The sequence below is a fragment of the Mesocricetus auratus genome, unplaced genomic scaffold (genome assembly GCF_017639785.1).
Source record: "Mesocricetus auratus isolate SY011 unplaced genomic scaffold, BCM_Maur_2.0 Super-Scaffold_100022, whole genome shotgun sequence".
Classification (NCBI taxonomy): Eukaryota; Metazoa; Chordata; class Mammalia; order Rodentia; family Cricetidae; genus Mesocricetus; species Mesocricetus auratus.
Genome location: NW_024429203.1, coordinates 7,037,446 through 7,181,624, shown reverse-complemented (window position 1 = coordinate 7,181,624; position 144,179 = coordinate 7,037,446). Strand labels below are relative to the sequence as shown.

The 144,179-nt window shown below is 47.0% G+C and overlaps 1 protein-coding gene across 7 annotated transcripts; it reads right to left on the bottom strand.

Moving 5' to 3' along the window:
* Nucleotides 1–33,561: 33,561 nt before the first annotated feature.
* Igsf9b (immunoglobulin superfamily member 9B) lies at nt 33,562–91,311 on the bottom strand. 7 transcript variants are annotated; one of them, XM_040729865.1, is made up of 21 exons: nt 91,049–91,311; nt 81,070–81,267; nt 78,979–79,125; nt 74,073–74,224; nt 73,632–73,749; nt 72,423–72,564; nt 72,092–72,237; nt 68,048–68,190; nt 67,610–67,750; nt 67,399–67,515; nt 67,011–67,161; nt 66,009–66,132; nt 63,799–63,974; nt 62,119–62,345; nt 61,247–61,331; nt 59,078–59,239; nt 58,409–58,454; nt 56,256–57,902; nt 55,554–55,643; nt 54,842–54,887; nt 45,160–45,288 (listed from the first exon to the last, which is right to left on the bottom strand). In XM_040729865.1, the coding sequence occupies exons 1-20, from the start codon at nt 91,110–91,112 to the stop codon at nt 54,842–54,844; spliced, it is 4,122 nt and encodes a 1,373-aa protein (XP_040585799.1). In that variant the 5' UTR covers nt 91,113–91,311; the 3' UTR covers nt 45,160–45,288. The 7 variants fall into 7 exon arrangements, with proteins under 7 accessions (XP_012974840.1, XP_005078549.1, XP_040585799.1 ...); XM_040729864.1 differs by lacking the exon at nt 45,160–45,288 and adding an exon at nt 48,381–48,502; XM_013119386.3 differs by lacking the exons at nt 54,842–54,887; nt 55,554–55,643 and adding an exon at nt 48,381–48,502 and having other exon boundaries at nt 33,562–45,288.
* Between the last annotated feature and the right edge of the window lie 52,868 nt (nt 91,312–144,179).

Genomic DNA, 144,179 nt, shown 5'->3' with positions numbered 1-144,179 from the left:
AGACCAGGCTGGCCTGGAACTCACAGAGATCCACCTGCCTCTGCCTCCCGAGTGCTAGGATTAAAGGCATGCACCACCAATGCCTGGCTAGTTTTTTATTTTTCAAATGTCAAACCAATTCCTAAAATGATCCCAGTTATTGTCTGTAGGATAATACCACTTAATTATGGTCTATAATCTTGTTTAAATGTGCTGTAGTTAGTTTTGCAGGGGTAGTTTCGTGGAGGATTTTTATATGTATTAGATTTGGGACTATAGCTTTATTTCTTGTAATGTCCTTGGTTTGGACATAAGAGCAAGACTGACATCATAGGAAAATTTACATATGACCCTTTCTCTTATTTTCATTCTTTTATTTATATGTGTATACATGTCTGTGTGTATGGGTACATGTGAGGTGTATGTATGTGAGGTATGTGTGTGTGAGGTGTGTGTGTTTGAGATGTGTGTGTATAGTGTGTGTGAGGTGTGTTTGTGAGGTATGTGTATGTGAGGTGTGTATGTGTGAGGGATGTGTGTGAGATGTATATGTGTGAAATGTGTGGTGTGTATGTGGTGTTTTTGTGAGGTATGTGTGAGGGAGGCATGTGTGTGAGGTGTGTGTGTGTGTGCGGTATGTGTGCATGTGTGAGGTGTGTGTGGGTGTTGTGTGAGGTGTGTGTGGAAGGTACCTGTGAGGTGCGTGTGCATGAGGTGTTGCATGAAGTGTGTGTGTGTGTGTGTGTGTGTAAGGTATGTGTGAGGTGTGTGTGTGAGATGTGTGTTTGTGTGTGTGTGTGTGTTTGTGTGTGTGTGTGTATACATGTGCACATAATCATTAGGAGGCCAAAGGTTAAAGTTGAGTGTCTTCCTTCATCACTCTCTGCCTCACATTTTGGTACAAGAGTCTCTCTATTACTGAAATTCATGAGTTCTGGCTGGACAACAAGCCCCAAGGGTCCTTCTGTTACTTCCTCCTTGGCATCAGGACTACAAGTGTGTACCACCACACTCTTCTTTGTTGAACTTGCTTTGGTTTTTCAGGTGGGTGCTGGGGATCAAATCAGGTTCATATACTGTCAAGGTAAGCACATTACCTGCCAAGCCCTTTCCCCAGTCCTCTTCAATGTCTTAAAGTTTATAAAAGTGTGAATAGTACTTCTTTGCAATTCATATTTAAGGGAATTCTAATGGCTTGTGTCCAGAGTGACTATAACACTGTGCTTCCTCTGGCCTGTGTTTGAAAGTTCAGCTCCCTGCACATCCTCAATGCATTCTGTAACATTTTTGTCATCATCCATTTAATTGATATGCAAAGAGAACTGCCATCATCATTTGCATTTTCCTGCTAGTTGATGTTGGTGTTTCCCGTGTGGTTTTTACTGCATGTTTTAGTAAGTGTAATCTCCAAATCTTTTAAAAATTAGATTATTGGTTCCTTTTTACTGAGCTGTAAGAGTTCACTATATGTTGTGAATGCAGGAAGTTTATCAAATACACAATTTGAAAACACACATACACACAATTGCTTGCCTTGTCATTTTCCTCATGTCTTCTGAAAGGGGAAAAGTTTTAGTTCTGATGAAGGCAATTCAATTTTTTTCACTGGTGGAATGTTTGGGGTATCATATCAAAGAGCTCTTCACACATTCCAAAGTTATGTTAATATTTCCTGTCTTCTTCTATATGATTTATAATTTTAGCTCTCATGTGTAGGTGTATTATCTATTTTGAGTGTTAGTGCGCGAATGTGTTTGTGTCCTGTGGAGCTCATGTTGAAATGGAATCCTCGTTATAAAACACTGAGATAAGACTGGAAAAGTATAGCTGTGGCTTTTCCTCCATGGTTGGATTCATTTATTCATGTGGTCAAAAAGTTAATGAGTTAAGAGGTTAGTGAATTTTCTCAAGGGTGAGCCAGCTACAAGGGTCAGTTTGGCCAGTTCTTTTGGACGGTCTTGCATGTCCTTTTTCTCTTGACATGTCATTTTGTGTGCCACCTCAGGACTCTGACAGGAAGCAGCCCATCACCACTTGCAGTCTCCCAACTTTGGACCAGAGATGTGAGCCAAAATAAACTAATAGACTGAACCTAATTGATGGTAACAGGACATCCAAAGCATTGACAGCAGAATATATATTCTTTGTAAACACACTTGAATATTCTCTAAGCTAGATCATGTGACTATCATAAAACTAATCTCAATTCATTGGAATAGAAAGTAAATTATATATACTATGTGATATAAATTATATGCATATATGCTAATGTACAATTTATTTGTCATTCATAGTAACAGGGTGAAAAGTGACAGGTTTCATTGTAACATTTCCACACATCCATCTCTTTCCCCCACTTCTTTCTCCCATTTCCTCCCTACCACCCATACCCTTCCACACCCAATAATTCCCTTTCCACATTCATTCCTTTTCTATTACTTTCCCCAATCCCTTCTTAAAACCCCTCTCCCCCTCCCATATTCCCCTTTCTTCTTTATGACCTGTATCCACACGTACTACCCAATAAATATACAAATAGAGAAATCAGAAACTAGGTTCTGCAAATTAGAACGTGAAGCATTTGATTTTCTGCATCAGGGTTACTTTGCTTAAAATCGTTCCCATATTCATTTCTTGTCATGAAAAAAAATCATAATTTCATTTTTTTCTTTTTAGCTGAATGAAGTTCCATTGTATCTATGTAACACATTTTCATCATTCATTTATCTCCTGATGAACATCTGATTCCATTCTCTTGCTTTGTGAATGGAAGAGTAATAATTATGAAATGCAACTATCTCTATGGTAGGATGTAGATCCTTTGGGTGCGTGCCCAGAAGTGACATAGCTGGATATAGCTGGGTCATCTGGTAGTTCTATTTGAGAACTGTAGTCTTTTGAGAAAAGTCTGCATTTGTTTTCATTTGCTTTCTGTTTTCTTTATTCCCCCCTTTTTTGAGTAACAAAAGATTTTATTCAAAAGCAAATATGAAAACACAGAAAATGCTGAAAGAGAGAACCTGGGAACTGAAACAGTTTGCTCAAAAATCTGGGTTACTGTTCGGAGCTTCAGTTATGGGTCCAAGAGGAACTGAAACTGCTTCTAAGGGGTGAGGAGAGGTGGTTTCCTGTTTCACTTGACCAGATTGTGTCGTATAATGGCTTATTCACTGGCATGTCCTTTCTCAAGGTATGTCTGGTTTCTTTCCAACAATATTTTTAATATTACTTGGGAACTCACACAATGCACCCTGATCCCACTCACTTCCCAGTTCTCCCAGGTCTGCCCCTCCAACCTAGTGACCTCCCCACAAGAAAAAGAAGAAAAGAAAAACATACACCAAGTCCAGTTCATGTTTCCCTATACCTACTGGAACATGATCAAACTCACAGTGGTCAGCCCCTTAAAGAAACTGAGTCTTTTGCTACCCCCGCTAGAAGCCATCGACTGTGAAGAGCTACACTTCAGCATCCTTACCACAATTTTTAAGAGTTCTCTTCCATGGCTTGCTGTCCAGACTGTTTCTGTATATCTTATTCTCAACTGTGAGTCTGCAGTCATCAATACCACTACAAAAGAACTCTCCATGCCCTTTACAGCTAGAGGCAGCATGTGCATGTGGTTTCTGGTGACAGCACAGACATCCGCAAGTTCTCCAGCAGCAGAGTAGACTACAGACATCAGCATGATCTCCAGTGGCAGCACAGACCACGGACATCAACACAGCCCTCAGTTGAAGCACAGACCATGAACATTATCATGGCCCTCAGTAGCAGCAGAAGCCATAGTCATGGACATCAGCATGGCCTCTGACATCAACACAGGCCATGAACACCATGTGGCAGTGTGGGTCACAGACATCAACATGGCTTCAGACGGCTTCACAGACCACGGATATCAATATGGCCTTCAGTAGTAACAGAGACCATCAATATGGCCTCTAGCAGGAACACAGATCATGGATGTCCACCTGGCCCCTGGCCTCAACATGGCCGCCAATACCATGGCAGATCATGGACATCTTTGGCCCTCGACCGCAGCATGGACGGCTGACACCATCATGGCCGTTGGTGGCAATACATATGATTTTAATCATATGCATTCCCAATTTTTCATAGACATAGGAGAGTAAATAGAGACTTTCCCCTAAAGTTTTACAGAGAACATTCTCAAAAGCAATCCAGGCTGTATTTTGTCCCTTGACCTGGATATATTTCAGAATATATTTGACCACAGAGTGGAGTGACTGGGATTCTAAGGAGTTTCAGTTTGGAGTGATCATAAGCTTTTAGTAATAGGAGAAGTGTGTTCACACACACACACACACACACACAGAGAGAGAGAGAGAGAGAGAGAGAGAGAGAGAGAGAGAGAGAGAGAGAGAGAGAGAGAGAGAACAAAAGAAAAAGAAAACAAGGAAAGGAAGACAGCTCAAAAGAGCACATACTGCTTTTGCAGACCTGGATTCAGTTCCCAGCACTGACTTGGAAGCTCACAACCATCCAAAACACCAGCGCCAGGAGAATGACGCCCTCTTCTGACTTACACAGTCACTGGGTACATACATACTGCACATACATCCATGCAGACAAAACACTCATACACACCCAGAGAAATTTAAGTCTTTAAAAACAACAAAAAACAAAACAAACAAAACTCAGGAGAACATGACTGAAGAAGTTAGGTAAGTTCTTTAAGGCCTCACATAAAGTACGAGGAGATCAGGACTCAGGCCTGTTTTGCGCTTTTTGTTGGAGATTTGTGAAAGCTCATTAGTCCTTCAATCCCCACTCTGCTGACCTCAGACACATTTCTGTAGACAAGTCCAAAGTATTACAACAGAGCCTGAGGCTCAGGCCACGCCCCACAGTATTAAGAGCTGTATAGAATCTCCCTTTTCACAAAGGACAATGATGCTGGAGAACAATTTTCATTGTGGTGCTTGCTCTCAGTACTTAACACAATAACAAATGCTTGTTCAAACCTTTGGAGATGTAAGTGGTCTTTCTTTCATGAGTATTACTAAAACAATGAAGCTACCATTTTTAAGACCAAATCAACATCTGCCTTGACTTTTCCAGCAGCTTCCCCCCCCCCCCGCCCCCTAGAGATTGGGCATTGGTTCTCATATTTGTATTCTCCATAGGGTGCAGTTTAATAGTGTGATCTTCCTGACAGGAAAATTTAAATGAGTGATAGCTCTGAAGTGTCTTGAAGATTAGCATATGCATATTCTGCCTCATCGACACACCAGGCATCACTGAGGGGTGCAGAACACAATGGGTAGTAGATGGACATAGCATCTGGGAGAAAGTCAACCAGTCAACATTGGTTCTTTTTTTTTTTTCTTTAACTTTTTACACATGTTACTCTCAGTTCCCTCTCCCTCTCCTCCTCCCCCAACCCCCTCCCAACCCTCCACCCTACTCCACCCCCCCCTTTGCTCCCCAGGGAGGACAAGGGCTTCCATGAGGGATTTTCAGAGTCTGTCATATCATCCCGGGCAGGGCCTAGGTCCTCCCCCATGTGTCCAGGCTGAAGGAGCATCCCTTCACGTGGAATGGGCCCCCAGAGTCTATTTGTATGCCAGGAATATATACTGCCGTACTCTCCAAGGTCCCACAGATTACTAAGGCCTCTTTTCTAACACCCAGGTTGGGGGGGTGTGAATCAGTCCCATGCTGGCCTCTCAGTCATCAGTCTGGGGTCCATGCATTCCCCCCTTGTTTAGGTCAGCTGCCTCTGTAGGTTTCGACAGCCTGATCTTGATTCCTTTGCTTATCACTACTCTTCGCAACTGGGTTCCAGGAGTTCAATTCAGCTTTTAGCTATGATCTACAAGAATGACATCAACACTGGTTCTTGAGGAATGAGTGTTAGTTCTTTAAGGATTTGATGCAATTCAGTCAAGTATTGTTCTTGTGTAAAGAAAACACTGGTCAGATTTTACTTCTGAATAGTCTAAGGTCATCTAATCTACATCTCGCTCTATTTGCCCAAATCTTTGAGCTGCTGATGCAGCTATTTTATTGTAGACAACCTCTCTTCAGCTTCACACCAGACCTTGCTTTGTCTAGCTACTGTTTATCACCAGGACTAGAGTGCTCAATGGTATCCTTCAAAATTGTTCTCTCAGGGGTCTGGGACCATCAAAATCTTCATAGCATTCTCACCAGAAGTAACTTGACAAAGATCTGTGGCCAGAAAAAGATGTGCTTTTTGCACCAAGAAAAAATACACATTATCATAAATAGTGTGCATTTTTTCTCCTAATAGTAACCACACAACCAGCACTGACAGCTCACTCTATTGCCAACAAATACTTGAACATAGAAATGTGAGTTTCTGGCCGGGCGGTGGTGGCGCACGCCTTTAATCCCAGCACTCAGGAGGCAGAGGCAGGCGGATCTCTGTGAGTTCAAGGCCGGGCCTCTGAAACAATACAGAGAAACCCTGTCTCGTAAAAAAAAAAAGACATCCTCTTGGAGACATCAGGTAAGAATGTGAAGATACTCCAGAACAATGATAAGCAGGCAGGAATGCAATCATGTAGCAGAATATATCAAAACTTGGTAGGTAGGAAGATAAGGAAATGGGGTTTTAATTAAAGTTATATATATATGTATGTATATATATATATATATGTTTAAGCCTATCTTGCAAATAAGAGAAATTTGGATGGAACTGTAGTGTTTAAGAATATGATTCCTGCTGTGTTTATGCCCAATTTTCATTTTTAAATGTTTGGTTTTACAATATGTTCCATTACATATCTTTTTTTTAAGCTTTAGAAGTAAATGAAAAACTGAAATGCAAAATTCCAGTAAGGCCTAGAGACTTAAACAAGTATGTGTATTTATCACTGATTTCAGTGAACCAAAGAAAACCGATATCCCTACCTAAGTAGTGTTCCCATAGAAACAGAGGACAGAAACTTCAATCCCAAGCAAAGATGAGTACCAAGATATACTGCACAGGTTTTATTTCTTCTGTTCTCCATCTGAAGACAAAGTTCATAAAGGCAATTGGTATTTTTTGTTGTTGTTTAGAGATATGGTTTCTCTGTGTGGCTCTAGGTGTCCTGGAACTCTCTTTGTAGACCAGGCTGGCTTTGAACTAGGTCCACCTGCCTCTGCCTCCTGAGTGTTGGGATTGAAGGTGTGTATCAGCATGCCTGGCTTAGGAACTTCTCCCAACAACGTGAAATAATATTTATTTAGAATGTTTCAAATTGTTAATCCAATATTAAAAAATGAAGATCATTAAACTTTGTACTATAGGATTTTTCTTGAGGAAAAAAAATTGATGGATCTTCCAGGGTTTTTTTGGGGGGGGGAGGAAAAGCTAAGTGATTTAGCCAAATTGGGAATCTGATCGCCAATCTCATTAATTCAAATGTATGCTTTAATTAAAATTCTTTATTTAGAACTTTTATGGAGTACTAATCTTCAAAGCACCCCAGGGATGTGGATGAAGTTTAGACTCTCAGTCACAAATGTCCAATAAGGATTTAGTGGCGCAAAGGAAGGGAGGAAAATAGCCCAGTGAAAAGCAAAATGTTATCCATTTCCTTAAGGCCTCTTGGGACGCAAAGACCCAGGGATTCTAAGGATAAAAACTTAACCTCTAGTATGATGCTTGAAAACATGTGTGCTAGTGGTACGTGCTCACTCATAAGTGGATAGTAGATATAAAGCAAAGGATAACCAGGCTACAATCTACAACCCCAGAGAAGCTAGGTCAAAACGGGGGACCCTGAAAGGGACACACATGGAAGGTCCCAGGAAGGGAAAATAGTTACGATCTCCTGGGTAAATTGGGATAGGATAAAAGGGAGGAGATGGGGATGGGACCAAGAGGGACCCAGTAGGCCAAGATGGGAGAAGGACAGGGGGTGCGGGGGAGCAATGAAAGAGATATTTTGATAGAGGGAGCCATTATGAGGTTAGAGAGAAACCTGATGCTAGGGAAATTCCCAGTAATCCACAAGGATGACCCCAGCCAAGACTCCTATCAATAGTGGAGAGGGTGCCTGAACCAGCCTTCCCCTGTAATCAGATTAGTGACTAACCTAACTGTCATCATAGAACCCACATCCAGTAACTGATGGAAGCAGATGCAGTGACCCACAGTCTAGCACTGGGCTGAGCTCCTGGAGATCAGTTTAAGAGAGGGAAGAGGGAACAAGGGGGTCAAGAGAGTGATGGGGGAAACCACAGAGACAGCTGACCCGTGGTAGTGGGAGCTCACAGACTATGGACTGAAAGCTGGGGCACCTGCATGGGGCAGAAGTAGACCCTCTGAATGTGGGTGACAGTTATGTGGTTTGACCTGTTGTGTGGGACACCTGGCAGTGGGACCAGAACTTATCCCAGGTGCGTGAACTGGCTTTTTGGAGCCATTCCCTATGGTTTGTTGATTCCCCAAGGAAGGCCTGGTCTCCCTGAGGACTGCACTAATTAATACACACACACACACACACACACACACACACACACTGCATAAATAATTTTTTAAATGAAACGATTAAATAAGTAGAGAATCCTTTTAAAAAAAAGAAAAGAAAAGACGTGATAGAAAAGGAACCTGCATAGAGGAGGAAGAGGTGGAAACTATCATCAGAGAGATTCAAAGTGGGAGATGAACTCAGCTTGCCAGCTTCAGTTCTGAGGATGGAGGAAGGGGATCAGAAGCAAAGATACAGAAAACCCCTAGAAGCTGAGACAAAGGCCTGGCCAGTAGCCAACGCAGTAATGAAGAGTTAAGTGCAAACACACATAGCTGAATGTGGCCACAGGCTGAATATGAACACAAACTACCCACACAACCTCTGAAAAGCACCCAAGTCAGCCAACACCCCAGTTCCTGCCCTAAATATTTGGAGCCAAAAACACTACCAAGTCTTGAAAAACCATGAGTTTAAGTAGCAAGTGAGTCATAATTTCCCTCAGAATCCTCTTTATAGTGGGAAGAATAGTGTTCCTATAAATTCTTACTCATCTAAAACCTCAAAGTGAGTCCTTATTGTGTGTGTGTGTGTGTGTGTGTGTGTGTGTGTGTGTGTGTGTTTAATGCAAGAGTCTAGTGAGGACATCAGGCATCCTGCTCTCTCTCTCTCTTTCTTTCCCTCCCTCCCTCCCTCCCTCTCCTTCCCTCCCTCCCCCCCCTCTGCCTTATTCCCTTGAGACATGGGCTCTCCTTGAACCTGGAGCTTGCTGCTTTTGCGAAACAGAATGGCCAATGAGCGCCTGGGATCTGCCTGTCTCTGTCCGATACATAGATAGCTCTTGACTGCGGTTTAGTTGGTGGCTATGCCAAGACTTTACACAGGACTGTTAAGTGGGATGGGTCCAGTGATCCAAACTTAGGCCCTCTGGCTTGTACATTAAGTGTTTTTACTCACTGAGCCAGCTCTCGAGCCCTAGATCCTTACAGACCTCAAACTGACTGCATGGTAGATTAGCATGAACCCTCAGTTCAGAAAAGCCACCCTAACATGACATGACGCAGAAAGGGCTCACAGAGGCAGGGAGAAGAAGGCAAAGACTGGAATTATACTTCCACCGCCCACATAAAACATGAAGCCGATAGAAGCTAAAAGAGGCAGGATGAGTTCTCTCTAAAATCTTTCAGTATGAGCATGGCCTCACCAACAATGTCTTTATTACAGATCCCTAACCTCCAGAACAGTGAGAATAGATTCCCCTTGCTTGGTGCCACCAGGTAAAATGGCCCTTTGATCTAGAGACTTCAGGAAACAACTACAGAAGGTATTTGGCCTTGCCCACCACTCTACCAGCTCTGGAAGATGCAAACATCCAACAAAATATCGAGGAATTTCCTGCTGTCATCTGGATCTCTGAAAGCACCATAGGGTTTTCTGTTTTGGTTTGGTTTGGGCTTTGAGGGTTTTTTAATTTGTCCCGAGCTATTGTACATCTCCCCGGGCATGCCACCCCTTCCTTCTCAAGCAGGGAAAATGTGAGGAGCCCTGGTGCTTCTTTCTTTTTTTCTAAGTCACTATTTAGTGGAGGAAGAAGCCTCTAACATGGTTTTCTAATTATTCTCCCCATAGATCTGCCTGGAGTTCAGTTCTTATCCACCAAAGCAGAGATGTCAGGAAAGGGGAGTTGATGCCTAAAAACTGCCTTGAATTGTTCCTGCTGTGGTTTGTTTGTTTGTTTAAAAATAATATTCTTTGAAATATGAGTTTTGTGATTGAGCCCCTATTTCAGTACTACAAATATATACATTTATGCATATATATATATGGATTACATTATTATTCTTTTCCTTTTACTATGTTGTTAGGGATAGTGAAGTTTTGTGAGTATGTGGGCATGAATCTTTAGCTTTGAGCCTTTATTTACTCCCTATCCCCATAATGGCTCATGTCCCCCCTGCAGATCCCATCACACATATGTACAGTGTTCTAACAGATGCTTACTTCATAAAAACTCCTAGAATGAACTTTCCAGCCATCTCATCCATGTACTCATCATCCATCGCTGTGGTAAAATACTGTCACTGTAAGGCTCCATGTCATCTGAGTTGGAGGATGTAGGTGATCACTGAATGTGACTCTGAGCTTCCTAGCCCTGTCCAATGGATTATGCCAGCTTTCACCAAAGACAGAAAACACAATTTCTTAAGACTAAGGTTTAATTTCTCTGGGATGTAAAAAGGTCCATGGGGGGAATGAAAAGCAGGTGTCACGGTCTAGATGCAGTTGTGTATTAAGCACTTCTTCTATTTTTGTTTTTATTTAGGTTTGTTGTTATTGTTCATGCTGTTGTTCGATACAGGGTTTCTCTGTGTAGCAATCCTGGGTATCTTAGAACTTGCTTTGCAGACCAGACTTACCTTGAACTCACAGAGATCCACCTGCCTCTGCCTCCAGAGTACAGGAATTAAAGGCATGCACCACCATGGCCCACTTAGCACTTGTTGATATGTGAAAAGTTGCTAAAACCAAAACTGAATGTGGGTCTAAGATGGCTCTACAGACCAAATCAATGAGATGAATACAGAGCCGCTAGCAGAAGAAAATGAATTAAGAATCCAAACAACCACTGCATAAATAAATCATAAATGCCAAAGAAAAATCTGACTGAAACTAAAAGTATCACATAGAAGAAAGAATTGATTCAATGATATTGAATAAAATATAGAGAAAATTAAAAAAATTAGAAAGATCACTGTACAAGGTTTTTGTTATATCTATATTACAAATGACCATGAACTTTGCTGACTTGCTTGAAACAATATACGTTTGTTGTGTGAGTTTCCATAGAGTAGAAATGCTATGCTGTCTGGCTATGGGTATCATAAGGTCAGTAGTCAAGGTGTCAGTCAGCTCTACTTGAGCTCTTACCAAGAGGTCAGGAAGAATCCACCTGCAAACTCACTCAGGCTGTTGGCAGGATGCTTTCCCTTGGTGCTTTAAGAATGAGGCATCCACTCGCTTGTGGCCCTCACCATCAGGCAACAGCCATGCCTTGTCCCACCTCCTGCTTAGAGTCCCCACCTGCTGCTGCAGCTCCTCTCACTCCAGATGAATGCAGTGCTCTGCGTATGAGGAGTGCAAATGTGATCAGCATGGCCCATTTGGAGAATCTGGTATTCTCCTTGGTTTAAACTCTTAATTATATGTGGGAATTCCCTTTTACCGTATTTAATTGCAGCATATAGTATACTATTGTAAATAATTTTAAGGTCTAATACAAAAAATAAAACATGAAAAGTAAGTCTCCAAATTAAAGGCAAATATACAAGGCCTAGGAAGCTGAGGCAGGTTTAAGACACACAAAGCCTGCCCCTGTGTCACATAAACAGTGAACAACTGATGGATGACAGAAGACTTCACAGTGAAACTGACTGTGAATTGAGCAGGGAGCTCCAGGGATGCCACCCTTTGTGAGTTCCGCATATGCTAAGATGGGCTTTTTTGTAATCTACCAGTCTTTGAGTTTCCCATGCCCCTGCAAGTAAAATCCTTGGTTCATCAAGCTAGACTAGACTGTTCCTTTGGCCTACTGTCACTGGGGTTGACAGTGTTTAATTCCCAGTTCTAGAGAGCTAAACAGTGCCACCAGTTCAGCTCAGGAGAGGTTCATGGCAGGTGTCAGCATGATGGCTGGACTACATCTTGAGAGGCACTCAGGAAATGCCCAAGAACTTAGAACACCCCATTCTAGTGTGGCCTAATCCACTCTCACAGGACTCAATCCACTCCTTAAGCAGCATTAACCTAACCATGAGGGTAAAGTCCCCATAAGCCCTCATCCCACCATCTCCAAACTAACACACTGGAGGCCAGGCTTCTGACACACATGCCTCTAGAGCAGTGGTTCTCAACTTTCCTAATGCTGCGACCCTCTAATACAACAGTTCCTCATGCTGTGGTGACCCCAACCATAAAATTATTTTGTTGCTACTTCATAACTGTCATTTTGCTGTTATGAATCTTAATGTAAATATCTGATATGTGAGCCTAGGGGTCGTGACCCACAGATTGAGAACCACTGCTTTAGAAGGAAGACTATATTTAAGCCAAAGCAGGAGATAAACTAAAAGCTTAGTTCACACTGACATTGTTAAAAGGAAGAAAACATCTTTTGAATGCTTACCCATAAAACATACATAACATTGGCTAAGCAGAAAATTATTTTCTATAGGCAGAATAGGAACAGAAGACACACCCCTGTAACAGTGAAATAATCCAGGAATAACAACATTGAACTTACAAAGAGCAAATAGTGGGGATTGAATCTAGTTGTTAAACTCTTGGGTCAAGAAGAAAAGCAAAATATGAGTTATACACACACACATACACACACACACACACACACACAATGACTATTACCTTTTTTTTCTTTAAGCCAAATAGGAGCCACCAATCAGCCGTGAAAAAAAGTGAGCCAAGTTAAAGGGATCGCTTATCCCAAGGAAACTTAAAAGAAATCCTCTTCCAAGGACAGGCATTTCAAGTCTGAGGCCAACCAGGCCTACATGAAGCATGCACTCTGTTCAAAGCTGAGGTGGCCCTCTTGAGACCACGTCCAGGTTCTTAACATAGGCAGAAGACTCTTCCCTACAGTGATAATCGCTCAGGTAAGAACTAAGCTCCTGAGGAAAGGCAGCACAAATGAGAAGCAAAAGAATGAGCGACTCCAGGAAACCAGCAAAAATCAAATAAAAACCGTTAAGAATTCTATCATTAGTGAGTGATGCCACAAAGAAAAAGAGGGGACAGTGAGCTGATGACAAGGAATAGGTCATAATGAAAGAAGAACAAATGGCTGTCATGAAAGATCAACTAGAAGTTTTAGAAATGACTGACACAAAAGAAGTCAATATCAATAAAAGGGTCTGGATTTGATATAAAGCTAATGGCAAATTCCTGAACTGATGGACGACATTGAAACACTCTCACCTAATACTATACTAAACATAGGGATTCTTTTTTAAATAAAGGGACTAGTAACTAACAAGACAAAAGAAAAACGGGGAAATGATCACACATTACAGGAACAGCTTCGGGAGAGAACTAAGAATGGTGGCAGCAGTTAGAAAATAAGCTTGATAACGTCTCATAATTCATAATAAGTCCCTGCCTGCTTCCCCATGTGGGCCGTCTGTCCCCTCTTCTCCCCCTCCCTATGAAAAAATGCCTCCAGCACCACCTTCCCTTTTGTCTTGTTTTTATATTTTTTATTTAAAATATTTTCATACAATGTATTTTTATCATTTCCCCTCCCCAGCTCCTTCATGTTCTCTCTCTTTCTTTCTTAAAAAAAAGATGGAAAAGAAAACCAAAATAAACAATCAGAAGCAAAATCTAACAAAAAAAAAGGTAAAAACAAAATGGAACAAAGAGTCTAGAAACAAACAAGCAAAACCAAAACAAAAAACATGGAGTTCATTTTGTGTTGACCTGGGCATGGGCCTGCCCAGAACTGTGTCAGTGACACTCCATTAGAGAAAACTGATTTTCCCCTTGTCAGAAGGTATCAATTGCAAACAGCTTTTCTTGATGATAGCTGCTTTTACTAGGGTGAGACAGATTCTCAAAGTACTTTTAATTTGCATTTTTCTAATGATTAAGTATTTTGAAAACTTTAAAAAATATTTATTGGTATTTGCACTTCTTCTTATGAGACCTGCCTGCCCTGTGCATTGGCCCATTTATTGATTAGCAGAGGTTTTGCAGGTTTTTTGTAGTGTGTGTGTGTGTGTGTGTGTGTGTGTGTGTGTGTACCTTTTTGAAATTCTTTATCTATGCTGTACATTAAACCCTAGACTGAATAGCATGCAAACATTTTCTTCCATCCTGTAGAGTGTCACTCTGTGTATAGTTCCCTTTGCTGTGAGGAAGTATTTTAAGTTCATGTAATCTGACTTATCTACTCTTAGAGTCATTTCTAGCTCTAAATCAAGGTCTTTAATCACTTTGAATTTGATTTATGCAAGGTGAGACGTATGGCTCTAAAGTCATTCTTCTGCTTATAGATATTCAGCTTTTTCAGGACTATTTGTTAAATAGTCTGTCCCTTCTCCAGCATATGTTTTTGTCTTTGTCAAAAATAGATAACTATACCTGTGGGTTCATTTCTGGGTCCTCTGTTGCGTCCCACTGGCATGTGTGTCTGTTGTTTGGGCCAGCACCATCCTGTCATGGTCACTATGGCTCTGTAGTATAATCTGAGGTCAGGTATTGTGCTCCCTCCAGTAGTATTCTTTTTGCTTGTGGTTGCTCAGGGTAGCTATCTTTGATCTTTTGTGTTTTCCATACGAATTTCACGGTTTTTTTCCTGGTCCCATGAAAAATGGCATTGAAAACTGAAATACCTTTATAATGAAAACTTGAAAACACTCAGAAGAAGAAATTAAAGAACAGATAAGATTTTGGCAACACCATACATATGCCTGTACTGGCAGAATTAATATTGTGAGAGTGGGCATATGACACAAATTAATCTGTGGATTCAATGCAACCTCCATCAAAAGTATATTTTCTAAACACAGAACATCAAATAAACTAAATTAGAAACAATGAGGAGAGAAGAGATTTTTAGAAAATCCCAAAATATTGGAAAACTAAACAACGTACTGACAAATGATATCTGGATAAAATGATAAGGAAGCTTGAACATACTTTGAGCTGAATTCACATGAATGTTGTAGAACAGACACAAAAGTACAAACAAAGCTGGGGCCACAGCACATCGCTGGCATGTGAATGCAGTGCCTCTGTTCAATCCCCAAAACCACAAAAAAGTTAGGGAAGATGGTTACAACAAGGTAAGTTTACCTGTATGCCTATATTAGAAAGAAGCAACCTCAAATCGATAATGTAGATTTCCACTCGAATGAATTTATTTTTCTGGTGCTTTGTTTGGTTTTTGACATAGCCCAGTCTTCTTTAAACTTCTATGCAGCTGAAGATAACCTTGCATTTCTGATTCTCCTACCTCTGCCTCAAGAGTGCTGAGATTATAGGCATTTGCCACCATGACAATCTTATGTGCAGTACTGAGGATTGAATCCAAGGCTTTGTGCATGAGCTACAGTAAAGGCCCCACCTTTAAAAAAAATATAAAAGAACAACTAAACTCGACGTAAGCAAGAGAAAATGAAAGAAAAAATAGAATTAAATGAATTAGAAGCCAAGAAAGCAATAAAGGGGAAAACGGATAATTTTACTGCAAACAAAAATTATCTTTGAAAAAATGAATTCTAGAAAATCATTAACAAGAATGAACAAAAGCAAAATTAGTACTGAAAGAGAGGCTATTGCTACCAACCACTTCCTAGATAAAGTTTCCATAAAACTGTCATGAAATACTGTGACAACTTAGCTCAGTAGATCCACAACTTCAAAACAATTAAAATTGCAACAGATATTTTTTCTTCATACTGTTAATACAAGGTGTTAATTACATTAACTTCCAGATGTTGAAGCATCCTTGCAGTTTGTTTATGATTTCAGTTTGCTACCTCTTCTTGAAGACTTGACATCAGTCTTTGTAGAGGATATTTATCTCTAGATTTCCTCTCTTGTGGCACCTTTGGCTTTGGTGTCATGGCGATGAGTTTCAAAATGTTCCTTCATGTTACTTTTTTGTTTGTTTTGTTGCCATTGTTTTTGGAAGAGTTTGAGAATTAAATACATGGTACAGTCCATTGGTTGAGTCATCTGGCTCTGGACTGGTCTATATTAGGAGGTGATGGGGGAAGTCCTGTGTACATGTCAATAAAACACTGTTGGCCAATAGGGAACCAAGATAGGTAGGACTAGGAGCCCAGGAGGACTCTGGGAAGGAGAAACACAGGAAACACGCCATGGGGTAGGAAGCCCAGAAACTTTTCCAGTAAGAGAAATACTTAGATTAACAATTATTGGGTAATTACTTAAGTCAGAGCTAGCCAGTAAGAAACAAGCAAGGCCAACATCTTCATAATTAATATAGCCTCCTGTGTGTATTGGACTGATGCGGCTCTGGAACCAGGTTGGCGGGAAGGCTTCTCTTTACAAGGAGGGGCTTTGTCATTGGCTCAGTCTCTTTAATATTTATAAATCTGTCCAGATTTTCTATTAAAGATCCAGATTCAGGTCTGGTGAATTATATTTCCAGGATTTTTCTAAATTATCATATCTGTTGGGATCAAATTGTTAACAGTATTGCCTTATAATCATGTCAATTTTTACAAAATTGGTTCTGATCCGATGTGACATTTCTTATTCTAATCAGTTGAGTCATCTCATTTTAAAACATTGTGTAGTTAAAAGCATGTCAGTTTTGCTGATCTTTTCTAAAAAAGCTACTTTTGACTTTTTTTTGTTTTCTCTATTATTTTGTTAGGACACAACATCTCTGCTATAATCCATTTCTGCCTTCCTTTCTCCAGTTTTATGTTCAGCTTATTCTTCTTTTTAGGTGCCTTAGAATGCAATTTACTATCAGATCTTTATTCTTTGTAATGTAAGTATTTGCAACTATGATACTAAAGAGACAAGGAAATGATCAAGGTGGTACTGAGATAGAAAGCAGCTGTAACTGTTAAGGACAGCATGACTGAAGAGAAAAATGCATGTGCCCCAATGGTACAACAGGAAAAAGTGTCCTATGAGCAAAGAGTGCACTTCCTTTCATTTAAAGGGAAAAAAAGCCTAAGCTGAAGGTGTTGAAAGTGACTGCCTAGGAGAGTGTTTTCCCAGGATCAGCACACATGAGAAGGTACAGGAGAGGATCCAGGTCCAAGGGATTCAAGGGGTAACAGTTGCATCTTGAACTGGAAGAACTTTGGCAGTGTCACCATGTGATACTGGCTACAAGGCACACAAGATTGGAGGGGGTCACTGATTCTTCTCCGTGGTTCCAAAGGGCATCTGAAGCCAGGCACTACGTAACAGAGTTGGAATCCCTGCAAGGAAGCATTGAGAGACTCTGGATGTGGGAATCTGTGAGGGTGAAGCGTGTGCTCCAATGGAGATTTGGAATACTAGAGATGCCAGAACTATGGGACAGCCACCAAGGAGTTCTGCAAGCTTGGAGTGAAGGCAACCTTGGAAAGCAACCATGTGTGTTTCAGGCAGCACAGCTGGATCTTTTCAGGGTCCAGCAAATGTCATCATGAGCCCCAGACACAGGGTATGGAGCTACAGGATTTGGCATTTGCCCTGCTGAGTTTTAATCTTGCTTTGGTCCAATCATGTCTTGTTAGGTCCTATTCTTCTACTTTGAGTATGAATGTTTGCTGGCATTATGTGTTAGAGGCATGTAGTTTCTTCTTTTAAATAGGAGCTTACCATTAAGGTGCTTTGAACTTTAAAGGTGTCAAAACTGTTAATGACTATGGACAGTTTCAGTGTTACACTGAGTGTGCTTTATATCATAAGATGGTCATGAGCCTGTGTGGACATAGGTGGAAGGATATGGATTAAAAGTCATGTGCCTGGGCGGAAAATTGACAAAGGGTAGGGCTGTGATAATGTTGACAACTTGAAACAATATAGAATCACTTGGAAGATGTGCCTCTGGGCCAGTGTGGGGCAGTGTATCTTTATTATGTTGAAATGGGAAAACCTGCCTACTATGATAAACATCTGGCTGAGATCCTGGATTACATAATAGAAAATGAGAATTGAGCAACCGAATACACTCCTGACTAAAGATGCCAATGAGTGGCTGTGTCAAGCTCCTGTGGCCTCAACTTCCCTGCCAGGATGAACTGCTCCCTGGATGTGAGCCAGATTAGCTCTTGCTTCCATTAGTTGCTTTTGTCAAGGTAATCTATTGTGACAACAGAGAAGTTATTTAAACCATTGTTTATTGGAAAGCGCCTTTATGCTACCTTTCCTAAAGAATTGTTTTTGTAGGCTAGAGAGATGGCTCAAAGGTTAAGAGCACTGGCTGCTCTTCCAGAGGTCCTGAATTTAATTCCCAGCAGCCACATGGTGGCTCACAACCATTTATAATAAGATCTGGTGCCCTCTTCTGGTGTGTAGGCATGCATGCAGGCAGAACCCTGAGCACATAATAAATAAATAAATAAATATTTTTTCATTGTTTTGCAGAACATAAATTGGTGATTGACTTCTTGTCTTTCACCTGATTCAATAATATACTCTTCCCTCAGTATCCAAAAAGTATTGATCACACAACATCCTGAAAACACTCAAGTCCACAGATGCTCTTTCCTTATGCAACATGGCACAGTATGCACACCCTCCAAGACACTTTAATTGTCTCTAGATTGTTATAAGGCCTGTAACTTATGTATTCTATAATACACCTAGTGGATAATGACAAGGAAGAAAACTTTGTGATCAGTATAAATACAGCATTAAACTATTTTTGAAAGTTTATACTAATTATACATAGTGTGGTGCTTTGGATGAAAATGGATGGCCCCCATAGGTTCACAGGGAATGACACTATTGGGAGGCGTGACATTGTTGAAGTGGGTGTGGCTTTGTTGGAGGCAGTGTGTCAGAGGGGATGAGCTCTGGGGTTTCAGATGTTCAAGCCAGGCGCACTGTCACTCTCTCTTCTTGCTGCCTGCTGTGGAACTCCCAGCTACACTCAGGCACCACGCCTGTCTGTGTGCTGCCATGCTGACAATGGACTAAACCACTGACATGTAAGCCACAATTAAAAGTTTTCCTTTATAAGAGTGGCCATGATAAAGTTGCTGTGTTTATAATGTCTCTTCACAGAAATAGAGACATGGTAGATGGTTTCACTGTTGCGTTTCATGCATGGACATAATATATTTTAGTTGTATTCACTCCCAGTCGTCCTCCCCTGTCCCCTCCTCCTGCCCCTGATCCCCTTCTTCTTCCCAACTAGCCTCCTTTCTGCTTTCAGGTTACTTTTCTTTTTGTGACCCAGTGAGTTTCATTAGGGTTGTTGACAAGAGCTTGGTTCAGGACTCGTCCACCTTATCATTGTTACCCCACTGAAGAAAATGCCCTTCCCAACAACCATTAACTAAGCATAAATTCCCGGGAAGGAGTAAGGCCCTGTAAGCCCCTCCACCACCTTGTACAGACCTGACACTGGTAATCACAAATACTTTGATTTCTAGAATGCAGTAAACCAGAGAAAACAAAGATGGTAGTGGCTGCCTGTACCCACTACAGAGCCCCAAGGTATATGAGAGACCCATGGAGACTCTGAGGGGTGGTGTGGTGACAGAAAGGAGTCAGCAGAGCCCACAGAAGCCCAGGAACAACTAAAATGGGGAGGGGGGAGAACAAGTATTATGGGAAGTTGCTTGGCTTTTGGGAACCTGTTCCCCATGCTGGATTACCTCTCCCAGCCTTTATGCAGGGAGGAGCCCCATCCTACCTCAACTTGATGTGCCATGCTTTTTTCAAGCCAGTGAGAGGCCAGCCCCTTTCTGAATGGAAACAGAGGAGGAGTAGATAAATGGTGAGGGGCCAAATGGAAGTGAGGGGTGCAGGAGGAGAGGAAGGAGGAGAAATTGTGGTCAGTATGTAAAATAAGTGAAAATGTTAATTAAATAAAAATATGTATTTAAAAAAAACTGGATTTACGAAATTGGAAGGATGTCAGAGCAGAGCCTCAGAGTGGAGAATGACAAATCTATATCCTTCACCACGGCATCTCAGCCAGCAGGCCACAAACACAGAGGTGGTACCCAGTGAGCCATGGGGATGATGGCACCGATGGCAGGGACATGTACGGAGGTCTGGAGCTCCTGGAGAAAAAGGTCATTACCGAATAGGGCTGGCTCTACGCCCACCAGCAGGCCAGCCCCCAACAAGGAGCCACTACAACTGCAACCCGTGCTGCTTGCCCTGCTGGAAGACAAAGGCAGGTCAGTCTACAAGCTCAACATCTGTGCCCGGTGAGCCTAAAGGAGGCCAGCACCGAGGACAGGGTGGTGTGCAGCAGCCTGTAGCTCCCTAGGAAACATGTCACTACTGAATAGTGCTAGTCCTAGGCTCACCAGCTGCAGCCCATGCTCCATGCCCTGATGGGAGATGAGGAGTGTGGGGGCAGAGGTGGGGGGGGGCAGCGGTGCAGGCTGTAAGCACAAAGGTCGAGCTTGAGAGCCTTGGGGCCGCAGACACTGCAGGCAGGGACATGAATGGCAGCCAGGAGTTCGCACAGAATCTCTCCCCTAAAGCTCCGCCTAGCCTCAACATCACCCTGACTCTCAGCAATGGTGCAGTATTTATGGTGCTTCAAAAACCAGAAGCTTTGAAGCAGACCAATGACTTGCTGCAATGAATATTTGCATGCAAAGCTATTGGAGCAAAAAAATATATATACTGTGTGACACACTGTAGTTTCCAGTGTCACTATGACCCCACACTGACACACTTCCTCCAACAGGGCCACACCTCCTAGTACTGCCATTCCATTTGGGGGCCATTTTTTTTCAAACCACCACACCTACTGACTGTTTAATTCTTATACTTGGATTCAGTGCTGTGGTACACTAGTCCTGTGTCTATTCTATGTGATGCAAATACTTCCTACCAGTTTATAATTCTTACGTTTTGTTAGAAGACTTTGGTTGTAATATAGCATTGCTGCAAGGCTACAGATGACCTTCTCAGTCAGCCCAGAAAGGAAGGCCTGCAGAGATAACCCATTTCCCAAGATAATCTGCCTTGATTGGAGCAGACAAATCCAGGACAGAGAAACTACAGACCCGCATGCAGCACACAGGGCTGCAACAATTTCCCCATTCTCAAGCCCCTAGAAAGGTCAAAGCCAGCTTTTCCCCTATCCGTTGAAAGTCTCTTTTTTTTAATGTCTCAGAAATCTAACCTTTTGCCATGCTCATGGTATTTTGGTATATAAAAGTGTTCCTAGATTTTTGTAATGAAAGTATTGTTCCAAATGGTATCAGGATTTGAGTCATAATAAATTTTCTCTCACACTACTTTTGAAAGGATGAACATTATGTTTAAAAGTTTAAAGTTTAAAATTACCCTGCTTAGGAGAACTATAATACAAAAACAGCTCTGACATATAAGCCCCCCTGCCCAAGGACAGATAACTTCCCTGGATGCTGTTCTTGTATTTGCCTAGTTTTGAACAAACCACATGTTTCACAGCTGTAAACAAACTTGCTTGCCCCTGACTACATGTAGGCAGCATGTGTGCCTGATTACACGTAGGCAGGAAATATGTCAGGAAAGTGCTTGCTCCCTGATTCTACAAAGGCAGGACGTACGCAGCCTTGTGAGTTTTGCCTTTATAAGCACCTAAATATGAAATTAGGGACCATCCACACCACCAGAGAAGTTAGGAAACAAGGAGGACCCTAAGAGAGACAGACATACATGGTCCCCCGGAGAAGGGGAAAGGGACAAGATCTCCTGAGATAATTGGGAGTAGGGGGAGGGAAAGGGAGTTAGAAGAAAGAGAAGGGGAGAAGAGGACAGGAGAGAGCAGGAATATCAAGTCAGGGAAAGAATAGAGGAGAGCAAGAAGAGAAATCTGACACTAGGGAAATGTCCAGAGATCTACACGGTTGACCCCAACTAACAATCTAAGCAATAGTCTGAGAGGCTACCTTAAATGCCCTTCTCTGATAATGAGATTGATGACTACCTTATATGCCATCCTAGAGCCTTCATCCAGCAGCTGATGGAAGCAGAAGCAGACACCCACAGCTAAACACTGAGCTGAACTCTGGAATCCAGTTGCAGAGAGGGAGTAGTGATGAGCAAAGGGGTCAAGATCAGGCTGTAGAAACACATAGAAATAGCTGAGCTGAACAAGGAGGAGCTCATGGACCCCAGACTTATAGTTGGGAAACCAGCATAGGACTGTTCCAGAACCCCTGAACGACAATGTCAGTTTAGAGGTCTGGTTAACCTATGGGGCCTGTGGTAGTGGATCAGTATTTAGTACACAAATGGACTTTGGGAGCCCACTCCACATAGAGGGATACTCTCTCAGCCTAGACACACTGGGGAGGGTCTAGGCCTTGCTCCAAATGATATGACAGACTTTGAAGATTCCCCCATGGAAGGCCTCACCCTCCCTGGGAAGCATAAAGGGGATGGGATAGGGGCCGGTGGGGGACAGGGGAGGAGGGGAGAGAGAGGGAACTGGGATTGACATGTAAAAGAAACTTGTTTCTAATTTAAATAAATTTAATTTATTTAATTCTAATAAAAGAAGAAGAATTTAGGGACCAAGTCTTGACAGTGCTCTCGGGTGTAGTCCTGGAACGATTATCTGAATAAAGCCTCTTCTTTGATAAAATGTATTCATGGCCAGACTTGGGCAGACTGGCAAACTTCTGAATGATCCCAGACCCACAACAAACTTACACAGGAATTGACCTGAGAGTTGTTTTGGGATGTGTATGGATGCAGTTTGGCTCTTCAGTTATTTGACAGTTAAGAATATCAGTTAATCCTATTCATCAGTTTTTACTTGTCCAATAATGATACATTAAAGATGAGTCCCATGACTAGAATACCTTCCTAACAACACTAAAATCCTGGATTTACCCCCAGAACTGCATAAACTGGATGCAGTAGTATACACCTGTAATTCAAGCACTCAAAAGGCAGAGGCAGGACGATCTGAAGTTCAGGGTCATCCTCAGCCTCATGGGATACATGAGACTGTCTCAAAATAATTAGCATGTCAATGGAGTATAGTATTTATTACTGTAAACTCTTGGAACCACAAACACTTGGAAATCAAACCCTGCCTTCACTATCATGTCAGTCTTCATCTTGACTAGTCTCACCTTTACATCTGGGGACCAGCTGACCTACACTGGCTTCTTACGCAGTTCCAATCTGAGTAGATACAGCAGTGGCAGAAGTCCAGTAGAGCAACCCCTAAAGCAGAGTTCATTGCAAGCCTTTACCTGTGTAGCATCTACCTATAAGGCTCTCCACCCTAGCAAAGCAGGAAGGCTCCAGAAAGCTATGTAAGAGTTTGAATACATGAGAGGGTAAGGAATGGAGGTCATCTTCATAATACATATCAGCCTTCAGCCTCCTATTACGTTTCTCCTTGTTATCTTGGACTTCTTTGAGAGTTGTCATGGCTATCTCTATTTCTTCATCTGCCTTCTTGCCTAGTTCTCTATAATTTGGCTTCCTTTCCTGGCCTTTCCACCAAGATCAATTTTCAACAAGGTTGTCATTGGCTCTCCAACATCCCACATACAGTATGTCACTTATATTTTGCACTACTAATATGCTAATTGAGCATAAAGCTAAGTCAGATGTTCCCTTAAAAGGTCATGTTTTTGCTGCTATGTTCTTGCTTCCTCCCAAGATCCATTTCTCATTGCTTTCTCCCTGTTTTCTTCTACTACATAGAACACATTGGAATTCTAGGCCTTGTGACTTTTAGTAGACTTCTGTCTACTGAAATCTTGGGCTGGAGGTTGGAAGGGGAAAGGCAATGAGATGAAGGTGTTTGTTCACCTGGGGCTATCATGAATGTTACACCTCCTTTCAACTTCAACGTGTCTTGCAATATGAGATGTTTCTTTCCCTTTTAATCTTCAAGCCTATGATGGTGCCGTGTTAGAATTTGGTATCAACCTGACACAATTAGAATCACCTGGGAAATGAGGCTCTGGGAATGCCTTTGAGGAATTATCTTGATAGGTTAACTGGTTAACTGTGGGCGGGACCATTCCCTGGGCAGGGGATCCTGGGATGTATACAGTAGAGAAAGTAAACTGAGCAGAAGTTTTGCATTTGCCACAGATTCTTGACCTTAAGTGCAATGTGACTGGCTGCCTTCAGCTCCTGCCACTGTTGACTTCTCTATAATGGTAGGCTGTAACCCTGAGCAACAAGCTATAATAAATTCTTTCTCAATCAAGTTGCTTTTGCAAGGGTATCTCTTACAGCAACAGTAAAAGAAATTGAGAACAATGACAACACCTTGGCACTAACTACCCTGGGTTTTTGCTCTAACAATACAGTCTTCCTACACCCTGTTACATCTATGAAAAGAGTCTCTTTACAAATAAATCTTCCTATGATTATTGGCTTTCTACTAAAGCCCCAACTTACACAGTGTGATGCCATTCACTGACACCCCTCTTGTATACCCATTTGTATTTAAACTTGAATGATATTCCTTTTAGACATCTAATCAAATCTAGTACGGCACACCAAAGCAGAATCAGGGAAAATGGAGAATCCCTAATCATTACTCTTAGAGAGTAATGTCCTGACAGCAAACAAACATAACCACATCAAACAGCAAGTAGGACTCTGTGTAAGCAGTGTGTGGGTCTCTGAAGCCTGCCAGTCACATTTGCATTCACCCACATTTGGATGCACTGATCGCTGCCGCACTGGCAGCAGCATGAGCAGGAGGAATCTTGACATACACTGTAGAGCCCTTGAGCTGCACAGGGCTCTCGAGCTTGCTTCTCACCAACAAGCCACTCCAGGATTGCTTCTGTAACTTGGGAAAACACTCCAGTGACTCTGAGAAGTAGGAGAATGAGGGGCCTTAGAAAAACTGTCCCTTAAGTTTAGCAAACAAGCCGGGCGTTGGTGGCGCACGCCTTTAATCCCAGCACTCGGGAGGCAGAGGCAGGCGGATCTCTGTGAGTTCGAGACCAGCCTGGACTACCAAGCGAGTTCCAGGACAGCCTCCAAAGCCACAGAGAAACCCTGTCTCGAAAAACCAAAAAAAAAAAAAAAAGTTTAGCAAACAAGATGCAAGGACACTAAAATGTGAAGGTGCAGTGAAATTTTTTTCTCAAGGCATGGTTTCTCTGTATAGCTTTGGCTGTCCTGGTACTCACTCTGTAGACCGGGCAGGCCTCAAATTCAGAGAAATTCACCTGTCTCTGCCTCCCGAGCACTGGAATTAAAGATGTGAGATGGGGGAATGTCCTTCTGTATATATGTTTTTCTTATTGGTTGATTAATAAAATACTGATTGACCAGTAGCCAGGCAGGAAGTATAGGCCAGGCTACAAGATGAGAATTCTGGGGAGAAGACAAGAGAGAAGCCATCAGAGCAAATGTCATATAGCTGCTGAGGGAGCTAGATTCTCCAGTATGATAAGACCACGTGGAGATACGTAAATTAATATAAATGGGTTAATATTTAAAAGAGCTAGCCAATTAGAAGCCTAAGCCATCAGCCAAACAGTTTAATAATTATTATGTCTCTGTGTGTTTATTTGGAGCTAAACGTCTGTGGGACCAGGAAGAAGAGAAACAGTGTTTACAGGTGTGTACCATCACTGCCCTGCAGGTTAAATGAAAATTTAATCAGTATCATCCCAGCTGAAGACAGACAACACTTACAGGACTCTCATCAGATTTGACATATGCTGACCACTCCTTGATTTTTCTCTCTTCTGATTAATCTTTCTTCTATACCATTTTTTCTGCCTGCCCCTTAGACACCATCGCTTTCAATATTCAATTTTTGACCATCATTCATCTCTTTCTCCACATTCTCATAAACAAACACAACTTGGTTCATGGCTTACTTAGCCTGAGGCTCCATCTGCTCTTTCTCTGTAGCATACTGAAATAGCAAAAAGAGTTTGGAAAACACCAGGGCCAAACAAGGAACACAGCAAATCCAGTAGAAATCCTAGTGTATAGAGATACTGAGCCCAGGAAAAACACAGTTCTATGCTCGCTCTCTCAGGACTCCAAGGAGCAGTGGAGAGCTGAGAGAGGGAGATGGGTCTTCTTTCCCCTGGTGACATGAAAGATGGTCAAAAACCTTCTGCTGCTACCAATTGCTAACATAAAGGGTTAAGATGATACTGCAGGAATCCACGGTTCAGTCCTTTGCTACTAAAGACCATGTCGCAGAAAATAACTAGATAGGAGATTGTACTATCAAAAAATAAATCAAAATCACAGATTTTTAAAGATTGATGAGAATGGGAAAGCAATCCATGAGTAATGAATATGTGGAGGCTCGCTTATGTGTGTTTATATTCACAAAGACCATTTTATACACATTTAGCTACATACTGAGAATCTTCATCTGAGAATGTGTAATAGAAAATTTAAGAATTCCTGTGGATGGAGAGATGACTATGAAATTAAGAGTACTTGCTTCAGGAGAGCTGTACCTACCACCCATGGGAGAGCTCATCTCTGCATTCAGGAGAGATGGTCCTACCCCACACCATAAGAGTGGGAGAGGTGACCCTTATGGCATGGGCCTAGGACACCTGGCCTGAAGAAGTCAGTCCCAGTGACCCTGACCAATCAGCTCAGCTACCACCCAGACCCACATCCTGGGCCTTTGATTGGCCCATCCTAACATCTACCCCATCTATGACCTGCTGGAGTGCATGAAGGGACTGGTCCTGTGGAATGATAACCTTGGGATCTCCAAGACTGACTCAGGACAACAACAGGATATCTGAGAGGAGTTTCAGTGAGGGTCCAGTGATGATGGTGTGCCAGAAACCTTGAACCAGACCAATGACTCATTGCAATGAACATTTTGTGGGTGGGGCTGATAGGACAAAAGGGTGTATACTGCGTGACACACAGCTCCCAATGCCACTAGGATGAATGAACAAATGTTGTAGCAAGGTGGGTTTTTATATGTGTGTGTTTTGTTTTGTTCTTAGTTGTTTGTGGGGCTTTTGGGGAGATGCTGCAAGTGTGAGGGGAGGGTATGGAGGAACTGGGAGGTGAGCGGGATTTGGGTGCATGATGTGAAATTTCCAAAGAATCAATAAAGAATTATGTTTAAAGAGAGAGAGAGAGAGTGAGTACTTGCTGTTCTTGCAGAGGACCAGGGTTCAGTTCCCAGCACCTCATGGCAGCTCACAACCTCCGTTACCTCCAGTTATAGGAGATCTGAATCCTTCTTTTGATGTCCATGGGCATGAGGCCCACACACGGTGCACTTACATACATGCAGTCAAAACACTCATGCACATAAAATAGAAAATAAATAAATTGTTACAAGAAAATAATTTTGAAATAACAAATATCCACATGGACTGGTTTCATTCTAATAGCTTAAAACAAACACACTTCATTCTCACGGAAACTGGGATCAAGATGGAGAGGAAAAGTAAACATGTTCAAAGGTACAACTCAGGTTAAGAAAGAGAAAAGAGCATCCTATAATATTTCAGGTAGAGGGAGCAATCAGCTAATAGTGTCCTGGTAGACAAAGAGTTGGCGTTTGTTGTCATTTAATAGTGGCAAAGGACATATGGTACTGACTGAGTGCTTGGAAATGAAACATAATCATTATTGGAATGAAAATGATAGTTGAGCTCCCAAATTTAATAAGGAATTAAACAAGCAATAAATGCTAATTGCAAATAAACAGCACAAACTAGAAAAAATATAAAAAGAGAAAAATCAAGAAAGTTAAATAGAAACAAAAGTAAGCTGGGTACCTTGGGGTGCCGCCTGCCTCTGCTTCCCAAGTGCTGGGATTAAAGGCATGTGACACCACCGCCCAGATAAATTTAGCTTTTAAAATACCTCCTTTTAAGATGGACATGGTGACACATGCTTGTAATCCAAACAATAGGGCGGTAAAGTCAGGCTGATCCCTAGGGTTTGCTGGTCATCCAGGCTACTCTGCTTTGAGAGTCTCAGGCTAAAGAGAGACCATGAGGAATGATACCAAGGTTGTCCTCTGACCTCAACATGCTTACTCACACCCATATGCCTATATGCACATGAATACAAGCAAACAAATATGCATACACACAGAAAAAAAAGAAAGAAAGCAACTGGTATGTTGCTAATATATACACTACCTGTCTTGGGCTCAGCAAACTTTCCTGGGTCTCTTACTTATTTCTAATAGTTCATTAGATTCTGTCCTTATTGGTGTTTACTATCAATTTGACACAGCCTAGAGTCATCTGAGAGTAGAACCTCAACCGGGAAATCACTCAGATCAAATTGGCCAGTGATTGCCAATTGATGTAGGAGAGCTCAGCCCACTGTGGGCAGCACCATTCCTAGCCAAGTGGCCCTGGGATGTCCAAGCAAGCCAGCTAAGAATGAGGCTATGAGTGAGCCAGTGAGCATTGTTCCTCCATGGTCCCTACTACACTTCCCAGCTATGAAGAGAGTGCCTTGGCCAGAGGTGGTTGTGGTTCGGATGAGAAATGCCCCCCCCCACAGTCTCAGGCATTCGAACACATGGTCCCCAAGCGATGGCACTATTTATGGAGGTTTAGGAAGTATGGCTTTGCCAGAGGAAGTATGTCACTGGGGGGTGGGCTTTGAGCACGAAAGCCTCAGTTTCTTCCAGCTCATTCTCTCCACTTCACACTTGTGGCTCAGTGTGTGAGCCCTGAGGCTCACCTTGCCTGCTGTTTAGTGTAATCCCCGCTACATGATGGACTCTTATCCCTCTAGAACCATAAGCTCAAATAAACTCTTTCTTCTATAATTTGTTTCAGATCACGGTGTTTTATCACAGCAACAGAAAAGCAACTAATACAGAGGTAATTCTGTTTGGAATAGTAAACATGTCTATCTTCAGTCCCTTGGTGAGGGAATATGACCTAGAAGTGTGACACAAATAATCTTTTCCTCCCTTAAATTGCTTTCGGTCATGGTGTTTCTCACAGCAACAAAAAGTGAATTAGAGAAGATCTTGGACATTTCTTATGTTGACAATCATGTTATCTGGAGATCATGAAAGTTTTGTTTTACTTTCCTCTTGGTCAATTTTAACTATGAACATTATCTATGTCCTTTAGATTTTCAGTACAATATTTTGTGAAGGATGGAGTTGGTATCTTTTCTATAACACATTGGACTTTAGAGGGAATGCTACTAATTTCACCACTGACAATGATGCCTTGCAAGATTTAATAGATCTCCAGATTTGAAATAACATTTTAAATCTATGAATCCCAACCTCTGGAAGGTAGCCACTGCTAAGCTTCCAGGCTGGGGCCATCTTCCTAATTCATCCCTTTCTTGGTGAATGAACGATCCATTATCCCAACTAGAAACTCCAGTATGCTGTTGAGTTTTCTGGATTGGTGTTAGAACAGATCCATTTTATTGTGCCTGCTCTCTATGCCTTTTGATATCCCTATTCACAGAATTAACATCTGTTTTGTGTGAGCCATCACTCTCATCAAGCTTCATAGAACCTTCTAGGGGTTATTAGAACTTCCTTCCAGAGGCAACATTAATAAACCCTGCATCATGGAAAGATATCCCCAAATGGGCAAAATCTGCCCCATGGAGCTTTGCAGTCTAGTTCCCTGATCCAGCAGCCTCAACACTTACCTCACAAATGGCCCACTCTCTCCTTCTCAGGAGTGTTCTTTCTCAGTGTCTCTAAAATGTATATCTTCACCTGTACCCTGTCTCAACTCAACAGAGTTGGCAATCTCAGCAATTGCATTGCTAAGGCATTTTAGGAACCACTGCAACTGTATGTAGCACTGTAACAGTGTTACATTCTGGCTTCTGTGGAACCCACCTTCAGAATTCCATCCTTAGGGTCCTCTTGCCAGAATATCATAGTTGAATGTGTTCCTTATATGTAAAGGATGAGACGGGCAGTTGAGGGTGTGTTGCATTGTGGGAATGCTCTTTGGAAAAAAAAAGGATAAAGGAAAGCTAGGCAGGAAATAGAGAAGAGAATGACAAAGTCATCTCAGGTAAATTTCAGCCTTGGCCTGATCCAGAAGATCATGATAGAGGTACCTTCCTCTAAGGCAAATGTGTGGCCTTTGCCTCTGAGCCAGCCACAATGGGGCAAAATGTGTAACCTCTTAAGGAGAGTTGAGTCAGTAAAGCACACCTGCCAGCAAGGGAACCTGTGAGACATTAACCACCAGGATCCAAAGGAGTTGGAAACTTGGCATGCCCATCTAAGAAAGAGGGTCTGGTGGGCTGCTGTAGCACCTACTGTGCCCCAAGACCCTAAAGCAGTGTCCTGAGAAGGGCCTACCCTGATCCACAAATTCTCTCTTCTTCCTCCTAGCCCTAGATTAGTTCATAGCTATTGCCTCTACATTTTCCTCATCGCGCTGGAATCGCTATCCCCACTATTCCACTGAGACTGCTGTTGTCAACAGCAACCACCCTCTCTGTTCAGTGCACACCAGGTAACCACCACTCTGGCCTTCACCCAGGGCTATAACACTCCCCTGCTCCTCAGTACCCTGCCCCTCCATCTTGGTTCTTAATACCACGTCCGGGCTCCCACTAGAATCCCAGGCTCCTTTCTAGAGGCATCACCCACTGGATGTCTAGCAATCATTTCAAACCTCATGACTCTGGAATCCCTTCCTCTTTCGCCTCTCTTCTTTTCCCTTGTCCTCTCATTAGAGGCTGGCAGATAAATCCCTTGTCAGCACAGGCTGCACCGGCTTGACCTCTCTTCATCTCCATTGTAGTGATCTTTTCACTGGCCTCCCTAAACAAATAATCTACCCCCCAAACACAATGAAGTACTACTCGGAAGAAAAAAACAATAGAATCTTGAAATTCCCAGGCGAATGGATGGAACTAGAAGAAACCATCCTGAGTGAAGCAACCCAGTCACAAAAAGACAAAAATAGTATGTACTCACTCATATATGGATTTTAGACATACAGCAAAGGAGTGCCAGCATACAATCTATACTGCCAGATAAGCTAGGAAACAAGGAGGACCCTAAGAGAGACCAGGAGAAGGGGAAAGGGACAAGAACTCATGAACTAATTGGGAGCATGGGGGGAGGGGAGAGTTAGAAGAAAGAGAAGGGGAGAGGAAGACAGGAAGAGAGCAGGAAGATTGACTCAGGGGAAGAATAGAGGAGAGCAAGAAAAGAGATACCATAATAGAGGGAGCCATTATAGGTTTAAAGAGACATCTGGTACTAGGGAAATGTCCAGAGATCTACATGGTTGACCCCAACTAACAATCTAAGCGATAGTGGAGAGGCTACCTTAAATGCCCTTCTCTGATAATAAGATTGATGACTACCTTATATGCCATCCTAGAGTCTTCATCTAGTAGCTGATGGAAACAGAAGCAAACACCCACAGCTAAACACCGAGTTGAACTCTGGAATCCAGTTGCAGAGAGGGAGGAGTGATGAGCAAAGGGGTCAAGACCAGGCTGGAAAAACCCACAGAAACAGAAACAGCTGAGCTGAACAAGGGGTTGCTCATGGACCCTAGACTGATAGCTGGGAAACCAGTATAGGACTGATCCAGACCCCCTGAATGAGGATGTCATTTTGGAGGTCTGGTTAATCTATGTGACCTCTGGTCGTGGATCAGTATTTGGTACATGAATGGAATTTGGGAACCCATTCCACATAGAGGGATACTCTGTCAGCCTACATACACAGGGAGGGTCTAGACCTTGCTCCAAATGATATGACAGACTTTGAAGATCCCCCATGGAAGGCCTCACCCCCCTGGGGAGCAGGAAGGGTATGGGATAGGGGGCTGGTGGGGGGCAGGGGAGGAGGGGAGAGAGAGGGAACTGGGATTGCCATGTAAAAAAGGCTTATTTCTAATTTAAATTTTTAAAAAAGGGGGAAAACATGCAGGCAAACCCTCATCCACAAATTTTTAAGGGTTAAAAAAATTCCATAAACACTATTGGACATAGAAAAGGTTCTCTTGGCTATGTTCACTTATAAAAAGAGGCAGAAAAGAACTGTGTATCTGCTTTTAAAAACTAAAACCGATGCATATAAAAATATCAAAACATTTTCTCCAAGCCTTGCCAACAAAAAGACATGGAAACCAAGTAGGAACAAGAATTGTGACAGATTGTTGAGGCCAAGGACAGTTGTATAGATGCTAGATTCCTACTCATCACTTATATGTAAACTTTTTAAACTATAGCAGAAGTTTTGAATTTGTAGGTTAACCTATGTGTGGGGACTGTTTGGCTGATGCTAAGGCTTACAGCACGGGCCTACATGCTCACAGTTTTGTTCCCGGACTGCATATTATTGGGAGACAAGGGTTCCTTTAGATGGTAGGACTCAAGAGAAAATTGGAGCCTTTCCCTGGCCATAGGCTCAAATATCTGAAACCGTGAGTTGCAGTAAACCTTTCTTACTTCTAACTTGATCTTCCTGGGTATTTTGTCAGTGTTGGGAAGGTAACTGATAGTTGGTTGTTTTCTTCACCCAGAACAATAGACATATATGTATTAAATCCATGTTTAGTATTCATCTCCTGCCAAGTTCCAAATAAAGAAAGCAGGGAAATTGTGAGTTCAAGACCAACCTCGGCTATAGAGCAAGTTTCTGTCTCAAAAAAAAAAAAAGACAAAAATAAAACTTCATATGCATAGAGACAAGATAAGGAGGGGCATTGCCTAACAACAGAGAAGAATGTCAAGGCCTGAGGGCAATTCAGAGAAGAAACCTATGTCAGTGATGGCAGCCACACCCACCAAATAACCCTGGAGTTGAATGTAAGACATGCAAGCCTGCTGATCCCTTCATATGGAAGGGAGGTCGGTCCCTGAGCCCCTGATTCTTGTCAATGAGACTCTCATAATGGACTGAGATGCAGCGGGTTATGGCTGTAGACTCACAAGGGAGGAGTCAGACAGTAAAGTGGCCATTGGCACAAATGTTTCCAGGCAGAAGTAAAAGGCGAGTGTGAGCCTTGGCGGAATAAAGTTCCCTGGTAGTTCTTGCTCAAATGTCATCTTCCTTGTGAGGCCTCTGAACTTCCTTTTAGGCTGCAATTGACTCTTTCCTTCCACACTTGAGTTGCACCTTCCCCCACTGACCTGCTCGTATCCACCCCATTTTTCTAGTCACTAGCTAGCCACATACAGACATCCTATGCAGTTCTTACTGCAATCATTGCTGACCATCTGTGCACCACTACAATGTCAGTTACTCACTCTAGAGGACAAGGGCACATATCAGTTGTTACCCCCTGGTGGAGCCCGGGTGCAAAATACAGGGATTCCTGCAGAACGACCCCTCGAGACACACCTAACCAGTAAATGAGGAACAACACGTTCAGAGTCATGTTGAGCCTGGGGTTAAAATGAGCTGATTGGGGAGGACTGGGACCGGCATTAAGGCTAAATACCATGAACAAAAATACTCTAGATACTAAAAGAAAAATAGAAAACAAACTTTTTAAGCAAATTTTTATTTATATCAAAATACAAAACATTTCTGAAGCAGAGTAATGTTACATGAGGAGCAATTAAATACTAAACGTTTGTAATCAGCTTAGCTTGCAATATCCCCAAGGGTGCCTTCACTGGCTACACATCTGGTTATGAGATGTGCCTCCTTTCTCTCTCTTTTCCTGTGTTTGCTTATGTACTGATGTTTGTTTGCAGAGATGAACATGCAGTGTTATTGGTGATGAGTTGATTAGTTTCAGCAAGCCTGAAAGTACCAGCAGGTGAATGAAGCCTGGAAGAGCAGTCCAGGCCAAGGCAGACTGCACATCTCCTCCCGAAGGAATCTGGGTGGGTGCTCAGCTTTTACACTGACAAGCCTGAGGCCAACAGTCACTGTCCTCAGCAGCCAGGGCAGGCATTATTGATTGGGACCACGGAGCAGGTTCAGCTATGGGTCACCCACAGTGAGGCCTTCTCAATGGGCTAAGGAGCCCACCCAGGCCAAGGGACAGGAGATGCAGAGATCCCTGGAGAAACCTTTGTCCCCAAGAAACTAGGCAAGGGCTGGAGAGAAAAAAAGTTTCCTCTCAGCCTTAGGCGGTTAGGATTTGGTAGTTGAGGTGCCTGCCCCATCGACAGGCCCTTCACAGATACTTAGTTTGGAGATTTTGAGGGGGGAAAGCACCTGTTGAGAGTGTAGCTGTTTCTGATACACCTCCACTACTAACCTAGAAGAAAGGGGAAATGGGAAACAGGAAGGAGCATGCCCCTCACTCCCATGGCCACCCCACACCCAGGCCTACCTGGGTCTCTCTTCCAACCTTCCGGTAGTGCATTCACTTTGGCACTATGCACTGGTGAGTTCATGCACACATGCATGCACCCACACACACATGCACGCACATGCATGCCACACACAACAACACCTGGTTTCCCTCAGTATCTGCTCAGGCAGAAGATGGGCACCCCACTTCCAACATCATCTTCTGCTCCCAAGAGTCCCTTTTGGCCCACAGGTCTCCAGGAGCCAGCCCCAGGCTTGACACACACTGGCATTCTCAGGCTTTTGAGAAGAGTGATAAAGCAGGGGGCTCCCCAGAGACAGAACATACAGAGTGTAGAATATGTCATAAGGCTTTGGTACAGCACCAATTTAATGTTCTTAGAGTTTGATTTTTTTAAGTTATCTTTTAGAAGAAAAAAAAAGCTTACTGAAAAAATAGTGTTTTTATTTACTTTTCAGTTACATACCTGAAGTTCAAAAAGTATGCCTCTAGTTGCCATCCAAATTCACTCAAAGGTGTTCTATGCGCAGCTGTACAATGTGTGGGTTAACTTTAATTTGGAACCAAAGTCAGCTGCCTATAACTGACTTTAACCAATCCATACACACAGACAGAGAAAGAGGGAAAAGGATGGAGGAAGAGGAGGGGAAAAGTGAGGAGAGAGAAAGAGAACACAAAACTACCCCTAAGTCTCCCACCCCCATGCCCCTAAGGAACAACATCTAATAGAGACAAAATACAGCAAGATCTAAGGAACCAGTGGGACGAAGGTGACTGATTCCGTCCAGCTGGCCTCTTCAGGAGCAGCACCATGAAGCACCCTAGCATAGTGATGTAATACTCAACATTCAAGAAACGGAAATGAGGTCTGAGTGGTCTCCACAGGAAGACCAGGCATGGATGGGGAGAGCCCCAAAGAAAGTCAAAGGAAGAATAAAGGTTTGAAATGAGAGCAAGGAATCTCATGACAAAACTGATAGTCATGTCCAGATGTGTTAAAACTAACAGCCAAGAGGTTGCCAGGTGCAAGAGGTGTGCAGCCTGTGAGGGACCCTGGCAGGGAGTTCCAGGACCCCTTCAACTCCCCATTTCTATGTCTGCAGACAATGGGGTAACAGGAGGAAAGGAATCCATATAAAAACTGTCTTTGGGTGAGTGAAGGAAGAAATATGTCCAAGGTGATATAGTCCCTCCTCATGAAAGAGAAAAAGGTGGTGATAAAGGGGGCACCAGAGTTGCTGACCAAAGCAGGATACCATCTGCTCAGTCAGGATGACGTAGGGGCAGGTACTTGGGGAAGTGTGCCCCATCCCTGCCTTCATTTTCCAGCCCCACAAATGGCAGTTAAGAAATGAAATCTGAATGGATCTTTAAGACTCTGACGGTGGTCATCGGGACTCGGTGACAGAGCATTGGTCCACCACGCCCTCTGTGACACCTCAGCAGCAAGATCACTCCACAGAGCAACTCCTTCCAGGCCTCGAAGGCGGCACTAGTCACTTCCTCAACAACAGGACAAAAACCCCTACTCCAACATCATAATCCACTCCTCACCACAGGAGGGGTGCTGTTCCTGTCCTCCAACTCATACTTTCATATTGCCCAAGATAGTTCCACTAGAGCAGCTTAGCACAAGATGAGACCCAGGCAAAAGCTGAGGAGTGGAGGATGTGACCCTTTGTCCCAGGCTCCTGGTTGAGGACAGTGGAGAAAGGACAGGGCTATAGCAACCCTTGGGAGAGCAAATCTCAGATCTGTCTCCACATTCATTCCATAGGACAGAGGTAGCCAAACTCAATCTCTTTAGACTGTCCCTATCTCCTACCAATAGGGAAGAACACCACAGTTCAACAACCTTCCCATGACCTAGGGACCAAGGTGAATCTCAAGTATACGAAAGAGTTAAGGGTCCTGGCAGGCAGCAGCTTTATCAGAGCACCCCTCCCACTAACTGAGAGATTCTAAGATAACTCTTTTTTTCCAAATATCATCAGACCCTGACCTTCTTTGCTCTGTGTTCCCTTGTGGAAAGCTGGCTCTTCTGAGGATTAGGTGACTAATGTTGAGTAACCAGTCCTTTCTCCTCCAATGCTCACCTTTCTTACTGAGGTCTGGGTCATAGAAAGGGCAAAGGCAACATATTCCCCAAGCCCTTAAACTTCAGGGCAAAGAACAAGTCCATCTTTCCATTTCCACAGAAGGGTCAGTTGGACATCATGAAATAGGATGGGCGAATTCAAGCATCTTGATGCTGCTGAGGTTTCTAATGACCAAGCCTTTGGATCAATGTGGAAAGAGTAAAGCATTAGAGCAAACCTGGGCTTCATGGAGTATGAGCCTTGAGATGCTAAAATGACTAACTCTGCTGGCCTCTTATGATCAGCAGTGAGATAGAGTCTACATACAAAGAGAAGAGGTGGGCTCTAAGAACCAAAAATTTGTAATGTAAACCCCTCTTTGGTAAATGAGGAGGGGACTCCAGCTAAGAAGGGACAAAGAATTTGCTGTTCCTCCTCTTGCTCAATCTCTCAGAAAATGTACAAGAAACACCTAGCCATATCCTCCTTTGACCTCCTAGAGAGGCTGCAGGTAGGACCAGACACACTTCCAGTTAGACCCAGTGCTGGAGCCCATCCAGTATTATATGGACAGAGCCCATTTTCCCACAATATCCTGGAAAATTTGAGTACTTTGAGCAAGGGAATTTTAAGGTTTCCATAGGGGTCAGGAGGTAGACTCAAGCTCCACTCCACCCTACTCTGCCCATCACCCCTAACCCGCAAAAGGCCCTCCCCATGGTTAAGCTTCTGGGGTAGGATCTCTTGACTAGCATCATGTTCTGCTTGGGAAGAGGAGGTACTTTTGCCTTTTCTTGACTGAGAAGCAGGAAAACTAGACTGCAGCATGAGTCTCTCCTGGCTTCTGAAATGGTCTCAAGCATAAATCGCTCTGATCGCTTGGCACATAAGAAAGAGCTAGCACCAGGAGATACCAGCTAAGGCTGAAGGCGCATAGCGCTTACCGCATATGTGAGATCTTGAATTCTCAAAGAGGTATTCCTCAGAGTACACAAATTCCTGCCCAAACACAAAAGAACTCCTCCCACCCACACCACCTTCTTTCAATACATTATTTAGTTTCAGAGTCTGGGACTGAGCAGGAGGAAGATGGCAGTGGGACTCATCCTTCAAGTTCTGCCCAGCATCAGTCTCTCATTCCTAATCTTCCATTCAGTGTTCCAGGACTAGACCACCTGCCCCATTCCCGGCAACAATTTATTTTCCAATTAAAAAATAAATGAAAAAGCACAGATGCTATATTTATACTAGATATCACATTCACACTGGTTCCAAGAATCTGCAGCAATAATTACCAGGGTGTATCTTCTCCAAGACTGAGCCCACACAGTCAGCCTCAAAAATCTCACCCCCACCTTCTACAGGGGACTGCATGAGCCCAGGCACTACAAACCATGACAAGTGTTACTCTATGACCCAGACAACCTGACCTCCCTCTGTCCAAGATGCTGAGCGAGAATTTTTCCAAGGAACTGAGTACCAATCCTTAGCCACAGGGCATGGATTCATGCTTAGCTCTCCACCATCCTTTCTATTCTGAGCACCTCTACCAAACAGCATGAGTTAGGGCACCCTCCCGACAAGAGACATACCAGAAGCTCTCCATTGTCAGCTCTCTTGCTCTTCCTGCAAATGACGTGAATTTTTTTCATATATACACATTTCTATTGGAAAGACTCAAGCAGCTTCAAACAGATAGCGTGTCTCAGGAAGGATGGAGACGTAGGCGGCATCAAGGCATGAGCTAGCACCCCAGACCACCTGGGGTAGGTGATACTGCTCAAAGTGTCTCTAAGCACAAGTACAAAAATAAAGCAAACTATGACTTCATATAGATATATAGATATATAGGTATGCTAGATAGATAGCTTTATATAAGTTTTCTTTATATTTATATATGTGTGCAGAGGGCACGAGCCTCCACTCCTGCCCGGCTTACGTCTCTTCCCCCACCCACTCCTCCCACTCCCCATGTGGACAACTTACCTGAAGCTCCCACTGTTAGTCACCACTATTGCATCTGACTCTTGCCCTCCCCCCAGTGAGTTTCATTTCACCTTAAAATAGAACGAGTTATATATATATATTTATATAATTTTACATACAATCTCCATAAAAAATACACTCAAAATGGTGTATTACGAGTATGACCCTCCTACCAAAACAGAAATTTGTCTAGCAAAGAAAGAGTCAGCCATAACTAGGCCTGAGGCTACCCAGGCAAAGCGGTGTCTCTACAGTTCCCTCATACCCACACTTACATCAAATATACACACAAATCACACACACACACACACACACACACACACACACACACACACACACTGCACACACACAGATACCATATATACACCACACGCATCCCACATACTCACACCCATCTAACACACTTCCTTCTGAATACTGGAATAAACAGTTGGCCAGGGCTTCATGACCAGGCAGATAACCTGACACCTGATGAGGAACTGGTGCCGTCCATCCATGTCTCTGACCCAGCCAGGGCAATGTCTACCTGTGACAGACTATTTAATTATTCTCAGTAGGCAATATAACTATTCAGTGATAGAACGAGTTTCCCTTCCAAGGTTTGCAGGGTGACTGTGAGGATGCTTATTCTCCTCCACCACATAAAATAAATTCCTAAGCCAAAAAGAAGCCAAATGTCCCCCAAGTCCTCACCTCCCATATGAGGACCATTAGGCATTTCCCTAACCATCGTTTATCTGAAAATCCCAAGTCACCCCAAAACATGCTTACAGTATTTTAAGGTTGAAAATGAAAATTCCCTCCCCCAGTCCAAGCCCTACATCTGCCCTAGTTCTCTCCCCAACCCAACCACCTCCATATTGTAGACCATGCACAAGCCAGAGATCCTGGAGACACACACAAGTGGGAAGAAGAAGGAAATAGAGCCTGAATGGTGTGGATGCGGGTGGAGGGAGAGCTTGCTCTACTTCCTAAAGCAGATCCAGGAAATTCAATGTCAGTGGGAGATGGGATTGATGGGACACATTTCTTCAGAATCCAGAAGAACAAGTACCCTCACTTCTGTTGCCGTATTGTTAAGTTGGGTGGGAAAGGTACAGTCAAGGCCCTGGCTGCAAGCTGAGTTTCATATGCTGCTTTGGTTGAATTCCTTAACCAGGGGTCCAAAGCTGATCACTGTTCACCAGCACTCTTCAGAGTCCCTAACTGCTGCAACCAACCCACTGTAGAAGAGAATGTCCAAGTGATTCAAAGGCTGGCTGCTGATCTACCCAACTATTTAACAGTTAGGATACCCCAACTCTCCCCTCCTAAGGCACGGCCAGCCACTAAAAAGGATTGCACTAATGCATTCTTTTTAATCTACACAGATATCCCTACGATCTGGGAGTGTCTTTGGATCAGACTCAATCGATTAGGGATTTTTATTGAGGTCATGAAAAGAAATTCTACCCTCTTGGCAATCCAAGACACCAAACATCTGGTGCAGACAGTGTGTTTGTTCCCGAAAGGTTTATTTGGAAGTAAAGACATGGGCCCAGATATTAGGCTCTGGACCTGTGCTGATTCAGCCTCAAAAGGTGCAATGGTTACAAGCCAGCCCCACACAAATACCAACTTGCATGAATTGGTGAGAGTTACTAGAGTCCAACCAGAGCTTTGATACTCAGTTTATTGACTTCTCTTAAAGAGATCTTCAGTTATTCCTCTTGATCCAAGAGGAAGATAGATACAGTAAGGAGTACAGAATAAATAGTCTCCGATTTCAGGTGAAACTATTTCACTCTCTTAGCTACAGTGTGATAAATTTAACCTATCAAACAAAGAGAAATTGAGGACACAATCTCTAGACATCAGGCCACTGTGTAACCTCCAGGATGAAAACATTCTCTACAGCTCAAGCAACACTGACAAGTCCGGAGGCCTGGCCTCCTGTGCACCATCAGCACCAGTGTCCGATGGGCCTTTTCAGACACAGATGAGGAGCACAGAGTGCCAAAGCTGACAGGACAATGAGCACTAAGCTCCTGAGAACCTTCCCTCTCTACTGGAAAGCAGTTACTGAGCATTTCAAGGTCAGTCTCCCAGGTTTCACCTGAGAAGCTCCACAAACAGAAAAAAAAAAACTGTATTCAGCACTTGGAGTTAGAAAGTCAGTTCTACAAACAGAAAAGCCCTACCTTAAGCAAGATTTCTTCCAAGATCCAGGCTTGGTCTGCTTACCAGGCCCTGCCCACAATCTGTTCACAATGACTACATCCTTCCCACACTAAGGGCACCCATTCCTTGTGGCCCTCCCTGGCAGTCACTCATTTCCTTGTGATGATCCCACTCCAACCGTCTGCACTGTCGCCTGGGCTGGTAGAGTGGCCACAAAGAAAACTAGAGGCTTGGTGCCTTATTTGCATTTTCACCTCGTCATCCCAGGATTCCTGTACTCTCTACAATTAATTTAATGCTCTGTCTTTCTCCGTCTCACATACCTGGTCACAATCAAGTCTTCTCTCCGTGGTCCAACCCTCTAACTTCTCTTCCTGAACCACACCTGCCCAATCAACTACTATATTCAATGCAGAATGGCTACTAAGGGTCTTCCAGAGGCTCTTCCCAAGAGACAAAGGGAATCAGCAAGACCTTGAGCCTCCATTGTCTCTGAGCATGCACAAAGGGTAGGATCAAGCCAATGAGCACTAGTAAAAATGCTCAGGATCCCAGAGAAAGCAGCAGTGATACCTCCCTACACCACCCCTCCATCACTTCCCTTGACTTTATTCTCCTACCCCCAAGTCCCTGCAGTGCCCCCCCAAAGCACTTTTACATGCAAGCAAAGCTAGCCCAAGCCATTAGCTTTTCAATTCCTAGAGTTCTCTACATACTAATGAAATACCTACAATTCTCCCAGCCTACCCCAAGACTTCTAAAGGATTCTGCTATCAAAATCAGAAGAAATGGCTCAAGCTACACATACCTCAGCCTCAAATACAGATCCTGGGAAGCAACTAAGATGCCCTAATGTTCTGGGATTCCTCCCCTGAAGCTAGTGTGTGCCAGTCTCACCAGGAGGGAGAAAGAAAGGAATCCCACATCTCAACCTTACTCAGTTTTCTCTGTATAAAAAGGGCAGAAGAATAAACAATTAAAATCTGCACAACCTCAAATAGTTTAGATCACTGTGCAAAAATCCAAGAGGGAATGCACTGGGAAAATATCAGTAGTAATTGTCCTCATCCTTCTGAACTCTCCCCCAAACGTAAGCCAAGCCTGTGGAGAGTGCAAATCTGCTCCTGCTGTGTGATACAGCACCCTTTCCACTGAGAAAGAATTTCTGAAGACCTCTTCTCTCCTGTTCTAGTCCCTCTAAGAAAAGTGGGGAGAAGATAGGCTGGCCATTAGGCAGAGTCCAGCATCAGATGCCAGAACAATGGCCACCAATGCCAATGACCATGGATGCACAGAGTTCCACTCAGAGCCTTGAAGCAGAGCTCTGTGTGGACAGCCACAGAATAAAGAAGCAAGATTCACTTCTTATTTTTCATCTTCTTTCCCCCCAAATTAGAGTCTTTCTGGCCCTTTGGGGACCAGGTTGACTCTCTTTCTTGATTGTGGATTAAACACTGAGCATTTCCAAGTCAAGATGCAGAAGGAAAAGATAGAAAAAATACTGAGTACAGGAATAGGTTTTGAACTGTGTTACTTCTGCAAGGCTACCGGATGCAAGGGGAGGACTTGGAAGACATCACCTCCCACGGCAAGGAGGGTGAAAGCCCTAGGAAGCTCATAGTGGTCACTGCCAAGTTCAAAGGCAGAGTGTAAAGGTCATTGGTCCCTAGATGTGGATACACCCCAACATCACACATTTCTAGCCAGACTGTCAAACACATGCCCAGGGTGTGCCTATGTCACCCTGATCATCGCACTGACCACGGGGGCGGTATCCTGCCAGTTTGCTTTGCAGCCACCAAAGGAAGAGATGAAAGTTTCCTAAAGTGCAGAAATGCTGCTGGCCTCCGAGAAAAGTCACAAGAAGGAAGACCTCTTAGGAGGGGAATGCGTCAGAGACCACTTTGGAATGGATAGACCCTGTCCCCCTTCTGAGTCCAGGGGACACAATAGCACAGCTGTGACCCAGTGGCCAGTCAGAAGCAGTTTCCACCTCTTGGTCAGATAGGCAGAGGAAAGGGACACTGCCAAAGACAAGAAGAAGAAGAAGTCAGCACCTTTGTTAACACAGCCTGCAAGCCTAGCCGTGGACTCAGACAGCTCAGCCCACAAGGTTTGGCTCTTGGCCCTACAACATCCGAAAGCAGCAGTCTTCCACCTCAACTTCTCCTCCATTCTGACCTCCAGGTCCAGACAGTATCAGGGCCAGAATTCCCAGGAGGGTCCTCAGAACAGTTAGCCAAATTCAGCACAAGGTCTAACCAGCGCCAACAACATACTTTTACACTCCATGGCTCAGGAATTACGTGCTACGAGAGAGCAGAGCAACGACCACACACTAGGCCACTGTGAGCCTCCAAACACTACCCCAGTATTTCAGGTAGATTTGTCCCCAGTAACCCCAGGAGACACTGGAGTGAGCAGCCCATTGTGGCAGAGTGGCAGAAGCAATGGCCCACTTCTGAAAGAGGGCGTGGGTCTTCGAACTCAACTCTTCTGCTTTGTTGGAGATGAGGTCCAGAGGTCAAGTGGTCTCCAACACCTCTGAGAATCACATGAGTTAGATGGTCCGAGGCACACGGCCTAATCTCAGAGCAAAAGAACTGCCCTCCGCCCCTCTTTCCCCTACGTCCAGAAGAAAGCTATGGTAGTGTGGCTTGTGTGAAGCCTCAGTGTGGAGCCCATTCCTAGCCCACTGGGAGAGAGAAGGAAGCACCAAGGCCTGGCTGCAGAGATGCAGCCCATCCCCCAAGATGGAAGCGCTGAAAGAAAGTCAGTTTCCTAGCCCCCGCGACCTCATCAAAGTCACTAGGCCGAATGACTGGTAGCTTCTGTGGGACCAGCAGAAGCCTTCCAGTAGACATGGCTAATGCCTGAGGAGGTCACTGGAGAGAGATGGACACAGCAGCACCAAGAAGGAACACTTCCGGGAAGCTGGCAGTTACCACTACTTTAGGCAAAGCCAGGGACGGCGGGGAGGGGAGAAGGTAGGGAGAGGGTGAGCCCACTCTCCCCACTCCCCACTCTCAACACTTGAGCAACACCAGGACCTTTTCAGGAAAGAGAGAAGTATCTGAATTGACAAATGGCATCAGGAAAACGTCTGAGTACTAACAGTTTGAACCAGGACGGGCTTTGTACAGAGAAAGGATAAGGGCCCTGGGGCCCACCCACCACTCCTTCCACCATCGTTCATTCCTGCAGCTAAGCCAGCTCCACACTGGAGCAGTGAGAAAAGAGCACCCCAGAACTCAACAGGTACCCTCACTTCTTCATCTCACGCACTGGAGACTGGGTCCAGGAGGTGGTGAAGGACCCCAGGGCAAAGCAGAGTTGGCAGACAGCACACAGAGAGTATGCCAAGGAGCCACAGGCAGCTCCCACAAATGGCAATTAATCAATCTGGAGAATTAGCAGACACAAAAGGAAAGGAGGAGCCAATCGGCCGCTGGGGAGCAGCGCTCTGCATTCAGAGCCAAGATGGGTATAAATAGAGCTGTGGCAGCTTGGGGCTCAGCACAGGTGGCTGCAGAACAGGAGGGCTTTTGGCTACAGGGTTCCTAGCCCCGGCTGGAACAGAAAAGACCGAGGCGTGACCACATGTACCAGGGGTTGTATACCAGGCCTGCCTGTCAGCCCCACTGCTAAACAACCACTGCTTCTAAGGTGAGCCTCAAACTGCAGAAGAAAGGAAGGTGCCAGTCTGGCCTTGAGCCTGTCCATGCTTTCCTCACCTAACAAGTAGGCAGTAAAGGCTTGGGTTTAGTTCAGGGGTAATTTGTAGCTCACCCCCCGCCCCAAGCAGGGGGCTACAAATCATGGCAGGGCCCTATTTCTGCTCTAGGTGGGAGAGGCTAGTAAGAACAGTGGTGAATTCAGCTGTGAGGCCTGAATCCGGTTTCAGCTGGAATGATCTCCCAAGACAGGCATGAGGGCACCCACCAGCTCATAGCCCGCCCTGCTCACCAAGCCCAGCTGTTCAGGACCGTCCTCAGTCCTTCAGCCACCACAGGGAGAAACAGCACTTTGCTTCAATGTACATATATATACACATAGAGAAACCCACCAACTACACACAAGTGTATTTGTATCTATATCTATATATATGTGGAGTTTGGAGGACAGGATGTAATTCTATCCCCCTCCCGGGACTTGGAAAACTGAAACATATGCAGAGTAGTAAAAGCCATTGCTTTTCTCTTCTTCACTTCCTAAGACATCTGAAGAGGTGAGAAGAATCTAGTAAAGTGGGAGAGGTGGTGTCGAGACAGATGTTTCCTGTCTTCACATACTCCCAACTCTGAGCCACAGGTAAGAGCTCTTCCCCCAGTCCTGTGGGCAAGGCTAGCCAGCTAGATTGTGAGGGAGAGGCTCACTGGCAGGAGGGGACACACGAGGACAAGGGCGTGAGCCAACCCATGATGGGCAGAGGAGGACAAGACCCTGTACAGCGGTCCCTCTCTGCCCCCTTAGCCTAGCACCCCACCCTGGGGACACTTAGAGTGACGTCAAGTCATAGCAGAGTAGCGTGGCCTGGGTCATCATGATCCACGCTGTTGAGGATGGCCGTCTGGTCTTCCGGTAGCTGGCGGTGGCACAAGTCCGAAAGTCGGGCAAAGGGATCAGGACGAGGGTGTCTCTTCTTCTTGCGGAGGCAGACAGCTTCGTCGGGCCACAGAACCTGAGAGTTGGGAAGCTGCTGAGCCTGGGAGGCAGAACCGTCTACGGAGAAGGAGACAGACACACAAAAGAAGAGGAGTGAGAAGGTAGAACAGAGCCTCAGATACTCCATGCATCTCCCAGGGTTGAAGTCCAAGTTGCCACTGAAACCAAGGGAGCGCCTGTGTGTATGGCTCTGAGGCCAAACCGCTGCAGAGAACCTCCTCTTTCCCCACTGGAGCAACCAGCAACCCAGTCTTGAGTCAACAAAGTAAAGTAGGTATATTTTCCCTTCTACGAATTCATGGATCTCGGTGATCAAGCAGTTTCAACAATCAGTCTACAAATACCCTCTGCGCTGTGCCTCCTAGATGCCAGTTATCATTTTAGGAGGCAGGAAGCAGAGCTTCAAGTGTAACTTTCTCACCTACCCCAAACATGAGACTTCAATCATGAGTGACAGTCAGGCCTGCATGCCTCTTCCACTGCCAGGGCCATTCCTCTGCCTCATGGCCCCTCTGAGGATACAGTGGGAAGGTTTGGTTTCCCAGATTATACTTCGGCATGAAGGTAGGGAGGAAGACACAAACTGTAAAGATTTGAAAGATACAGAAACTGGATTCTTAGGTATTGCAAGTGCAGTAACAAAGAAGGATGTAATAGGAATGTGCCAACGGCCAGGGTCCCGCTTCTGTTAATATCTGCCTGGAATCTGGAACCAGGCATCTTCACCAGAGCTGAATGAAAATGGTACCATCAACAAGAAGAGCCAGTGCAGAAACCCAAAGAGCAGGAGTAAGTCAGTATAGTGACAAAAGTTTAAAATCTCCATACTTGGGAGACTGAGAAAATAGAATTAGGAGTTTGAGGCTACATAGTGGAACTCTGCCTTTTAAAAAGGAGGAGGAGGAATAGGGGAAGAAGGAAGGAAGGAAAGAAGGAAGGAAAGAGGAGGAGGAGGAGAAGGAGGAAGAGAAAGAGGAGGAAGAGGAGGAGAAAACACAGTATGGTCTAGAGAGAGAAAGATGACAGTATGTCAACAGAGTTTAAAATGTGCACTTGTTGCAAGGAAAGGCTTCTAGATGATTTGTGTGTGAGAAAGTGTGTGTGTTTGTGTATGTGTGATTATAAACATACTTGTTTAAAAAGATAGCTGTAAAATCTCTACAGCTCACTCTGGTGGACACAAGACGATTGAAAGTTCAAGCCCAGACATGGCTACTTTCAGGTCGGCCTGAACGGTACAGTGAGACCCTGTCTCAACATAATAACAAAATAATGTCTTTTCCACTACTTCAGTATTCCCATTCACAGACTGATGGGAAACCAGCCATACCCAAAGGCTAAATGATCAATGAGTGATCCATATCTCCCTAGGCAAGGTTCAGGGTGTGCCTCTATAGGGTACTATAAGAGTGCAGACAGAGGAGAGGGTAACTGCAAGGTATTGCACCAATTCAAAGAGGAGAAGACGAGACAGAAGTTTCCATTTTTGCAGTAAGGACAACCAAAGAAGGCCAGATATATTGCAACCCATAAACCTCACCAAAAGGATCAGGTGTGATTACCATGAGGGCAAAAGACTCCGGGAAGAAACTGGGCATGAATGAGGCAACACCACTTACACAACTGAAGAGAAGCGGGGAGAGGTGGTTTGGAAGAGGATAACCAAAAACAGTAAGAGTTATAAAACATTCAAGTCCAAGCTCAACAGCTAATTGGAAATACAAGATCTGAACTCAAAGAAGACACCTGGGCTAAAGACAGACACCCCAGAGCTATTAACACAGACCAAGCACGAGAGAGAACATGTACAGCTGATGTTGCTATTTTACAGTAATTAGATGAAATTTGTTTACTAAAATTTACAGTCGTGTACTACATAACAATATTTTGACCAAGGAAAGGTCATATATTCAATGGCAGTTCTACAGACTGTATTACATAGTGACTGTCCTGGTTAATACAAGCATAGTTTGTGATGTTCACGCAGTATCCAAATAATCTAATGGTGCATTTATCAGAATGTGTTCCTATCATTAATTGTCAAACGTGCACACACATAAAAGGAATATACTTGTATGTATTATGTATATGTTTAAATCGAATTAGTATAAATTCATCTTTGAATTCAATCCTGACCCACACCTCAAAAAAACCATTTTTGATGAGCATGGCAACACACACCTGTAATTCTAGCCATCAAAAGGTTGCAAGTAGACCAAGAGTTCAGGGCTAGCCTAGGTTACACAGCTAGTTTCAGGCCAGCCTGCACTACCTAGCCAGACCCAGTCTCAAGAAAAGATAATTTTCTTTTTCTCTACCTTTGTATTGCCATCAACAAACTGATAGGAAACTGGCCACATCCAAAGACTAAATCATCAATGAGTTCAGGGCTTTGGCCTCTGTGGAACACTTTTCCACACCTGGCTTATTAAAACAGTTACTCTACAGTAGTCATCAAAGATCTGCAAAGAAACTACTGAACATTCTTCCTTGACAGGCTGCCACAGCGTTTCCATGAACATTGATAGAAAGAGAGTAATCTGATAAACATCAACTGCTTTTCTAAATGAGCAAACAACTGCTTTTGGACTCTTTCATAAGCTACCCACCACTGCCGGATATGCATCATATGTATTTCAGAGAGATTTTGCTCTCTCTCCTTGGAAGAGGTTAGTCAATGTAAAGACTGGCCCATGCCACGTGACCCTAAGCTCTTTCACACCTGTCCTGTATTCAACTAGAGGACTTGAAATCGTGACGGAGAACCGTACAAGGAGACAGGGACAGCAAGGTCTGCTGCAGAATGGGAAAGAATAATATACTACTTACGTTGCCCAAAACCACGCTGAAACAATATGGTAGACTTTCTAAAGCTGTGAATACAGGAAATGTTCTACAGGTACACACACCCTCAGAGCAATGGCTCCCCAGGCGGGAGGAGATGAACTGGGAAGGGAAGGCCATCAGATGTCTTTCGTGTGCTTTTATACGAAAACCATTTGTGCATTATTGAAAACGAAAAGGAAACCGAGAACAAGAGAAGCTGGCTTCGCTTCTAGAGAACACCCGAGGTTGGGATCCTGGGCCCGCAATCCTCGTCCAATGGGAACAGCACGGTGGAAAGAGGGGTGGCGCTTCCCACCATTTACCGGATCGTTTCTTTGACTTCGAAGAGCCCTTGGATGACTTTTTGGGCTTCTTTATCCGTTGGTATCTCAGAGCCTCCAGCCTCTCAGGCACAGCAGCGTTCCCGGGTGCAGGTGGAAGTATTCTGCAAGGGACAATTAGAGAGGCACAGGTCAGCTCCCGGAAAGGAGCCTTGGAAGAGGGCTGGAAGAAAGCCAAAGGACTGCCCATAGAAGGGTGGAGCCCAGGGATGGAGGCCGGGGTGTCCACAATCACTCCTGGACACTTGCCTTCCTATTGCTCCTAGAAGGGAGAAAACCCGATAGAAAGCTTCCAGTAGCAGGGGGCCTATCTCAGGGGGAAACCAACCTGTGGAGCAATCGGAAGACCCTAGGAAAGGAGAGAGAGACTTTAATGTAAGCCCACCACACACCACTTAGGCTGGGATAAGCAAGTGCCAGAGAAGAGTCGGTTCCTAGAACTCACCATCATCAAGACCTTTAAGCAAAAAGTGCAGAGCGGATTAAAGCAGGAGGTGAGCCAATCCAGTCCCAGCAAAAGTAGCCAGCGAGGTGTGGCCTCTGCAGAACTCGCTTCACAGAGCCACTCCCTCCTTCTGCAAGATTCGTCTAGAACCTCACAGCTAACTGTTGTGACACACCAACATCTTCAGCGGGCATGTCTGCATGACACTGCAGACTAGGCTCAGACTTCCTCAGCCTCATAAGAAAACAGAAGATAGCAGAAGGAGATTATGACAGGGCCGAGGGTTCAACTCTTATGGCCTCACAAAGTCCTTGCTGTGAGTCACTGGTCTCCAGCGAGTTCTGTAGCTTAAGATTCAACCTAAACGTTGAGGTTGCTGAAAGAGGACACACCTACATATTGACCCTTCTTTGTCCACCCCAGTTATGGGATGGATCAAGTCAGCCATTTAACCAGAGCCTGGGCAGCCTAGTTCACAAAGCAAACCAAAGCAAACTGAAAAGAGAGCAGTGTGTGACACTGTGCCTATAGAGAGAGCTTTGCCAAGAGTTACAAAAGAAGAAAATGGAGAAGACATGTTATCTCAAAATAAGACAACTTAGAGCCTGAGGAACAAAGAGGGCAAGAGAAAGGCGGGCATGCTTTCTTCACACAAACTGACCAGGTAAGGTAGGGACATTCCAGGGTTATGGTAGACAAAGATGACTCTCTTGTCTCCAAGCACCACGTCTCCCTTCCCCATGTCCATGGCAGTGAGGTTTTAGCAAATCCTGATTAAAAAAAGAAACCCTCATAGTCCTGTGAGAGCCAAAGAAGTCCCACAAACTACCTGAGGTAGAGGGGGAAAGTGAGAGGGGGAAAAGAGAAAGGGATGAAAAAGACAGTGGCATTTCTCCAGCACGGAAGGTCTCTACACGCACTGGGAAGAAGAAACTTACAGACTTGTGGCAGGTAAGCCTCTGGTCTCTGGAAGTAACTGGCAGCGAAGGAACCTCCATCTTCCTTGATGGATGGATGCCATTTGCTCCAAAGTCTTTTAGCGCATTGAGCATCAAGAAACGCTCTCAAGTTCAAGTCAGAGGCAACTCCTTAACATTCCACAGTGCCGTCCCCCCTCCCCAGCACCATCGTACACCACACAGGTACCCAGGCCCCACAGAAAAGCAATCTAGTTCACGGGGTGAGCAAGTCCCTCCAGAGACCCAAGACATTAGTGTCCAATCCCTTTCCCTTCTCCCAACCCAGCTCTACCCAGAGATCGTCCCCCAAAGCTGCAGCTAGAAGGGATTTTGGAGGGAGCCTGCATCACCCCTTCTCAGCTTGGACAATGTTCTTTGTGTTGCCTGAAAGGAAAATCAAAGATATGAATCCCGCACCATTTGCTGTCTCTAGTGCAGATCCTGGCCAGCAGTTGGAAAGGCCACGTGAGGTGAGATACACGGTCAGAGGAGACAGGAAGGCACATCACTCCCCGGCACAACCTTTGACCACACAGTTACAGCACAGTTCTCTCTTTATCCTGTAGCCAAAAGGCGGAAACAGCATGGGAGCTGCCTTTCCCTGCTGTGAATGGTAGGTTGGGAAAAACAATTCACTAACACACGATGGGGAAACGGTAAAACCACTTTCCATACGTTCCACAGATAGCCATGAGTTCAAAAGCCAGTGCCAATCCAGTCAACCACAGAGAGCGCCCTCAGTGGTGGGTCAAGGCACAGGCTGTACAAGAAGCAGGTACAGAGTCCTCCTGAAAATTCCCAAGAATTCTTCCAGGTAGGTGAAATTTTCAGGGGGTGGATACCAATAGCACAAATAACACAGCATTACTATCATCATTTGTATTATTTAATATGTGCTTACCACTTACAATGCCTGTAATGAGTCTAAGAGGTGAAGACGGCATTAGCCACATTCTAATGGAGAAGCTCAATTTTAGAAGGTGGGGGGGGGGCAATTTAGCCAGATATAACCTGTGACCAGGCAGATTCGTCAGTATTAGACTAAACCGCTCTTTAAATTCTTTCCAGTAAAATTGGTACAGAGGCTATGATGTAACAGAGCTTCCATCCTCCCCACACCAGCTCTGCAGTACACCGACCACTGCCACCCTTTGCTTCAGTGTCGCAGACGGAATAAGAAAGACCAGGGACAGGGCAAACGGCACAAACTCCCAGACAACAATGACACACCGAGAAAGAAACCAATTCTCACTTGAGAAGCAGCCAAGCTCCAGCCCTTCCAGGATACCTGCTGCCTACCTGCTTGAGCGCCTGGATCAGGACTCAGGTGCGGCAACATAGCAGACCACGTCTCCTGGAGGCACCAGGATATACTTGCGTATTGCCAGAGGCAAAAATAAAAGCAAGTCTTTAGAAGGGCAGGTGGGAAGAAAGGGACAGACATAATGGGTCTGTTTTGAGTGAGTGATACAGAAAAGACATGAAATATTTCCTAGCATGCTTTAAGAACAGCCCCGAGAACCCTCTGGTATCAACCTGCCTCCAGTTTTTAGGAAGGATACCGTGTCCCGTGTCAATGCCAAGTCCACCTGGCACCACTCCAGCTTGGAAACCTGTGGCGTTGGTGTCTGAGATAAGAATCAGGATGACGAGCATGCCACTCTGTGATAAACCTGAACTTGACCTGTAGGTGAGGTGGTTACAACAGACTCCAACCCTGGTCACCCAAAGTGAGGCTCTGTTCTCCTTCTGGTCAACCTGGACTTTTCTCCACATATGGGAATGCTGCTCACTTCAATTCCTCTTCTCCCAGGAGATGACCCAGACATACTACTGAAAAAGGCCTCCAAGCCTACGACGAGCTTTTCTGGTCTCACATTTCATGTAAATCCCAGTTCTGTGACCCAGTGGTGTTCCTTGCAGCTAAGAATTTCCAAAAATTGCCAACATTTGCTTTAAAAATCCACCCTCATGCCACTCCACACAAAATTCCCATCCCACTCATTCAACCCAAGAGGTCCTATCTGCTTAGCACCCTGCTCCCCAGAGTAGCTGAGGAATGAGGTGGCAGACTTAAGGAAAACCTTAGGCCGGGAAAGTCAAAACGCAGCTGGCATTTCCTTGCTTTAGTGCCTGCCTAAGAGCTGGTCATTAAAACACACGTGGTAGCAGTTCTTTACACACCTGGGAGCTTCAGCTGAAGACCTGTCTCCGCTAGACTGGCCTGTAGGCATATATGTGGGGTGGGGGGCATTTTCTTGGTTGCTAAATGTGGAAAGGCGCAGTCCACTGTGGGTGGTACCATTCCTAGGCAGGTGGGCCTGGCCTTTATAAGACGGGTAGGTCACTGAACATAAGCCTGGGAGCAAGGCAGTAAGCAGTGGTCCTCTATGGTCTCTGCTTCAGTTCCTGACTCCAGGTTCCTCCCTTGAGCTTTGGCCCTGACTTCCCTGAATGACACACCTGTAAGTCAAATAAACCCTTTGCTCCCCAAAGTTGCTTTTGGTTATGGTGTTTGTCATCGGAACAGAAAAGTAAACTAGAACAACACAGTTCTCTACTACTCCCCCAGCCAGAAAGAAACAGCCTGGAGGTTTGCTCCCCTCACCATGGGTGAAAGGGTGGGGAAATCCACTCAAGTACATATGATAGCCAGGGAAAAGATGAAGGCATCCTCTATGGACCCCAGAGACATCTGGGAATCCACAAAGCCAGCATCCTGCTAGCCCAATCACAAAGTTATCCCTCTCTGGTGGGGTCGGGGTGCAGAGTCAGTGTTCTGCCTCAGGGCTCAGGAAACGCTTCTGTCCAAATGGGGACTCCTTCCTAGAATACACCTAAATAAAGGGGATCAGGTTAGGCTTTCCAGGCCCTTGCCTCACAGAGGGCACCATAGGTAGTGAGGGGAATAGAACTCACAGAGATGGACACTCTGAGTGTTACCAGCATCGGGGGGCACTGAGTAAGCGGCTGGGCCCCCAGAGACCCACCGAAGAATAGGTCCACATAGTGCAACTCCCCACACTGAGATGGGAGCTGGGAAGAGGATAAAGAGGGAAGAGAGAAGAAGAGGACAGGGTGGGGAGTAGTGACAGGAGTGAACAGGAGGAAAGGGCAGAAACAAAGCAAGGACAAATGCAGACAAGAAGCGCCACAACTTCTCCAAGCAAGACCGGGAGACACATGCAAAGGTGCAGCATGAAGACAGCATCTACAGAGGAGGCACCGCTTCCCCATGGCCCAGCAGCTCCTGTGCCCCAGGGAGTCTCTCAGCAAGCAGGAGAATGAGCAGAGGTTCCTGTTACCTAGCACCACAAAGGCCCTAACTCAGATGACATACAGGATTTCCTTCTTCCGGGCTGGGGATGCTAGTTAGCCAGGCCTGGGAGAGGAGCAATGGTCCCTCACCGCTGCCCCTGGATTCTGGGTTTGCCATAATGTGGCTGGGTTCTCTCAGATCTGACATGACGAAGACATTAGGGAAGACAGGGTCAGTGGAGTTGGGGGTTGGGGAGGTGGAGGGGCTGGAAATCACAGATGACAGTAGAGTTCATCTACTTTCCAGGAACTGACTAAGAGCTGTCCTAGGGCTACCAAACCTCAGGGGCAACAAAGGAGCTATGCCAGGGAACGTGGGAAGGACAGGCATGGGGCAGGGAGGCTAAGCAACCATTCTCCCTGCACTGTAGCATCCATCCAGGAGGTCCTGGAAGCAGGTGAGCTCCCAAGCACTATATGATCCTGCCAACAGGGGTGGTTACAGGCTGACAGTCAGTCAGCCTCCAACAATGCTAGGACCTCTTGAATACTGACTGACAGTTTTATAGCTGCAGGTCATAAAAAAAGATGTCCCTGCAGTCTCTTTCTGGGAGGCCTCTCTTATGACACAATGAGATTTATAGGCCTGAGTTACAAAGAGCCATGGCGTTGTGAGAGAAGGAAAGTGTGCAGCCTCTCCTCATGTTGAAGCCAAAGCACCAACACAAAAGGCCCCTCCCTCCCAGAGGAGCCTGGCGCAGGCGGCCAGGTCTAAAGCACGGGCAACAGAACATATGCAAAAACAAGCATCTCTTTAGGTTGCCTTGACAAGGAGGGAACGACACCTGGTCCCTTGCCTGGGAGCCCCTTCTTGTGAACCTGGAAGGTTGTTGGCGGAGCCAGCCACAGCAGGGGAGGGCACAGTCCTAATCTCTAGGGTTTTCAGCTTTTGCCAACTCAACTCCCTCCTCCCTGGCTTGAGTTCTCCCAAGGTCATTTCCCAAGAACAAGACCCAAGGGGGCCAGGAAGGCTACTCCATGGATGCTGAAAGCAATGTGACTCTACGGACAAGGTCACATTTCAGTCCCACAACAACCGTGAAAGGGCTACAGAATGCAAGGGACATGGGGAGTGGTTACACTTCCCACCTTCCAAAGACCCGGAAGCCACCTGACCCTGAGAACCCAGATGGATGTGGAAGAGGGACGGACCTCTACCATTAAGAGCCCCAGGAAAAGTGAGGGACCAGCAACCCCAGGAAAAGACCTGCGTTTAGCGGAGGAGTTGGCAGGGAGGACACTATCCCTGAGTCTGCTGGGGAAACTGAGCAGTGGGGTGGAGGGAATGAGAGGGACCTGGAACCCATTATGAACCCAAACAGGTTCCCCAAGGGAAGAGATGCAAAGCGATCGTGGAAATTCTGGGTCCTTTGAGGTTCATGCAGGGCCCTGCAGTTGCTGTGGAGGTCTGATGTGGGTGTTGGCAGCAGGATGGCAAGGGTCTGAGTGACAACAACTGCAGTCCATTCTAGAAAGGTGGGTGTGGGCTTGGAGTTTAAAAGCTACAGCTAGGCAGTGCTCCAGCATGGCCAGCTGGGCAGCTGGAGGAGCAGAGCAGTGCGTTGTGGGGAACCCAGAAGCCATGGGAACCCGGGAGCAGCAGCTGCCCGGGTGGGGCAATGAAGGGATGTGTTCTGGATCCCCTCTTACAGAAGCAATGGCCCTGCCGAAGCCCCATCCACCTGCCCGCCCCGCCCCGCCCCGCCGATGAACTCCCTTACCTATTGAGCTGAGGAGAGGCTTGTCTCGACAACACTGCCCAGATAGCTGAGATAATCAGAAACAAAGCAGTTACCAACACCGGCCAGATGAACCACCCACGCACACCCAGAGGGGAGGAGGGGCTACGGCGAGCAGAGACCCACAGGCCAGAGGAGGGGCAAAGAGCCAGAGAACCAAAGGCGTGATGGAACAGAGACGGAGAGCGGGCTATACAAGGCACAGACAGGGAGTAACGACAGCATCTCCTGCAGACAGAGGCAGGCGCCCTAGCTAGCCTCTCCGATCCCCACACAGCCTGCCCACCAGGAGCGCCCACCTCGGCGCTGAGGTAAGCTTGCAGTTTCCAGCCACCTGCGGCATGGTAGGAGGGGGAGGGCTGGGCTTCCTCCTCTCCAGCTACCTCCCACCCCTCCACCACCAGGACAGCCTCCTCTGGAACTCTGCTCCCTTCCACAGGCCATTACATCAAGAGGAGAGACCAAAGCACTGAGCCCAAGAGAAAGAGAGTGAGAGAGAGAAGGGAGAAAGGATGAGGGCCAGGCAAGGGAAGAAGGGAGGGTGGGCACGCAGAGGCATGGCAGGATCTCCAGAGCAAATTGGGTCAACCTCGAGGCAACGGAGAAGGAAAACAGGAAGACAGACTAACTTGAAAAGGAACGAAGGCTAGGAGGAAGGGAGGAGGTACAGACAGGCGTCCAGGCCGACTGGTACCTGGGATACCAGCTGCCACAGTACAGAGTGTGCTCTCTCAGATGAGCAGATCTCGGGAGCTCGTCTGTCTGTCTGACTCTCTGTAGCTTCCTGTGAGGGACACAGGCAGTCGGGGATATGGCTCCCCACACACAGGTCTGAGCTGGTTCTCAGCCTCCAGGGGGCATCTTCCTGGAGAGACTAAGGACAGCCTGGGGTTCAGCACTTCCTGGGCATGCTAAGGGTCACGGTATATGTGCACACGGGGTCCCAGAGCAGTGGTCCTGCTTGGTGCGGAGGGGCTATGGAAGAGGCAACCCAGACACAAAATCTGTAGGCAGCTGCAGAGAGCCACCACTCGCCAACACCGAGATCACAGGGTGTGGTCAGCCTCAGCCTCAAAGGCATCATTCACAGACATGGCTGCATGCTACGCTGTTCTCTTCCCCTTCCCCCCCCCCGCATTCCTGATACACGGAGAGCCTTCACCCAACTCTAGGCTGGGTGAGGCGACAAGTGACGCTCCTGGCAGGGTACCAGCAGGTAGGTCCGTCAGTCCCAGTGAAGACACTCTCTGCCCACGTGTGGCCAGAGCTCCTCTCCCAGGGGTGCTGCAGTATGTCCCAAACAAAGCCTGCCGGTGGGATGCTGGGGAGGTAGGGGGCAGAGTAAGGCACGGGGAGCTTGACCGGAAGTGGGTCAGAGACAGTGGCTTACACTCACCCTGAACTAGGTAAGGTTGTTGGGGGCTCTGGCCGGAGTGGCTCCTCCCCCATTCTCCGAGGGGAAGGTGTCTGTCCAAACACATCCAAGTTGTCCCCTGGCGCGGGAGGGGCGGGGCCCGGCGGAGGAGAAGGGTAGCCTGTGGCCAGAGTAGTGAAGCCCATGGTGGGCCTGTAGCTGGGGCTCCCGCTGCGACTGCTCTGTGAAGGAGATCCGGTGGATGGCGTGGACTTGCGAGAGAAGCTGACGGCGGCTGGCGGCTGGAGGGTGATCTCTGACATCTCAGTCTGCTGCAGCAGGCCTGGGCGAGGTCGGGCACGAGCCGCTAGCTCGGGGGAGCCGGTGCGGGAACTGAGGGGGCTTTGGGTCAGAGGTGAGAGCCGGGAGGGCTGTAGCACCACTTGATGTAAACTGGGCTCGGCTCGCCGGGCCTGCCGGGGACTGGGCCGGGGCCGGGGCTGGGGCTCGTACCACCGGGTGTCCAGGCCAAATGTGCTGGGGCCACCGTGCCCCCCGGGCTCGGTTGGCTCGGGGTAAGGCAACACCGGTATCCCCATACCTTGGCTGGTATGTCTTAGCTGCCCTTGGCTGACCAGAGGTTGCATAGGTCTGTCCTGCCACTTGGTGGTAGGGGGCGCCGGGATGGGGCCCCTGCCGGGCGATTTGCCTACCCAGCCCTTGGGCGCCTCCAGAGATAGCATGCCTGGATAGGCTGCAGGCACCTGGAGGGGGGCTGGGGGCAGTCCTCGGGGCAGGCAGGCCTTGGGCTGCAAACTCTCGGCCACATCACAGGGGTGCAGCTGATGGGGGAACATCATGGCTGGGGTCTCCAGTCCCCCGAAGGGAAATTCGGGCCGGCCCCAGGGCTCAGGGGAGCGCCCTCCCGTAGGTGTCTGAGTCAAGGGCAAAGTGCTGTTGGAAGCATTCTCTCCGTTTTCCTCGGGGATGGTGGGGTGGCCAAAAGGCCCCTCGGTGTGCAGGGGTGGGGATGACATGACCGAGCTCAAGGGACTGCCCACCTCTGGCATGTAGAAGGGCGGAGGCTCCACCTCCCCAGGGCTGCTGCTGCTCAGGTACCCATAATACTGGCCATGGTGGAAGGACCGAGGGGCAGGGGGCCTCGCTTGGCCAGTAGCCTGGAGTCGTCCTCCCAGCCCACTGGGGCCCTCGAGTGCACGCGGCTGGAACCGAGGGCTGTATGCTGGTGGTGGCAGGTAAGAGCCCTGGCTGGAAGACAGAGGGGTCAGCTGAGGCTTCAGAGCCGCCACAGACGTGGGCACCAGTGTGTCTTCATTCTCCTCGTCTGACTGCCGGAACTCAGGGTACATGTCCGTCTCCTCAGCGAAGGGGAAGCCCTCAATTCGCCGGCCCTTCACTGAGGGCTCCATCTCGGAGGGGCCCATGACAAAGCGGCCATCGGGGCCTCGGCTGATGAGCTCGATGGGTGTGGTGGCCTCAGCCTCAGCCTTGGCCACGCTATATTTCCTGCTGCTGATAGCTCTCTTGGTCTTCTTGTACAGGGACAGCTCTTTTTCCCTTGTAGGGCTCAGCATCCTCTTGGCGGCAGGCTGGCCCTGGTCGTCAGAGGACTCGGATGGGGCTCGGAGTGTGCGGATGCTCTCGGGACTCACCTTGCCAGAGGACAAGCTGTAAGCGACCGGAGCAGAAGGTGAGAAGGGGCGCTATACACAAGTCTACAGCTTCTTTCCATTGTCTTAACAGTGACTCCAAAGGAAACACACACGGGTCCGGCTGAGTATTTTGGTCAGAAACTCTGGCCAACTCTCTCAATTGTCTAGACACGTATTATCCATTTTTGGAATGAACACCCACATTGCTACTTTTCTTCTGGCCAGACCCTAAATTTGGCACACCCTGCCTATGCACAACTCCAATTTTACTCCCTAGTTGTTCAAGAAATGCAAGCTAATATTAACACTGACTCTAGCAAAGCAAAGGACAAAAAATAAAATTAAAAATAAAAATAAAAACTGCAAGGCTAAATAAATAAGTTACTAGCTTGGACCATCTATACTACACTCCCTCAATCCATGTGGACAACCTAAAATTGACGTGGCCAACCAAAACTAAGAGTTCACCTACGTTCAGCCTCCCCCTTTACCTACAGACCTCCAACAGCCGGAGATACTTACGGAGACTCAAGACTCTTTCTACAGTGAGTGATGGAAAGCGGAGGATCTGGAAGGAAAATCAAAGGAAGAGGCCTGAGCCCCCACAAAAAAAAACCTGGCACCCTACACCCCAGGATCAACAGTGAGTCCTGATATAAAGTCCCAGAGGGAAAGGCTTCGTGTCACTTGCCCGGTAGCTCTGTGCCCATCTCAGAGGCCCTGTCTCCCTGCAGCCCTGGCCCATCCGTTCTCTGCAATACCCTTGCTCTCTCCAACCCCTTTTCAAATCAAGTCCCGCGGGGCTTGGAGGCACATGCCTATAATCTAAGTACTTAGGAGGCCAAGGCAAGAGAATCTCGAGCTTGAAGCCAGCCTGGACATTCCCCATAAGGGGAATGATGATGGTGATGATGATGATGGTGGTGATGATGATAAAAAGAAGACATGAAGTGGGCATGGAGCTTGGTTGGTGGGGCCTAGAGGGAGTTGGAGGTAGATGGGCGGGGGAAGATAATGGGTGTATGCAATTTCCCAGAAACGAAAAAAAAATACTAAAACTCCATCCCACTGACAGCTCTGCCTGCAAGATCCCTGTATCCCTTTTTTTCCAGAGGAGAAATACTACAAGTGGCTTGACCTGCCTCCTCCTAGAGAACCTTAGCCAAACATGGAGAGAAGACAGTCACCTACCTTTCTTCCGCTTGAGTTTGCGCTTACGCTGCTTGTTGACAAAGCAGGCAGCCAGCGTGCTGAAGAGGATGGCAGCCGCCAGGAAGCAGATGGTGGCCACAATCCCAGCCAACACTGGCCGTGCCAGCCCATCATCAGTCAGGTCCGGCTGTGGGAAGATGTCTGCAAGGAAGGCCAGAAGCACTCATGGGTCTCACGCTTGCCAGAGCTTCCCCGCCTACTCTGACACTTGATCGATCCCTAGGGCCTTTTCCCTAGGGCTGACGGGGCTGGGGCCTGGCCTCCACACATGGTTCTACCACGAGCTGGTGCAGCAGTGTGAAGAGAGGTCAGGAGGGGACAGTCTAGGATAGTCAAGTAACTTCCTCGGAGCTTACAAAGGAGAAATGATCTTCCCTCCTGAGGCTGTTGTCTATCACTGTCAGTGTGGCAAAGCACTCCCATGCATGCTGTCAGGCCTCCCACAGTAAGCCTGTGAGCTACACATATTCCTCTTCCCTAATTGGCGAAGCTTGAGGGACTGGCTCATTCTACTATTAGTACCCTAACAGGAGCACAGTTGTTCCAATTTCCAGTCAGGATTTCCTGCTTTCTCCCATGCCATCTATAGAATGAAGATACCTTGGGAATGCAATTCTAAATCAGGGAGAGGAACTGTTAGGATAGAATATAGGCCCATCCGTCTCCTAACTCCTTATAGTACAGGCTGGCAGCTTCCTACAGCAAGGACTAGTGTATCTTGGTCATTCGGGCTCCAGAAGCAGAAGAGAGGATGGGCCCAGTTCCCCCTTCCACAGTTAAGAAGCAAGGTCTATGCAAGATTCACAGGCCAAACCCAAGCCCACTGTTCTGTACACATAGGCCATGGGATCAGTAAGTGCCACTCTTAAAGAACACTGAAGGGAAATTCAAAGCATTGTGATATGGCTGCTCAGAGTTCACTGCCATGTCAATAATGATAATGGACAGAAAGAATCCACGTTACGCTGATGGACCATAGTCTTGGAAAACAGAGGAGCTAACTACGGGGACTGCTGCTGTTGCCGCAGCCTCATCCACCCATACGGGACTGTCTGACTAGGTGTGCGTCCTTTACCTGGGGGACCAGGCACAAGGCTACTGAGTAAGGACAGTTCTCGGAACTGAGTGTGCAAAACCCTCGAGTCCTCTATTTTGGCTCTGACTTAAAGTTATTTTTCTATGTTCTAGAATCATCTCTCTGAGTCTCTTCCCTGGATGGAAGCCAAAACAGAAGCAGCTCAGTTTTGCTGCCTATGGGAGATACCTTGAGTTTACACGAACTCCAGGAGACAAAAGAAAACAGAAAGAAAACTCACACTCTCCCCTTCCCCATGTGCCCTTGGCTCGACTTCCTTCTTCCCTGCCCACATCAATGCTTTTGTAACTCCAAGAAGCACTTTCTCGCCAACACCCTTGCTACCTGGTTGGTCTCAAGGATCTAAGTACACACTGTGCCCAAGGAAATGGTGCCTTGGCTGGCTTACTAAGCAAGAGCCTCTCCCACACCAAGGACACCACTTCCCTGGAGGGGGTCTCTGCTGTGTTTCAGGAACTCTGGGATGGAGCAAAGATATGTGCAAATGGGACCAGTGCCAAGAAAAAGGAAGATAAGTGGAGAAAATGCTAGGGAGTCAGCTTTATTTAGTCTGAAAATCAAAACAAAACAAAACAAAACAAAAAAAACCCTCTAGGGAGAGGAAGGAAGGAAGGAAAACAACACCAAACAACAATTTTCCAAATAAAACCCACATAATTATAAGGAAGCCTATAATAGGCATCCAACAAACACTTGTTGACCTGCTGCATCCTCCCTCTAATTCATGGTGCCCGCCCCGTCACACAGCATAGCTGGGGCGCAAACAGAAAATGTATAGCACACACTGACAAGATGCAATGGATTTCCTTTCTCAGCTATCTTGCAAAAGTATCAGAAGCCCAGCTCTGAGGTGGGATAAAATGTTACATGTCATGGAATCACAGACCTGATGGACTTCAGAAATACTAGGACTCGCATGGTTTCGACTAGACTCCTGCTTACATTTCTAATCCAGCCTGTCTTCCCAGATTGGCTATTCCACAGAAGGACTCTCATGTGGCTCTAAGGCTTATGTCCTGGTTGCTGTTAGACAATTTGGGGACCCAAAGTACCTGTGCTGGAGACACCGGCGATGTTGCTGGGCTCGCTAATCAGATCCTGCATGACAGCCAAAACCCGGAACTCATACCACGTATCCTGCAATCCAGGGACAATACCCAGTCAGCTTCAGGGCTTAGGACCACAGCCACTGATCCTGTGCATGGCCTCCACAGAACAGGGTACCCAGAACACTGGTCCCAGGAAGTGTATAATGGTGACTGCTTACAATGGCCAATGTTACAGTGTACATATTCCCAGCATTCAGGCTATGGGCTTTGAGCTGTGCACGTGAGACCACTGAAAGACTGCAAAGACAGATGCATGATGGGCTCTCAAACGGCACCATGAATCAATTCCAGGAAAGGGGAAACGGAAGGATACACGAGAGCTCTTCCAGCTATGAAGCAAGCTGCTTTCTCTCTCAAGAAAAAGATGTTCCTGCTTAAAAGATGTCCACAAAAAAAAAAGAGGAAATGTATTTTCTCCCAGGACTCTGAATTATTAATAGAAGAGCCCTTCTCTTGGCCAGCCCAAAAGACACCTTTCTAGAAGCTCCTCAGGCCACCCCAGCTAGAACCCAGGAAACTGAGGTCTGGGGTCTGATGATCCCTACTGGCCTCGCTCTGTTTACCCTACTAAGTGTATTTGAGGAAAACCATCTGTGTAGTGCTGGTCCCCAATGCCACTAAGATAGCTCTGGTCTGGGGACCAATCCAACCCTTGGTAGCAGACTAGATAGAGTCTAAGACCACAAATAAAGAGGGCCAGTGCAGGGCTTGACCTTATGCCCCTGAGGTGGGTCACTTGATAATCAGTGGCTTTACAAAGAGTCATGACAATTCCAGAAACTGGAAATAAGAGGCAAGAAATTTAAAGTCCCCACCTGTGACAGATCCTTGGCAAAAAAGTCTCCATCAGTGCCTGGAATGGCATCGTCTAGCATCTCCCAGCGCTCCCCAACTCGGAACTCCATGATATATCGGTCAATGGGGAAGCTGTGATTGGCAGGTGGAAGCCAGGACAGGAGCACACCCTGCTGGGTCCGGTTGGCTGTGAGGCACCTTGGTGGGGTCACCAGCACCAGGGGTTCTGGAGTTGTAACAGGGAATGCTACAGAAGGAAAAAGAAGAAGAAAGACGATGGCCACAGATCCCCAACCCAATGTGGGAAACTGAGCCTAACGGAGAATGAGTTTGTTTCAGAGAGGTAAGAGGGCATCACCTACAGTAGCCCTCCTGTCTCTAGGAAAGAGAAGTCAGGGCTGGTGACGCAGAGCCCTGTGACTCTTTTCATGATAGGACAACTGCAAGATAACCAAAAGCCTCCTCAAAAGGGAGGAAGCAGCAGGCACCGTGAGAAGAGAGAAGAATCTAGTGCAGAGTACAGTCACGTGACGCATAGCATCTACATCAGCAGCATCCCCGATGGTGGCCCTATGAAATTGCAAAACTGAAAAACTCCTATCAGCTAGTAAGAGAGTAACCACTATAATAGAGAACAACGGATTCCTCACACACTTGACTACATTGGTATGAACAAATATGGCACCGCAGGACACATAATGTGCAGCTGTGTGCAGTGCAGCCTGTGCAGCAATGGTAGCGCCCAACCATGCTACAGGTTGTGTATGTACTTACTGTACTGTATTTCTTTATGGCTAGGGTGTACTCCCACAACAGAAAAGATTTCCAGTGGAAACGGCCCGCCCTGTTCGATCAGCACCAGCTCCGTGGATCTAAAGTTCACTGTAAATCTTGGCTGCATCATCTTCTCGTGTGCCATGCATCTACACAATGACCTCGTTGCTTAACAACACACTCCTCAGATGTGGTTTCCTCTGATGCCTTCCCCACTATCAAGAGGTACACGGTTTACCTTCTGTTCTCATCCCAAGATCTGGTAAGCTCTTCTCACAACACATGAGTCATATTTTTTTTATTCCATTTGGGACCTTTGAGCTCAAAATGAGGCCCAGGCCAGGCTTGGTGGTGTACACCTTTAATCCCAACACTTGGGAGGCAGAGACAGGCAGATCTCTGTGAGTTCACGGCCAGCTTGTTACAATGTGAATTCCAGGGTTACACAGGGAGAACCTATTCAAAAACAAAACGAGACCCAGCAGAGGAACCTCACTGTGGGGTGATCATTTTATAGCTGCCATCCATGGGACAGAAAGGGGGCTGGAGCCGTGACCTCGAGTCCACCAGGGAAGAGTCTGCTTGCCAAGGCCTGCTCTTGGGTCCCCAGAAGACATACAACTGAAGTCAGATAGCTCAAAAGGACTCTCTGTCCCCTTGTAAAACTGCCAAACATTCATACATGCCATTGAACCTCTCCATTCCATCTGAGGGTTCAACGGAAAATAAAGCTAAAATGCTATGGTATGGGACCAGGCAGACCCAAAGAAGAACATGGCAAATCCTTCCAGGGAGGTCAGAAGAAACCACTACAAAGAACACTTAGTAAGGACGTGACACACACTAAGCCCTCTTGCTACCATCACCTCTATCTAGTCTAGGTCTGCTAAGAAATAGCCCCAATACATACCAGCCCAGGGCCTCACCTAAAGTGTTCACAGTGACCACCTCACTGAAGGCGCTGGTTCCCAGCCTGTTCTGGGCCAGGACACTGAACTGGTATGCAGTCTCGGGCTCCAGGCTGTCTACCAGCAACCAGCTGGGGCCCGGTGGCACTGACAAGGACAGCCAGTCGTGGGGCCCAAACTGAGCCCGCTTCATCCTGGCCAAAAGAGAGAGAGAGAGGATGGGGGAGAAGGGGTGGGGTGGGTCACACTGGAGAGAATAGCATGCATGCAAGGTCCCCAAGGAAAAGGCAGTGATCGTACAAGCATCCCCAGGTTCAAGGACGGGAAGAGGGATAACCAAAGGGGGGCCACCTGCCCGGCTCTTGGCTATGCCAGCTTTGATGGCACCAGGGCACACCCCACTGTGGTACCTCCCCTGTGAAAAGAGGTCCTCAGGCGTAAACCATGCTGAAGATACTGGTCAGGTTACCAATTGCACTGTGAGAGAACCCACACTCTAAGCACTGCTTTATAAATGGGCTCCGTCTTGATAGAATAGGGACACTGCATTTGAGGATGGGCACCTGGGCAATGACATGACTAGAAAAGGAGCCTAGATAACCCTGACTGTCTACCCTACCAGGGAGAGACAAAAGTGGGGTCCGTCATCCAGGATGCTCCACTCCAACTTGGGTCATCTGAGGATATCTAAAGCATGTAACAAAAGATGATCAGGGTTTCCTTCGTGGTGGGACCAGATCTCCCACAGTCTTAAAGACTAGAAAGTCACAATCAAGGGGAAATTTACAATGATGGAGAGTAAAGAAACTGGGTTTTCGACTCCAAAGCCTTCTCAGTTCCCAATAATTAAGGAAGCCACCTGCTGCAGGTGTAGTTCCAGATGACACCACAGGGAGGAGATATTGTCCTGGGTAACCGACCCACTCGATGCAACTGTGAACTGTAACTCAACATGTACCCACAGTTTCCTCTCTAAGTTGTAAGACTCACTGCTACCGGGTATGCCCAATAATGTGGGCAGAGTCGAGAGAAAGCATGGGAAGGAAAAGGGGGAGGAAAAACCAGCAGGATCTAAATGACTATATCAGTACAATGAGCTAGGGCCTGCCAGAAAGAAGGGGAAAACCCTCCTCCACCTTGGCAGCTGCCCTTCCCTCCCAAAGCACGTGACCGGAATGTGATACAGGTGGAGTAGATGAGCAGCAGTGTAGAGCAGCACCACAGGCCACAAGGGGGCCCATATCTGCACCCAAATGTCCGTCCATGCCAGCAGACAGCGCTACCACACCACGTGACACCCTTCCCCAACTCCGAGGGACACAGACAACCCACGAGGATCTCAAAACTCCCCAGACATGCATACAATCTGAAATCTGCGCCCTCAAGCCCATGCCGTTGAAGACTCGCTCTGGGGTCTCCACCTGCTGGGTCCTCCTCCCCAGATTCAGACCGAACAGGCCGAAGGAGAAGGAAGGGAACGGTTCATCTCCCCTACTTGAGGAGGTCTGTGAAGCTGGAGGCTGCAGTTCCCAGATCGGGACAGAGATGTCAGGCATGAGAAGCCCAAGGGATGTGGGAGCCGCTCGGCTTCTAGTCCCAGCATCCCATGCCTGGGTCTTCACCCTGTCCCATGCATTTGTGAGGTCTAGCTACCCTGAGGTCTGGGCAAGGGTCTTAATTCACTGATCTGGTTTGACACCAGACATGAAAATGACCCGCACAAAATCCTAGAGAAAATACAGGCAGTGGCGGCAAGGGCAGGGATGGGAACACCTGTTCTCCTAACTGGTACCTGGGACCTCCTGGTAAGGAGCAGAATAAAAACCGGACCCTACACTTCATGCGCTATTTTACAACACCATCAAGGTTAGGAACCTGGAGAAAGGCTGAAGTAAGATATGAAATGAGGAGGCGCTGAGGGTTACCAAAGCAAGAGCAGAGCAGGAACGGTTTACGCCCAAATCGGCATTCTGACCTCCAGGGTGGTACCATAAGGATGCACTGAGTCCCTTATAGACATTCCTAGCATCCTTAAGAACTTCACCACTGCCTGGTCCACTTGACCATCTGCAGAGCTGGCAAGTACAGATCCCAGTCTCCTTGGGCCCACCACCCGCCCCAGGAAGAGATGGGACTGGATGGGATGGGCTGGGCTGGGGCAGACTGGATGCCCTACATGGGGGCAAAGGAGGGAGAAGCAGAGAGCAAAGCATGCGGGGCTGACTCACAGAGGTCCGTACCAAACTGAGAATGTCTGCTCGTAGCCTCCATCATAGCCTGGCTCCCAGGACACATTGGCAGTTGTCATGGAGACCTGGACCCGGACACTGCCTGGGGCGTGGGGACTGGTGCCTGGAGACCAAGGAAGACAGCTCAGACCAAAAGAAGCCGAGCCTATTTGCTCATCCCCATCATCTTGTAGGAGATCCGGGAGAGGTCAAAGCATGTAGTACCAAGACCCATCATGAGAAGCGTCAGCAGCCAGGGCACGATCCCAGGCCTACTCTGGCTCTGCTGGGGTCAGAGAGAAAAGCCCACCCACGACATAGGCTAGCATCACCAGCAAGAACACAGGCCAGAGGACAAACAGAACCTTTCTCATCCTGACCAAATTCTCATGCATCTTGCAAACTATAAAACATTCCCTTGACATCCTGGGAAAACCCAAAAATCACATCTCTTCCATCTCTAGCCACAAGAGATGGCCACGTTCCACACAACAGACAACAGTGGCCCAGGTATAAGGCCAGCACCAACTGGGTACGAAGGGTATGACTCTGAGCAGCAGCTCCTCTGCCAAGTTGTGAATGACAAAATGCAGGCCACTTTATTCATAGCCTAAACTAGCAGAAAAATACTGTGTTGGCTTTGGGTACAACTATAACTGTCAAGCCCCAGAGGGACAGGCTACACACAGGCTGACATGTCCTGAGTAATCTGAACAATGAGTATTAGTCCCTTCCTCATGCCCCAGGCTATGGACACCAGCCCTGTCCTCAGACACCTCAGTGCCTGGCTAACAAGCCAGCCACACCTGATTCCTACTCTTTTCTATTCCAGTTCCCACAGGCCTGCCCTCCCCAAGACAGGACAAACAATAGTGGATCCTGACCCTCCCCTGCCTGAGTCCCCTGCTGTCAAGGGCTTCAAGTTGTAGTCTTTAGTCTGACTTAGGAAAGACACCTGCAGAGCGAGAAAGGTCACCCCAGATGGCCTAGCCACGCACGTACCGATGACAGTGAGGTGGGTGCTGGCAGTGATGCTTGTGACCACATTGGTGGCAACACATTCCCACTCCCCGTGGTCCTCCTTACTCAGGGCACGAAACTGGAGACTCCCGCTGGGCAGGGCACTGTGCTTGCTTCTGCTGGGCTTCCCGACCTTAGCCAAACAAGGAGCAGGGAAGAGGATGGGAGCAGGGATGAGCGCTTACAACTCAGGAGTCTGAAGAGGATGAAGACGGGGTTGCAGTCCCTGAGCCCATTGCCGACACCCCGCCACTATCCACTAATGTCGCCTCTCCTCCTAACATCTGGCCTGTCCATACAGGTCCAGGCAGAAACACCACTGGATCTTCCCTGCCGCCCCCACAGCACAAGAGCATCAAAGCCCAGGTACCTTCCTCCAGGTGATGACAGGGAAGGGGTCCCCTGCAGCTGCACAGGGGATGAGCAGTTCCCGGCCGGCCTCCTGCCTGTACTCCCAGCCTGGTAGCACCGTGAAATACGGGGGGTCCTAATGGAAGCCCAGAGACAGGTGTGAAAGGTTGCCCACAGGAAGACGGCCCACCACGGGGCCATGCATAGAAAGTAAGGCCAGGGAGACTCACCTTCAGGACAAGCCGTGCAGGGGCAGACTGGCCCATGGTCCCCAAGGTGTTGTAAGGCACACAGGTGTAAGTGCCAAGAGCCTCCTCTGTGGCCTCCTCGATGCGAATAGAGCCATCGTCCATCAAGGTCCAACCCAAGTTCTGCCAGACACGATAAGAAACCAGGGAACCATGGTCAGGACACAGGCGCTGCCCCCCAGCCACTTCCAGGCAGGGTCTGAGCTGGGCTAGACCAAGACTAGGACAGAACAGCAGCTCATCTGGCATTGGCATGGCCCTGTGGGCGTGGACCGCAGCCAAACTCCTGCCAGATCACTGCTCTTTGTTTTCCTAGGCTTTTTAGGAGTGGGCTGGCAGAGAACCAGAGCCCAGAGGCAGCATCTCTGTTGTCGGAAGGATGCTCCTCATCTCCAGTCCCAACATGCATCCCACTCATACCTTCTCTACCTGCAGCGGTCGGCCATCCTTATTCCACTTCACCACAGTAGCGGGTGGCTCTGCATCCACAGGACAGCGGATATAGCCATGGATTCCCACGGGCACATAAATGACAGGGGGCATGTTGAGGACACGGGCTGGGTCTGTGAAAGGCGTGGTGTGGAAAACCATGAGAGTCTATATGAGCAATCAAAGCAGACGGTGAGCCAGAGCACACCCCCGAGTCCTACAAAAGAACCTTCACAACTACTACTTCGGATTCCCAGTGGTCAACACAGTGCTAGGAGCCAGGGCCACCACCAAGCCCACTCGCTGGCACTTACAGCCTAGAGGCCACGCACAACAGGCTGCACACTTCTTTTGCCTGACCAACTTACTAGGCTTTTAAGAACCTTTCAAGAACGAGTGGAGGCTAAGACCACGCAATAGCACTTTTGGGCATATACCCAAAGGATGCACACTCACACCACAAGGACACTTGCTCAACTACGTTCAGAGCGGCATTATTCTTAATAGCCATAACCTGGAATCAACCTAGATGCCCCTCAACTGAAGAACGGACAAGGAAAATGCGGTACATTTACACAATGGAGTACTGCTCAGCAATAAAAAAAAAAACAAAACAAAAAACAGTGACATCTTGAAAGTTGCGGGAAAATGGATGGAACTAGAAAGCACCACCCTGAGTGAGGTAACCCAGACCCAGAAAGACAAATACAACATGTACTCACTCATAAGTGGGATTTAGACATAAAGCAAAGGAAAACCAACCTGCAGTCCACAACCCCAGAGAACCTAGGTAACCAAGCGGACCCTAAGTGAGACCTGGACCCACCTAGGAGTAAATTGGGGGGGGACAGGGAAGAGGGTAGCAGGGGAAAAGGGAGGAGGGAAGGGGAGTGTGGGGAAAATGTATACCTCAAAAAACATAACAAAAAAAAAGGATGGGTGGAGACATTCAAAGCCACATTTTAAACGACCCTAAGTCTTCAAAACTTGGTAATGGCTCTCACCAGACTACCCCAGCCCTGCCAAGCCAACAATGACCATGCACTTCTCCAACCATTCTGTATCCTGACGTCTCTCAGGAGTAAGCAGTTAATTACTTCACATCCTAAATCAAAAGAGCAATGTCACTTCTATGTGGAATGCTGTCCCAAGCATATTGGTTGGAATTCCTCCTGCAGGGTGTCTGGCTTCCCTCGGCCTCGGTATCCCACTTGACTCTGCAATTAAAGGTAAAGTCCACCGTGGTGCCAGGACAGACAGTGAGAGACCCGGGAGTCTGCGCTGAAAGTTTAGTCACATCTTCTCATTTCTCCCCAGGGCCCCTGGGGCTACAAAGGAGAAAGATCCAGAGCTGGGAAGGCTGTGATGAATGAGTTGGTTGGTGACTTTTAAGCATTCTGAGCTCTTCCGAGAAAAGCCTTACATAAATACCAGGCCGAGTTATATATTTAGATGTAGCTTCCTACTTCTGTATGATAGTCTTTTTTTTAATTCCTCCAAGGTTTTCAAAGGGTTTATGAATGGGAAATACTCTGAGCACTGCTCTTTAGCAGAAATAAAGATACTTGTCTCACCCACCTATAAATCTCAACTCCCTGGATTCTCTTTGAAGGGAAGAAGGGGGTAGAAAGGGACAAGTGGGAGTGGGTGGTGATGCTGGTGCTGAGGAGAGCCAGGGAAAACAAAATGCCTCTGCAAGACAATAGTGGCCCACAGCTCCCCGGATGGAGCCTTCGTCTCGGCCGGCTTGGCATCCTTCTGAAGGCTGAACCCCGTTGGCTTGCTAGCTCCTGCATCACTGCCACCTTGTAGCTCATGTGGCACTGCCTGCACCCAGCCCAGAGGGAGAGACACACCTGCAAGATGAAGCAGCCCCTTCCTGTGGCCCCCAGGACTGCACGCACACATCCATCCCCTGCTTTCCCTACTACGGGTCCAGGGGGATACACCCCGTGACCCGGGCTTCCAACTCATACAAGTCTAGAACTTGCACCACAGCGTTCTACAAAGCCTTATGAGTTGTCAGCAGTGCAAGAGAACCGAGGCCTTTGCTCCCGCCAGCGAAGTCATCCCTCGGAAATGGGGGAACACGCACCATGGGGGTGAGGTGGGACACAGCAAACCCAATGGAGCTTCACCGCGGTGAACTTGCCGGTTCAGCATCAGACCCGTGCAAACACTCAGACCTGTGCAGCCATGGGGGGCTGGGGGGGAGCTCCAAAGGCCACCAATTGTTCCTCCAGCTGTCCTCAGCTCAGAGGCTGACTTGGGTCACCATGCCACACTGTTCACCCCTGCCACTCCATGTCCTATAGTGTATACAATTCCCCCACAGCAGCATTCTGATAATGGAGGTCTGTCACCTATAGCAACAGCCTACAGCCTTTGTGGCCTGAGTGACAAGGCCATCCATGAGGCAAAAGGAAGATATTCATCTTCATTACCCATCTTCCCATCTCACTCTGTCACAATGTCCAGCTTGTCATGAGGTAGGAGAGCAACCCAAGGCGCCCCAAGTATTAAAACTAGGTAGGGTCTAGGGCTCACACAGAAGCCCTCTGTGGGTCTGGCAGAACAGCAGCTCATTAACTTGAGTCTCACAGATCTGAAGTAGAGGGACTATGGAGCCAGAAGGGAGCCAGGTATGGAAGCTGACCAAGTCACCTAGGAAGGTACCGTTCCTCTCAGCACACAGCGTCCACATGTGAAAAGGTAGGAGTACAGCTGGCAGGGAAACTAACCCTTCTGTCAATGGAGTTCTTAACTGGACTAATTAATAAAAACCCAGGATCAGAGAAAAATGCTGAGAGATCAGAGAGAAGGAGCAAGCCACAGCCACACCTTACCTAGCATCTCAGCAAACAAGAGAGTGAGTTCCTCTTTCTCCCTGCTTATATCCTGCTTCTGCCTACCTATCTCACTTCCTGCCTGTCCGTACAGACCTCCAGCCCTCTATGGTTAGCTAGTGGCAAGCTCCATTCTCTGACCCTCAGAGAGGCTTTGTTTACACAAACAAGATATCACCACATATCCCCCTTTTTTTGTCTAAAATTTAAAAAAGGCTATTACTAATATAAGAAAAACTATATACAATAGCTATAATAACTATATACAATATGTACAGGCAATAAGTACATCAACAATGTCTAGTCCATTGGCATTTGACAAATTCAGAGAAAATACTCCATTATCTACTCTTTCTTGAAGAGTCCAAAGTCTTGTACCTAATTTACTTTCTATTCTAATTTGCATTATCAAATTATCTTTTAATGTCTTTCAGACCTATTACACTTAACACATCTTTAGGGAGTCCCTTTACTGAGTAAACAAGGAAAACTATAACTATACTATCTAGTCTTCAACTCCCTCAGAGACCCAAGAAGGAAATAATATTAACTGAGTAAACAGGAAGTGCGAGCAAGTGACTTCCAGAAAATGTGAGAAATGACAGAAACAGCTGGCTGCCTGGAGAGTCACCCAAGGTTGCTCTGCAATGATTCACAGATTAATAGAAATGGGTTAATAACCAAGAGAGAGCTAGCCAATAAGAAGCCTGAGCCATCGGCCAAACAATTTATAACTAATGTAAGCCTCTGTGTTTTTTATTTGGGACTAAACGGACATGGGACCTGGCAGGGCAGAAACTTCCATCTATACCCTTCTCCCTCAGACACCTAGGAAAATGTGTCTAGCAGCAACTAGTTCAAGGACCAGGAATAAACTAGTACTCAATAACAAAAGGACTACCATTCTGAATGGCAAATGTTCAAAGCTAAGGTCTTTTTATCCTTGAACATGACCTAAGCTTGAATCAATGAACTGGCTGACACCAAGTGATGACCAGCCCACAGACAACCTCAGCCAGCATCAGTTCACTCTATTGGCCAGACTGGTCATGGCCTCCTCTAGAGGACTAGTCCTCCTTCGGGTGTTCCTCTGGTCCTCAGAAACATGCTGGGTCTTCAACTTCCAATGTAGCTAGTGCAACTTGCACCTACTAGAATTCCCAGAACCCCCTTCCTCACCCCTACTCACATTGCACAGTCAGGTATGCTGAGGCAGAGGGGGAGCGCCCCAGGCTGTTGCTAGGGACACAGGTATACTTTCCAGCATCCTCTGGCTTCACTCGGAAGATGATCAGGGTCCCATCAATCAGTATCCGCACCCTTAGCTTCAGGTCACTGCAAAAACAATGACAAGCAGGCAAGGATGTCGGCAGAAATACAAGCAAGGTAGTAATGAGCCCCTTCACCTCCCCTAGAGGCAATAAGGAAACTTAGGGTTCCCAAGCACTGCCGGGGCCCCTCTCTCAAGGCAGTGGCCTGTGGGGACCCATGGGAGAGGGTTGAAGGTGCGTGCTGCTCACTTCTGGAAGTAGACGTTCTCATCCTGCCAGTACCAGGTGTAGGTGAGGTTGCCGGGATACGCCTCTGCCCTGCAGGTAAGCAGAGCATCCTGGGAGATGTTGACGGTGATGTTCTCAGGAGGGGAAACAATGAAGGGAGGCCCTGGAGAGAACAGGGAGTAAACATCACCTCTCCTGATTGGGAGGGTTGCCATGCCAAGCTTTCCAGGAAGCTCTGGGATGCTCAACGTGGGGTGTCCAGGCAGTCATCATGGAGATGCTCCCAACTGATTGGGAGGGTTGCCATGCCAAGCTTTCCAGGAAGCTCTGGGATGCTCAACGTGCAGAGCCCAGGCAGTCATCATGGAGATGCTCCCAACTGCTGGGAGGCTCAGGCACCCTTCAGTACCACATCTGCAATGGCTCCATGATTTCCAGACGAGCCATTTATAACCTACACACCTTTCCTGCCCAGCTCTCTCCAACAGAGCTCAGGCCAGAAGGTATGAGGCTCGATTATCCCTGAAGTAGACAGAACCTTGTACTGTCCTCTAGTCAGAGGTTCGGGCCTCAGGAGAGGAGTCTGGGGAGCAAAGAGGTAAAATCCAGCAAGCTTTGGGACTGGTAAGCCAGACCTCAGCAGAGCTGGGCTTTGGCTCTCCCTTAGAGGGGTATTGCTGCTTTACACAACCTGCCTCAGCTCCTGCTAAGCCCTCAGAAGCCAAAGGAGAAAATGTCACCACCAACTAGACACAACTACCCTTAATTAACTCACACTGTGACTCCAGCATGCACAGATCCCTAGACCTGACAATCTTCCCATCCCGAGTAGTGAGTGCTCGCTCAGTCCCTTTCAGGGCACTCTGGGGCCGGACAGAGAGGCCAACATCTCAAAGCTGACTACAGAACCCAGCTTCACTCAAAATCCCCGGTGGTGTTTAAATGTCAGGTGCTTTAGATTACTGTCCTATCTTTGATGATGTCACTGATGGAGAGATGACCCAAGGGTGTCTCCTCTCCAAGGGAGGCAGAGACATACCAGGAATGCACTCTCAGAAACAGCTACACCATTTCCCAGCTGACCGGGGGGGGGGCCTGGATAAGTGATATATGTGAGACAGTCCCCACCTAGCTCCTCTACTATGCCCTGAGAAAATGTTCTCCACGGTTCAGCAGGCCTGGAAGCCTCCTAGAGTCTCAGAGATACAGAGGCTGAAAAAGTTTCCCTACCTTGAACAAGCAGATGAGTTGTATGCACAGCCTCGCCCTGGATGCTGTACGCTCGGCAGGTGTAGGCGCCTCTGTCTTCCCGACTGACTGATGTCACCGTCAGGCTACCGTCACTCACCTAGGAGCACAGAAAGAACCCAACATCACCTGTGTGCCTCACCAACATGTCTCTTAAGCAAAGAGAAGAGCTCTGAGAAGCTGGAAATGGCCTCAAGGACTCATACACAGAGGCAGCCAGGGACAAGGTCCTCCTCATTCATCTCCCTACTAAAGGCAGCAGAATGCTTCCAGTCAAGTCAGGCCATTGGTTTGCCTGCCTCCAGGTACAGAACTCTGATTCTGTACACATAGCATCAGTGGCCAGCTGCCTTAGATGGGAGATAGGCAGGGAGGGAGGACAAGAAAGGGTGGTTTTGGTACCCAGGTGAGAGCAGTACTCACCTGGAACTTTCCACTAGCACCGAGGAGGGTCCCTTCCTTGAGCCAGGTGACGATGGGCTTAGGGTTCCCAAAAGCAGTACAAGTCATGGTAATACTTCCCCCTTCCTTGGCCTCAATGTACTGGGGGGGTGTTTCTGTAAAGGTGGGAGGGGCTGCAAAGAACACCAGGAAAGTGAGAGACGGACTCAATCCACCAGTGCTTAGAACGCTGCAGTATGCAAGGAACAAAAACAGTGCCTAAACTTCTGCCCCCTATAATACACCATGGAGGTGGGGTGGCCTAGGACCTGCAGATTATGTGAGGGTACCCTCCCCCATGCTCTGAAAGTACGATTAACACTCCATCTGGTTTGGATTATGGGCTTTTAAGAGACTCAGCACCCTTTGCCTGAGCCTGCTTGCAGAGACAATTTGGTCAACTTTGGCGCCTATTCTCAGTCTGGCTAGCTCCAAATTCTAAACTTACCCGGCTGAACTTAGCTACTACCTACTATTGGGAAGCTGCCGTGCTCAGTGCTAGGAACATGACAAACACAACTGAAGAGTCTCCCACCTCCCTTCAAGATAATCACGATACACAGGGTCTCCTACTCCCTGTATCCCAGTTCTACCAAGCCCATTCATTCACAGGAGCTTTCTTGACTGAGTCCCATCAAGGCCCAATATAGGTCCCAGGCTAACAGATGTGCAGTCTTACTTTTACCTCATTCCACAGACAGGGAAAAATCTCCCTGCCTGCCTCCTCCTCTTTGGCTCCTGTGGATAAAGGTGAGTAGTGAATTCCACAGGCTACTACCTTCTTAATTCTCCCCTGATTACATGAGGTTATCCTCTCCCGTGCACTGAAGGTATGATTAACACTCCATCCTGTTTGGATAATCGGCTTTTAAGAAACTCAGCATCCTTTGCCTGAGCTGCTTGCAGAGACAAATCTGGTCAACTTTGACCTCTCAGACTATTGGTTCCATGCTCTTCCAAAATGGCTATTCAGAATACTAGCACCAAAACCATCCTGTGTTCCCCCTCAAGGGTCCAAGTTCAAATACTAGCCTACCATATAATCTCAGACAGGTTCCTCAGACTCTCTGGGCTTTCTCTGAATCCTCCAACCTCCAGAATTGATGTAGGTAATAAGAAAGATAAGGTTTATGAGAGATCATGTGTAAAATGCAGACACATGCTTACAGTAAACTCTGATTGCTCTGCCGTCACTACTGTCATTACCACACCTGGGAGCCTTAGTCTGAAGACTAAAGAAGAGCTTCAGAAAGACTGCGTCCCCCTCCACATAGCTGTGCACCAAGAGTCAGTCAGAGTGCTAGGGTTGGGTCCTGACTGCACTAGCTGCATCTCCTAGACATGTTCTCCTGCAGACTCTAACAACACTGGCTTTCTGTGTCCCCCCTACAGCAAGAACGCCAGCCTCAAGACCATCCATTTGCAGAGCTCTTCCTCGACCTGCAACTCTATATCCAGTTCCCACTTCATTGATTTGCGTGAGCAGTCTTTTCCTAGTGCCATGGAATACTCAGATTTCCTGTCGCTCCTGGGTGTACAGTGCTCAACAAACATTTCGTGAACAAAAAAAAAACCCGAATGAAATAAATAAATGAATAAAGACCTACGACACGCATGTCTACAGTCCAGTACAAACGCAAGTACATACATCCTCTTGGAGGCAAGACCAAGCAGGGACACCTTGGCCTAGAATCTCCAATACCTATAGCTAGGTGGGGACACAGGACACTTGGAACTATAGGATGAATAAAGAAGTACATTTCATCACATAAAACATACATTCCCAAGAAACACGGCGCTCAGCCAATGTTCGGAAAGATGCTAAAAGCAATGGTGACAAGCCTTCCCAAGTCCTTGTAAAGGTGTCCTGGAACTCCGGCCTCCAGGCACTGAGAACATGTGCTCGTACCAGAGCCTACATTCACCCACCCTGCCCCTGAAATTCAGTTAACTCAACCACAGCCTCTGTTACCTCTGGTGTCAAGCTTAAAAGAAAAGATAATAAATTAAATTATGTCCTGAAGTGACAAATTAATTACTAATTACATAATTACTTTATTATTTAGGTGCTAATCAGGAAAGTACTTTGAACAATTTCAAGTTTTCAGGAAAATAATGGTTTGACTCTCAATTATTTACTGAATTAGGTGTTAGCTTGCCAGCTGCATTCCCAGGCTTAATTCCTCTTGCAAGTGCCCTACAATTAATAGCGCAGGTTGGAAATAAGCTGGCCTCTCCTCCAAGCCATATACCAGACCTAAAGCAAAACTTGGCTTGGGCTTCAGAGGTATTTCACGCATGATAAAGGAATAATTGGGATTGTTTTCACCTAGTCAGTCTTCAAAGAAACACAGGAGGCGAATGAGACAATTTATTATAACTCTTATTTTTATCCTAGCCTTTCTTTCTTATCTCCAAAGGTAGCCCTGTCACAAGATGCCTGACATTACACATTCTGCTCTGGATTCGACAAAAGGCTAGCACCCGCTTCTTTCTGTCCAGAATGGAAATAATTCACACAGGAAGAAATTTTGGAAGAGAGGAAATGGGGGCTTTGGCGGGAGCTCTCTTTCAAGTAGGATGCTGTTCTGCTCCGCTCATCATCCTGGCCGGCTCCTGGGTGATAGTGAACTGCACAGGACAGTCTGGTTCTCAAGCACAGAGCAGATAGCGGCTCCGCCTCGGTGCTCTGCCCAGCACTCAGATGTCACAACCTACCTAACTGTGGTGCTCTCCTCCTTTGGACTCCCAAAAGTCCTGTAGGGAAGGACCTTTCCCACCTCCCTTCCTGCTCTTGCCTAAGTTCCTCCCTGGCCAGGTTTCTGCAGAGGCCACGTCCTCGGAGGCTCTCCCTCCTTTGTGCTCCAGAAGGCACGAGGCAATCATTTCTTGACATGACTGGAAGCCTTAAACACCAGGCTTGGGTCACGTCCCCTGCCTGACTCCTGCCACAGAGAGGACACTGGGAAATTAAGTCTTGAATGGATAGCTTTTGGTAGGTTGGCAAGGACTTTTAAAGGACTGTGGTCCTCGGTGCCTTCCGGCCAGCTATCCCTGCCACCCACGTTTTGATCTGCTTGCACTCTCCCCCATCTCCCCCCCCCCACCCCCCACCCCCCGCACTGTGAAAACTGTGGCTGCCCTCAGATGGTTAAGAGACACAATCTCACACAGCAGTCCACTGAATCCTGCAACACCCTGCAAACAGACTCTTTCTGAGGAAACTGAAACTCGGAGAGGTGATTTAGCTGGCCCCAACGACTTAATATGCAATGGGTTCAAGAAATAAGCCATGTCTTCGGCATGCCTTGGTCCACATCTGTTCCACTCTGAGAAACTAGAAATGCCGGAATAATCAACTCAAGCAAACGAAGACAATCTCCAGCAGAACGCAAGTTTCCGACAACTCTACCTTCCTGAACATGAATCTTGGTTACGGAACTGGTGTCTGGGTTCCTGGAATAGAGACTATCAATCAGGATGATGTGAGAGCTAGGCCATGGCCTCAGGGTGGTTTCAGGCAGTAGGAAAAGGCACTGGGTGGGGGTGGGTGCGGGGTGGAGATGATGCAGGATCTTCTGAGACGGTGTTCAATCATGAAAGCCTTCTGAGTTACGATCTGCTTAGGTTCCCGGTGAAAGGAGATTTCCCTGTGCCCACAAATGACTCAAACGGTCACAAGAAAGTTGGCTGGTGCTAGAGAAAACCACAGAGCATTTAAAATCTGCCTTCAACAGCAGGAACCAACAACACCTAGAGACTGCTCTGCCTCTGACCGTGGATCACCAGCTTTTAAGTGTCCTGCACTATAGGCCAACGCTCCTGCTAAAATCATCTCTTCTGAGGCTGAGAATATAACTTTGGCAAAGCATGTGGCTGGCCTGCACAAGGCCCTGGGTTTGATTTCCAACACTGAAAAAAGAATTATCTTTAAGAAAAAACTAAAAGACTGTTCTACGCAGACTCTGGACAGGCTCCCAAACCCAGGCAGAGTATGAGTCTCGCCGAGCCCTACTAGGAATGGGAGACAGAACCATTCTTCAAGTCAGAACCATCTCCAGAGAAATTTCTAATTTAGGAGCATCAATTCTCAGGGCCACAGCATCTATATTCCCAGATTTATCCCAGATACAGAATACCTCAGCATGTGTGGTATTAAAACCTCATCCTATATGGAGACCTTAAGACTCAGCCCCTCAGACCATGCCCACTGTGAACCCAGAACACCCCAGCCTAGACCAGCCCTGGTGCTCGGCAAGCTCACCCAGGCCTCCTTGCCCCAGTCAGACACTTGAAAAGCATCTGTGCATAGCACAATCCATTTAACATGAGCTATAAATAACTGACAGCCATTTAAACAGTTCTTCTTCCCAGGATTCTCACATTTTATTAGCCGGTAAACCCTGTTCAAGCAGGAAATGGGTCTGGGTTTACTCAACATTATTTACCCATCACCTGGTGCGGGGCTAGGAACATAATAGACCCTCGGTACTTATTACCCAAATAAACCCAGTTAACAAGGACTAAGTAAGCAACCAGGAAGAACCATGCTGAGATTCAAGGAACTCCACCTGAGAAAAGGCATTCCCTGGGCTAGCAAATCATCCAAGGCTGAGAAATGACAGCAACACTGACCAATTCAAATCCCCTGGTGCTCAGAAGCAGATTCAAGCATTCCTGAGAGGAACTCTGATGCCACCCTGCACACAGGGTACCTGTTGCTATTGACCCATGAATTCCAGGAACACATCTGAGGGGTGTAAAGACGTGAACCAAGATCTTATGGGGCCAGGGGCTTACTGGGGCTCTTCTTTGTAGAGTCACTTCCTCCAGATTAGGCCCAGAGGCCATCTTCCTTGGCCATTCCAAGAAAGAAACATTAACGCACCGTTAATGGTGAGATGGACCCAGCTGCCGTTGTGGAATGTGTCATACTGCTGGTCCAGCATAAGGACTTTGCATTCGTACCAGCCCTGGTCCTCCGAGCGCACTTGCTCCAGCCGCAGAGATGCTTTGTCATGAAGACTGGCCCGGCCTGGGGGGACATAGTGAACAGAGCCCAGTGAGCCATAGGCTGAGCCATCAGCTCTCCCATCCCCCCACCAAAGGCAAAGGGACCCTTCATACCCTTCAGACACTTCCATGCCAGTGTCCCAAAACAGCAATCGGCAGTCACCATGGGCAACAGGCAACGAAAACCAAGGTAAACTGCCTTGACTATGCACCGCTGCCCCTCCCCAAGTGGCCCTGCACCGGTCTATAAGGACAACTTGCTGTGTGTGGCACTGACAACAGCCTCTGCTCCTTAAAAATGTACCCATTCTTGTGGAGATCTGGGACAAAAAGCAAGGCACGATGGACGCAGAGATGAGAAGAGAAAGATACAGAAGAGGATAGACTGGGGTTGCCCAACAAGACCCACAATGTCTTCGTCCCTGCTGGATGCTCAGAACCTGTTTGGCCCAGCTTCCTTCTGTCTGGCTTTCCCTAAAGAGGCAGAGGGGAGGCCGGCCAGGGCCAGATGTTCCGGTCCTTTCCACTCTTGCCACCAGTACCAAGACAACATTTGCCCCCAAAGACCAGCCTAGAAGGGCAAGGCAAGGCAAGGGCTGGCGGCTCCTCTTGGCCACCTCTGTGATGCATAGGGCATAGCAGAGTCCCTGCCTGCACTGTAGCTGTTGACAAAGCAGCCCAGGGGCCCCTCTTTCCCCCTTCCATTCCGGCCCACAGTCATCCAAACCAAAACCACCACTTCCTCTGCAGGCCTCCCCGCCTTGGAGTCAAGCCTTCCTTGTAGGAACTCCGATGCCACTCTGCCTAAAAAGACTATCAAAGTTAATCCTGGCCAAAAGGAGGGTAGGGGACATAGGTGCAGAAGAAAGCCAAGCAGCAAAAGGCCTGGCACGGTGGTACAGGCCTGTAATCCCTGCTACTCAGGAGGCTAAGGCGGGAGGACTGGGAGCTGGGAGCCGGAATGGGCAACTTAGTGAGACCCTGAGACGCAGGGACTCGCGTGGAGTTCAAGGGTACAGCAGCTGCTTGGAGAGAGCCATGCTTTGAGTTCCCTCACCAACACCAAAGGAAGAAATGGAGGGAGGGGAGACGGAGATAGGTAGGGAGGGATGGAGGGAGGGAGGGATGGAGGGAGGGAGGGAGGGAGGGAGAGAGGGAGGGAGGGAGGGAGGGAGGGAGGGAGGGAGGGAGGGAGGGAAAAGAATGGATGCATTCTCAGAGACGGCAATTCAGATCTCAGAAGCCACAGGAAGAGAGAAAGGCAAAGGCAGGGTCCTGCCTGTCTCCTCACTTCCCTTCAGCTCCAGCACACATTCCCACTAGCAGACATAAACAGGCACACACCCTGTACCCTCTTCTCTGGCGGGCTGGCGGGCGGGCGGCAGCAGTGAGTCACAGGGAGACCACGCTGGCAGAATAATTACAGAGCAACGCATAAACAGGGCCAGGGAACGGGAGGGAGGGTAGTGGCAGAGGAGGTGAGATGGGGTGTCTGCCAGGGCCACAGGCAGCAAACAGTGGAGGTGCATACCAGGCTCAGCATAGGACACCCAACTTCAAAGACAGGACAGTGGGGGCACACGGACAGCAGATCCTGCAGCCTTGCACCATACCTGGCAAGGGATGGAGCTGTCTGAATCCCTTCCTCCCTCTAGTCCTTGCTTCCTCCCAGGGGGCCCTCTTTCTAGTTTGCCCTGGTCTCCTGGCCTCTCATCACATCCCCAGGCTGAACAGACAGGCTTCCTGTTTGCCTCTCCTGGAGAGTAGAAGGTAGAGAGAGAAGGCAAGGGGCGAAGATCATGAGAAACAGAGATAATAGGACCAGTCAAGAAGGGACAGAGATAAAAATGAAGAGTGCCCGGGGCTCCGTGGGTACCACTGAGTCCTGGGAAGAAGGCTCAGCACAGCCAGGACCTAGAGGGCAGTGGGGATAAAGAGGGCACAGCCCTCATCACTCACACCTTACCTGCATATTCAGGGTCCACGTGTGGGGGATAGTAGCCAAACTTGATGAAGATAGGGATGGGGACCCCAAACTTGAACCACTCTACAACATAGGGCGGGGGCTGTCCCGTCACTGGATGGATGACGTCGCATCTCAGGACGACACCCTCACCGGCTCGAGCAGTCACAAACTCGGGTTCCTCTCGCAGGCCGTGGGCACCTAACAAGGACAGCCAAGGTGACACATGAGGAGTTGGCAAAAAAAAAAAGATCCTGCTCCTACAGTTCATGCTGATATCCAGCCCTCCCTCCCCACTTCTGGGTCTGCCCCTTCCCTCCCCTAGGGTCCCCAGTGCACCCTGGACACCCACCTCTTATGCATACCTCCCTCTGCCCTGAGGACATTCAAGCCCCCCCCCACAGCTTTGGAAGAAGAGTCTCGCCACCAAGACTCCCCATGCTACGCCCAAAAAAGCAGCAGGCATAATCATGCCTGGCTTTCCTTCCTCAGGTAACCCCTGCCCTGTGAAGAGGCATCAGGAGCTATAGACACAGGGAACAAGGGACCTTCAGGCCTGGGTGCCCTGCCCAGCTCGTAGTCCTTTGAACATTCAGCATTCTTTCTGAAGCAAGGCACTTCCCACTGGAGCCTGGTGGGCGAAGGCAGAGCCGGCCTCCTCCTCCTCTGCCCCACCCCCAGCTCAGCCTGGTGTTACAGCACTAAACAAGAGGGCTGCATACAGGAGCGGGGAATCCCTAACAAGCTAAGGAGGCTGCTTGGCAACACCAGAGGGAAAGCCCCACGGGCCTGAGCGGCCTCTCCAGCCCCTCCTCCAACCCAGTGCGCCAGCCTTGCTGCAGAGCGAGCGGAACAGGAGGCACTGCAGCCATCCAGTTTCCAGGCCTTGAATCTATTAGACTCTCCCAGCATCCGCAGACATCACCATGAAGGGAGGAAGACGATGTTAGCAAAGCAGGGGTCATTGGAGCGACCCCCTACCTTTCACAGGGGACATCAAAATCAGGGAGCGGGGAGGGTACACCCATATGGGGAAGAGGTTAAGGGACAGAAACAGGCAAGAGAGGCCTTGACCCTATCCAAACTGCAAGCTTGAGGAGCCAGGAAAGAGGCTAACTCTGGGGACACTGTCCACACATCAGAGCAAACAAAACCTGAAGTCCACCTCCAGCCAGACACCCTTCTCACACCAGGAAGGGAGAGGGAGATGGCAAGGTCACCTTGATCATTTCTTCCAATGAGAAGGACAGCCTCACCTTTGCCTCCCTTCAACTGCCCAGGACTCCCAAGCTAACAACACACATTTCTCCCTACACCACCCACCAAGCCCAGCTCTCCACGGCAGCACCAAGGACAGCAGCCACCAACAGGAGGCTTTCCGCCAGTTGGGCCCTCCCACCCAAAGATGCCTGCTGAAGGGCAAGGGAGCTTTCTTTGGCTGACCACCTCTGCCCTTTCTGCACCTGTGACCCCGTGAGCTCATGCCTCTGTCTTTCCTTCATGTCTGTGTGTCTAGCTGTGTGTGTGTGTCTTTCCTTCATGTCTGTGTGTCTACCTGTGTGTGTGTCTTTCCTTCATGTCTGTGTGTCTAGCTGTGTGTGTATCTCTGAGCACTGCCCACCTCTCTCTGTCCTCTGTACCAGCTTCTCTCCTTTCGCCAGGTCTGGCTTCTCTCTTTCTGACTCCTATAGGTATCTGTCTTTGTCTCTTTTTTGGCATTGGTGCACATGTGTATTTGTGCATTGTGTTCCCATGTTTGTCTGTCTGTCTGTCTCTCGTTTCTTCCTCATGTCTGTCAATGCCTCCATCTCTGTTTCCTTCTTACTCCCACTCCATGTGGGTGATTCTGTCTACCTGCCCCCCCCCCGTGTGTGTGTGTGTGTGTGTGTGTGTGTGTGTGTGTGTGTGTGTGTCTGCATGGGGGGAGGTGATTTCTTTTGGTCTCTGGCAGAAAGGGTTTTGCATGCTTTTCAGAAATGGGGGAGCTTTCTTGTGTGCCTGTGTTCTTCTTGTCTGTGCCTCTCCAAGGAGTCAGTGTGTGTCGCCTGTGTCTCCCTCTCCCCCCTCTTCTTCCCTCTTCTCTGCAACTTGCGGAAGGAGGAGGCAGAGAGGGAGGCAAGCCCTTCCAGAAGCTTATTGGCTCCCGGTGACATCACTGTTTTCTAGAGAAAGAGCTAAGATCACTGAGTATTTTTGGAGCAAAGCAGAGTGTTGCACTCACCTGCCAGAGGCCCAGGCAGGTTTCCCAGCCTCCCCTCCTCCAATCTGGCTGCAGGCTGTTTGCAGATCCAGGAAAGGAGAGGTCCCAGCTGTAGGGAGTGTCTCCCTGCATCCCCAGCATCCCATAGGACACCTGGGCAGAAAAATCCTACTGAATCCAGGCACACAAAGACCAGCACCGGACCAAGAGGAATTGATGGCCAGAGGGATCCATGAATCAGAATGGGGAGTGGTGTTAATGCACATACATGTGTGTTCACATATGCAAAAACTACCTGCAGCATAGCCTGTGAGGAGATTAGGAGACAAACTACAGGAGCCTGGGAAAACAGAAAGGATTTTTCCCAGGGCCAGGTTACCTGGAGGTGGGCAACGTGGCCCACTAAAGGCAGCTTGCTTGTCCCTAAAGTCGAATCAAAAAGAAGAGAGCTGGGGGACACCTTGAAACCCTAATAATTAAGTTCTGCTCTGGACAACAGACGGCCAAGTCCAGGGCTCTGGAGGGCAATGCCCAGAGGCAGGTCAACTTTGGCATGGGTCAACTCTGGCATGGGTCAACTCTGGCATGGGTCCCCACCGTGCCAGCTGCTCATTTGCACCCAGCACCGCCTGGTTCTCACTGCATCTCAATAAGACGGCTTCTTCACACCTTCCTTCCCAGCCCTGCAAGGAAAGCTGCAGGCTTCAGCCAGTGCCTGGGCTGGGCCCTGAACCCCAAGCATGAAGCACACCCTAGGTAGCCGGGCAGGCACTCTCCCATCAGCATCTCTTAGAGCATCCCAACCGCAGACGTGCGACTGCAAAGTGGATGCATCCCCTAGATGTCACACAAGACAAAATGAGACAAGTGTCTCCACGAGGAAGGCGAGGGGGAAGCCATGTCTCAGCCTCCACACTCAGCCCAGCTCTCTTGGGTCTCTGGATCTCAAAATAGTCTTCTTCTCTTCTACACACACACACACACACACACACACACACACACACACACACACACACACACACACACGGTATGTTCCCTCACTCTATCACCCACGGATACCTCTCTCCAGGCCTGATTTTTCTCTGAGCCAAAATATGTCTAATAAACATCTCTCCAGAAAAGCTCAGTGAGAAAAAAAAAAAGAAAGAAAAGAAAAAAATCAGCCTGGCATACAGTGGGAAGAGGGTCTTCAAAAAGTAGAAATTGAGAAATCAAACACGGGGGGGGGGCCGGCAAGCAAACCCCACGCTGGGAGTGAAAAAGGCTCAGGGCATGAAATTGGGGGGGAGGGGGAGGGGTGGCAGGACACACATGAATCTCACGAAAGCTGGGTGCCCGCCCAATCCAACTTGGGAGACACTCAGGTCAGCCACCATAACAGAGAGACACTGGAATTCAAAGAACCCTAGAGCTAAGAGTCAGCAAAGCCTACATAAGGCTGACATATTTGTCCCCAGCAGGGCCATGGGGAACAGCTGGAAGGCAGAGGAATGAGGAAGGAGGGTGGGGGTGGAGAGAGACAACATGCTTAGTGACCACAGATCCCTCCCTTAGACTGGCTTTAGCAGGGGGTAGGCACAATTAAGGAAACTAGAAAGCATCCTAGACTCCACAAGCACTTTTCAGGAGGGCAGAATACGATCTCGCATGCCTAGTAAATCCGAATCCCGCGTGACTGCCTAGTCCACTTTAGGACTATGGCATCCTGGCAGGAAAGAGAGCAAGAGGGCAGGTGGACGGAATGGGCCCCTACAGGTTGGCTGACCTTTTGGGAAGCCCATAGGATACAAATCTCCCATTCTCTGGGCCAGGTGGTACCCAGTGGGTATCTGAGTCCAGAGCTGCCAGCAGACACCCTGTGTGCACAGAACCACAAGGCATCCAAGGCTTGGCACAGTCCCACACCCAACAGTCACAACCTAGAGCCAGGAAAGAGCGGGGGAGGAAGGGTCCTGAGGATGGAAAAATCACTTTTTACGTACCCAGAGAAGAAGCAAAAGGCAGGTGTTGAAGCCTGGGCTGCAGCTGGAAGGCAAACAGAACACACTGCCCAGCTCCACCACATACAGGGTCTGCAGCAGGAGCGTGATGCTACAGGCCTACAGTGTGACACAGTGCTGCTTTCTCAGTCTCACAAATGGGGACAGTACGCGGCTCCCCTAAGTTACCTAGGTAACAAATGGTGGGTCAGGATTCCTTCCAGAACCCAGATGGCTAAGTCCTCTTTCCTATGCCCCTTTCCTTCCCTACAGTCAAACCTTCCACCCACAATCTGCATAGGTTCTGAGAGTCCAGACCCTACTTCCCAAGACCACAGAAGGCTTACAGGACAGGCCTGCCTTCCAAAAGCATGGAGCACCACTGGCTGACTCTGGTGAAGGCTACTCTACCCGGACCTGGAAGCCCTGCTCAGTCTGATAATGGCTAAGAGGAGGGAAGACACAGGCTGAATACCAGCCTCCATGGCTCCTTGGTGCCGCCTCCTCTTCCTCCTCCACTGGGCACCAGACTCTCAAACCACAGGCCTGTTGTCTAATAATACCAGCGACAGCCACCACCACCTCCATCTGCCAGCCTAAAAATAATCCCTGCTGAGTCCAAAAAAGACACAGCCCCCAATAGTCCCCCAATCCCTCCTCCTCGACAGTCCAGGAGGCTCCAGGAGATTCCAGGAAGCCGGCAGACTTGGGCTCTCACCATGTGGGAGGCACACACCCAGAGGAGGGCCTGAGGACACCATTAAGTTGGCTCCTACCACCAGGTGAGGAGTATACAGAGAGCCTGGCCTGGAGAGAGGGGACCAGTACCCAGGACATGAGTGTGTCCCATCCTCTGCACACACAGGGAGGGTGAGTTTGAGGCCATCCATGGCATCTGTCCTTCCTGTGCCTAGAAAGGACCCTGGCATGCTAGAGAAACCCTACTTTGCTACGGCTCCCATATTTCACAGCCTTTCTGTACCCCTCCCCCAGGAGGCCAAGGAATAGTGGGCCAAGTCAGGTAAGCTGCAGCTTTAGGAACAGCAGGGTACTAGCTGGACTGGGGTTCCACCCTCTAACCCTTCTGCCTGGACTGCCCCCCAGTCACTGTGAGGTAGCAATGCTATTAGTGACCTTAATTTGCTGGACTAGATTGTATTTCCAAGAGCCCTTTCCCCAGGAGCCACAGTCAGGAAGGAAGTCTGTAATTCAATCTCAGTGCAGAGCTCCTCAGCAGAAAAAGTGGAGCCACACCCCCTACACCCACAACCCCCAGCCCTACCACCTGGATGGAAGGAAGCCTGTGCTCCCACAGCCTGTATACCACAGAGGGCAATCTGGTATGCATACACCGAGGCTAGCCAGTGAGGGCACAACAGACCAGGCACAGTAACCGGGAGATTACTTCTGGTCGAGTAGCAGCAGCATCCCTGCTCCGAACCACGGAGAGGACAACGATTCACTGGTATAGTCTGTGCCCATGTACAAGTTTGATGTCACAGCCCCCCTGTCTATGACCAGAAAGAAGGTAAAGGGACAGCAAAGAGGGCAGAAGACCAGGTTATCAGTCTCTTTGTCAGAAGTTCAGGCAGGCAGGCCAAGACCTCTGTCACAGCCCCACGGAACCTACAAAACCCTCATAGAGCCCCATCTCTACTCACCACTCTCCTGCTTACTCATGCAAGAGCCGGCAGGGAAGCAGGAAGATTTCTAAGAAAAATAGGTCAGTTGCCTCAGGCAGACCAGGCCACACCCATGGGCAGTGCCCCTGGGGCAGAAAGGAGCCTGACAGCAAGCTGCTTCTCCACCCCAGTCGTCTCCCATCTCCCCAGGCACCCAGAGCTTTGTCTACCCTGGACTGTGCCAGGCTGATGGCAACTAATGCCTCTTAGCAAGAGAGGCTGTCAGCCTCCTCATGAGCCAAGCATCTGCCCTGTCACTTAGGCTTTCTCTACTGGGCCCCAGGCAGTCTTTGGTCCTGGCCTTGGGCTGGAGTCTTCAACTCTAAGAACATCTGGGCTGCCTGGATACAGGTGCAGAGCAAGGAACAGGGAAGCAAGCAGTTTGTTGAGCTGTTTCCCTGCATCCCATAGTACTCAAAAGAGGGGTCCCCACCTCAAACTTGTACATAACTGCTCTTCTCCTGATGTAATCTATGTATGTGCACACAGACACACAAAGCACTCATAAGTGCATGTATACACATGTTTTGGTGTGCATACCAGTTACAGAGGCATGTATGCATACAGATATATATATATAAGTGTGTGTGTATACATTTAAAATACGCACATCCACACATGCGTATAGGAATACACATTAACGCATACTGAGGTGCTTATGTATATGCACACATGCACACACATATATATACATGCTCACTCTTCTTTTAAAAAGCCGAAAGTTCTTACCAACCGCAGCTCATTCAGATCCACTCTTCACACAAACTGCTCAACCCACCCCTGGAAGCAGAGAGATGGGGGTCACTACCTGGGGGCCCCAGCCGAGAAGCATCAGAAGGGAAGAGTCTCGTGAAGAGAAGAAGCAGTTAAATCTCATTGCGCATAGTGCTTTCCTAACTGGGCCTCACCTCCCACCCCCACATTTTCAGTGCCAGCTGGGGGACTGCAGGGAGACTGAATGAGCACCAGCAGAACTGAGAGACCGCCAAAGAGGAAGCGTACATGCGGACCAGCTCTGAGAGCTAGGGGCTGCCCTGCCGGGGAGAGGGCAAAGAGAGCTACCAGCTTTCACTATCTCCTAGCCAGGCAACCTTTGCTCCTTGAGAAACCAGATCCCAGGTTTCTGTCTCAGAGCTATAAACATGAAACCATCTGAACCCGGGCCCTGACAACTCCAGACACTGGCGTATGCCCAGCCACAGGCCCACAACTACCAGCTGACTCTTTCCAGTACACAGCTTCATGCCTCCTCCCACTCTGGCTTCTGGCAGGGGGCCTCTACCAGACACACACCCTCCCCCCCTTTCTCCCCCTCCATGTAAATGTCCCGAGGCACACTCACAACAGTGCTCACTACCCACTTCCTGAGCCAGTCCAGGGGTTGAGACACACGCCTTCCCATCTCCATCAACAAAGGGAAGCTGTGCAGGTCAAAGCCAGAGAGAGGACACTGCTCCAACCACAAGTGGATTCTGATCAGACCCTAATTGACCTGGGCACCCAGGAGCCAGGAAGTCCACCAACAGACAGGGAAGGTAGCACTTGGATTAAGGACCAGACTTCCTTACAGAAGGCGAAAGTCAAGTATGCCTAGTGCAGGGTTTCCATAGTGTGGAAACTCCCCCAGCCTGAAGGACAGATGCCTGTGCTGCACAGATCTCATCAGTAACCTTCCTCCTTTCTTTACCCTCCTGACCTGAACACCGACCTGGGTTACTTCCAAAATGCCAGACCAGAGTCAAGAGAAGGACCCATGCACACCTTGTCCCAGACTATCAAGTTGACAGTCCCATCCTGACAGTTTCATGGACCTAGAGCAGTCCCTGCTTCAGACAGTTCTAGAAGAAGCATCTCACAGTCCCTGGGGTTGGAGGATTTCTCCAGAAGTCACCTCTGCCACTCACAGAACAGCTGGATCCCATAAGACCTCTCACGGACACTCCAACCCTGGCCTCTCAAACAAGCGGGTTCCCCCCACCCCCAAGTAAGCTGGGCTCTGCCTCCTTCCTGTAGCATCTGGCAGCCAGCAATACTTCAGCTTTGCAGACCTTGTAAAGGGCTTCCAAGCAATTGTAATGCCCCGCCCACACCTCACTTGAGATGCAGGGAACAAGAGGTTGTACCAGACAAGGTCAGCCCATGAAGTGATCTAGCCTCCTCAAAGGCAGACTTTTGAATATCCCCCCAACACACTCCTAACTCCCGGCTCCCTGAATAGTCCAAAGGAAATAAAACGATTAGGATCCAGAAATCCTACCGACACCGAAATGCTAAGAATGACGTTTGGTGAGCACATACTTCACAACAGACAGCCAGTTACTCTTCCATCACAGTACTGCTCACACACACCTCAAATCGCTGCAAGTTCGTCCTGCTAACCCATTTTCCGTTGAGGTATGTGACATTTAGGAAAGCTGAGAAATGTATCCAAGGTCACAGGGTCAGCAAGTGGGACAGTCAAGCTTTAAATCCTGCCACTTTATCAGCAAACCTATGTCTGTGACTGCCTTGTAGAGTCATTTGCTCCTAGACAGAGGCAGGGATTCCAGACAGAAGGGTTAATAACCTTCATGTCCAACAACCTTCAACACTGGGAAGTCCCTCTTTCTGCCTAGCCACTCTGTGAATCGCTGCAGTATAAACCCAATTCCCTTTCTCTGTGTTTAAATTTGTCATGCCTATACCCTCGCTGAGGTTGGGAGGCTAGTTCAGAGCCTTCCTTCAGTGTCTCTTCGATTCTGATCCTAGTATAGCCTTTTGTGCTTTCAGAGACAGTCCCACAGCAGAACATACCAAAACCTAAAGGGAGGGGGAGGAGGTCACTGAAAGACTGCATGGAAGGGTGGGGGCAAGATTCACCCTTTCTTCCATAGGTTTCTGAGGTCACCCTGTCTCAGCTTCCCCACCTGACAAACAGAAAGCTTTATAACCATCCCAGCTATCCCAGGTTTTGATGGAAGGCCGCCCTTCCCTTCACCCTCTTCTCTTGTTCAGAGAGTCTCCTCTCAAGAAGCCCAGGAGACACGTTCCAATCCGGAAACTTTCTCAAACCACTCCCCCCACACGCCCCCAGGCAAGGTGCAAAGAGGCCCGCGGAGCCCTTCCAAAAGGCTCACTGGTCCGCAGGTCCTCGCCACCCGGCCAGCCATCCTGCCACCTTCCACCCACAGACCGCTCCTCTCCCGCCGCCATATCCTCCCTGCTTTGCGAACTTGCCCCCAGCCGGGTCCTTTCGGCGCGCAGAAACCTAGAGCTCAGAGTCCTGGCAGTTTCCAAGCTCGGCTCTGACTTCCATACAAGGGACGAGAGCCGGGTGCCACCCAGGGCTCTGCCATCTCCAAAGGGAAAGCCCTCGCGCTCAAGTATGCACCCGCGCCCTGGCTTCTCCCTAGCTTCTTCTTGGGCTCAGACCCAAGAAGGCAGAAAGAAAAATCCCGCTCGACTCTCAGACTTAGCGGAGCAGACCCCTCCCTCGCGGCCCCCTCTCCCAGGCCGCTGGGCCTGGCAGCGGTGGCGCGGTGACGAGCCTCCCCGGGAACTTTTGCCTGGCCGGGGCCCAGGTGCGGCTAGGGTGGGAGCAGGCGATCGCCTGGGTCAGGAAGAGAAGATGCTGCTCGGAGCCGCTAGGTCAATTCTGCTTGTCACCTGCCAACGGAATCCGACCTCCGCCGCCAAGGTGTACGGATAGAAAGGGCGCGGGGCGGAGAACCGAGTCCCTTAGAGGCGGCTGCAGGGAGTCCCAAGCTTTTGGTCGCGCCTCCATCCTGTGGAGGGCTGGAACGCGCAGAACCCTACCGGAAGGCAGGCAAAGTCACCAGCCGCCAGAGTTAAAGCACCAGGGGTTCCCCAAAGCTCAGGTTCGACGTACGGTTGTGGACCATGGGGGCCCAAGGAGGGCCAAGTCCACTTCGATTCCAAGACGTTCGTCCCCGAAGCCCATGGGCTCCCACACCTTCCCGCCGAGTTCCTCCCACCCGCAGCTCCCCGGCCCTAGAGCCGGTGCCCCAAGGTGCGCCTGGACGGAGCCGTAGTCTCGCTCCCGGGGGTCGAGAGCCAGATCCCGGAGCAAAGGTCTGAGAAAGCCAGGAGGGTGGGAGGAGGGACGCTGCACTTCAACTCACCTTGAGCCGCAAGACCTCGGGTGCTGATCACACTTGCTATCAAAGTGGCCACATACCAAATCATAGTACTACCGCGCGCCAGCCAAGAGCCTCATCCTATCGCAAAGTGCTCCTGCGTCTGCACACTTATCGTGCCCCAGCGCCCGCTTCTCGCCCGCCTACGCCCCTTGCCGGTGCTCCTGCAGCCCGGGCGGCCCGCTCTCCATCCCTCCCAGACTCCGCTCGGCTCGGCGCGCAGCCTCCCGGGCCCCGGCGCAGCGGCACCTGCACTGCCAACGGAGGCAGAGCGCAGCCAGGACCACGGTGAAACCTAGCCGGGCCTGGCCTCGTGGCCCGCCCCTGACGCCTGCCTATTGGATGTTGCCCACAGATCTAGGGACTGATTGGCTTAACTCTTTGTCCGTCGCTGCGCGAAAGAGGCGAGCCCATTTCAAGGTGCGTTGAAGTGTAACTAGCAAAGAGCCGCAGAATCATGCGCATTGCTTGGGAAAAAGGCGTTGTAGCCTGTTTGCTCTATTCTGTTCTCTGCTCAGACTGCACGGCAAGTTTCTGATGAAATAAATGGTAGCTTCTCGTACTGGCTAATGGGACCCTAGGAGTCTCAATAACCCTTGACAGGTTCGAGGGGAATGGAGCCCCCGCCCACCTTGAGAATCCAACATCCGGTTTCTATCAAGAAAAAAACAGCAGTTCCCGGGAGGATCATGCTGATACAGGGATGGGGAAACCCTAGCATCCTGGGGAAACTAGGGAACGTCCTTTGCTGGAGATCGGTTCAAAGGGGTCACGTGACGCGTCCCCACCCCCACACACACACACACTCCCTTGCACGTTCTCTTCTCAGAGCACACTATCTCCATCAAACGTGATATTAAGTTATGCTCCATCCAGCCCAAAGGCAGGAGGATGACTAAAATGACCTCTAAAAGTCGCTAAATTTGGAATGAGTCATTGGCTCTGCTGCGGCGAATCACAGACCCCTCTGGAACACATGTGCACACGTACTGCCACCCCCACTGCTGGTCATCGTCGCTCATGATTACTAAATCCCAACTCTGAGCAATTAAACTTTTTCCTCCTCCTTCTAAATAAATGCTGCTTCTCCTGCACGCGAATGCCGCTTCCCCTCCCACCTTACTCAGAGCCCAGCCCCGTTTTGCAGCGTAAAGCCACGGTGGAATTGGTGAGCGATTAAGGGGTGGGATGGAAAACCAAGGATAAGGGAAAGGTCCTTCTCATTCCTACAGAAGAAGATAGATAAGAGTTTCCTCTACCCAGGCTCCCTTCTCCAGCATCTCTTCATTTCCTCCCTGAATACAGTTGTATTCACACAATGAATAAATGAGTGTCATGGAGACGTCTACAATCATCTCACACCAGCATGCTGAGGCTGCAGTGAAGACGTGTATTCTTTCAAGGACTGGAAGCAGTGGTGAGAGCCACAGCTCCCTAGGAGGGACTGTTTGTCAGGGATGGAAACGGACGAGGAATGAAGGAGAGCTCTCAAAATGCGCAGAGCCCTGCTCTAGGACATGAAGCTCCACAAAGAACAAGAAACAGACTTGTTGCTGCTGGAAAAAGCCCACGTGTGCACACGGGCTCATGCATTTCACATAGAAAGTGGCTTTGTATGGTGGAGGCCAGCCTTTTCAGAGACTTCCATTGCCATCCAGGGGGGCCCTCGGCAGAGAAGCAAGCACACTGATAAACCTTTATCATCTCAATATAATCTTGAGAACTGGGCTTCTGAACACCTCCAGCTTACCGGCTCACTCTGTTCACAAAAACACACACTCCTGATGAATCACTCTGAGGATATATCTCCATGGGCCTCTGTTTTAAATTCTCTTTCTGGGACAAGATGCCTGGGGGGGGGGGGGTTTGGTGAAAGCTGCAAGCTCTAGACCTCATTGACATACTAATTCTCAGGCAACATGCCCCAGAATCACAATTCTACCCCCAACACATGCATATACATGTGTACCCATAAACATGTTTGCATGCATTCACATACACTCATACATACCTTCTCTGGATCTTAGATCTATCAAGACTTTCTGGGATCTATTTTCAGAACAGGTGATGTAGCTAGGATATGGTTTAATTGTGACCTCACAAAGGTTCATGTTGGAAACTTGATCCCCAAGATGGCAGTAAGAGAATGGAACCTTTTAAGAGGTAAGTCCTAGGGTCTGGAGAGATAGCTCAGCAGTTAAGAACATGCACTATTCTTGCAGAGGGCTCAAGTTTGGTTCCCAGCATTCTTACCAGGTGGCTCACCACTACCTGTAACTCCATCTCCAGAGAATTTATCACACTTCTACAGTCCATGCACTCATGTGCACAAACCCACACAGAGACACATAATTTAAAATAAAGAGGTGAGTTCTACTGAGAAGTTCTTAAATCACTGGGAGGCAAGCTATTGCAAGGTAATTTTCCTGACATCCCCTGGTTATTCTCATAAGAAGGCTACTATGAGCAGAGCTGGACATTGTGGCTCACATCAATTATCCTAGCATTTGGAGGGTCAGGAGTTTGAGTCCTCAGCTACACAGGAAATTTAAGGTCACCCTGAGCTACAAGAGACCCTGTCTCAAAGAAGAAATAGAAGACAAAAGGGGGAGGCCCTGAATAAAGGGAGAAAGACCGACCCCTCCCTCTCTCTACCTACCACCTGACTTGAAATCCAGTCTATTTCGAGGACACCTTAATGCTAATCTATCTTGAGGTCTTCATCAGAAATAAACCAGTGCAGACACCACACTCATGAACCTGCAGAGTTGTGTTCTAAGTGCATCCTTTTTTCTTCATGGAGTCTACTTCCTTGGATGTTTCATGACATCAACAAAAAAACTGGGTGATATAACTGATGACCTCATGATTCTCCCACCTCATGAGCCTTTTGATACCTGTGGAATGATATTCTGTGTCTTCTGAGGCTGGGGTATGAGTCCGTAGGCTGGCCTTAGTTCCTTGAATCCTTGAGGTGGAAGAGACATGACTGTTTAACAACTATGGAGCATCTGCTCTGAGAATCTTTCTTCTAGTGTCCCAATGCCAAGGCAAAGATGGAGCAACTCCCACAATCATTCCCACCATACTTACTTGGCCCCCAGTTCATCCTCAGGAAGATGGTGATGTCTTCTAGGAAGTTAAAACTATAGCAGATCAGAAAGGGGAAAGGGAACATTAAAGCTTAAAAGAAAAAAACTGAACTTGGTAAATGTTCAAAGGAAACTATCTAAGGAGAATATATTTCACTGGAGAACTCTACTGGAAATAGAACAGAACACAAGAATGGAGGCAGAGAGGAAAGGGAAGAAATTTGATTTGAAAAGAGAAAAATTAGCATCATGACCATTATTGTACAACATGTGTCAGTTCATTTCAGACCAGCTCGAGAGAGACATGTTGTAGCAACTGGCAGAGAGGAACGAGGCCAGTCGGATATTCTCCTCTTGACACATGGCTGAGCATTTGATTCAGGAAGGATGGCAATCCCTCCCTCCCTGCAGAGACATCAAGCTGAATACTCAACAGCAGCCTGGACCTCAGCTGCCAAGAGGCATCTGAGAGAAGAATACAAGCCAATCCCTATGAATAGGTGTACCTGGTTCATTATGGATGCCTCCTGTGCTATGCCCATTGGGCATGAGAATGTCTGTCATCTGTGAGCCTCAAGGAAAAGTTCACCTTTTAAAATACATAATTCTACTCTGATTGGTTATTCCCATAAAAACACACTGGCTACCCACTCTCACATGCCAAAGCCCTCAGAGGACACAAACAAAGTAGCCAGCGGCAGCCTAGGTTCCCTCTTTACACCTATTGAGCCATCAAGTCAAAAAGAGAAACTTGTGCTTGTCTTCTTTGGAACTCTTGGTAGGAGTTGGAGTAGGACAGTGGTCAAGGCAGCTCCTTAGAAGAAAGAGGAGGTGGTATAAACCAAAGGAATTTATCCAAAATCAGTTCGAAAATGTTTGGTGGTTCCACAATTTAAAAACTGTACTAATCATCTCCCCCATATAAAAAGCCACCCCAAAACGATACAGTAGCTTAAAGTACCAAAGAGTCGCCTATTTGAGCAAGGCTTGATGGGAACACCAAACATCAGCTCCAGTGGTACATGGACATTCCACTCTCAAGATGGCCCACACGCCTGACTGTTAGCTGGTTGCTAGCCAGGCTTGTTGGTAAAGGTCCATGTCTCATCCTCATGCCAACTTCTCTATAGGCTGCCTGGCCTTCCTCACAGCTTAGTGCGCGTGTCGCAACAGAACCAAGTCGAAATATCCTTTGTATTCTCTTATCCTGGATAGCACAGCCTCATGCCTGTAGGTATGGACTACCTGCCAGGCTAAAAAAGAAACCAGATCTCTGCCTCTCTGTGCAATAATGTCTGCGTCACACCCTGAGATGAGCTTATGGAATGGAGGGCGCATTGCAGCCATTTTGGGACTGGTACAACTTGCTGTGAAAACAGTCTTCAAAATAAAAGCAAAAAGTGAACCCCAGAAGAAATCTCTGGGCAAAATGATATTATGGAAATTGCCTCACACAATTATGGAAGCTGAGAAGTCTAACAATATGCTGTCTAAAAGCTAGAGAACCAGAGATGCTAGTAGTGTGATTCAGCGGGAGTCCAAAAGCCAGAAAGCAGGTGTGGGTTATAGAATCTAAAGATTGACAGCCTAGAATCCCGGGCAAGAGATGGGTATCCAGCTAGCAAAGAAAGCAATTCACCCTTTCTCTTCTGTCTTGTTCTCAACAGGTTGAATGATGCCCGTTCATGGTGGCAGGCAAACAGTTACTCAGTCTACAGCTTCAGTGCTAACTTCTTCAGGAAATGCCTTAATAGCACACCATTAAGTGATCTTTTGCCCATTATCAGGGTACCCTTCAGCCCAGTAGAGCTGACACTTAAAGTTACCCATCACAAAATGGTTTGGCATGCAATTCTGGGTCTAAGATTATTCTCATATTAATTCAAGCACTACTATGCTCCTTAGGCCCAGGGGTGTACCCTTGACACTTTCAAAAGACTAGTCAATTTGAGAAGCTAATTCTACTACCTTTTTTCTCTAAATACAACATAGATCTAGTCTGTGTGTTTTGGAAGAACTTAGCACCAAGTCTGGTGGAGCATGCCTTTAATTCCAGCACTTGGAAAACAGAGACAAGTAGGTTTCTATCAGTGGGAAGCCAGCCAGGACTATACAGTAACACCTTGTCTCAAAAAGAATGGGAGGAAGGAAGGAAGGAAGGAAGGAAGGAAGGAAGGAAGGAAGGAAGGAGGGAGGGAGCAGGAAGAAAGGAGCAGGAAGGAGGGGCGGGGAAGAGATGGGAAGAGGTACTGAACATGAAGGAAATTAGACTTCCAATGTCTAATCTTAAGGTATTTGATGCAGGTCATTGGAGAAAAGTTTTGCAAGCTTCTCAAGTTATAACACTTGTCCTTTTGACTAAAATGCAGACAAGACTCTGTCTGTATGTCCGTGCTTAGCTTCCTTCTCTCCCACCCCACTTGTCCCTTGGCCTGTGGCCTCTTGTTTCTCTAGACCCTAGTCACTATCCTACCAGTTCACCTTTGCCTCTTCAAAACTAAGTTCTTGACAACTTTTTCCTATATTAAAATTCAAACGTGATTATAACTTGTTTTGGGGGGATATCCAGAATAGTGCTTCTCAGCTGCAATTATGCCTAAAGGTCATCTTGTAGTTAGGTGGTGCTAACTGATCCAGGTAAAACATGCCTGTCCCAACCATCCAGCTAACCCGAAGCCCAGGAGGAGGATCTGCCAGAAGCCCATCTGTTTCAGATGTAGCTTCTCGTTGCTTCACTGTTCTTTTGCCGTCTTGGGCAGATACAATGAGAGTTGCACACACTGAAGATGCATAGGACAATGTGACACACCTCACATGTACACAACAGGTATGGCCAGGTATACAAAGAATTCTTGTATGTCGAACCTAAAGTCACAGTTCTTAGACATGTACTTGCATCACAGCAACAGAAACTATTCCTAGAATTTTAGACAAACTATATTGATTTCTTGCCTGGCAAAAAATAAAAAAGGAATAAGGCGTCCATGACTTAGGTTTTCTCTTTGAAAACTAGATAGCTAGCATCCTCAACCACTCTAACTCTTCTCCTCTTTTCTCTGGATGTTACAAACCAGCTGTGAACACCCTCAAAGAAGACACATGCCATATTTTTGTGACTTCATTTTGACACACAAAAAGGAGAGTTGCTGTACTACGTGGTTCGTCCCGCAGAACTCAGGACCTGAGTGGTAACCTTCTTTGTGATCTGTCACCCAGAATATGCCACCATCACCCCTCAATAATTCATCACATTGCCAAAGACTGCATTATGGAAAATGTGGTTCTTGGCTTCCTGGGGCTACTCTGGTACATCTGGGTATATCTATGCCTGCCCAGGGCTAAAGGATTCAGTGGTAAGATGTTGGCACAGATAGGTTGAAATGGTCCTTGCTTCCACACCCTATTATGTAGAAGCCTAAAAGACAGCTAAAAATCTGCTTTTCTACTGCACACTGCTCAAGTCGTGGCCACAACAGGTTAGGGGTTTAGGTCACTCTTCTCATGTACATTATTATTTTTCCATAGAAGGAATGGTAGAAGCTCATAGAAACTGAAGTCTACAGGAGTGGACTTGAGCATTGTTACAGATAGTTTCTCTTTCATTACTCCCCCAATAACCCAATTTCATTCTCCTACGATACTGTATGGGAGGCAAATGCAATCTTGAGTTTTTCACAAAGGATTGCATGGCCAGGGATTCTAAAATAGTGTGAGTGTGTTTCCAGCAGCACATGGGGGTCATAGATTCAAGAATCTGGTATCTTGGAACCAACAGGAGGTTACTAGAAGCCAAGGGTCAGAAAGGTATACGAAATCATCAAGTTATAGTTAGTGCCAGCAATAGGGAGACCAAGAACTTGGGCTCAGGAAGCATCAGCAGAAATAACTTCCCAGTGGCTAAGTAGACCCTGAACACGACTCTCCAATTAGCACTGTGCCAAGGATTGAGGAGGACATGGGAGGGACAAACCACTTGTCACCCAAATAGACACTTGAGTCTGACTATGTGAGCAATTCTTATGCTTTTCTGTCAACAGGAGGTCACAGATATTAGCCTGGTCCATTTTAGTTAGAATATTCAAATATGGGTAACATGTTTGCTTTATATTATTCGTTATTATTATTGTGGGGACTGTGTATGTGTGGTGTATGCGATTGTGAGCACACATGCCACAGCATATATGTGGAAGCTAGAGGACAATCTTCAAGAGTCAATTCTCTCCCCGTATCATGGGATCTAGAAATTGAACTCAGAAACTGAATTTGTTGGCAAGCACTTTTTACCCACTGCTCAGTCTCACCTGTTCTGGTAACTTTCCTAATAAAATGTAAATATAAAGAGGCTTGGGAGCTGAAGAGATGGCTCAGTAAAGGACCATACCTCAGCTCTCAGCACCCATGTCAGATGGCTCACAGACAGCTGTGACCCCAGTTCCAGGGGAGTGGACACTTTTCTTATACCTTCTGGCACAGGCATACACATATGCTTAGATAAAAATAAATGTTTGAAAGTGAGGTTTATACATCTCTGATTTAGAGATAAAAATCTAAGATCCAGTGGCTTTTTTTGTGAAGGTTTGCAAGATCTAATTGTGGCTAGTGTCACTGTAGAAGTGAAAGGTCACATTACAAGATGAGAAACTAGAGGACAAATCAAAGTTTGGGCTCACTCTCACAACTCAGTATTACAGAAACCCAGTGTCCTACAAGAACTACCTTTGTCCCTTCCAAGGTCAGCTCACTCAATGATCTGGCTCCTCTCACTAAGTGTGACCTTAAAAGCCCCACCACCTCTCTGCCCAGTAGTGACCAAGCTTCAACACATGACCCTTCCAAGGACAAGACACAGCCACAGTACTGTGCCCAAACTCACACACAACTGTAGGCCTGCAAGAAGGTGACAGTATTGGTGAGTGAGATCTGGGCTCAGTCTTCAGTAAAGATAGAAAGAGAACAAAGAGACTCCAGGGAGTATGTTGTGGGTCTGTGGCCTGAGAGCCTGTCTGACAAGCATCCCTCCTGTCCATCTCAGAGAGGACATTCAGAAAGTGTTCATGGAAAATTAATGTGTAAAAATGATAATAAATTGGCCTGTATAACCAGTTTGTAATACAAAGGTGCTTCTTCGTAAAGAAAAGAGAGGACAAACACTGGTGGCACATACCTTCTATCCCAGCACAAAGGAGGGCAGAGGCTGGTGGATCTCAGTGAATTTGGGGCCAGCCTGATCTACAGAGTGAGTTCCAGGACAACCAAGGCTACTCAGAGAAACCCTGTCTCAGAAAAAACAAACAAAAAAGAATAGAGAGTGTGTTGAGGAAGTGAGGTAACTGGCCAGCTGGGGAAGGTGTGACCAAGGAGTAGGTAAACAAAAGTAACACAAATAAGTGCTAAGTACGGGGTTAATAGACAGGTGACAAACAATGTCTGGTCCTATGGAAGGACAGAGAAGAAAGCATCACTTTTGGTTCCAATGACACCAAAAGCACAGAAGCTTGGAGTCAAAAGAAGCCCCTGCAATGGGTGAGGAGGAGGCTATGAGTCTGCTGTAAATTCCCAGATGGACAGGCTGGGGATGGGGGAGGAGAGCAGGCCCTGAAGCCACAGCTGGAGAGTTTGCAGGGGTCTATTTTTGGCACCCATTCGACCCCAGACCTCTCATTCCCGGACCCCTCCACGCTTAGCTCTCAACTCCGCACAAAAAGGGCCTTGTGTGGGAGTGCCAGTAGATGCAATGCATCTTTATATCATTGCCTCCCCTCCCCAGAGCCTTGGCATGAACGGCACTCCACCAGGTGCGGGAGACAGGAAGGGAGGGGCTGGGCACCAGACAGGAGCCAGAGGGCAGAGGGAAGCACCAGCCTCTCTCCCCCTCCCTCCCCCCTCTTCCCCCCCACCGCTGCCTTCTCACCAACCCTCCCCTCAGCACCCTCCTGCTTGCGCCTTCCCCTCCCTCCCTGTTCTGATTCCATGACCCTTCTACCACAGGCCCCTCCTCTCAGCTTCTTCCTTCTCTCCCTCTCTGTCCTCCTCTTACTGGGCTGCAGAGTCAGGGGAACCTAGAGACAGAGCCCAATTTATTCTTGGCAAGCATCCAGGACAAAACATACCACAGCAACAAGTTTCCATGGTGCTTGGACACAGGCAAACGAGGTCTAGGGAGAGAACTCTGGCCTCAGAGCTGTAAGCCCTGAGTCCTATCCCTGCCTCACTCCATCACGACGTATCTTAAATAAGACATTTAGCCTCCCCAAACCATGCAGGAGATCTGTCAATGATCAGTCATCCAGTTGCCGCCGTCGGGAGTTTGTAATGCCCACTCAGCAGCTTGCACACCAACAGTGCACAGAGTAGCTGCAGTGTAATACTCCTCCACATGTCCCTTGCCTCCACACAACCTGAAATTAATAGCAATAGGGCTTTCTCAGAAGAATGGTGCAAATTTCGGGCCGTAACAGAGGCCAGTCCAATGTCAGAGTTCAAGGACTGCTATGTCCACAGGTATACCAGATTCTGAGGAAGGAGGAGACAGTGTGCCTCCGAATGCCCCGAGGAATGTAACTGTTGTGGCTCTGGTTGGAAGTAAGAGGCTAGTGATGAATCTCAAAGCTTCCCTACAGCCAATGTCTATTCTAGGTAATTAGAAACAAGGGACAAAAGGAGAGTGCAAACTCATCCACATAGGAAACAGTTTGCTGGACCCAAGAAAACCTAGCTGTGGAGACATTTGTGTGTATGAAGCTTGTTCCTGGAGATGGAATGAAGTGAATTGGTACAATATATTTGGAAAAGGGAAGGAATTTTTATCCAGAGCCCAAGTCCTGAGAGATCAGAAGGTAGGTGCCTGCATACAGAGGTAGAGACAGAAAGACAGAGACTGAGAGACAGAGATAGAAAGACACAAACGGAGACAGACAGAGACTCAATTCCTTTCTAGGAAACCAGGTTAGACAAGAAAAAGCCTGTAGACTTGGGGTGGGCACAGCTGCCCGGTTGGGAGATTGGGGGGAAGACATTTGAGGCTCTGAAAAGAGAGTTTCATGGGAAACCTAGCACAATGAGCTGATAGAAGGAGGAATGTGGAGAGAAAAGGACTGAGGGGCAGGCTGCCACGAGCGCTGCTTGCCTGGCAACTTCCCAAGGTTAATCCAGGGGCACCAAGCAGACTCTCTAGCATTCCAACACTAGGGAGGCTGGTTGAGCGGTTACTGTGGGGAGAAGGGGCCCTTTCTCTGCCCTAGGCTGATGTTCCTTCTGGAAGCTCTTTGAAACATGGGTTCTACAAAACTCATGGTGGGTTTCAGGGTGAGGCATCCATTCATCATCACCCAAGCAGACAGTCCTTTGCCAGCAGACAGGAAAGACATCAGGGCCTACTTCAACTGTCCTCGGACCCTGAGATGACAACTATTTGGAAGCCTCTGTACATAGAATTCCATGAAGACGTCCTCCACTGCATGTGTGATGGACATTTTTAAAAGAGCCTGCAGTGAAAAGGAAGAGGAAAGGGAGCAATCTCAGAGGCAGAGAAACGAGGCATCTGCACTGTAGGGGAAAATGGCAACATTCTTGGGGATTGTTTTCTAGGATGGAGAATTAGCATAAACAAAAATACCAGGATTTTTTTATGGTGTTAATACAACCCAAACACACAAGGCAATGTACTGCACAAACACTAGTGTGTGTGTGTGTGTGTGTGTGTGTGTGTGTGTGTGTGTGTGTGTGTGTGTGTGTCTGCCGGGCACATGTATGGAAACCCACACATCAAGGCAGGACACTCTGCACATAGATTGGCACCCAGAATCTGTTTAGATCACAACACATGCATAGCCTACAAACCCCATTCACTCTGCAGCCACTCTGTGGGCAGCTGTGTCACTCCCTCAGGTATCTTGGGGCTCATATACACACTGAACCTCAGTTCAGGAGCGCATGAGTTGTCTGTATTCTGCCACACAGAACTCTCAACATAGATGTCCCTAGAACACTCTTCTTTTCTTGCCCTATCCCAACTGCACTTGCCCACACAAAATAAACCTTTTTTATGCCTGCATAGTACCGAACATCTAGGTTGACCTGTACAAATCATCTTAATTCTGGTTTGCAGGGTACCCAGGCCCCCCAGCTACAGATGCTAAGGAATAGCCACCAGTAGGTGGCGCCATCAGGAGCCTCTTGGAACCGGGGGTAGGAGGGAGTGAGATTAATGAGGACAAATTACATTTCTAGAAGGAAACTTGGTCATGCCAGTGGATGAAAAACCCTCTTTAGTGTGCCAAGGGCAAGGCTGGAAGTGAACTCATTGGTCGTTCAAGCCAATGACGACCACTCCCAGGAAGAGAAGGAAGAGCACAGAAAACATCCCAGAAGGCGGCCTCTGAAGAACCGTTTCTGTATGAGCTGTTGGTATGGGACACATGCGTGCATGGGTTAGGTCTTCACCAACACTTGAGCACTGCACTATGATGCTAGGCAATTATTGTGTGTCAGAGGATGTGGTAAAGTAGGTGTGCAAAATCTTGATGATGGGGGAGGGTGTGTTCAGTTCTGCAGGTGCTGCTCAGTAAGATGAAACCAAGCAAGCTAAAACTCTAACAGCCACACCGTCAGCACGGCTCAGACCACAGTTGCTAGCCTCCTCCCACATATACCCCACTCCACACACTCAAAGCAACACACACACACACACACACACACACACACACGCACACACACACACACACACAGATCACAACACCCACGCAGGCAGGTGCTGTGCTGCCACGTACAGACCTGCTCGCCCACACACTTTCACACATAGATGCAGGCCCAGAGAGAACCTTAGGAATACATATAATTGCCATAAAGGCACACACTGCTCTGCATGCGCACACACAGGTGTATGCTCTCACACACTTGGTGCTGTATCTGCAAATTCCCATGACCTCACACCCTGGAAATTTTAAAGAGAAGAGGCTCTCCTATTTCTTGTAGCATCCTAATTTCTGAGCCTCTGGGGACGTAAGATAGAGGTATAGACAGGAGCCTTCCAGGTTCCTCAGCCCAGTGGCCAGGACCTCTACATCAGCAGGAAATCTCCCAGCATTTCCTCAGAAGTGGAGTCTGGAACCCCTTACTGCATCCAGAGGGTGTCTGCAGTCAAGGCTGATTCAACCCCTGTGGTTAGGGAGGCTTATATACAAGTCACAAAAGTTTATATCTCCCACAGCTGTTGTGAGCCTCAGGGCACCCAGACTAATGCCTGGCGCATGACAGACTCTCCACAGAGGTGGGAACACCTCACATTCCTATCACCATTAGCTCCTAGACCAGGAGGGGAACAGTCTGTACAAAGCATACTAAACGATTTGGTGACACGGCATACTACATTTCAGGGCTCCAAGCCAGGAGACCTGGCTTCCTACACTAACCTCCCCGACCCCTGTGATCCAGGAAATCCACCTTCCCCATCTGAGTCTCAGTTTCCCCTCTAAGGACCATATAGTTTCAATAATAGCACTTACACAAACTGAGCCTTCCACATGCTAGACCATGTCATAGATACTTCACAAAAAAATTAACCTCTGAACCCTCGTGACATTTGGTAGCATGATCTATTATTCTCTCCACTTTGCATAAGAAGAAATAAAAGCACCTGTCCGTGGCCAGGCACATGGTTGGAGAGGAACCCATACACCCATCAACAGAATCCATGTTCTCAATAATGACAATGCACTACCTCCCTTAGTGGCATGCCACATGCGTCAAATGGGTATAGAAGTTCTTTGAAGACCACAAGGCACTGTACATATGTGAAGATAGTGCTGTCGTCCACCTCAGCCTGGCTCGTGGGTGAGTAACAGCGTACAGAGTGAGAGCCACACAGAACACAGGAAGCAGAGTGGAGAGGAGTACCGTCTGTGATGGGCACATCACACAGAGAAGAGAGAAATGGTGGAGGGTGGACCAAAGGGGATCCATGGACCACTGTGTAGCTTCTGCCTCTTTAGTCAACCTATCACTGCTGGGAGGTCAAACTGCTTTTCTCCTAAAAAGAAAAATTCCGAGTCACCCTAAAACTCTCCTCTTAATTATAACCATTTCCTCGGCAGTCTCTCTTCAGCCAAATAGTCCCCAGGACAGCTCTCAGAAGGATAGTCAAGGGGCTTCAAAGAACTGGAAGAGGTGTCCCCAATGTTCCAAAGATCAGGGCAAGGAGCCCGGGAAGATTTTTGCTAATTTCATGAGAGAAATGAAAGCCCCGGATTCTGTTCTTGATCCCCAAGCTTATTCATTCCAATATGACCTACAGGTTCCTGAAGAAGGTGCCTAATTCTAGGGAGAGACTTCCTTGCTGTACACAAGGGCAAACTCGATCTCTTTAGAAGACACACTTCTCATCCTATGGTGGCTTACACACAGGACAGAAAGGTCACGACAGGAAGGGTAGATGAAACACTGCCCCTACTTCCTATGTTCCCCCCCACCCCCTTGTGCCCCAGAACCCCTGGCAAGCTTCTCCATCCCAGTGCTGCCCCTCTTCCCTCCCCTCCTGGCTGATGAATGCGTTGGCACAAGGTCTTTGTGTGTGTGTGTTCTCCTCAAGTTTGCAAAGCGATCTCAGGCATTTAGTGGCAATGGCTGTGAATCTGTCACCATTAGCAGAGCAGTGCTACAATGGGGCTTTTGCTCCTTTACCAGCTTACCTCACACTCTCCTCCAATACAGTGTAGGGTGCTAGGGGGGGCCTGACTATATTGGAGAGGAGTGTATGTCAGAAGATCCTGTTAGCACTCCGTAGAGCAGCAAGGAGACAAGAGGCAAAAAGCTTGGCCTTCAGTCCCCAGCACTCCCTGGGGGAATCTTCTCTGAGTTTCTGCCCCTAGTAAAGGGAAGGGGGCAGGGTAGATGTCATGCACTAAGAGAAGGAGCCCTTGCATTTCTTGGAACAAGCCTCCCCTGCATCCATGCCCTGCTCTGCCCAGAGGCCAGCAGTCCCCATTAGAGGTAGTGGTCCCAGTCCTCTGCATCCGCTCCTCTCTCCCTAATTACTCTTTACACACTCTGGCGCCAGGCCCTCCAACCAAATTACAATTGATCCTTCACTCCTCCTAGATCAATGCCATCGACCTGGAACAGAGAGGACAAATCCAAATTCAGCTTCTGGGAAGCAAATAGCCCAAAGCAAATCCCAGCAAAGAGGCCTGCCAGGACGCACACAGAGACACACACACACACACACACACACAGACACACGCACGCACGCACTCACACACACACACACACACACACACGTGCACTCACTTCCCTAAAAAAATACATGAGCCGGGCATTGGTGGCACACACCTTTAATCCCAGCACTCGGGAGGCAGAGGCAGGTGGATCTCTGTGAGTTCCAGGCCAGCCTGGTCTACAGAGTGAGTTCCAGGACAGGCTCCAAAACAATACAGAGAAACCCTGTCTCAAACAACCAAAAAAGAGAAAATACATGAATGTATATGTGCACCAGCAGCTCTGGACCGTCATATATATGTTACTCATATGCAAACAGATGTATAGCTCAACATACACCACAAGCACCCTCATGTCTACCTACATATATATAGGATATATATATATATATATAGGATATATATATATATCCAAGAAGCACACATACACATGTCGTTAACTGGAGGAAGGGTGCTTTGGGGGCTCAGGAAGCATGCTCTCACCAAGTAATGCACAGAATTCAAGCACATCCTAGCCTTCTCCCCAGCTTCCCCCATAGCTTCATGCTCAGAAGGATGAGCCCAGTATACCGTGCCTACCTCTGAGCAGAAGCTTTTCTGCAAGTTGTGGTAGACTCTAGTCATCCTCTTCTGGAATGGACCTTACCTGCTCATCTCTCCATGGGTGTTGGACACATGCTCAGGCAGAACCTTTATAAATTCCAAGACAAGAGATCCTTGAAGAAGCACACCTCAAATAGTTACAAATGAGCAGCAAACCTTACAGGGCCAGCTTGGGTCAACAACCACCAGCCTACTCCTGCCCACCACAGATATGGAATTCAAGTACAGCAAGAAAGCAGGATGGAAACCCACTCAGTACTGCCCAGGTGGTTGCCTGTGGTCTCTGATTAAATTGCTTTGGTCTTACACACACGCACATGCGTGTGCATTCACTCACACACACACACACACACACACACACGTATTCGCACCCTTGGCCTCCTTTAGTCCATGAGCATAGAAGTGTAGAACATCACAAGTGGAAAATCCCTTGGAGATTATTAAGTCCTTCCTGCTCATAAACTCTTAATGTGTAAATTTCTTTAATGACCCTCTCCAAAAATCTTAATAAACACAGACACAGTGAAGAATGGTGCTTTTTTTTTATTTTAACATTGTATGTGTGTGAGCCTGCATAAGTTTATAGTCACCATATGCATGAAGGAGCTCACAGAGGTCAGAAGAGGGCATTAAATCCCCTGGAACTGGATATATAGGTTCTGAGCTTCCATGTGAATGCTGGGAACCAAACCCCTTCTTCTGCAAGAACGGTAAGCACTCCTAACCACTGAGCCATCTCTCCAGCCCCAAGAGAGGAGATGTTTATCAAGAAGTTAGTTCTCTGGAGGAGCAGCTTTGGAAATCTCTCAGAACAGACTTGGTTTCCTTTGCCTGAGGTGTAGCAGTTGTCATGAAGTAAAGGGAATCCCTGTAATTCTGAATGGTGGGTCATCTAACTGAAGCTGCCTAAAGAAAAGATCTTTCTTATTTTTATTTTTTGCACTACCCTATTATCCAAATGTGACTGCATGGGGGTGGGGGTGTTAACCAGGTGATTGTAGCCTCCTGCACATGTATGGAAGAGCTTGAAAAAGTCTGAGATGTCTTTCAGGCTATGAAAGTGCTCCCCATTTATGTTTCATCTCTGGTTTTCCCACTTGATTTGTCTGAGTAGCAGTAAGGATATTCATGGGTTCCACAAGGCCTCAGCCCCCCGCCCCACAATAAAACAAGTTACTAGGATTCCAGCAGATGATATGTTTGTGGAGAACATTCTCAGTGTTAGATGGGCCAAAGGACAGCGCTTCTCAACCTCTGATTCTTGACGCCTTCGGGGGCTGCATAACAGATATCTCGCATATTAGATATTTGCATCATGGTTCATAACAGTAGCAAAATTATAGTTATGGAGTAGCAACAAAATAATTTTATGTTTGAGGGTCACCACAACATGAGGAATTATCTTAAAGGCTCTCAGAACAACTGCCCTATGGACACCCCTAAATCTTGGCTCCCAAGTAGAAAATGAAGACCTTTGGCCTTGTAATCTCCATGTGTGCCATTCAAATCATCCCTGGGGAATCCATTTCCACCCCTCATTCATGCATTCATTTTGCAACCCATCCTTGAGAACTGAGGACCATCAGATAACCTAATGGAAACTCTCATACCCTGCTAGGTGTAAGTGTTTAGAATGAGGGTCCTTGCCATTCATCAGTCCTTCACAGACCAGAGCAATTGAGAGTTCTCTTGGAGAAGAGACATGGGGCTCTGTCATCATCCACATGTCTTTGTCACTCCCCTCTCATCTGTACAGAAAGGCTAGAAAGCATTCCCAAACCACCTGGCAGCCATATTTCTGGGTGTGAATTTGAACCAATTAATTGCATACACTCCCACGGGATCTAAAAGTCAGGCGGGTGGTGGAGAAATGCTCCCTGCAGGTTGGGTAGCTGATGTTGGCTTTCGGGGTTGGTGCAGTCTTTTAGGACAATCCTGTTCTCGCTGCTTATCTTCTACATCTCAAAAGAAGCTTACAGTAGCCTCTTGATGTAACTGCCTAACCCTTGAATTCTACTGTTTCTTCTTCCACCTCCATGTCTCCAGGAAAGGTTTCTCACTGGCCAGTGGCAGCTCTGTGGACATAACCCAATGGCATGCTGATTTACAGTTTCCCCAATCCTCTGCTGTTTTAGAAGTCATCCTCATCATCTCAACCCTTGACCTACTTCTGTGCTGGCAATGGTGGTTTACGTCTGGCAATTATGTATTAAACCCCTTTCTGATAGAGCTACCTGGAGAAGAGTCTTCTTCACTAACCTTGACATACAAGGTGCAAACTGAGCTAAGAAAGTTCCTGGTGTCAGCCCCACTCAGCAGATATTTAGTGAGTGCTAAACATTTAACTGGGTGTTGTAGCTATAGTGACAGTACTGAGAAGTAATCTCTGTCGCAGGCAATTGGTGTCCTCACATGGTTTGGAGATAAAGATAGAGACAGAAGATAAAGAGGGAGACATACAGACAGAGATAAGAACAAATATTGAAATAAACTTAAGATAGTCCCCCATTTACCATAGTTACATTTCAATAAATCGGCCATAAAATAATAATAATACTGTAAGTCCCAGCATGGCAGTGCATAGCTACAGTCCTGGAAGTCAGGCGGCAGAGAAGGAAGATTTTCAGTTCAAGGCCAGCCTGTGACATATAACAAGACTGTCTATCCCCCCAAAATGCACTTAATACAAGTAGCCTACCAAGCTGTATAGCTTAGCAACATGTTACAAATGTGGATTTATACCCTTGTAATCAATGCCATTCTCAGCATCTCAAAAGTTTATCACACTGCATACTTCTATCCTGGGAAAAGACCAAAGTCCAAAATACAAACTACCATAGCTACCCACAGTATATGGTTTTTACATCATCATAAGATCATATGTTGAACCACTGCTGCCAGGGACTTCTGTATTTGTCTCTGGTCAGTTTTCTCAAATGCAGAGCCCAAAGTGGGGATTCATATGTCAGGGACTCAATGTAGGATGCAGGGTGCTCTTAGGAAGCACTTACAAAAGTAAGGAAAACGGGATGGAAAGGCATGGGTGGGGAGCAAGAGAGGATGGAGTTTCATCTGATGCCTTCATTCTGTTTTCCTTCAGAGTTCTGAAGCATGAATGGCTCCTCAGACGTGTCCTGAGCTGAAGAAAGGGTCTTTAGTAACCTCAGCAGTCAGTCATGACTCTGGGTTACTTGGGTGGGTGTAAGTTCCTAGGCATTTCCCTCAGAGAAAACCACAGCTGTGAACAGTAGCACTGTACTCTCAGAGTCACTGGGGGAGGGGGACCCAATAAAGAAGCCTGGGGGAGCCTGACTGCCAGAAGTATAAAATAGAAAATGCACTACGAGATTGCTGGGGAGTGAGAACTGGACAGAATGGGGTCAAGGGAAAGAGCAGGTTCCTGATCTGGCTGCCTTTCTCTTCCATTGGCTGAGCCAGAGCTGAGGGTGATCAGACTCCCATCAACATGCCACATGGTCATAACAGAATTTGCTATGTATGCAGGTGTTTGGGGATTAATAATAAGCTTATTAATTAGACAACATGTAGCTGCAGGGTGTGTTTTTATTGTGTGCCACAGAGATGTTATTTAGGCGTCCATGAATTCTGAACCATGCATGGGACCTATGAGCCACTGACAGGCCCATTATTGACACACAAGGGGGCATGGTAGAGAGAAGACATCTGGAGTTATGTTCACAATGAATAATCATAGCATCCAAAAGGCCCAGGGCTGTGTCTATTTAGCATCTCCCAGGAGTCAGCAAGTGCTTGGCACCTTTTCTTTTCTTTCTTTCTTCTCTTTTGTTCTTTCTTTCTTTCTTTTCCTTCCTGTTTGTTTGTTTGTTGCTGAAGGGAATTGAACTTATGCCTTTGCATATGCTAGGGAAAAACTATACCTCTATACTATATTTCTAGCCCCCAGCCCCTCTTTTTGGCCATCCTATAAGGAGACCTTCTATATCCCATTCTGAAAGGTAGCTCTGTCCTCTCCCAGAAGTCAGAGCTAGGCAAGACATCTTTGTGCTGAAGATCACAACAGGGCAACCTAATGAAGACCAACAGCAGAAGTCAAAGAGCAGCCTAATAACCTTCAGGGGGACCTAGATGGTGTGCACTCCAGCCAGGGAGAACAACACCACAGTGACTTGTTGCCCTGGATTATCTTCCCAGGGAAATGATAGCATGGCTATGCGCTGCTTGCCTGGTTATGAAACATGATCTTGGCTCCTTTAAAATCAGCTCTTACGCAGAAATCCTGCATCCCAGCTCTCTACTCCCAGCATACCTCTGAGACACCAGAGCAGACATTTGGACTATTCTGCAGAAGTCTTAGCGTCTCCCTCCTCAGTTTGCCATCTCTGGCTTTTCCCACCATTCCCAGAATGATTCTTTTCAGAGAGGAATTGGGCCCACAAGAGCATCTCCTCCGGCCAAGAAGAGTAGGGACAGTAGCAGGGTCCAGAGAATCTGTCTGTTTTGGGATATGCTGGACCAGATCAGCCATTGTCCCTGGTCCTGGCAGGTGCCCCACTCCTGTCCCAAGAAGACAAGGCATCAGAGGCTCCTTGTTCACCTGGTTGGCATTATACATTGTCTTAACTTGCTGCATAAGCAATAGCTAAATTGGTTGTTATTTACATGGTGACCACTGAGCTGGATCTGTAACAAAGGGTTATGAACGAATGGGGAGTATTCTCATAGGGTAGCCATTAAAAAGTGAAGGCAAGAGCCAGCAGAAAAAGGAAGGAGAGAATCCAGGGCAGCAGGTCACTGTAGAATTGTTCCTTCTTTCTGGGAAAATGGATCTCAAGTACCAGGGACCAGAGACATAGATGGCAGGAAGGTTGCCAAGAAGAAGGGGGGTGTGTGGAGCAGATACAAGCAGGCAGTGTGCCTGGCTCAAATGCTTGTCCCTGATAAAGCTTAGGGCAAAACTCTGCCTTGATTCCCTTTCATGTTCCTCATATGTTCCAGAAAGTCCATTTGGGGTGTTGCTCCTCTCACAGCAAACATATCCTTGGCCCCACTCCAAAGACTTCAGAAGTGCTGTTTTAAAACATTGGTTATCTCTGGAGTATTATAGAAATCAAGATGACCATCCCCTTATCTCCAGAGACTTACACATCCAAGATGCAAACTGCCGCCTTTTCCTACACATTAGTCATGCTAGCATAGAAGATAATGCTGACCGAAGACCAAGAGCCCTGCATGCCTAACCCTTGCACACTGACCACTCTCAAGCTACATTCAGTGCTTGTTGTTTCTGCAGACATCGATTTCAGCATACAATGCCAGGCCATGACATACTCTGAATGTTTGGGTTGCCAACCCACAATGGTCCCTGATGAGCAGGTCTTTTTCTGCTAGGACTGACTAGACACAGGTGTCCTTCCTGTGTCCTTCCATCCTTCACTCCAAGTCTATTCTCATTTGAGCCAAGAGAAGAGGACATCAACACCTAAGTACCACAGGGAAGCAGAATCATTTCTTCCTTAAAGCCCCTGGTATGAATAAATCCATAGGTCAGCACCAAATTCTACAAGGACAGATACCATGCTTTAGTTCAAATCCTCCTTACCATTGGCCCATGGAATCCCATCTGTTTTTCACACACATCTGTAAAATAAGGGCGAGACTAAGGAAGCAGGGAAATCTTTAGGCTTCCCTGCAGAACAGAGCTGGTCAAGCTGGGTCACTGGACTGTGTGGTACTCCCCCACATAAGCGTGGTAGGCTGCCTGGATTCTTCTTCTTCAGGGTCCCTTTACTCTCACCTGAGCTAATACTAAAAGAGGGCCAAATTGCTGCTGCCGTGGGAGGCTGCAAATGGCGTTTCCTGTGGGTATTATTCTCAGACTAATGTTGTATGAACATAGCTCTGCCTGGTGATTACTATATCATTATATATTAATCATAGGCTAATGATACACACTAACCCTCTTTTTCTCCTTAGTCTGCACAAGTTTCCACCTGGATCCTGCTGCACCTGCTTGCTCTCCTTATACCTATACCCAATCCCACTCTCCGGGACCAGCCCAGTCTTCAGCATCCCTGAGAGGACCATTGTCTTGTGTCCAAGAACAAGGTATAGAGTCCCCCAGGATTATGAGTACAAATCCTTGACATTCATTAGTTTTCTTCCTCATCCTCAGATGGCCAGGTCTAGGAGGTAGAATGAAGTCCAGAAGGTGAGGGACACATCCTTTAATCCTAGCATTTGGGAAGAGAGAGTGGGATCATAATTTTGAGTCCTCCATAGCAAGTTCCAGACTGACTTAGGCTCTATAATGAGACCCTGTATCTAAAAGGGAGGTGGGGAGGAAGCATCCAGATAAACAGGAAATAATTTTGATGGTGTCCAAAAGAGGAAAGTGAAGCTTGCCCAATGGTCATTGCGGGCTTCTTAAATCACACAGTCTGCTTAGCATGACTTGGAGTCAGGTTATTCACTTAAGCATCATTTGTTAAGGCTTTACTTGGCAAGTACCATGTCAGACAAGATGAACAAAGCAGATAAAGTCTCTACCTTCATCAAACTTTTTTCCTGATGGGAGCTTAATGTCAGGCTTCAAGGTTACAAAACTGAAGGGGAGATCTGTGACCCCTTGGGAAATTACTTAAAAGGAAAAATCAGAAACCTTGAGAGAGAAAACTCCTTCCTGTTCCTAAGGAAAGTAGGGTCTCATAGGAAAGACATAGAGATAAACTCAACCCAACTGGCCATCAAAGAGTGTGCACTTCAGAGGGGCTCACAGAATCGTGGGAGGGTGTCTGGGTGTGCCTGCATCTGTTCAAGGCATCAAACCCTCATCCGTGATTTGTTTTATCCTTGAAGGCCTGGATACTTTTTCAAAAGCCCTTCTGTGTCACAAATTCACAGTCCAACAAGGGCATGGAAGAGGCCCCTATATGTAGTGTATATAAAGTCCTGTGCTTCTGTGACCAAAATAAGGAGATGTTGGTGATGAAGATGCTGGAGATAAGAGGCTTCAACACAGGAGAATGGGTCACTGGTCATATATCGAGCACAGACCATGCCTGTTTATTTGCAAGATATGAGAACAGCAGGATTTTGTTTAACCTACTCACCTCTGTGCCCTCAGCTAGTCAATCTACGATGTGGTTCCTGGTGTAGATGGCTTTTAAAGAGTCCCCTTCCCCAGGGCTAAACAACAGTGAAGTGATGGAGTATAACTCCCATTCCTATAAGGGCATTGTGGGTTCTGCCTTAGTTCTCATTTGAGGAAAAGTAATTAAGACACTAGAGTAGAACTATAGAAGGGTCTGTGCACTTGGGGACTGAGACCTACCAGCAAGAGTCAGAACCAACTCATCAGGGTGTGAATGGCTGTGTTGGAAGCCATGGCCCTAGCCATATGAACACACAGTGCTGGAAACAGCATCCTTAGCTCCATTCATGCTTTTAGATGATGGTATTCCAGGCTGGCACCCCTAGACCAGGACTGTCTGCTGTGGCCACTCTTGAATTTCTGATTCATGGATACAAAGAAGTAATAAATGGAATGGTTGTTTTAAAGAAGAGCAATGGTATGGTACTACAAGGTTTGAGATAATATATTATACAGCAGAGATAACTAATACATGTACCTAGCAATAATAGTTTCTGGAACACAGGAAGTGTTCAGAAAGTGTTGGATGAACGCTGAATGGATAGCATTCCTGGAAGAACTATGAGTCAAACATTCTGACTACTGATGAGAAAGAGCATAGCCATAGCCAGGGAAACCAACATTCAAAACCTAGAAGGAAACTAAACCTAATCTAAAAACTTCATTATTCAAGAAATTTCATTCATTCACTTAGTAACCATGTATGAAGTATTAGTGATGGTTCACTAGACAAACTAAATAAGTGTGTGGCGGGGGAGAGGATGAAAAAAGGGAGAGAGGAGAGGAAGAAGAGAAAATGATTGGTTGGTTGACTGGATTTAAAGGAACTGGCTCATGCAATTGAAATGGCAAGTCTGCAGCATGGACTTACTGACTACAGACCCATGGCAGACATCATGCTGCATCTCAGGACTGACAAAAGAACCTTCTTCCTGATAGTAAGTCTTTTTTCCTTTTTTTTTTTCTTTTTGGGAAGGGTCTCTAAACATAGCTCTGGTCGTCCTAGAACTCACTTTGTAGATCAGGCTGGCCTTGAACTCACACAGATCCACCTATCTCTGCCTTCACAGTGAAGTGCTGTGATTAAAGGAGTGGGCCATCACACCTGGCTATCTCTTTTTCTCTTAAAATACCCATTTGATTAGACGTGACCCATATCATGAAGGGTACTATAGTTTCTATCTTTAAAGACCCCCCAAAAGCCCATGTATTGAAGGCTTAGTCATCAGCTTGTGATAATACTGAAAAGTGGTAGAGCCTCTAAGAGTTGGAGTCTTCCACATCTGACAGAGGGCTGATCTCCAAAATATACAAAGAAATCAAGAAACCAAACATCAAACTATCAAATAAATCAATTAAAAATGGGGTACAGATCTAAACAGAGAATTCTCAACAGAATGATCTCAAATGGCAGAAAGACACTTAAGGAAATGCTCAACAACCTTAGTCATCAGGGAAATGCAAATCAAAACAACTCTGAGATTCTATCTTACACCGATCACAATGGCTAGGATCAAAAACACCAATGACAGCTTATGGTGGAGAGGATATGGAGAAAGGGGAACACTCCTCCATTGCTGGTGGGAGTGCAAACTTGTACAGCCACCGTGGAACTCAATATGGCAATTTCTCAGAAAAGTAGGGACCAACCTACTTCAAGATCCTGCAATACCACTGTTGGGCATATACCCAAAGGAGGCACATTCACACCACAAGGACATTTGCTCAACTATGTTCATAGCAACATTATTCATAATAGTTCAATCTTGGAAACAACCTAGACACCCCTCAACTGAGGAATGGATAAAGAAAATATGGTACATTTATACAATGGAGGACTACTCAGTGGTAAGAAACAATAACATCCTAAAATTTGCAGACAAACAGACAGAACTAGAAAAAAATCCTGAGTGAGGTAACCCAGACTCAGAAAGACAAATGTACTCATTCATAAGTGGATACCAGACATAAAGCAAAAGACACCCAGCCTACAATCCACAACCCCATAGGAGCTAGAGCCCTCTTCCAGAAACAGATGGAAGCAGATGCAGAAATCCACAACTAACCATTGGGTCAAGCTCCTGGAGTACAATCGAAGTGAGGAAGGATTGATAATATAAATAAAAGAGTCAAGACCATGATGAGGTAACCCACAGAATCAGCTAACCTGAGCTAGTGAGAGATCACTGACTCAGGTCTGAAAAATGGGGAACCTGCATAAGACTGAACCAGACTCCCTTAATATAGGTGACAATGGTGTGACTGGGACAATACAAGAGGCACTGTCAGTGGGTCCAAGATCTAACTCTAAAGCACAAACTGACTTAGTGGAGCCCATTCTATATGGAGAGATGCCTTGCTTAGCCTAGGCACAGGGGTACGGGGGATGGAGAGGGGCCTTGGTCCTGCCTCAACAAGATGATGGAACAAACTTAATAGACTTCCTAGGGAAGGCCTTACCCTCTCTGAGGAGCAGATAGAAGGTGAGTGGGGGAAGCAGGAGGAGAAGAGGGAGGGGGAACTTAGATTGGAATGTAAAAAATAAATTAATTTTAAAAAGTGCCAAAAAATGAGTTGGGGTTTTAAGGTTCTGGAAGGTCTTAAGGGGTTTGGAAGAAAGTTGTGGTGAGAGCACACCCTCAGAGAAGATATTTGGATCCTGTCCTCCCTACCCCTCTTTTCTTCCTAATTGTCATGCAATGAGCTACCTCCTACATGATACCTTCCTGTCAAGAAGTACTGTATTGTCACAGGCCCAAAACAGCAAGACCAAATGATCACAGTCTAAAACCAATGGTGGTTTCAGAGCCAATGCAAATGTTTCCTGTTTTTACGTTGAGTATCTTAAGTACTGGAAAGCTGACCAACACAAACAGTAACAGTTTTACTCAAAACCTACTCATTTAAATATTGATCTTGTCAAAAAAATGCTTATAGGTAACATCCGTTTTAGTTTTTGATCAAAATCTATGCACTGTAGCCTATTCAAGTTGTTATACAAAATCAGCTGTTTTAACTGTTATCAATCAATTCCAGACATTTAGATTCAAGAGTGAACAAAGATTTATGAAAGCCTTTGACCTACTGGATCTTCTACAGGGTAGTTGAGGGGAAATAATCACACACAACTAAATACATATATAGTATACTGGTAGTTCCTGGGAGTAAATAAAATATAAACAAGACAAAATAAAAGAAAGTAATGAAAGCTGAAGAGATACTTTAGTAGGGTAGAGCACTCATCATACAAGTGTAGCAACTTGAGTTCAAATCCCTAGAACCCACATACATCCAGGAACAGTGGTGCACATCTGTAATACCAGGTCTCTGGTAGAGACATAGGAGTCAGAGACAGGAGCATGCCTGGAAATCACAGGTCAGCTCTCCTGGTGATGCAATAGCAAACAAGGAGAGATCCTACTTCAAACATAGTAGAAGGTGAAGACCGGTACCCAAGGTACTAGCCTCCACATGTAAGCCATGACACACACTTGCCTTTTGAGGACGTTCAAGATCCAAACTCTTACATTTTCCATAATGAAAGCTGGTCTCATATGTCCTCCAAAGAGGAGAGAATTCTGTGGACAGACTCCATCTGTAACGTCATCTTTCCTGTCTCTGGTCTGTGCTGCAGACTTTGAACTTGCTATTTCAACAGCATGAGCCAGTGTGTGTATGAACATGCACAACACATACACACACACACACACACACCACAATAATGAAAAAAAGAAAGTAATGAAAGCCAACATTTTTTAAATATTCATTTATTACATATATAGGTTCTGCCTGCATGTATGCCTGCAGGCCAGAAAACGGCATCAGATCTCATTACAGATGGTTGTGAGCCACCATGTCATTGCTGAGAATTGAACTCAGGACCTCTGGAAGAGCAGCCAGTGCTCTTAACCACTGAGCTATCTCTCCAGCCCCAAAGAGTAACGTTTCATATAAGTTAGCTGGTGGGAGATTAAAAAGCTGACATCTATGGAGCAGAGAGTTGAATGTATCAAAGAAGAAACTCGCATGAATACCCCGGGGAGAAACATTTGAGACTGAATGAATAACAAGAGCAAAGACTCTTCACCAGAGGGTCCGGGCTCTGCCACTCCTCCCAGGCCAGCCCATTCCTCATTAGGGTATCACCCCATTCTGGGAAGCTTTCCTTCCACTTTTTTCAACTCCATCTTCAGTCCTCCAACGAGCCCAGACTTCAAAAACAAAAGCCAGGTGAGAAAAGCAGGTGAACACAGAAGAAACAAACGTATGGCAGCTTCCAAAGAAAAGTTAATTTTTCAGAAATGCAAAAAGCCTCAGAAAGGGCTGGCCAGAGGACAGGTTATAGTGAGCAAACTGGCTTTAAATGAGGCTAGGAATTGGGTTCAAGCTTCCATTCTCAAGACTGTATAGAGTGTAGTGATCAGTCCCCCATTTTAGCAGCCATAACAGGCTAACATGTGCTTGCATGACCTTGCAGCTCCTGTCCAGGTCACTAAGGTCAGATGCCCCCCTCGTGGCAAGGAACCAATCAGAAGTTAGCTGGTGGGGCTGTGCTTTACGACTCTGGGTGTGCTTTACGGACAAGTGCACAGCAGTGATGTACAGAGCATAGTAACCATCCTGTGAGGGCCTATGGGCCATCACAACCAATCCATACAGGGCAAGTCGCCAAAACTTGGAAGCACACCAATCCTGAGACTGTTTCATACCTCTAGACACTCCTTTAAAGATCCCTACCTCAAGGTTGCTCAGGGTCTTTTTCCAGCCATCCGGCATGATGGAGGAATGAAGGGCTGGAGCTAATGGGTTCAGCTCATTAAATAACCTCAATAAAAGACTCTTTGCTTTTGCATCAAAATAGGCCTCTTGGTGATTTTGGGGTTCAGAATTTGGGCACACCAAGAGAAGCTTACATCTCATTCATAAGTAATTTTTGAAATTGGAAGGCTTTTTTTTTACCTTTGAGACAGACTTTCAAGTAGCCCAGACTGACCTTGAACTCTTGATCGTCCTGCCTTGTCAGGGCCAAATATGATATTTCTGTTATAGGCCTCAGCTCAATTCCAGGAGCTCGAATCTCCTGTTGTCATTTAGATGTCTGTTGGTTACCTTCAGATGGCCTAGCCACAGTGGGGAATGACTTCTAGTTTGCATAGCAATAGGCCTAGGCCCCACACCCATCATGAGAGCTAGTGGGACATACCTGGGGACCAGTAAGACATGTCTGAAGACTGAGGACTTGTGTACATGCATTCTAGGACCCATCTCTAGGGTTAAAAGAAGTGTTTCCTAGTCAGCTCTATATACATGATAATAGATGTCTTCTGCCAGTACCCTGCTTTTAGAAAGCTACTTAAGAGGATGTTTGAATAAACCGGTGTCTCCAGTATGGACTGAGAGCCCTCCTGAAATGACAAGATGTCTCTGTCTAGTTCTTAACATCATTGGGCAGCCAGGACTTCCCTGATCCACACTCCCCCACTCAGGGTCGAACCTGGGGCTGTTTGGCTGTTTCCGAACACAGCCCCAAAGACATCAGTCCAGGATAGATGACCCCTGTAGCGTAGGACTGATACAGGCTGGACCCTGGCACTGCCTCCCCTTTTCAAGTCCTGGGATTATGGGCATGTAACATCACACTGTTGGAAACAGAAAGTCATGAGAGTCAGTTTATGTTTAGACAGCATGTGCTGATATGAACATCCAGTCTGAGTAGCTAAGCCACAACTGACACTGGACATCCAAAATTGCTGTGAGTCAGCACAAAATGGCAGACACCAGACGTCCAGGGACTGCCAAAAGTAAATAATAATGTAATCTGTTACATAACTAGTCCTAAAAGAATGCCACTTTCGTATGGGTTCTGTATACATGTGGCTTTGAGGTCAGAAGCCAGAGTCCTTTGTCTTCACCAGGTCTGTAGTGGTCTATGTGTCATCTGCATGTGTGCCTATGCCTTGTGTTCATGTGTGCAGATGTGTGCCTTGGTGCCTGCCAGGGACTTCCTGTCCAATGGCCTCTGCCCAAAGAGAGTATTTCTCATCTGCCTGTGACGCCTTGAAATGTCTTCCACCACCACCCTCCCACCCCGTCACTCAGGCTCCTCCTTCTTTCCTGGCCCCAGAGCTTAGACCTCACATATGCTCCGCTTTAAAAAATTAATAAGCAGAGTCATATGCCTATGAATTCTGAGAAAAACAACACTGGCATCAGCAGGTGTAATGGTCAGTCTTCATTATCAACCCGCCTGGATTTAGAATCACCATGGAAACACACCTTTGAATTCTACTGAGAAGGAAAGATCCACCATTCATATGCACCATCTCACAGGGTGGGTTCCAGGACTAAATAAAAAAGATACAATAGAAAGAGGGAAATGATCTAAGTACCACCATTCTCCTCTTAGTTTCCTGGCTGGCCACAATTCAAGCAGTTGCCTTATACTCTTGCTGCTATGACTTCCCAAACGTGATATGATAGTCTATACCTTCTAACTGGGACCCAAACTACACCTTTCCTTCCTTAAGCTGTTTTCGTCTGGTATTTTTTTTTCACAACAATAAGAAAAGCGACTGACCCAGTGGATATGGGTTGAGGTAGATTACAGCAGAGAAAGACTATGGAGAGGGACCTTAGACATTTGGAGTCCAGATCAATGGTCCATGATTCCAGGTGTCGTTAGTACCCCAGGCAATGCAGCAAGGCTTGGGGATGAGAGTGCAGATATGAACAAAGTTTCTGATGAAACACCAATGACTGAGGGTCGGTGCGGAGGTAGAGAGCTCAGCCATCCATCTGCCTCGGAGGGAGAAAGAAGCCTGTTTGTGGGGGAACCTCAGAACACAACTCATGGGTGGACAGTGGCCATGTCAGTCTCATCCTCACCATTCACAGGGTGCCACCCAGAAACACGCTTGACATTCTCTGTGGACCGCTGGTCAGAAAAAGAAATGTGAAGAGCGTATAAAGGTCTGGATAGGAAGCATGCTTCTCACGTGTTCCTTTCATGTGTGAAGGGTCTGGGTCCCACCCGTTGGATCAATTATTGAGACGTGCCAAGATCACGAGGGCTCTGACTTCACCCATGGGTCAATCTATTGATGGCTTTGCGGCCTGGCAGCATTGACAGGAGGTAGCAGGGATTGGCGCCTGCCCAAAGGAAGGTCACTGGACATGTGCCTGGTCTCTTCTCACCTCACTCTCCCTGCTTCCGGACCGTAGTGAGGTCAGCAGCTGTGCTTCACCATGACGTCTTACCGTGATCTTCCGCCTCACCACAGACCCAGAAACAACAACCGCCAAATAACCATGATCGAAGACCTTTCTTAATGCTATCGGCGTCCAGCATTGTCACTGTCACCCAAAGCTGACTAACACAGTGGCAGAGAAGGAAAAGGAATAGAGCCCTGCCACACGTGTGCTCTGTGGTCTGCCCTGCTAGTGGCGGCAGCATTTCACCGAGCTCGCACAAAAGAGGAAGACAGTTCTGTTTAGGGGTCCTGCTGTTTACGCCTGCTCCGTCTCCCTTTCTGGCTAGATGGGAGGCAGGGGCCCAGTGATGACAGGGTCAGTGAGACGGGCAGACCCTACGGTGGAATGAGGGCTGTCGGGAGGCAGCAGCTGAGCACCTAGAGGAGGACAGCGAACGGGCTGAAATCTATTAGCATAACTGGATGTGAGGTCAAGAAAAGGGATTTGCAAGAAAACGCTTAGTCGGCGCGTGCTTCCTTCTTATCACAATAAACGGTCTGCAAACCTGCTGTCCTTTCCCAATCGCGCAGACTCCGAGTCATCTCTCCCGGGTGTACATAAAGAGAAACACATCCACCACTCCCGTCTGCAGCGCAGGGTCTCACACTCTCAGGCGTGGAGGAGACTCCTCAGGTCAGCCTCTCTCCTGAGCAGGGACAATTTTCCACCCAAAGGCCGGCCTGGGATGTTTGATTCTGGACAAACTCAGCCTCTTCCTTTTTAAAAGGTTTGTTTTTATTTTTTTCTTCAATTTCTTATTACTGTATATTCATTCTACAAAATAATAGATTTTCACCATGACAGCATTATTAAGGCTTTGATCATATTCACCTCTCCTTGTTATCCCTTCTTGCCCCCCTCACTGATCCTCATCTCCTTCCTTTTATTTTCATCTCTGTTTTTAAATAAAGGCTCTGCCTGTGATAGAAAATGTGTAATATTAGTCTGAATCTGGCTTTTTTTTCAAGATGATCTACAGTCCCATCCATTTTCCTGCAAGTGACATAACTTCATTCTTCTTTGTGATAAGTAAAGCTCTATTATAGCATGTACATATATGTATATATCACATTTTGTGTGTGTGTGTTGTAGGTGTATATGTGTGTGTGTGTGTGACTCACACACATGCACACAGTCACACACAATCATACACATGCACACCTGCAGAGGCCAGAAGAGGGTGTCTAGTCCTCCTCTGTTACTCTCTTTCTTGTTCCTTTGAGGCAAGTCTCTAACTTAACCTGAAACTCATTTATTTTTGGCTAGGCTGGCAGCCAGCAACCTTCCTGTCTTCGTTTCCCTCACTGTTGGGATTGCAGGTGTACACAGGATCACAAGCAGCCTTTACCTGAGTGCTGGGGTCCCCATTCTCGAGTTTGCATAGCAAACATTCCTAACCACTGAGCCGTCTCTCCAGCCCTCACATTTTTATATCCATTTGTCTATTGAAGGTTATCTAGGTTGAGTCTATATTTTGACCATTATGAACAGTGCTGTAATAAACAGGATGTACACTGTCTCTGTGGCATACTGAACTATATTCCTTTGGGCATATACCCATGAATGGTATATTTAGATCATATGGAAGTTCTATTTTTAGTTTTTTGAGAAATCCCTGTATGATTTTCATAGTGGTTGTACTCACTTACATTCTTACCAACAGTGTAAAAGGGCTTCTTTTCTCCCTCATCCTTCAGCATTAGATTTCTTGATAACAGCCATTTTGTCTGGAGTGAGAGGCATTTTAATTAAAAGACCTTTATTAATTTTTGAAGGTACATTTTACATTGGATTTTAAAATTGCACAGCAAAATTAGCTATCCTTTTCTTTTCTCTCTAGTTCTTGGATTTTTATACCTACACAGGGTCATGAAAGTACCCCTAAGATCCAAAATGTGCAAAAGTCCCCCCCAAAAAACCTCCTTCTAATGTAGTCTTAAACACTACTACTACTGTATCTTTAAGCCCTCACACAATCCATAATCACCCATAAGCCCTTCTTGTTTACCATCTGAGTAATTCTCTTCTTTAGGATAGAAAATAAGTAGAATTCTGCAGCCTGTGATCTTTTGAAAGTGGCTTGATTCCTCAAGCAGTTGCCCTTGTCATTAGTGCCCCACCACAGCTGTAGAGCTGAGCAGAGTCCTGTGTTACAGACAGGCCTTAGTTTTCTCTTCTGTCTCTTGTCCCATCTCACACATGCTAAGGACTCTAGGATTGGCACTCTCCTCCTCTCTGTACTTCAGCTCTCCCTCTTCTTGTATTAAATTAGTGCCTTCCTTACACTGGGCACCGGTTTCATGACTGATGACGTACATCTCAACAAAGCGGGCAACTATCATCTGTGAAACTTCAGGTCTATAGCGAGGAGGCAGGCATTCTACAACATGCAAATAGCATGTCATATCAGGAGGCCACAGAGGAGATAGAGGAGGGTATGGGATAGGCGTGTGGTTTGAAAATGGAACAGCAGGTTAAGGTCTCACAGAGAAGGGGACATTAAAGAAAACCCTTCTAGAAGAGCAAGTGAACATGGTTAGAACTCAACAGAAGACCAGCCCACCTGGCAGAAGGGCAAGGCTCCCACCTCCGCTGGAGACAAATGAATGAAATGAAGTACTCAGCACCTGTCAGACTAGGTGCCCTACCTGGTCACTGTGGCTCCCCCATTCTCTCTGGCTGCTGCAGAGATTTCAGGGCCATTGTCTCTTACTTGCCTCTCAATGGAGGCCCAAGAGGATGCGCTTGAGATGCACAAGCAGGCTGAAGAGACAAGTCCACCCAGTCCTCCAGGAGTGCTCTCTCCTAAAGCCCTCCTAGGCCAAAGGCGCTAAGCCTCTCCTGTCCCACAGGCAAGGCTTCCAAATCTCATTAGCATTTACAAAAGTGGAATTAATCTTCTCTTGGTAATCTGGTGGTTATTGATTTTTATTTTTAACTCTTGTTCCATGAAGACAAATAAAGTGTCTACAGCAGCATAGATGTCCTCAGGGGTGGAAAGAAAGTAGGGGGCAGGGCATTCAGGCAGGATCAAGAATCTCCCTGTCTCCAACAGCGGGTTCCAGAAACAGAATGGGAAGTGAGACATACCCAAGAAGTTCATCCAGTCATGAGCAGGGAGGACCCCTAAAAATGACAGAGAAACCTGAACCCCAACACCCCAATTAGACCCATCTGCAGCTGGTGGAAAGAACTCTGATTCATCTTAATCACATGCAGGTTAAAAATAAACATCAGTAACCAGTAGCATGGAGGAAGGAGTGACATTTTGAAATGCAAATGAGCTAGGAAGTCCCAAAGCCAGACAGGAAGACTCACTAATCCCAGTGCCCCACAGCATGCATGGCCTGCAGATAGTTTTTAGATCACACCCCACACCTCTTGGGAGTTGTAATGGCAACTGCTCATTTTCCAGGCCAGGAGCTTCGATGGCTTATTACACATGGGGCCTCTACAGTTAGCAATGGTTTCAAGGACAAATATGGGCACGGGGGGAGGAGGGGTGTGAAAACACAAGCTTAAATCTAAGTTCTGTCACTTCTCAACCCCTGAACCTCAATGAGGTGACATGATGAAGGCACATCAACACTGAGTGACACCTGGCACACAGTATCGCTCAGCAAGTGGTTTCCTGGTATTCACTTTCTATTTTCCCAGAGAACACAAACTCCAATATTGACATCAATTAATTCAATTCACAGAAGGTACAATTCGTGATTAAACATCAAGTAGGATAAGTTTAGCATACTATATCATAGGCAGAGTATCTGGTTATTTCTTCCAAATCAAGACACTCCTTGCTGGAGGGAAGGCTTTGGAAGCATGTGGGGTTCAGGAAGCTCATGAAGCTTACAAGACTCAGGAGACTGGAAAGTTGCTCCATACCGCTCCCCAAATTACCAAAGCAGGAAACTGCTGCTGGGGGCAGGAAGGCCTTGCGGTGGAGCTACCTGCAAGCTGAGCTGGGGGCAGGAATGCAGTTTTTATGGGTCATCGCCATTTTGAGGTGGGCCCTTTCCATGATGCAACCACCTATGAAATGCTCATGTTCCTGAAAGAAACTCCAACAAATTCATGAGTTCATGAACTACACTTGGGCAGGAGAATTTCTTTGGTCTGTCATCAGTCCCCCACCTGGGGTGACAGGGTGTTTGTTCGTGTTGCCTCAGGAAAAGGCACACAGTAGGCATCAAGGATTCTACAGGCATATATGAGAGCCTTAACATATACAGCTGCATGTTAGTTAATCTTGGACTGCACAAGACAACATTGAACCCATAAAATTATAAATCAAAGCTTGAGACTGAGGACAGTAACACATACCTACAATCCCAGCACACAGGGGGTTGAGTCAGGAGGATCAGGAGTTCAAAGCCAGCCTGGGATACTCTATAGGATCTTATCTGAGAAAACAGAATGAAATAAAACCATATAATATATACAGCTGTGTACAGCACATAATGCTTGACAATGATAATAAACAAGTATGCTGCTGACTTATTACTTATTATACTCTGTATTTTTTGGTGGGAGGGTATGTGTGTACAAACATATAGAGGTGTGTGTGTGTGTGTGTGCAAAGGTCAAAGATTGATATTAGGTGTTCTCTTCTATTTCTCTACCTCCTCCTTTCTTTCTTTCTTTTCTGGCAGAGCCTCTCACTGAACCTGAAGCTATCTATTCAACAAGACCAGCTGGCCAGCGAGCTCCTATTTCCACTTCCAAAGCTCTGATATTATAGGCAGACATCACCATGCTTGGCTTCTTATGTGGGTGCCGGGGATTCGAATTCGTATCTCCATGCTTGTCTAACCAGCACTTTACCAACTGAGCTATCTCCCCAGCTCCCCTGTGCTCTACTTCCCATTGTCATTTTTTAAAAGCTAATAGTAAAGTATGATATACCAACATCATCCCCAGAAACCTCATGTTTACTGTGTCTCATGATTGCACCAAGAGACCATGCTGAGTAACCTATACCATCTAGTAGTGTACTCAAGTTTTCAAAGTGACAGAATTACTTAACAGCACAACTGTCCCCATCAGTAAGTAATACATGGCTGTATATGAAATAATACACTCCAACTCCTGTCTGCACAGATTTTAAAAATCTAGTAGAGGTATTGATAAATGATCCATTGAGCATGAGGGAAGAAAGTGACCCCTGGAGACTGTGTGGTCCATTGCTGTCTTGCTTGAATCCTGTCCTGCTTGGAAATAACCACAAATGGGAGAGGAAGAAGCAGCTGCCAAAGCTGCTATGATGCTGTGTTTAATCCTCACAAGTACCTCCAAGGATTATTGTTCTTATTGCCAGATGGACCAATCAGAACTCAGATAAGGTAACTCGACCAGGCCTGGGAATAATTCTCAAGGGTTCTAACCGGGCATCAGCTCAGAACTTTCACTCCTGCCAGTTCATTGCACTCTGGAGTTCCCAAAGCCTCTGATGAAGCCCCCTCTTGCCAAGCCCTTCTGAGATCACAACCCCTCCTTGTTAGCATAAAACCCCTGAGTTGCTTTCTTTTGTGTCCTTTCTCTGCTCAGCTCCTGAGCCTCAGGGCTTGACCATCTACCTAACATTGTCACTATCACAATCAGCCAAGGACAGGGAAGCCACTGTCCCACCAATGGGCTGGGCTACCCTAGGCCCAGAGGAGACCAGGCCAGACTTGAAGCATGGAGAAACTTCTTCATCTGGTTGCTGGTGTGGAGGGATCAGATGCAGCAATTGGCTGATTAAGAAGGCCACATTAACACCCAGTCAAAACAACTCCTTAAAACAAGCTTTGACAAAATTGTCACATTAGATGTATCTGAATGAAGTCAGCCGGGCAGCTGGCAGAGCACAATTCTGCATCATTTTGACAGCCTGCATTACGAAGCTGCAGGCACTACTGGGAAATCCTCCAAACTAAGCCTAAATTACAGCCAGTACCACATATTCCAGCCTTGGTCGGGTGAGAGGCAGCCAGCGGAAGCTTGGAGGGCAAATAATGGATGTTTCCTCCCTTCTCTTCCTTCACTCAGAGTGAAGCAAGGTATTCCTGCCTGGTGGGGACATAAAAATGGATGTTCACACAATTAGAAAGCAATCCTTATCCAACCTGAGGCTAGTGTTCCACCAGGATGGAAGTCTAGTGACCTGGGAAATGTCTCAGACAAGGGCAGCAAGTCTGAATCCAAATCCCTCCTTCTGGCTCTAATAAGGTCTTCCATCTTGAGTAACTTATTCCCTCTCCCTGGCACTCTACTTTCTTTCCTAAGGAACAAAGGACTAGAGTCAATGTTAAAAAGGAGGATGAGGAAGAGGAAGAGGAAGAGGAGGAGGAGGAGAAGGAGAAGGAGAAGGAAAAGGAGGAGGAGGAGGAGGAAGAGGAGGAGGAGAAGAAGAAGAAGAAGAAGAAGAAGAAGAAGAAGGAGGAGGAGGAGGAGGAGGAGGAGGAAGGCCCCAGTCTTAGAAATCCTCAAGCACCAAGAGACCCGCAGGGCTCTCCAGTCCTCACAGAAAGCTGGACAAACTATACTTCTAGGCTGCATATACTAGCTTACAGTGCTAGCTCCCCTTGGTGCCTTTACTCACTAGTTTGCTTTTTCCTGCACATTAGCAACTAGGGAGACAGGAAAGATGCTCTGGAAAGAGCCCAAAGTGTCTATTAGGTGATTGTTATTATGTTGGTGCCTGTTACAATGATATAAGTCTGAGGTCTTAATAAATTCCAAAATTTTCCAATTAGCTTTTGCTTAATTAGCATCATGAATATTCAAAGTCCTCATGCCCTTTTTGCATCCCTCCTCTCCAGTCCCTTCTTACACTGGCTGCTACATCAGACTGAGTTAGTGACATTCTTCTGTAGTAGGGGTATAGAGACCTCCATGTGCAGAGAGCCCAAAGTGTCTCTCCCTGCTTCTCCTCTACTTCCTGGAGCAAGAGGCTTGGGCTGTCTGATTTTCCCATTATCAAAAAACACGAGACACACTGGTTTCTTTGCTTGCCAGGAAGTCTAAGAGAATGCTTGGGAGGCAAAGACAGAAAGTTCCAGGCCACCGAAGGCTACATGGCAACACTCCATCTCAAAAAAACATACAAGACATAAAAAAAGCTGAACATGAGAATCAAGGGAAATAGCCTTAAGTGCCCCCGAATGAGTGGTGAACACAATGAATCCACCTACTCTGACAACAGGCTGTGTCACCAGCAACAGGCAGCTGCTTCCCTGGGAAGCTTGTGTGCAAGCCTAGGGAGTTCCAAAGAGGAGCTTGCCAGGCCCAGCAGTGGCCTTTTTAACAGAGGTGGTCAGTCTTGCAAGGACAGCTTACAAGGATGGGTCTCCCGCAGATGACAGGGGGACTGAGACCCTACACTTGACCTGGTGTGTGGGGGGGGGGAGACAGTGTTTCTGGGTTAGACTAGCACTGAGTAAGTGGATTCGGGAATGTAGATGCTTCTCCAGTTATGAGCAGGCCTCCTCTAGGTCACTGAACATGTGACGCAGAATACAAAGTAGAGAAAAGCAAACTTGGCCTCTTCTGCCTGCCTGCCCAGGATGGGCTATTGCCTCTCATCTCCTGCCCTTGGATGGGATTCACTCCCTGGTTTCCCAGAGGGTTGTGTTGAGAGGAGAATTACACCATCGACTTTCCTGAGTCTCCAGCTAACAATGGGCATCAGTGGGACTTCTGGTGAGCCAAGTCCTCCTAATTCGTCTCTTCTTACACATTTGTCATGTATTGCTTATGTTTCCCAAGACCTCTAATAACTGACTCACCTCTAAGAGTAAGGAAATAAGACTAAACTGCAAAGTGTTCCAGACACATTGTGGCCTATGGGCTGAAGATGGATGCCCCAACGTTACAGAGGAACTTCGGGTGACTGTCCAGGCAGTAAGATATATCTGTCAATCCTAGTGTTTATATATTATCCTTCTGTGGTCTTTGATGGAGTTGAAGATAGATAGTTATAATTATAGTTTTCCTTAGTTATGATAAAAGATAAGCTACATATAGGACTTTCGACTCACAAGGATGGGATGGATGATATTTTCTTTAAATCTTGCTAAAATATTGTAACTATGTTCTTAATTGATAACTGTTCTGTCATATACAATTTGACTATGTTAAAGTTAAGACCTTTCTTTTTGTTTAAACAGAAAAGAGGAGATGTTGGGGAAGTCTTTTGTCAATAAAGCACTGTTGAGCCAATAGGAATCTAGATAGGTGGGACTAGGAGTCCAGGAGGACTCTGGGAAGGAGAAACACACGAGAGTCGAGATGTAACAACATGGGGTTGGAAGCCCAGAAACTACTCTGGTAAGAGGCATACTTAGATTAAGAATTATGGGGTAATTACTTAAGTCAGAGCTAGCCAGTAAGAAACAAGCAAGGCCAACAACTTCATAATTAATATAGCTTCCTGTGTGTTTATTTGGGACTGATGCGGCTCTAGAACCAGGCTGGCAGGAAGGCTTCTCTCAAAGGAAAAAGCCTCCCTTTACACATTAGTAAAAAAAAAGATTTTCCTTTTAAAAATCAGAGTATGGCTTTAAAATTCTATTCTTATGCCGAGCATTGGTGACAAACACTAGCACTTGGAAGGCAGAAGCAGGCAGATCTCTATGACTTGGAGACCAGCCTGGTCTCCAAAGCAAGTTACAGGACAAAGAGGGCTACACAGAGAAACCCTGCCTCAAAAAAGCAAAATAAAATTCTATTCTTGCTTTAAAGGGGAAATATTTAGTTCATTGCTGAAAATTACTCAAAACATAATGTTTAAATCCATGTAGGACCCTCTGTAAATTGTTTGTAAGTACATATATGCACACGCACATGCATGTGCAAATATGTATACACACATGTATTTCCCCCTCTTTCTGCTCTACATTTCTTTCAAAGGCATGGTAAGCCTTCCATTTTTAATCATGGGCTTTCACAAAATGGACTGTCATCATAGCTCAAATATTATATACTGAGACTTCCTCCAAGCTTATTTAAAAGTGAAGCATTTATCCAACAGTAAACACTCTCCTGCAAACCCCAAGAGTCTAAAGTCAGTAGCAGGAAGGCGGGCCAAGGCTGTCTGAGTAGCCAGGGTGGCCAGAAGAGTAAACACCCAGGATATGGTGGCTGTGAAACTGGAAGACCAGGATGCCCGTCTGTGAAAAGAAAACCAGGAATACACAAGGAGTTGGTGCAGAGGCTCAGAAGAGAGCGAGGGAGACACCAGGATAGGACTCTGAGGGACAGAGCAGGGAAGAACCACCCTGCTGGCGCACTGTTCCCAGAAAGCCAATGGGCTCAAGTGGTGAGCACAGCTCCAAACAGGACTCTGGCTCCAGTCCAGGCCTGATGCCAAAGCCTCCAGAACATTGGGCCACTTAAAAGCGTCTACAAAAAAAAAAAAAAAAAGGATATTATTTCCATCATTTTCAGAGACCCTGTTTTGGTTTGTTTGTTTGTTTGTTTGTTTAAGATGGTCTTGCTATGTTGCCCAGGCTGGCCTCAATCTCACCATCCTCCTGCCTCAGCCTCCCACATGCTGGAACTGCTGTCATTGGCTACCACACCTAATTTGTCTTTGTTTTCTTGAGAGAAGACGGAGTATACCGCAAAGCTGCTGCCCTCAGCTCTGTTGCCTTTGTACCTCACCTCCCCACACACCCAGGTTGGACCTGGCTGCCCATCTCTCTGGCCTTGAGAGCAACCCTGCCCATTCCACATGCCCCTTCCTGCCTTGGAGCCCTTATTTCCCAGTAACCTGTGTCTCCCCCAGGCCTTATCTTCCTTCTCCTGGGAATCCTGAGTCCACACACAGTGAATACCACCAGTCCTGTGGAAACATTTGTCTGTCCTCAAGGTGGGGATCTTCCATTGCCCAGGCATAGCAATAGGCTCTAGAAACTCCAGTGTGAAATGTTCACATCTTAGCTAACGCATTGCTTCAGCAAGAGTGCACAGACTGTAGCCCACTTGACTTCTCTGCCCCTTCTCCAGCAATAACGGACAGCCCAGGCAACCTAGCAGAAGAGCAGGCTCAGGCAGAAGCCTGCAGGGTCTCTGGGAAAAGTCTGCCTTGTGTGCCACTTCAGCCTCCCCACCGAGTCAAAGCCTGCCCCTGACTTGGTGACAGATTGGACTACTCCCAACCCACCGTCTGGCTGTCTCCCTGCCGGCACTGGGTCTTGGCTCCCTCTGAGTCACCCTGACCCCAGCTGCCACTCGCAGCAGGCTCTGTCAGCCACACCATCTCCTTGCTAAGTGACAGCTCTGCTCTATTACTGTAGTCAGGCCCCACCCAATGTCCTTGAGTTTCACCTGCCTGCAGTGCAGGCTGTACTATCCCACCTGCTGCAATTCTGCTCACCTTCAGTGGGCCAGCATTCTCTGCTGCAAGATCCCCACCACCTGGGAAAACAAATTCACCCCTCCCCTCTTTTACCACAGCCAAGAGGATAACCTCAGTGCATCTCTTGCCCTTCCCAAGCACCTTCTCTCTGCTCTAGAACAGCAATCATGGCTCCTACTTGGCTACCTGCAAGATAGCCACGGAGGTGAAATTGGTTCATGTGTATTACAGTTGGCAGCTTTGCAAACTGAACTGTACTAATAGATTCTAAGACAATGTTACCATTGCTATTACTCAGATTATAACCTTTTCCCAAACTGACCATGATAAAACTTAGGTGGAAGGAGTTTGGGTAGTCACAGACTGTCTTCTGCCTTCTGCTATGAGATTCAAGTGAGTCACTCCCAGCTTACCCCAAAGCTCAATCCCAAAGAGGGATATTAAGGCCTCCTGTAATCATTCCATTTATGCTTAAATGGAATTAGCGTGGGGCTAGTAATATGGCTTACAGGATAAAATCACTTGTAGCCCAAGCACAATGTCATGAACTCAGACCCTGGAAACCACATGCTGGAAGGAGAGAACCTGCTTCTGTAAGAAGTCGTCTGATCTCCACACTTACACTGTGACACCAAACACACACACACACACACACACACACACACACACACAATCAGTAAATGTAATGATTTTTTAAAAACCTTACATTTGATCAAGCATTGTTTTTTGTGAGTCTTGAAATGTCTCTGGCTATTTGAACTGGCAGACTGGGTATGGGAGGTTACATTTCCCCAGTGTGGTTAGCTTCCTCCAGACTGGACAAAGCAGCTAGGCTGACTCTCACTAAATAGGAAAGAATTCCTTCTGACTGACTTTCTTCAAATCAAGACACGGACAGGCTCTTTCCTGCGTTCACACTTGAAATGAAACAGCAGCCATTTCTGAGCCTCCGGCCTGCCCACCATTGATGGTCAGATGGGAACTAATCCATTGGCTCTCCAGCTCACTGACTGCAAATCTTTGGATGTCTCAGCCTGCAGAACTGCACCAACTCATCCTGCTAATAAATCTATTCAGATACACACACACACACACACACACACAAACACACACACACACACACACACGACATGTGGGAGTTTCTCAACAAAAGATGGGCTTATGTCTCATAAATGTATTGTAAGGTAAAAAGTAGTATGTTGAGAATACATTTTACACACCTAACCTACTCCACATTGTAGCTCAGCAACAGTGCCTTCAGAGCTGTATAGCTGACTAGGAACTATCTCAAGAGAGTATTCTGCTGCATATCACTAGAATTCTAAGCACAGTTCTACGAAATGCATATGGATTTTGCACCATCATAAAGTGAAACCATGGAAGCTGTGACCGTGTGTGTGTGTGTGTGTGTGTGTGTGTGTGTGTGTGTGTGTGTTTGGTCTGTAACTACATGCACACACTGTTGGTTCTATTTCTTTGGAGAGCCATGACTAATACAGTGATCTTCCAGGGTCCTCGTGAGGCAGTGTGTGGGAATGGGAATGGTTATGGGGATTTTTCTTGGTTGTCAGAGTGAATTGGGAGAGGAGGTGCTAGTAACATTTAGTAGGCGAGGGCTAAAGATGCTTAAATGTTACCTAATATCCATGCCTGTCACACCCAAAATGCCAGCAGGGCTCCATTAAAACAGTGTGGCTGGAGCCTCTGCCGTCTTCTCCAAGTTCAGCCCTCCACTCTTGCCATGGCATTCTCCTCCAGAGCCACACAAGGATCCGGATCCCGTTCCTTTTTCTCAAACGCCCCCGAGGAGTTGCTGCCTGGGGCTTTGCCTTTGCTGCTTGGAGCAGTCTTTCCCATCCCTCTACCCACATCAGTTAAGTTTGGCAGTTGGTTCTCTCTTGTCAATCAGATCTCAGCTCCAAGAGCACCACCTGTCCTACTCAATTCAAAGTGGTCGTCCGTCCCAGAATCAATTCATTCATCTCTTTTACCTCCCACAGAGCATTCGATTCTCCAGAAAGTGAGTGTTCCTTGCTTTCTACCTTATTTTTGTCTGCTACCCTAGAAGGTAAGCCCATGAGGATGGGCTTCATGTCATCATTTCTGTATTCCCAGAAGAAACTCTGTAACCATGCATCAAACCTAAAATCAGGAGCAGATACTGTGCCTGGTGCTGTTCTGGGCAGCAAAAGATGCGAAGCTGAATAATACCCACCCCCACTTTAGCAGGGAGGAAGACTCTAGGATGCATTCATCAGAGCCATCTCAGGCCTGGCATTCCTGGGAAAGAGCACTGGGCCCAACACAGCCTCTAATGCCGGCCATAGGCCCCGCCTCTGTTCAGAGCAGTGCTAGAGGCCGGCTCTCTAACTCCAGCCTTCACAGCAGAAACATAGCTCTCCATCTGCTCTTGTGTAACCAGCTCTTTCCCCTGGGGCTGAATCTTGTTCCCCATGGACCCTGCTTGTCTCCAGAACTCTGACTGATACTATGCTGGTGACCACAATAGGCACCTGTTTCCTGACAAGTCCTACCAGCCCAAGTCTCTCACAACTGTCATGCCAGAGCAACTTGGGTCTGCTTTCCCCCTGCAGCTCCCTCTCCCTCTCCCTCTCCCTCTCCGTCTCCCTCTCCCTCTCCCTCCCCCTCCCCCTTCCCCTCTCCCTCTCCCTCTCCCTCTCCCTCTCCCTCCTCCTCCCCCTCCCCCTCTCCCTCCCCCTTCCCCTCTCCCTTACCCTCCTCCTCCTTCTCACCCTCCCTCTCCCCCCCCCACTCCACAAGTGAGGTCTCCAGAACCAGCCCGCTTTGTGCTCAGACTCTCTTAGCTTCAGATGAGCTGACCAACCTCACCCCAGGATTTGGCATAAGAAATGTGTTTCCAAAATGGACTGATACTCAGCTTGATCCCAGACAGCATCTTCTTACTGGCTGCCCTAGTTTGCATCTTCGTTGCTGTGAATAAAACAGTAACCAAAAGTAACTTGGGAAGGGAAGGAGCTTACAGGTTACAGTTCATCATACAGGAAAGCCAAGGCAGGAAGTCAAGATAGGAACCTAGAGATGAGCCGTAGAGGAATGCTGCTTGCTAGCTTGATTTCTACCGCTCAGTTCGCCTTCTTTTACAACTCAGGGGTGGCACTGCCCATAGTGGGCTAGACTCCCCCACATCAACCATCAATCAAGACAATGTACCACAGACCTACCCACGGGCCCATCTGACAGAGGCAATTCCTCAGCTGAAGTTTCCTCTAGTTTATGCCATGTTAATGAAAATTAACCAGCACGCTGGTTCTATGGCCAGCCAACCGCTGGAGCTCACCTGCAAGTCTTGTATCTGATGGGACATCTGGTAACTGAGTTCTAAGCTGTCTGCAGGGCACAGTGAAACCACAGTAGAAGAAGAGGAAAACACGCTCAGAAACGTCAGTGACAGGCTGATCAGGTCCACATGCGGGAACCGTTTTTTCTGCAACCTTGCTTTTGTTTTCTATCTTATTCTTCTTTGGCCTTATATCATCTTTCAGCACAGGGGTTGAACCCAGGGTTTTTCATATGCTAAGCGCATTCTTTACTGCTGAGCCACATCTCTATGATGTACCATGGAGCCTTTAATTCTGACACCATCTTCAGAAGACGTTTGTTTAAAATGTAAGTGCTATTGTTAATATGCAGCTGAGGAGGGGTGAAGCCTCAGAATTGCCACAGCAGTTTTATCACACTAAGAGATCAGACGCCTGAGGAGATGGGAACCAGAGTCAAGCATAGGAAAAAGGAAAGAAAGCATTGGAAACAAAGCATTTTGTTTTGGAGTTTCACCTCAAGTCACATCCATATGATATTCTTTCTGGAAGAGAACGCCCTGGGGCAGGTGGGCTCTCCAAATGTTAGTCCCAGCTGGTCGCCTTCACAGGAAGCTGCATCTTTGCCCTGGCTCTCTCAGAGTGAAAGAAACACCATCATCTCCTCCCCTTAGGGATGCTAATCTGATCATTAAACTCTGCAAAGTGTGATCTATTGCTTTGGTCTTAGATCTGATGACACACGCCGAAATTATTCAAAGAGAATTCTCAAAATAAAAGGGGCAAATGGCACAATGAGAAGCCATACACAGCTGTCCTCAGTCCATGGGGGAACTGGCTGCAAGAATCCTTTGGTGCCAAAGCCACACATGCTCAAGCCTCTTTTACAAAAAGGTATGGTATTTGGAGGTAATGTACCCAATCCAGAGAGACATTTTAATGGTCTCTAAGCATAGCTAGACAGACAGACACACACACACACACACATACACAAGCAGTTGTTACACCACATTAATTAGAGAACAATGACAAGAGAAAGCAAATCATGTTCAGTGCAGGTGAAACTTTCTAGCTATGGTTAGTTGAATCTGTAGTGCAGATGCAGGGGTGGACTGTGTAGTTATCTTACAGGCAGACATGAATCTGCTTACTGAGATAATTTATAGATGTCCACAAGATCTAAGGCTTGTGTTCAATAAAAATTTTGTCAAGGTCATAGAGAGATGCCCAGCAATAAAGAGTACTTGTTCTTTCAGAAAACCCTGGGTCTATTCCCAGCACCCACATGGCAGCTCACAACTGTCTGTAACTCCAGTTCTTAATGAAATTGTGTCCTCTGCTGGTCTCTGGGGGCAGCAGGCACACATGTGGTGCACAGACGTACTACTGAGCAAAGTGCTCATATACATAAAATAAATGCGTCTAATTTTTAAAGTCATCAAACTCCTATTGTTTTATTATGTTATGATGTAACTTACAGGTGCAAAAGCAGTACACTCTAATAACATAAACAAATCACACTGTACATCATAGCTACATTTTCTGATACTATACTTTTTTATCTAAATGTTTTCATTTTTGCTCATTTTACATGTATTTATTTTTTATTTTGTGTGTATATATGTATGTGTGCATGCATGTGTATGTATGCGTGAGTGCGTGCGTGAGTGCGTGTGTGTGTGTGTGTGTGTGTGTGTGTGTATGTGTGTGTGTGTGTATGTGTGTGTGTGTGTGTGTGTGTGAGTGTGAGCATGGTAACCAGCACAAGTAAGTTCCCTCCTTCCATCATGTAGGATCCAGGAATCCAGCTTAGGTTGTCAGGCTTACATCACCAGGTGACAGGCTCTTTTACCCACTGACTCACTCCACCAGCCCTAAAAGGACATTTTTTAAAAGGAAAGAGCCATAAAGAATACAAAGTATGTGGTCTAAAGAACTGAGGAAGAAAGGTATCCTTGGGCAAAGCAGGACACTATAGACCTGGGCACATCATAGACTTTGTATGGCCTGGGAAAGCAGAGGACGTGAGTGACATCTTAAAAATTATCACTGAATTAGCTAAGGAATTTGACTTTACAAGGAGTGAGACCAAAGGGTACAGCTTCCTCTGATGCGAACAGGACTGTTGTCGTAGAAGGCGGCAACGGGAATGAGGGCGATGGTTTTAGTTTTGAACATGCAGCATTGAAGAAGGTAGCAGGTGCAAAGGAATACTGAGTTTTCTCCAATGGAGCTCACTGGGTATATTAACCACCCTTAAGGGCACACCCCACACGAGCAGTGGAGAGTGAACACAAAACAAAGTCAGTGATACTTTCTGCACCAGACTGCTTTGTTTGGGTTTTTTGATTATCTTTTTATTGTTGTGATTTTTTTTGGTCTTTTGTTTACACATTATGGTTTCTCGGTTTGTGTTTTTATGGTTTTTGTTTGTGTGTGTGTGCTTCTGGTGTCTTTTTCTTCATTTTGTTTATTTGGGGGTTTAGTTTTGTTTTATTTACCTTCGGCTTGTGTGCTTTTCTTTTCTGTTTCCCTGCTAGTTTTCTAAAGAGAAAAAGAGAAAGGAAGGAAAGGATGTCAGGTAGAAGTTTGTCTTGGGGGACAAAGATGGGAAATACTCTCCGTGCCCCGAGCTCCAGACACCAGTGTCCCTCACACAGGGAACTGTAGCAGTGAATGCCACCTCATCCTGTTTCCTGGTTCTTTCTGGGCCCTTCAGCATAACTGTCCCTGTGCCTCACAACACCTTCTCCCTGTTTGCCCAATTGTGTGCCACGAGGAAAGATAAGCCTCCTGTTTGCATAAAAGCAGAGAGTTTTCACAGCTGCCTCTGTCTGTGTGCTTGTGTTTAGAACACTCAACCTATGGAGGGTTTCAAGGCAGGACCTCAGATGACTATTAAAAGGCAAAAGGCAAAAGGAAAAAGGAAAAAAAAAAAAAAAAAGTGAGCCAGGCAGTGGTGGTGCACACCTTTAATCCCAGCATTCAAGAGGCAGAGATGGGTGGCTCTCTGGGAGTTCAAGGCCAGCCTGATCTACACAGCAAGTTCCAGTACAGCAAAGGCTACACAGTGAAAGCCTGTCTCAAAAAAACCACAAATAAATAAATATGTTTTTAAAGAGTGGCTTCAGATAGAAGAGGCGCCTGTATGCAGAAGTGTACATTTACTGTAAATGAATGGGTACTAAAGGATGGCTAGTCTTATGTCACAGCTCAGGTTTCTACCCTGGAACTCTAAGAGAAGTATGGTGACCCTCTGAGGTAGCTCCAAGTCATCTGCCTACAGCCAGGTGATGTGAGTCCTGACAAGGAGGCCCTTAAACAACGGATGAGACAAAGCTGCCTTTGGAGCTCTGAAAAATGTATGATTAGAATTTTTTTTCAGCCCATTTGCTGCTGAGTGGGATCTCTAAACACCGGACTGAACCTCTTCTCAAAAGTGGAGGGCTGCTATTATGCTGCCAGAACCTGAGGAAGGGGCTATGAAAAGTGACAGCAGCAGCAGATGGGACACCTGATGAGCAGACGGAGAAGCCAAAGCCCCTGGCGCACGCACGACACTAATGGAGAAGTGCAAGTCCCTGCAGCCTCACCACCAAAGTACGCAGGGCAGAGGTGTGGATGCCAGCCTTGGGGATGGGAGGCCAAGAAGGGCACTCAGAATCTCCCTGGAGATTGCCATGGTGGAGATGTAGCCAAGCATCAAAGGACTTCGTGGTCTTTGGGGAAAAAGAGAAGAAGACCCACTTCCGCTGTTGGCTCTGCCACGAACCCTGTGAGTGCCTTCACCAACCGTGTGGCCTTGAAGGCCACTGAGAAGGAACCCAGGAAAGCAGCGCCTGCTGGCCGCATGGTGGGTGGAGTTTTCCTTCCTCCCACAGAGGAAAAGAGGCAGACACTGGCCACTGACCCAAAGGCATGAGCTGCCTCTGGCTGCCTGCTCTCTGGACCAGCCAGAGGTTCTTGGAAGTCTTCCAAATCAGGAGTGTTGTGGTTTTTTTTGGGGGGGGGTCAGGGGTGAGGTCTGTCGATGTGTTATTGCTTGGTAAGAAGTTATGCTGCGAGACTGTGAAAGTGTGTGGAAGGGGTGAGGGTACCACAGGGACACAGATGAGAGATGTGTTCTCTAATCCCTTCATACTTCTTCTGGTTCTGGTTCCAAAGCCTAGATCATCAAGTGATCTGCTGGAGGGTCTCCACCCTTTATATTACCACTATGGTTCTTTATCACTGAGGCTCCTCCTCCTCCTCCTCCTCCTCCTCCTCCTCCTCCTCCTCCTCCTTCTTCTTCTTCTTCTTCTTCTTCTTCTTCTTCTTCTTCTTCTTCTTCTTCTTCTTCTTCTCCTCCTTCTCCTTCTCCTTCTCCTTCTCCTTCTCCTTCTCCTTCTTCTTCTTTTTGAAACAGGGTCTTATGTGTCCTAGGTTGATCTAAAATACAATAATACAATATGTATCCAGGATGGTCTTGAACTTCTGATTCTCCTACCCACACCTTCTAGGTGCTAAAATTACAGGCACACACCTCCATAACTGGGGATTGAACTCTGGACTTTGGGCATGCTAAGCAGGTATTCTACCAACTGAGGTACATTTCCAGCCCCTTGCAAGGGCTCCTCTAAGGTGATGGACCATCTTGGTTTCCAAAGAGCAAGGATTCTCTGGACCCAGGACTAGCAGTGCTAAATCCAGGACTGAGCACGCTGGGATGATTTCTGAGCCTCTCCCAGAACACATGCACTAACAACAAGGCAGGCAACCTTGCTCAAAACCAACTTCTGGTCTCAAATCCCTCCCCCTGCCAAGAAAATCTCCAGCCCCCCCATACCTTCCCATGTCCCACTTCTTTCCATGTCAGGGTAGTGTGGCAGGACACAAGAAGTGGGACATGGAAATGCTGCCACAGGGCCAGCGTCTCTGGAAGCTGAGCTGGGATAAGGAGTAGAGGCAGAATCCAGATGTAGAGGAAAAGCAGACAAAGTCCTTGAGCCGTTTCATTAATGAAATACCACCCACTTTTTGACAAAGCTGGGCCCGGCCTCCCAAACTCTGCCTCCTCTGGGCTCTGTGTGTTCCTATCTCCCTCACTTTACTTGTGAAGGAAATGGCATCCTGATGACAGCTTTGACAGAAACATATTTAATTTAGACACAAAAGCAAGACAGATACCCCTTCCTAGGTCTGGCATCCTTTGTGCCTCTGGGGACAACATTAACCCTGTGGAGGACTCCTCCCCTCTTCCCTTCCTTCCCTCCACCCCTCCTCCCCCTGAGGACTGTGAGCCAGGGGCAGAGGCAATTGCTAGGTCAGAAATGGCACCTGAGAAATCATGCTGTTTCCTGCTTTGAGATTCTCCTAAGCTTTGCTAAGTGCTTACCCGAGAATCTTCTGTTTCGATCCTCCCATCAACCTGGTGAGTTCCTAGGAGCCTGATTCGTTCAAGGTCACAGCAGAACTCCACTTAGACCCAAGCTCTCTGCTCGCTCTTCCCTCTGGCCTATCCCAATTCACTCATGAAAATAGCATCATCATACACGGGCTGGCAGGCGTTGGATCATCTGGACAAATGAGGAAAGTGTCACACATACTCAGATAATAAACACCAGGCTGCAGGTACCAAGGACCTGGGATGTTGCCCAGCTGTCACCACCTCCAGGGCCCTCACTTTAGACTTCGAAACTCAGCCTGAAGCCGGAAAAAATACCTTTCAAGACAGACTTTACCTGCAGAGCTGTCGGCATGAGCTCAGCAGGTCTCTAAATACCAGCACTCCTTCCGATAGATACCAAAATATAATGGAGGTGTCAGGTCTTTTAAAGCTACATTTTCTATACTATTTCCATGTCAAAGACGCTTTCAGCAGTTGTATAAGAAGGGTAAGTAATCCCAGTGTTGAGAATGGAAATGACTCCCTGTCTTCAAGACACTAACCGATCATGGTGGGGGCAGGCTATGGGAGTGTGGGTTCCCCTCAAAACCCTGCAACCATGAAGCATGTCTGACATTTCTTGTTTGGGACATGAAGTTCAGACCTTGAGGGAGAGTGTTGGTAACTGTCCACACAGGCTGAGACCTGTGGTTTTTTCTCTTTTTTCTTCTCCCTCCTCTCACCAGCTAAGGGACTGTGACACTGACTTCATACTTCAGCTTCGGCCCTGCAGGGACAGGAATCAGTGAGAGGGTGTCCACAGAATCTCACATAGATCAGATGTGTAGAAACAAGGCAGCCTCTTACAAAGCCGGGCTCTCGGAAATGTCCTATAAATCTCAGCTAATATTACTTCTGTGCTCAGAGAGCGTGGAGAAAGAATTCTCAGATGGACTTTAGCTGCGTCACCCTGTCTGGTTGTTAAGCAAAAGAAACGCCTAAAGCCTTGAGAGAGATGCTGTTGATTCCTGTTTATGGATGAGGCACTGGGAAGACCAGGGTCGGATCTGGGTACATTGAGAGGCGAAGAGCCTAAGTGGTCACTTGGAAGCCACCGACCACGACAAAGTGCAGGGCTTCTCCCTGCATGGAAGTGGAAACCCGGTGCCTGGGTGGTGTTCCAAGGATGACCTGCATTGCCTGGCCTTTTTAGTTCCTTTTTCATCTCACAGCTCTTCCTTTCTCCATGGCTTCACAAGTCGTGCTATTCCTCCCCAGAGCATCCCACCCTGCTGTTCACTGTCTGGTACCTTGACGGAGGTCTATGCAAACTAGGAAAATTCACTTTGAGGGAGCCCACACTCAGCCTAGACAACCAGTACAGATTATGAGTTAACTTTTATGCAGAGACGTGAATAAACGCCTATTTACTCCAGATAGCATACCAATGAAAGACCAAAGGAGTGACTTACCAGCCTCGTGAGATGGCACAGAGGGGGAAAGGCACTTAGAGCCAAACCCTATAACCCGAGTTTCATCTTCAGAATCCACATAGAGAAGGTAAGAACCAATACCCACAAGCTGTCCTCTGATCTCCACGGGCCCCAGCCACCACACACAAAACAAACAAAACATGTTTAAAAATTGGAATGAATCCCCCTTGTGTACCTTGGTAAGCTAGTGTGTATAATTAGAATAGCTTACAAAAGTATGAAACTTACAGGCATGTGGATAACTTACAGTCAGCTACATCAGCAGAAGTACATCAGTAGCACAGCATGGTGGTAGGTAGCACATGATCTCTTGCAGTGATCATCAGTCACGTGGACGTGCTCACAGAGGGTACGAGCCTCACACACAGCCTTGTGAGCTGCTCATGAGCTGCCTCCAGGCCATTTATGGACTCCCTTATGCACCTCATGAGTCTTCTGTCTTCCTTAAGAGAGAATGTTTGTGGGTCCAATCTCACAAGGCTCTCATGTAGAAATTACAGCTGTCCTGATTTCAAGACCATAATGACCACGTGGTACCCAAGGAGACAGGCAGCATTCCACAGCCTCGAGCTGAACTTTAGCGAGCCATGTGTCTTTCACCAGACATTTCACCCACGCACATGGTGTGCCAGTTTCCAAATTCTATATAACAACATAAGCAATAAATCAACTTCAAAAGATAAAGGTTTTCTTGGCTCACAGCTTTGGAGATTGCAGCTCATGTTCAGTTAGCCCTGTTGCACACCACGGTACACCATGTGGGGAGCACACGATAGAGGAAGACTATTCACCCCACATCTGAGTGCGAGAGAGGAAGAAATAGGTTCACTCAAACCCCGTGAGACGATGTTGCCAACCTGCCCAACTGCTCCCACTAAGTCCAATCCCTTCAAGTCTTTACTGTGATTGTCCCAAAGCATCAAGCACATGCACATTTAGGGGACAACTAAGACCCAGACTATGGCACACAGGCTCACACTGGAAACCAACCAGGAGCCAAGTCTCTTGTGTATTGTCCCTCCCACCGCCCTCACTTTGTCCTGCTAGCATTCATAAGAATCATTTGTCAATATTCACCACTCCGTGTTAGACCCAATGAGAACGGGAACTGCTCCTGACTTAGGGCACTCACTGGCATGTACTAGATAAAAAATAAATATGAATTCCGGGCCCAACTGCATGAATGAATGAATGAATGAAAAGCAGTATGCTTAAAATAACTAGGATCCCTGTTTGGAGTCTGAAAGAACTATTGATTAAGGGCAAAGAATATCTCTGAAGATATCTACAAGAGTTGTAGATACCAAAAGACTTGTATCTGCTAAGGTTGTTCGGTATCACATAGTAAATTTCAAAAATAATTGTCACCACCTCAGTGTAAATGATAAGGATATACTCTCTGGAAGAATGAGGTCCCTAGCAATTGCCCTGACACATATCAGTACAGGATACATTTTGTGAAATTAATAGATGTTTCCAGTTGATATGATCTCAAAGCAGTCACGCTGCTGTATTTAGGCTACAGTCCCATCTCTTTTATCAAATATTAATTGGTAAAATATTGTCTGGAAATTACCAGAAATATCCTTAGGAAAAACGTGATATATACATAGGCCACAGCCTGAGCATTCAAACATCAAAATACTGGGCATCTCAGCTTTTTTTCCTGTCTTTGTGATAAAATGTCATGGGAATAGCAACTTCGGGGAGGAAGGGTTTATTCAGCTGACAGTTGAAGGGTACAGTCCATCTTGGCATGGAATCCAAGGCAGTGAAAGAATAAAGCAGCTGCTTCCATCACATAAACAGTCCGGAAGCAGAAAGAGCCGAATGAATGTCACTACTCAGCTCTCCTTTGCTTACACAGTCCAGGATCCCAGCCAAGGGAATAGTGTTACCCACAGTGGAGGAGCCCTTCCACTCCCATTAACCAAGATATCCTTCCATACACCTGCCTGGAGGTCTGTCTTCCAGGTGATTCTAGATTTTGTCATGTTAACAATTAATACTAACTGTAACACTGAGTTAGGAGAGCTTGCTGTCACCGTCTCTTTATAAATAGTAGCAATATGATGTGCACCATAGATGCCAAAAATCACCAGACTCAAGGCCCACCCTTTATAGTAACTTGTTTTAGAAAAGTGTCAGGTTATCCCTCTAAAAATATAGACCACTGAAATACCCACCTCTGAAGGGAGTTGTGAAGATTTAGCTACATATTACTTGGCACACAATAAACATCTATTATTACCGTCACTTAACCAGAAGGTATCATTTCAGAAAGAGGCTGTTTAAAACTCTGAGAACATTTTCTAGGGGAACGCTCCTGACATCATTCTACAGACAGAAAAGTCAAGGAGTATTTTAACGATGATGTCTTCATAAGAGGATTCTCCATCAAGCTCCATCAGCTCTCCAATCTGAGGTAGATTCTGATTGAAATTTAAAAAAAAAATTGGCAACAAGAATGTATATTGCAAAACAAAATGTGTTGCTTTTAAAGTGATTTTGGAGCCTCAGTAATTAGTCTAGCAAGTTCCAAAGATACATTCTGTAGTCATCACTCAGTATTTCTTTCCTTTGCTAAGCTGCCTTTGGGAAAAATCAACTGGTGGAAAACATTGTCCTGAAGCTGCCATGAACTGAGGACCCCCAAGGCCTCTGCTGGCTCTGTGTTGTCAGGAACCTCCCATGAATCCCACTTTCTTTCTTCCTGCCAGGCTGCTCCTGGGTCACTTCACAGCTCTGATGGCTGCTGAAACGAGACAGATGCTGCTATACAAAATAACTCAAGAACATACCAGTGCCTGTTGCTTCCAGCACTTGGAAAAATCTGACATTCAAATATGCAAATATTTTGTGGCATGCAGAGAGAAAAAAAGAGAGAAAGAGCTGGAAAGTCACATTTGAAAAGAAACATACCAGAGATGTAAGCAAACTGGAATTTACACTTCTGGATTATAATTACACTAGTGCTATTATTATCGAAGGAGAGCATGGAATGAGCTGTGATTTACCACAGGGGTCTCTTCCGGAATCATCACCTAATCGCCAGCACCTACCTACCTGTGGGAGGGCAGAGCTGTGTTTGCAGGTGTGAAGCTAACTCTCAGCACCTGCTCGCACAAAGGGCAGGGAAAGGAAGCAACAGAGAAGTTTGTGTGTGTGTGTGTGTGTGTGTGTGTGTGTGTGTGTGTGTGTGTGTGTGTGTGTCTTTCCACTACCTGGATTAAAATCTTCCCAAGTAATCACCAGTATTCACACAAACCTTGAGTTTGTCTGACGCTGTGAAGGAATACACAAAACCCTCTTCTCTCAGGCGATGATTA

Coding starts and splice junctions, on each gene's coding strand:
- Igsf9b (XM_013119386.3), bottom strand. CDS start 91,112: ATGATTTGGTATGTGGCCACTTTGATAGCAAGTGTGATCAGCACCCGA. Junction 72,238..72,422: donor GAGAACGTCTACTTCCAGAA/GTGAGCAGCACG, acceptor TTGTTTTTGCAG/TGACCTGAAGCTAAGGGTGC. Junction 62,346..63,798: donor GGTCACTGTGAACACTTTAG/GTGAGGCCCTGG, acceptor TTCCTTCTGTAG/CATTCCCTGTTACAACTCCA.